This window comes from Salmo trutta, chromosome 25 (assembly GCF_901001165.1).
Source record: "Salmo trutta chromosome 25, fSalTru1.1, whole genome shotgun sequence".
In the NCBI taxonomy this organism is placed as follows: Eukaryota; Metazoa; Chordata; class Actinopteri; order Salmoniformes; family Salmonidae; genus Salmo; species Salmo trutta.
This window is the reverse complement of record NC_042981.1, coordinates 46,321,390-46,429,060: the sequence shown is the minus strand read 5'-3', so window position 1 is coordinate 46,429,060 and position 107,671 is coordinate 46,321,390. Positions and strand designations below refer to the sequence as shown.

At 41.9% G+C, this 107,671-nt stretch overlaps 4 protein-coding genes and 1 long non-coding RNA gene across 8 annotated transcripts; 2 read left to right on the top strand and 3 right to left on the bottom strand.

Annotated features, from left to right (window-relative positions):
- Positions 1–3,532: 3,532 nt before the first annotated feature.
- LOC115162742 (suppressor of cytokine signaling 4-like) lies at positions 3,533–4,714 on the bottom strand. The gene has a single exon (XM_029714197.1). The coding sequence runs from the start codon at positions 4,712–4,714 to the stop codon at positions 3,533–3,535; it is 1,182 nt and encodes a 393-aa protein (XP_029570057.1).
- Positions 4,715–35,985: 31,271 nt separating this feature from the next.
- LOC115162623 (glucosamine 6-phosphate N-acetyltransferase) lies at positions 35,986–41,104 on the top strand. The gene is made up of 6 exons (XM_029714098.1): positions 35,986–36,178; positions 38,075–38,238; positions 38,612–38,674; positions 39,071–39,198; positions 39,425–39,486; positions 40,077–41,104. Exons 1-6 carry the CDS (start codon positions 36,171–36,173, stop codon positions 40,222–40,224), a joined length of 573 nt encoding a protein of 190 aa, XP_029569958.1. The 5' UTR covers positions 35,986–36,170; the 3' UTR covers positions 40,225–41,104.
- A 116-nt stretch (positions 41,105–41,220) lies between these two features.
- Positions 41,221–65,893, bottom strand: LOC115162622 (serine/threonine/tyrosine-interacting protein). 2 transcript variants are annotated; one of them, XM_029714096.1, is made up of 11 exons: positions 65,672–65,893; positions 64,951–64,983; positions 64,774–64,842; positions 50,608–50,705; positions 50,445–50,505; positions 50,299–50,335; positions 45,015–45,054; positions 44,807–44,857; positions 42,440–42,512; positions 42,185–42,275; positions 41,221–41,714 (listed from the first exon to the last, which is right to left on the bottom strand). In XM_029714096.1, the coding sequence occupies exons 1-11, from the start codon at positions 65,729–65,731 to the stop codon at positions 41,641–41,643; spliced, it is 687 nt and encodes a 228-aa protein (XP_029569956.1). In that variant the 5' UTR covers positions 65,732–65,893; the 3' UTR covers positions 41,221–41,640. The 2 variants fall into 2 exon arrangements, with proteins under 2 accessions (XP_029569956.1, XP_029569957.1); XM_029714097.1 differs by having other exon boundaries at positions 64,789–64,842; positions 65,672–65,892.
- Positions 65,894–79,709: 13,816 nt separating this feature from the next.
- Positions 79,710–82,722, top strand: LOC115162621 (uncharacterized). Its single transcript, XR_003869589.1, has 3 exons — positions 79,710–80,856; positions 82,030–82,199; positions 82,313–82,722. It is a non-coding gene; the product is annotated as an uncharacterized LOC115162621 (long non-coding RNA).
- A 3,053-nt stretch (positions 82,723–85,775) lies between these two features.
- fosl2 (FOS like 2, AP-1 transcription factor subunit) lies at positions 85,776–94,825 on the bottom strand. Of its 3 annotated transcripts, none has more exons than XM_029714093.1 (5): positions 94,597–94,825; positions 94,081–94,294; positions 89,437–89,691; positions 89,073–89,180; positions 85,776–88,008 (listed from the first exon to the last, which is right to left on the bottom strand). In XM_029714093.1, exons 2-5 carry the CDS (start codon positions 94,207–94,209, stop codon positions 87,469–87,471), a joined length of 1,032 nt encoding a protein of 343 aa, XP_029569953.1. In that variant the 5' UTR covers positions 94,210–94,294; positions 94,597–94,825; the 3' UTR covers positions 85,776–87,468. The 3 variants fall into 3 exon arrangements, with proteins under 3 accessions (XP_029569953.1, XP_029569954.1, XP_029569952.1); XM_029714094.1 differs by having other exon boundaries at positions 94,081–94,200; positions 94,597–94,824; XM_029714092.1 differs by having other exon boundaries at positions 94,081–94,824.
- Between the last annotated feature and the right edge of the window lie 12,846 nt (positions 94,826–107,671).

The following is a 107,671-nucleotide window of genomic DNA, read 5'->3' as shown; positions in this document are numbered from 1 at the left end:
CATGTGCCTTACGGAACTGTTGATTGTCGGTTTGTTATTTTTGTTTAAGTGTTCACTTTATTAAATAATAAAAGAAGATGAGCACTATAGCCGCTGCGCTTTGGTCCCCTTTCATCGACGCTTATGACAGATAATGGAAACACTTCAACCACCTCACTTTTATTCAACACTCATTTCTTTTTTTGGGGTATGACATCATTACGTCCAGCTGTTTTTATCGACACAAGACAGACAGTTCAATGGAAACGCACCGTAGCAGGCAATTGTCCCCACTGGGCATACAATGGTTGAATCAACGTTATTTCCAACGTGGCTGACTTTCCCTTTATACAAATAGATGTTGAATTCACGTCTGTGCCCAGTTTTATTCTATTTTCTATGCAAACTTTCTAAATGTCGTCAAATAGTATATAGCTAATGTTAAGCTAATGTTAAGCTTTGGATGGGTTCTTACTGCAATGATAACTGGATCATCTTAGACACATTAGTATGTCATTTCTGTGGTGTGGACAGATCAATAAGTATGCCTCCTGCATCTCTGTCATTGAGAAGCCACTTATTTTCATCATCTAGAAACATTGCCTGCGTCCTAATTCTCTATCCTTCACCCAAAGTGTGCAAACTTCCCGCACAGATTTTAAAGCATTAGTTTGGTATAAGCATTGGCTGGAGGGAGTTTCCACCATTGTTAAATCCCTGGCGGGAAGTGTGCTTAGGGATAAGGGTGGAAAATAGGGATGCTACCCCTAACTATTTCATGCATCACATGTTGACCAGCCTTGAACAATAGTCTACTATACTACTACTGTTTAATCTCCCATCAACCTTCAGTTGCAGAATGACAACACTTAAGAGTGTGTAAGATAAATTACCCTTAAATAAACAAATGACATGAATTAGGATAGAGAGGGAGAATATACAGTACCGTTTATTTCTTATCTTTCCAAATCTCTGGATAGAGATGACATTTAAAGGTGCCATTTGTAGAGAGCACTAGGAATTGTTTCCCCACACTTGAAAGGCAAATATTTCCAAACCATTAAATTGTCTTAGAGATCAGTGAAAGAGGTAAGTGTGAAGACAGAAGTGCTTTTCTACAAGACCGAGGATATTCGTTTTGTTGATGTGACAACAGGTTCTCGACTTGGGAAAACAAAAGTAGTTAGTTCTGCAAAATAGAATGTCACAGAAAAGAGGTATGATGATGGAGTATTGATTGTTTGCATTGAGAAGTAGCCTGCAGTATCCATGTAGTGAATGATATTAAATAAAGGCTGCTTCGGTGGTTGACAATTTTAGCATTTTGAGGAAGTGATATTATGAAGACCATGACTCAATATATCACTGGGGTATTCGTGCTCTCTATATGCCAGGTCGCAATTGTAAATGAGAACTTGTTCTCAACTTGCCTACCTGGTTAAATAAAGGTGAAAAAATAAAATAAAAAATAAATAAATACAGGGCTAATATGAAACAGTATCCATTGTATGTACTATGAAGACCATGACTCAATATATCACTGGGGTATTCGTGCTCTCTATACAGGGCTAATATGAAACAGTATCCATTGTATGTACTGCGCTGGGGCTGAAAAACAACATGAAATGTTGTGTCAACCAAGACAGACAGACTTTAGAAACTAAACTGTGTCAGCCACTAAGACACGAATAACAGGAGGTGAATACCGGTCATCAATATGCTGTACTATGTATTACTAAGAGAGACTGTAAAGTACGGTATTGTATGATTAGATGCCTTAACCCACTTGCAATGCATGAGTAAACCATACCTTGAGTATGAACAGTGCATTTATATCGCCATCTTGTGGCGTCAGATAAGACTGCATCCCTCTGCATCCTCCAGCAATGAGACTGAAAAAGGTCTGTATAAAAACGAGGACCACATTTAGGCCATGAAACCACTTTTAAACAGTCCTCACATATTGCATTATATGTGTAAATGTACATAATAAAATACACTAAAGTGTTTCTGTATGTTATCATACTCCACATCTACAGCAGTCACTGTGAGGAGGCAAGGATTATTGTATCGGGATGTTAGGCTACATTATCCAGAAGAGATCGCTTTCAAACCAGATGTGCAGTTCCTCATAGCATTTACAATACTTATGACTACAATCATTCACTGTAACATGCAATCAAATTCTAAAATATTGAATTTACAGAGGTATTCACACCCCTGAGTCAATACATGTTTGAATCACCATTGATAGCTATTAAAGCTGTAAGTCTTTCTGGGTAAGTCTCTAAGAGCTTTGTACACCTAGATTGTACAATACTTTTATTTTATCTTTAACATTCGTCAAGCTCTGTCAAAGTGGTTGTTGATCAATGCTAGACAGCCATTTTCAAGTCTTGCTATAGATTTTCAAGACGATTTAAGCCAAAACTGTAACTAGGAACATTCGATGTCATCTGGGTAAGAAAATCCCTACTCCTTGCCGATAACAAGCATACCCATAACATGATGTAACCATGACCATGCTTGAAAATATGAAGAGTGGTACTCAGTGATGTGTTGTGCTGGGTTTGCCCCAAACATAACACTTTGTATTCAGGACATAAAGTTCATTTCTTTGCCACATTTTTTGCAGTTTTACTTCAGTGCCTTGTTGCAAACAGGATGCATGTTTTGGAACATTTTTATTCTTTACAGGCTTCCTACTTTTCACTCTGTCATTTAGGTTAGTATTGTGAAGTAACTACAATATTGTTGATCTCCATCCTCAGTTTTCTCCTATCACAGCCATTAAACTCTGTAACTGTTTTAAAGTCACTATTGGCCACATGGTGAAATACCTGAGCGGTTTCCTTCCTCTCCGGTAACTAGGTTAGGAAGGACGCCTGTATCTTCGTAGTGACAGACCAGGTATTGATACACCATCCAAAGTTTAATTAAGAACTTCATAATGCTCAAAGGGATATTCAATCTGTTTTTTTACCCATCTACCAATAGGTGCCCTTCTTTGCAAGGCATTGGAAAATCTCCCTGGTCTTTGTGGTTTAATCTATATTTGAAATGTACTGCTCGACTGAGGGACCTTAAAGATAATTGTACTGTATGTGTGGGGTACAGAGACGAGGTAGTCATTCAAAAATCATGTTAAACACTATTACCGCACACAGTGAGTCCATGCAACTTATTATATGACTTGTTAAGCAAATTGTTTCTCCTGAACTTATTTAGGCTTGCCAGGGGTTGAATACTTAATGACTCAAGACATTTCAGCTTTTCATTTTTAATTAATTAATTTGTAAACATTTTTAAGAACATAATTCCACTTTGACATTATTTGATATTGTGTGTAGGCCAGTGACACACCATCTCAATTTTAACACAACAAAATGTGTAAAAAGTCTATGGGTGTGAATACTTTCTAAAGGCAGTAAGGGTCTTCACAAGTCTCTAAAAACCAATGAAACATGGTCAATATGGAAGAGTAGTAACCCATAGGACTATAATTATGAAGTCAGAAATTGTCATTGTTTTATACTGCACAAGCCCCATTGCACTAGTAGTGGTACTGCCTAAGATAGTCCCTGAGCTGATAAGGCAGTGGAAGGATCTTGATGCCCTGGTACGTAGTGCAGCTACAGATCACTGCGCGACACAGGTGCTGCAGGGTGAATGGGAAAGTCCGGGCCAGAGGGCGGGACAGGAGGGGCTCAAAGAAGAGGCATGTGGCTGGGTCGCTGTAGTGCCGGAGCAGGCCTGTCACGCTGGGGTCCCTGTACATGCACGGATCGCGGCCATCGAAGCTGAAACGCTTGCCGTTCTGCTCGATACGCGCATGGAGAGAGCGGCTATAGCGGCGGAAGCTGACGGAGAAGAGGAACTTGTCCTGGGCCGAGTCGCGGAGGAGGAAGGTGCCCTCGGGCTGGCCTCCTAGGAGCTCCTCTGCCTGGAAGCGGTCCAGAACGCCCCAGTAACACGGGCTGTTGTTGATCTGCAGGAGGTCAGGGACCAGGATGTTATCTGTATGGCTGCCACCATAGGCTGCTCTGCCATGCGGATGGGAGAGATCCCAGTCCTCAAGGCTCAGGGGCCTACTCAAGCAGATGCCCTCCCATGAAAGAGGTGTCGAAGGCGGGGATGTGGAAGCGGACGGGACTGGTTCTTTGCCAGCAGCCTGTGCAGCCTTGGCGGCTTGGGCAACCTCTAGGCCCACAATGGCGCTGGGGTGGGTGGCATGCTTCTTGATGAGGTGCCAGCAGTGGGCCAGCTCTGACTTGGACGAGAAGGGGCACTTGTCCTGCATGAGCTCCGTGACATGGATCGGACGCTTGGTCCAGAGGAGCACAGAAAAGGCCCCCCGGTAGGCCCCCGTTGGGCAGCCGTGATGGTGGTGGTGATGTTGGTGGTGGTCAGTGCGGAGAGGGAAGCACTGGCCCACTGCATCCTGGAACTTCTGCCGGAGAGAGCGCCTAGAAAGGGCTTTCCGACAGGGGACGTCTATGTCGACTTTCCCCATTACGGTACAGCTACACTTCCTCTCTCTCCGTCGCGGCGGACATGAGGTGGAACGTGCTCCTTGCTCCTCCATCGGCCCTACCCCCTCCGGACCCCGAAGGCCCGGATCATTTCGGGAACTCCGGGAGCGTTTCTTGCAGCTCCACAAGTAGCTGTCGGCACTCCAGCTGCAGATGCCGCATTTGGGACAGATATCCGAACTTCGGGATTTCTTCTCAGACATGGCCTTCCCTCTTCTTCATACAGCTCTGTGCTACATTAATAGACAGAGATAACCAAGTCAATATGTGGATAAAGTAACATTCACTGATAAAACAATGGGATGGTTATCAGCAAAAGCTTTGAAATCCAATTTCAAACAGTACAAGTAGAAAGTTTATTATGTTAGATTAGATATTCCTCTAAAGTTTAGAGAGGAATGTCAAATGTTGTTGAAGTGTTGTGGTTGCAGGTTCACCTGCCTCATCTAAAGCCTCTTCTTTTGGAGTGCTGCTATAGGCCAGCAAGTGCTAACAGTCAGTGTTTAGATAATATGTGTGCAATACTTGATAATGTGTCTGATGGTAACAGAGAGGTCTATTTTCTGGGTGACCTGAACATTGACTGGTTATTAACAACTAGCTTTCCTCTCAAGAGGTAGCTTCTAACTGTGACTAATGCCTATAATATCACCCATGTTATCACTCAACCAACTAGAGTGCATACCAATAGTGTTCTATCTGTGACATCCACTTGTATTGATCAAATATTCACTAATGCTGCAGAGCTTTGCTCCAATTGTTGACAAACATGCACCTGTTAAGAAACTAACTGTGAGTGGACGGGGACTTTAACGCAGGCAAACTTAAATTCATTTTACCTCATTTCTACCAGCATGTCACATGTGCAACCAGAGGAAAACAATCTCTAGACCATCTTTACTCTACACACAGAGACGCGTACAAAGCTCTCCCTCGCCCTCCATTTGGATAATCTGACCATAATTCCATCCTCCTGATTCCTGCTTAAAAGCAAAAACTAAAGCAGGAAGTACCAGTGACTCGCTCAATGCGGAAGTGGTCAGATGATGGGGATGCTACGCTACAGGACTGTTTTGCTAGCACAGACTGGAATATGTTCTGGGATTCATCCAATGGCATTGAGGAGTATACCACCTCAGTCACCGGCTTCAACAATAAGTGCATTGACGACGTCGTCCCCACATTGACCGTACATACATATACCAACCAAAAGCCATGGGTTACAGGCAACATCCGCACCGAGCTAAAGGTTAGAGCTGCCTCTTTCAAGGAGCGGGAAACTAATCCGGACGCTTATAAGAAATCCCGCTATGCCCTCAGACTAACCAACAAACAGTCAAAGCGTCAATACAGGACTAAGATTGAATCCTACGGCACCGGCTCCGACGCTCATCGGATGTGGCAGGGCTTGCAAACTATTAGGGGCTACAAAGGGAAGCACAGCCGAGAGCTGCCCAGTGACACAAACCTACCAGACGAGTTACAGTTGAAGTCGGAAGTTTACATACACTTATGTTGGATTCAATAAAACTCGTTTTTCAACCACTCCACAGATTTCTTGTTAACAAACTATAGTTTTGGCAAGTCAGTTAGGACATCTACTTCGTGCATGACAAAAGTAATTTTTCCAACAATTGTTTACATACAGATATTTCACATAATTCACTGTATCACAATTCCAGTATGTATTTGGCAAAGGTGTATGTAAACTTCAGACTTCAACTGTAAATTACAATTACAATTTTCAACCTCCCTGTCTGAGTCTGTAATACCAACATTTTTCAAGCAGATCACCATAGTCCCTATGCCCAAGAAAGTGAAGGTAACCGGCCTAAATGACTACCGCCCCGTAGCTACTGTCAGTAGCCATGAAGAGCTTTGAAAGGCTGGTCATGGCTCACATCAACACCATCATCCCGGAAACCCTCTCCAATTTGCATAAAGACCCAACAGATCCAGAGATGACGCAATCTCAATTACACTGCTCTTTCCCACCTGGACAAAAGGAACACTTGCAGTTGAAGTCGGAAGTTTACGCACACTTTAGCCAAATACATTTAAACACAGTTTTCACAATTCCTGACATTTAATCCTAGTAAAAAATCCCTGTCTTAGGTCAGTTAGGATCACCACTTTATTTTAAGAATGTGAAATGTCAGAATAATAGTAGAGAGAATTACTTATTTCAGATTTTATTTCTTTCATCACATTCCCAGTTGTTCAGAAGTTCCCAGTGGGTCAGAATACACTCAATTAGTATTTGGTAGCATTGCCTTATAATTGTTTAACTTGCGTCAAACGTTTAGGGTAGCCTTCCACAAGCTTCCCTCAATAAGCTGGGTGAATTTTGGCCCATTCCTCCTGACAGAGCTGGTGTAACTTAGTCAGGTTTGTAGGCCTCCTTGCTCGCACACAATTTTTCAGTTCTGCCGACAAATTTTCTATAGGATTGAGTTCAGGGCTTTGTGATGGCCACTCCAATACCTTGACTTTGTTGTCCTTAAGCCATTTTGCCACAACTTTGGAAGTATGCTTGGGGTCATTGTCCATTTGGAAGACCCATTTGCGACCAAGCTTTAACTTCCTGACTGATGTCTTGAGATGTTGCTTCAATATATCCACATAATTTTCCTGCCTCATGACGCCATCTATTTTGTGAAGTGCACCAGTCCCGCGTACAGCAAAGCACCCCCACAACATGATGCTGCCACCCCCGTGCTTCACGGTTGGGATGGTGTTCTTCGGCTTGCAAGCCTCCCCTTTTTTCCTCCAAACATAACGAAGGTCATTATGGCCAAACAGTTCTATTTTTCTTTGAGCAGACCAGAGGACATTTCTCCAAAAAGTACAATCTTTGTCCCCATGTGCAGTTGCAAACCTTAGTCTGGCTTTTTTATGGCGGTTTTGGAGCAGTAGCTTCTTCCTTGCTGAGCGGCCTTTCAGGTTATGTCGATATAGAGCTTGTTTTACTGTGGATATAGATACATTTGTACCGGTTTCCTCCAGCAACTTCACAAGGTCCTTTGCTGTTGTTCTGGGAATGATTTGCACTTTTCGCACCAAAGTACGTTCATCTCTAGGAGACAGAACGTGTCTCCTTCCTGAGCGGTATGACGGCTGCGTGGTCCCATGGTGTTTATACTTGCGTACTATTGTTTGTACAGATGAACGTGGTACCTTCAAGCATTTGGAAATTGCTCCCAAGGATGAACCAGACTTGTGGAGGTTTTCCAATTTTTTTTCTGAGGTCTTGGCTGATTGCTTTTGATTTTCCAATGATGTCAAGCAAAGAGTGCTGAGTTTGAAGTTAGGCCTTGAAATACATCCACAGGTACACCTCCAATTGACTCAAATGATGTCTAATAGCCTATCAGAAGCTTCTAAAGCCATGACATAATTTTCTGGAATTTTCCAAGCTGTTTAAAGGCACAGTCACCTTAGTGTATGGAAACTTCTGACCCACTGGAATTGTGATACAGTGGGTCATAAGTGAAATAATCTGCCTGTAAACAATTGTTGGAAAAATTACTTGTGTTATGCACAAAGTAGATGTCCTAACCAACTTGCCAAAACTATAGTTTGTTAGCAAGAAATTTGTGGAGAGGTTGAAAATGGAGTTTTAATGATTCCAACCTAAGTGAATGTAAAAATCCGACTTCAACTGTATATGAGAATGCTGTTCATTGACTACAGCTCAACTCTCAACATCACAGTGCCCTCAAAGCTCATCACTAAGCTAAGGACCCTGGAACTAAACACTTCCTTCTGCAACTGGATCCTGGACTTCCTGACAGGTAGGCCCCAGGTGGTAAGAGTAGCCAACAACAAATCTGCATTGCTGATCCTCAACACAGGGCCCCTAAAGGGTGTGTGCTTAGTCCCCTCCTGTTCTCCTTGTTCATCCACGACTGCGTGGCCAAGCATGACTCCAAAACCATCATTAAGTTTCCTGACGACACAACGGTGGTAGGCCTGATCACCGACAACGATGAGACAGCCTATAGGGAGGAGGTCATAGACCTGGCAGTGTGGTGCCAGGACAATAACCTCTCCCTCAATGTGAGCAAGACAAAGGAGATGATCATGGACTACAGGAAAAGGAGGGCCGAACACGCCCCCATTCACATCGACAGGGCTGTAGTTGTGCGGGTCGAGAGTTTCAAGTTCCTTGGTGTCCACATCACCAACAGACTATCATGGTCCAAGCACACCAAGAAAGTTGTGAAGAGAGCACGACAACACCTTTTCCCATTCAGGAGACAGCTGCACCATTGAGAGCAGCCTGACCGGTTGCATCACTGCCTGGAATGGCAACTGCTCGGCGTCCGGCTGTAAGGGGGGTAGTGCGTACAGCCCAGTACATCACTGGGGCAAAGCTTCCTGCCATCCAGGACCTACATTTATATACTAGGTGGTGTCAGAGGTAGGCCCAAAAAATTGTCAAAGACTCCAGTCACCCAAGTCATAGACTGTTCTCTCTGCTTCCGCACAGCAAGCGGTACCGGAGCTCAAAGTCTAGGTCCAAAAGGCTCCTTAACAGCTTCTACCCCCAGGCCATAAGACTGCTGAACAATTAATCAAATGGCCACAGGATTATTTACAATGACCACCATCCCCCCCTTTTTTTTTACACTGTTGCTACTCGCTGTTTATTATCTATGCATAGTCACTTTACTCCTACCTACCTGTAGAAATTTCCTCAACTAACCTGTACCCCTGCATATTGACTCGTTACCGGTACCCCCTGTATATAGCCTAATTTTTATTATTTTATTGTGTTACTTTTTTCTTTTTTTCCCCTTTTGTTTGTTTAGTAGATATTTTCTTAACTGTATTTTATAAAAACTGCATTGTTGGTTTAGGACTTGTAAGTAAACACTTCACGGTAAGGTCTACACCTGTTGAATTTGGTGCATGTGACAAACAACATTCAATTTGATTTGATTTGAACTGTTAGAGCCCCCTGGGTTGACGATGAATTGGAAAATGGTATTGTTCAAAGAAAATTATGCAAAAGAGGTGGCAAACAAGTCAGGCTGCTCAGCTGATTTGTTAACATACTGTAAATTGAAAAATGTTGGGACTAAATTTAAATAAATGACATACAATAAAAAAGAAAAGGTACTTTGGAGTACCTTAAATTATATCATGGGCAGAAAACCCAATTAATCTCCATCGTTCATTGAAGTTGATGGGTCATATATAAGAAAACCTTTCAATATTGCCAATAATTTCAATGACTATTTGACTAGTAAGGTAGAAATAATTACAACATTGAACAGTGAAACATCATATTTTTGTATAAAATATTTAATAATGAAAGAGAAGGATTGCTTTTTGAATTTGGTCAAGTTGGTATGGGAGAGGTGGAAAAACAATTGTTTTCCATCAATAATGATAAGCCACCAGGTATAGACAACCTAGATGGGAAACTATGTAAGGGATAATCAACGAGGGACTATGAATTCTATGGAAAATAATAAACGACGTGGAAGGTGTGTTCACAGTGAACTGACCTTCCACAGAGCTGGATTATTTTCCAGAGAACGCATAGAGCCCCGAGTTGATTATCCCTTTTATACCATGACAATAATTGTAACACATTTGCCACTAGAAATGTGTTCATTTGGCGGTAGAAATGTGTTCAACATACACTGAAGTAGCTAGCAAGTTTACTTGATAGCTACAGTAGTTGCCGTGGTAACCAAACAAACAGACTTGGTAGTTTAGCTAACCAAACCATCAGTCCTAGTTTCCCATTATGAAAGTTCAACAACGCCAATAATGTTTTCAATTCGACTTTTGCTTTCAAAAGCAGCTGAGACATAGAACATATAAGAATGAACTATAGCCATTTAGTTCTACCGTGCAAATATAATGCACGCTCTAGAATGCCCTTCAAGCCAATCAGAAACAAGTATTCAACAATGGTATTCAACATGGTATAATGAGAATGGTAGGAGACTGAATTGCTACCCCTATTTGCTATATATTTAACCAAAGTCTAAAGGAGTGTGTGTCCACAGGCGTGGAAGGAAGCTAAAGTAATTCCACTGCCTAAAAATAGTAAAGCATCCTTTTGCTGGCTCTAACAGCCACCCAATCAGTTTGCTGCCTGTTCTTAGTAAACTGATGGAGAGGATTGTGTTTGACCAAATACATAGAACAGAGAACAAGTTAACTCCTGACTTTCAGCATGCATACATAAAATGTCACTCAACTTGTACGTCACTGACTCAGATGACTGATGGTTGGCTAAAAGAAATGGAGAATAAGATTATCGTTGGAACTGGACAAATATTTTTGCCCGCGCTGCAGATGGCTATATTGGTCCCTGATACAGGACTATTAAAGGTCCATACTTTTGTGATTTTTTATATATTTTTTAAAATTATTATTCAGATTTTAAGGGGGTGCTGCAGCACCCCCAGCATTCCTACTCCCCGTGGCTATGGACACAAGCTAGCAGGCACATTGAGCAGCCAGGCCACAATGAGCTTATCAAGTCTCTGGCAAGTGGCGATATGTATGCTTTGGTGCTGTTTTGTTTTTTACAACTTTCTCACTATCTATTACCAGAGTGTGCGTCTGTCAGGAAGTGTTTTATAGTAAATCATATTACAAAACAGGTCGCTCGGATTGCAGTTCGGATACAAGTATGCTCTGATCATCTCAATTCTAATGTTGCCCGAAAAAGTGGTGGATTGAGTAATACACTATCAAACACATCAGCAAGTGGCCACTCCACTTGTAATGTGTTGTACTGTGTAAACAAGTCTGAGGCGCTGTGTAATGGGCAGGTCTGTCTCACTGTCTGGAGGTTCTGGCTGCTATTGGATAGAGTGGGTGCAGCTGATAGAGGGCAATCAGCACAGCTGCTTCTCTCGTGTTACTGGGCACTTGGCAAGTTGGCATGGTCTTAATCTATACACAACCCAGTAAGTCATGACTAACTCAAATAGAAAACTCTGTTTTAGCTGAGACTGACATTATGACCAAAATTATCCTATTTGCGCATTGTAGTAAATGTTGATACTAAAATGAAAGTTTCTGGCAAATATGGCATGGGCTCCTGAGTTGAGCAGCGGTCTAAGGCACTGCATCTCAGTGCTAGAGGTGTCACTACAGACACCCTGGTTTGAATCCAGACTGTATCACAACTGGCTGTGATTGGGAGTCCCATAGGGCTGCGCACAATTGGCCCAGTGTCATCCGGGTTTGGGCGGTGTAGGCTGTCATTGTAAATAAGAATTTGTTCTTAACTGACTTGCCTAGTTAAATAAAGGTTAAAATATCAATGCCACCTAGGCTGTTTAAAACCAGATAAGTTGGTTCTAAGGGGCAGTTGACCTTTAAACACATTACACTTAAAAGTCTACTTAATTGTAATTTTGTATTTTAATTACAAATACATTTAGCGTTGTTTTTAAGTTGAAACATAGATTTTTTTTATTAAACTGCTTGTGAGTGATCAAGTACACTATAAGTATAGTTTCAGTGCCAATAATGCGTTTCAAAGTACTTTCTGAATTCCTATTAGCTATGATCCCATTAACTTGTCCAGTGATTTTTTTGTTGACATTTAGAAAGTTTGCATAGAAAATAAATGCGACAATTGACTACTACGGTTAGTTTCCGCTGTCTTGTACCGATAAAAACAGCTGAAAGTAATGAAGTCACACCTAAAAAAAAATGTTTTTGTTGCAAAAACCTAGAGTGTCGAATAAAAATGAAGTAGTTGAAGTGTTTCCATTATCCATTTGGGCAAATTGCACATTAATAAATTGGCGACGCCTGTATCCCCTCCCACCTATCTGTTTCATGTCTCAGGTAGCCCACAAAAGCCAGCATGGATAGAATGCAATAATTTACTATTTGCCATTATCTAATAATTCTCATGTGCCAACGTATCGCCACGGTCCGTGCCATGGTGAGACTTGCACTCATGTAGATCTGAAATTCTTAAAAGTATGCGCAAATATTTTTGCATATTACCCAGCATCCTTTTCTGCAGATAAAGTTTGGATTTATAATATGATCAAAGACAGTACAGTATGAAGAAAGGCTACAACTGTTTCTCCAATAGAAATCCCCGATCAGACTTGTAGGCGATGTCATCAAATATTTTATTAATATCTTTATAACTAAACCAAGATAGACCACAGCCTGTCGTTTCCAATGGGAACAAATGAGTCATAGTGGGCAGAACAAGCTAGGAAGTGGGCATTTCCACGCATGAGCAAGCGAGATCCTATTAAAGCATGCATATTTCCGTTAGGGAATGCATACTCTGTGAAGTGTGCGTGTGCAATAAATTAATTAGCCTTTGCACTCTGTCTAAACAACGTGATGTAATTTTTTTTTTGCAAAGGGTAAAGTCTATAAAACTTAGTCAATTTTGTTCGTAACGTATTATAGTTTTGGGAACAGAAAACTGTATTGAGATCAAATGGTAGTGAGACTACCATATTTGGGAGTGAGTGGAAACGCCAAGCGGATGCTTCACATTTATACATCCGGTGAAATATCTGTCTCATTATTCTATCTGTGAGGTCATGGTAACGGCTAGCTAAAGTCATGCATAGAAATACGTCGTCGGGTCTAACATGCTGACCAGACCGGACACGTCGCAAAATAAATTTAGAAATCCATGTTATTCAATTATTGCACCCACACTGCTCGCGCGCCAACGGGCGTCCTCGATGCCAAGGGCTAAAATAGAACTCCTATCTATTTCTGACGCGCTGAAAGTTCTGCCTCTCCCATCTCCCCATTGGTTTATAGAAGCAGGTACCCACATGCCATCTCCTCATTGGTAATACCCATGTGGGTGATTGAAAGACAAACTGTTTTGCCAGTTGTCTTGGTAATACTATGAACGTGTAGATGCTAATACTATATAAGTTCAAAGATGAAAAAGCCTGGAAGGAGGAGAGATGACTAGAAACGATTCGGTTGGCCGTTTTATGTGTGGATTAATAGTGGAGTAGAGGACCTTGTGCATTTCAGGTAAAATAACAACTCAATGTTTATATCCCAGGAGAAATTAGTTAGCAACAGCAAGCAAGCTAAATAGGACAAATTAGCTAGTAAGTGCAAGCTAACTAGCTAAATTGCCATACATGTTTAATGCTTTTCGACCTGTCCCCAAACTAATGTCATTGGTTCAGAGTTTGTTTTGATATTTTAACCTGCGTGTCGTGATCGCGTTTGGTGTAGGGGGACACACGCACGATGGCGCTCGCGCGCAGCCGGTGTGGGTTCCGTGTAACGGTCTCGCGCCGAACTGTGCCTGTGCAGGCCGTCAAATCAAAGGGACTCCTTCGATATAAAGTCGTTTTTGATTAAAATAAAACGTGTCAGTTTGTCACTTTCACGAGGTTGGAGTAATAACATGTTGAAATACTTAAGACATTGGCTCGAATCTAGGTTGTGCCTTTAGATTGAGAAAATTAACAAGTAAGGAAGAATTTTCCACTTCTCTCATTGACTTCTCAAATCCCCAAACCCCGGCCTGCATTCCCGGAAGTCTCACGATGTTGCGTCTCTGGGTTTATAAACTCTGTGATATGATGTTGTTCCTCGTATTTAGCTCATTCAAAAGGGTTGATGTTCATTTTCCAAATGAATAATGTTGTACTTTTAAATACACATTACAATTTGTGTGGCTAATGAGTAGAAGTCTATTTGTAAAAGTATACGTAAAACACATTATAAATACACTTTATTTGTAAAGAAAATACAGGAATTCGAATTCAAATAGCATATAACTGATCATGCTAGTATACTAATAATATAATAACATCAAACTTTAGTGATGGGAAAACATTCTGAAACATTTATGGCTTTCACCAAATTGTGTAGAAAAACAGTTCATTTCACTGTGCTTTTAACACAATGCACATTAGGGACATCTGCTGGTCAGAAATAAATAGCAGCTTCTGGTGTTCATAGCAGTCTCCCACATTGTTTATCAAAAATGTGATGCTGCGGTTAGTCAAAGACTTTGAAATCTTATACTCAGAATATGTGGTATGCATCTTACATTCTGCATCTGGGCAGTGGGAGAAGATGGAACGAGATGGATTTTGGCCAACATTCTGCAAATTTTCTCGTCAATTAAATATTTGATCTAAATAGAGTTTTCTGTTCCCAAATCTAGAATCTGTTATGAACAGAGTGGACGAAGTTTTATAGATTTCACCTTTTGCAAAAGTTTTTCAAAGTCGCGCTGTTTAGGAGTGCAAAGGCCAATTGAGTTATTGCACATGCGCACTTCACAGAGTAGGCAATCCCTAACGGAAATATGCCATTCTGTATACTTCTGCTCCTTCTTTGGACATTGTGTTAACAAACCTCCAGACGAGCTTCAATGCTATACAACACTCCTTCCGTGGCCTCCAACTGCTCTTAAATGCTAGTAAAACTAAAAGAAAAATCTTCAACCGATCGCTGCCCGCACCCGCCCGCCCATCTAGCATCACTACTCTGGACGGTTCTGACTTAGAATATGTGGACAACTACAAATACCTAGGTGTCTGGTTAGACTGTAAACTCTCCTTCCAGACTCACATTAAGCATCTCCAATCCAATCCCTCATAAAACTGACCATCCTACCGATCCTTGACTTCGGCGATGTCATTTACAAAATAGCCTCCAACACTCTACTCAGCAAATTGGATGTAGTCTATCACAGTGCCATCCATTTTGTCACCAAAGCCCCATATACTACCCACCACTGCGACCTGTATGCTCTCATTGGCTGGCCCTCACTTCATATTCGTCGCCAAACCCACTGGCTCCAGGTCATCTATAAGTCTTTGCTAGGTAAAGCCCCTCCTTATCTCAGCTCATTGGTCACCATAGCAGCACCCACCCATAGCACGTGCTCCAGCAGGTATATTTTACTGCTCATCCCCAAAGCCAACTCTTCCTTTGGCTGCCTTTCCTTCCAGTTATCTGCTGCCAATGACTGGAACGAATTGCAAAAATCACTAAAGCTGTAGTCTTTTAACTCCTTCACTAACTTTAACCATCAGCTGTCAGCGCAGCTTACCAATCATTGCACCTGTACACAGCCCATCTGTAAATAGCCCAACCAACTACCCCGTCCCTATATTGTTATTTCTTTTTTGCTCTATTGCACCCCAGTATCTCTACTTGCACATTCATCTTCTGCACATCTATCACTCCAGTGTTTAATTGCTAAATTGTAATTATTTCGCCACTATGGCCTATTTATTGCCTTACCTCCCTAATCTTACTACATTTGCACACACTGTATAGACTTTTCTATTGTGTTATTGACTGTACGTTTTTTTTATCCCATGTGTAACTCTGTTTGTGTCGCACTGCTTTGCTTTATCTTGGCCACGTCACAGTTGTAAATGAGAACTTGTTCTCAACTGGCCTACCTGGTTAAATAAAGGTGAAATAAAAACTAAATATAAATAAAAACAGTTGAACCGACAAGCTGTGGTCTATCTTGGTTTAGTTATAAAAATCTTTGTCTGAATGCTCGGCTATGAAAAGCCAACTGACATTTACTCCTGAGATGTGGACCTGTTGGACCCTTCACAACCACTGTGATTATTGTTTGACCCTGCTGGTCATCTATAAACATTTGAACATCTTGAAGAACAATCTGGCCTTAATGGCCAGGTACTCTTATAATCTCCACCCCGGACAACAGAAGAAGACTGGCCATCCCTTAGAGCCTGGTTCCTTCCTAGGTTCCTTCCTAGGTTCCTTCCTAGGTGAAGGTTCCTTCCTAGGTTCCTTCCTAGGTTCCTTCCTAGGTTCCTTCCTGCCTGCCTTTCTAGGCAGTTTTTCCTAGCCACAATGCTTCTACATCTGCATTGCTTGCTGTTTGAGGTTTTAGGCTGGCTTTCTGTATAAGCACTTTGTGACATCTGCTGATGTAAAAAGGGCTTTATAAATATATTTGATTGATTGAAGAAAAAGTGGCCCAATTTATATCATTGTAAATGTATTTAATATACTTAAATGCTAATAAAACACTATTAAAGTTGACATTAAATGCATTAAATGTATTTCAAATTGTTCCAATTTTGATCATTTAAATATACTGAAGTATATTTATCAGACATACTTCTATATACTGAAATAAGATATATATATATCATTATTTTTTAATAATCAGTTTGGGAAGACATACTATTGCTACAGATTTCTTGCCTTTTACCTAAGTATGCCCTAGCACAGTGGTCGCAAACCGGTCGATCTTCAAGGCATTCCAAGTCGATCACCAAATATTTCTGTAGGAAAGCCAACGAATGATAAAGGCTTGCTCTCCTTTATTAAAATCGTGTTGAGCTTATACCAGTAGGTGCACTTGATTCAAAAGTCCTGGGTAAGCGAAGTGTTCCCTCGAGACAAACTCTGCCTTCCCGGCAATTCTGTGACTAAATCGAGTGCATCTACCTTGCTGCCCAATCGGATAGCTCAAATCACCGTGGCTAGTGGCTACAGAGCTTCCATGACCCTGGCCATAGCCAAGTAGGCTACTACCCTACGTAAGATTGAATAACTTTTAAAACCATGAGCACAGAGAGACTGTCAACGAATACAGCAAAGACCTGCTGTTTTATCAGTGAGTTCATATGTTTAAGTTTATATTCAGCACTGTCACTGTTTTTATTCAATACTTTTATAAAACTCGCTTCTCCGTACTTTCGCTCGGCCTGCAGCCGCAGTGAATGAGTAGCCAAGTATCGATAGCCCTGCGTTTTATTATTTTTATCAGCTCGTCGTGTCGATTTTAATATCAAGGAATATTTAACTTTCTCTGGTCATAGGAACAACATGAATTTGTGCATGACGCAGATGCGGTGTGACTCGAGTTTCGCCATCAGGTGGAAGACGGTGCCCCCTCTTTCTGGTCAATCTCACCGGAGGAAAGGAAGGAGAGAGCAGGGTCGGTGAGAGGCGGTTGGGAAAAATCGTTTTGAACAGTCGTCCAACGGTCATCAATTCCAAGTCGGAAACTCGGGCATCTTTCTAGAGCTCCGACTTTTCGACCTGAAGATCACTGACGTCGTGATTTGACCTCGTTGAACATCAGATGCAGGTACCATCAGTCCAGTAAAATAAAAAAGCTAATTATTTCAAGTCATGCTCTACAGTGCCTCACAAGTGCTAAACCAACTGATCAATTTTGTTATCAAAGCTCGAGTTTTTAAATATAATATGGTCTGATTAACAATATCGGCAGGCCAATCATATAGCCAATATGTTGTGATGATGTGTTAGGCCAACTGCCCAAACCTCATTCCTACAAAACTGTTTATGTCAGGTTAATGTGTAAAAATAAAATAAATCTGAGCAGTAGAACTCAGCTTGCTTTTTGACTGCGAAAGTGATCTTGACTCAGAAAAGGTTGGTGACCACTGCCCTAGAATATATAAGGAGATGACCAGACACAGGCAGTGTAATTTCAGAGTCAAGACAAGTCATGATGTTTGAGAGTGCCACACAGATTTATATCAAATCAATGATAAAAAATTACACTTACTATACAGTTGTGCAATGTATAAAGTAATTTGCTCTGAAAAGAGTTAGCCTATAGCCACAAAAAAAGAAATGAAAACCTCGTTTTATTTTGTTTAAAATAACATTGAGTAGCCTACACCTTGTTTTATTTCTAAATCTTACAAATCATTTAACTTTTGATTACTTTTGTCTAGAGATGGTCTTACCTTTTAAAAATCGTTTTAGAGAGACAACGTATTCTCCATGTCCATGTTGCCAAATTCTATTATAATCTTGCCATTTGCATTCAGTCTTCTGTCCAGACCCAATCTCCTGCGTAGACTAGTTCTGCTCTCTTTATAGACAAATCCTCTTGGGATTTGATCGTTTCCTCATTTGTCGGGGATGGTTGTGAGAGTGAGAAAGTTGCATCTTCTACTCAGTAGCATATAGTAGGCATGTAATAGACTACAGCGCATACGTGTAAAGACGCACAACCAATATGCTATTATTTTACTTGATAGTCCTATATTTCCTACCCGACACCTCTGATGATATTTTTAAGGGATTGAATTTTGCCTTGAATTTGATTAATCTAGCCCATTTATTTCAGAAAGCAGAGCCTGTGTGCATTAGGCCTATGTAGACCATTATATTTAAAGGTCCAATCTGGGATCTTAGAATCGCTTTAATGATCATTTAAATAAACTGACACTCATTCATTATAGGGCGGCGCACAATTGGCCCAGCGTCGTCCGGGTTCGGCCAGTGTAGGCCGTCATTGTAAATACGAATTTGTTCTTAACTGACTTGCCTAGTTAAATATAAAAAATATCAATAATTACCTTTTTAAAGAAATTACTGTAGGCCTATATTGTTCTCAATGCCACCTGATGGTAAGCCCACCCACACATTAACGACATCCTCGAGATAATTAGGCAACAATGATAGCCTCTGTCTGTTTATCCTTTCAACCTAGTTAGACAGGAAACGGCCCGGCTTTTAGATTGTTCAATCAATAAATCAAGTGCTCGATGCAATCAATAAGAGTCTTCCGACAGGTTTGTCTGCTTCCAGGCGATCTTCGACTGGCTCCAAGTTAGGAAACAACTCATTTTGACATAGAAACCTCTGATACTACACAGACTTGGGTTCATATACTATCTGAAAACATTTCAAATACCTTATCTGTGCTTGATTAAGCTTGCCTGTTGCAATGGAACCAATACAAAAGTCTCAAAACGGCAAACACTGCCCATCTGGCACTCCAGGAAGGCTAAAGCAAACAGTCAGATTTGAGTATTTTAGCGTTTGCAAGTATTTGAAAGATTTCAATAGTATTTGAATGTAGGTCTGTGCATGTGATCCATATGACATTCCCAGTTTTCCCACTGTTATTCTACGAAACTTGTGGTATAAGATATCAAAGAAGCATTTGAAGTCTGGACATCCTGCTGGACTTAAAGGGTTAAACGGGACTAATACAATAAGTGCCCCTCCTTTGTCATTAATGAGGTGATGTCATGTCCATGTTTAACAAGAGGTCCTGCCTATTAAGCAGAGGATGACATATTGTACTGTATGTATTATTCATTAAAGTGGAACCATTGCGTATCCAAAATACTGAAGTGTGTGTGTGTGTGTGTGTGTGTGTGACACTCCTGCTATGAAACAGCAGCTTAATATTTGATGAGCGTCGTTATGAAGTCCACAGAGTAATACATCTCTTCAAGTAGTAAAAAATGTTCAATTAATTACGCACTGGGGGCGTAGATTTCAGTCGACTACCAACCGAGCAAAGGAGTAATCAAACCAGTTAGTAGTTGGTTACTGAGTCAAATGATCAGTGACGATTGATGAACTACTAGGATGACTCCTCTCCTTCCTCATGTGTCCTCCTTATATGGCCATGACACGTATCCTTTTTGTCCCATTTCAGGAAGTCTGTTGAATATGATGCTATTCCCTGGTAGTCTTTTCACAGCAGTTCATTCAATCATGAGGATGCCTGGCATTTGTCAAGTTAAAGGTTTTATTTTAGCATTATATTTTGATACCATTCATAGCGACATCAGACTCGCACACCCTTAACCGCACCCATACAACCTTTACCACCCGTTTCCTCTGAAATATTTGTTCTCCTCCACCCCTCCCACTGAAGGAAAGGCTTGACTTTTAGTCCTCTGTACTGACTCCCATCAATTGAAACAGCTCAATAGTGTGGGGGTAGCAGCACTACCGGTGTTGCATGAACCACACACTACATCCCCAGTTATACACACACAAGCACACAGGTACACTCAAATCAAATCACATTTTATTTGTCACATACACGTGTTCAGCAGATGTTATTGTGGGTGTAGCGAAATGGTTGTGTTTCTACAGTATCTCCAACAGTGCAGTAATATCTAACAAGTAATATAACAATTTCAGAACAATACACACAAATCTAAGTAAAGGAATGGAATTAAGAATATATAAATTTATGGATGAGCCATGTCAGAGCGGCATAGACTAAGATACAGTAGAATAGAATACAGTATATACATATGAGATGAGTAATGACAAATGTGTAAACGTTATTAAAGTGACTAGTGTTCCATTTATTAAAGTAGCCAATGATGATTTCATGTCTATATATATAGGCAGCAGCCTCTAATGTGCTAGTGATGGCTATTTGACAGAAGCTGTTTTCAGTCTCTCGGTCCCAGCTTTAATGCACCTGTACTGACCTCGCCTTCTTGATGATAGCAGAATTTAAAAAGCAGTTAAAAATACACCTCATGGAACAACGGGAACTGTGAAAAGGCACACACAAAGGTACAGACACATGCATACGCACACATTGTGATATTGTTGTATGGTGGTATTGAACATTTTGTGTTGATGATATGTGGTGCTGTAGGGATGTTATGTGATGTACTGTTTTATCTTTAGCTCATTCAGTACAAACACAGTTCACTGTTTTATATTTTGTTATATACGTAATGTGGGTGCTTTGGTGTGTTTGGACCCCAGGAAGAGTAGCTGCTGCCTTGGCAAATACAAATAGTGGGGTGAACAGACAGTGGCTCGGGTGGTTGTTGTCCTTGATGAGCTTTTTGGCCTTCCTGTGACATCGGGTGCTGTAGGTGTCCTGGAGGGCAGGTAGTTTGCCCCCTGTGATGCGTTGGGCAGACTGCACCACCCTCTGGAGAGCCCTGCGGTTGCGGGCGGTGCAGTTGCCGTACCAGGTGGTGATGCAGCCTGACCGGATGCTCTCAATTGTGCATCTGTAAAGTTTGAGGGTTTTAGGTGCCAAGACAAATTTCTTCAGTCTCCTGAGGTTGAAGAGGCGCTGTTGCACCGTCTTCACCACACGGTCTGTGGGTGGACCATTTCAGTTTGTCAGTGATGTGTACGCCGAGGAACTTGAAGCTTTCCACCTTCTCCACTGTGGTCCCGTTGATGTGGATTAGGGGGTGCTCCCTCTGCTAATTCCTGAAGTCCACGATCAACTCCTTTGTTTTGTTGACGTTGGGTGAGAGGTTGTTTTCCTGACACCACACTCCGAGTGCCCTCACCTTCTACCTGTTGGCTGTCTCATTGTTGTTGGTAATCAAGCCTACTACTGTTGTGTCGTCTGCAAACTTGATGATTAAGTTGGAGGCGTGCATGGCCACGCAGTCATGGGTGAACAGGGAGTACAGAAGGGCGCTGAGCACGCACCCTTGTGGGGTGGAGATGTTGTTTCCTACCTTCACCACCTGGGGGCAGCCCGTCAGGAAGTCCGGGACCCAGTTGCACAGGGCGGGGTTCAGACCCAGGGCCTCGAGCTTAATGATGAGCTTGGAGAGTACTACGGTGTTGAATGCTGAGCTGTAGTCAATTAACAGCATTCTTACATAGGTATTCCTCTTGTCCAGATGGGATAGGGAAGTGTGCAGTACGATGGCGATTGCATCGTCTGTGGATCTATTGGGGCGGTAAGCAAATTGAAGTGTGTCTAGGGTGTCAGGTAAGGTAGAGGTGATATGATCCTTGACTAGTATCTCAAAGCACATCATGATGACAGAAGTGAGTGCTACGGGGCGATAGTCATTTAGTTCAGTTACCTTTGCTTTCTTAGGAACAGGAACAATGGTGGACATCTTGAAGCATGTGGGGACAGCAGACTGGGATAGGGAAAGATTGAATATGTCCGTAAACACTCCAGCCATCTGGTCTGCACATGCTGTGAGGACGCGGCTAGGGATGCCGTCTGGGCCGGTAGTCTTGCGAGGGTTAACAGTCTTAAATGTTTTACTCACGTCGGCCACAGAGAAGGAGAGCCCATAGTCCTTGGTAGAGGGCCACATCGGTGGCACTGTGTTATCCTCAAAGCGGCGAAGAATGTGTTTAGCTTGTCCAGAAGCAAGATGTTGGTGACCGCAACGTGGCTGGTTTCCTTTTGTTGTCCATGATTGTCTGTGGACCTTGCCACATACGTCTCGTGTCTGAGCCATTGAATTGAATCTCTATACTGACGTTTTGCCTGTTTGATTGCCTTAAGGAAGGAATAAATACACTGTTTGTATTCGGCCATATTCCCAGTCACCTTGCCATGGTTAAAAGCTCTTTCAGTTTTGCGTGAATGCTGCCATCCATCCACGGTTTCTGGTTAGGGTAGGTTTTAATAGTCAGTGGTTACAACATCTCCTATACACTTCCTGATAAACTCAGTCGCCGTATCAGTGTATTCGTCAATGTTATTCTCGGAGGCTACCCGGAACATATCCCAGTCCGCATGATCAAAACAATCTTGAAGCGTGGATTCCGATTGGTCAGACCAGCATTGAATAGTCCTTAGCACAGGTACTTCCTGTTTGAGTTTCTGCCTGTAAGAAGGGAGGAGCAAAATAGAGTCGTGATCAGATTTGCCGACGGGAGGGCCTTGTAGTAGCAGTGGTCGAGTGTTTTAGCTGCGCGAGTACTACAGTCAATGTGTTGATAGAACTTAGGTAGCGTTTTTCTCAAATTTGCTTTGTTAAAATCCCCAACTACAGTAAATGCGGCCTCAGGATATGTGGTTGCAGTTTGCATAAATCCAGTGAAGTTCTTTGAGTGCCGTCGTGGTATTGGCTTGAGGGGGAATATACACGGTTGTGATTATAACCTAAAAGAATTATCTTGGGAGGTAATACGGTCGGCATTTGATTGTGAGGTATTGTAGGTCGGGTGAACAAAAGGACTTGACTTCCTGTATGTTATCACAATTACACCATGAGTAGTTAATCATGAAACATAGACAGGCACACACACACATACACAAGCTCCATCAAGGTGACACGGGAGATCAACACAACGGGGGATGTGGCAGAGCGGGAAGACCCTGTGAATGAAACAGGAAGCGATGAACATAATAGAACATGACAAAATGCCGATATAGGTCGTGTCATTGTCAAGGAATTTGAGAATGTCTATCGCTCTGTTCTTAATACGCTGCCTGTGTCACGATTCTTCGACAGTCTCAAAAGGTCTGCCATGTCTCAAAAAAATGAATAATAATTTGATCAAAATGTTTGGATTGATTCTAGTAACACGAACCATGAGGACATTAACTATATTTTAATTGACAGCATGCATTAAAATGTGTTTGATAGATGAAAGAAAGAGAGGAATAAACATATTGTACTGCAGAATGTTACTGCATCATGTTTCTATCATATGGCTTGGGGGTCCCAGACTGAAAAGGCACTATAGTATGTCTAAACATTTTTGCAGTGCACCATTTCCTGGATACATAAAACAATGGGTAAACAGAATAATGAAATTACATATCCACTTTCCACTAGTGTGAATCAGCGTAAGTGTTATTGCAATTTGCCAGGCGTGTAAAACACAGCCGTTTCTCCTCATCTCACCAGGATACAATAGCTTTGCTCAGGAAGTGTTTGGAAAGTGGAAACCCAGTATGCCCATTAATCAAATCAAATCAAATCAAATTTATTTATATAGCCCTTCGTACATCAGCTGAAATCTCAAAGTGCTGTACAGAAACCCAGCCTAAAACCCCAAACAGCAAGCAATGCATGTGAAAGAAGCACGGTGGCTGGGAAAAACTCCCTAGGAAAAACTCCTGAGAAAGGCCAAAAACCTAGGAAGAAACCTAGAGAGGAACCAGGTTATGAGGGGTGGCCAGTCCTCTTCTGGCTGTGCCGGGTGGATATTATAACAGAACATGGTCAAGATGTTAAAATGTTCGTAAATGACCAGCATGGTCAAATAATAATAATCATAGTAATTGTCGAGGGTGCAACAAGCACGTCCGGTGAACAGGTCAGGGTTCCGTAGCCGCAGGCAGAACAGTTGAAACTGGAGCAGCAGCATGGCCAGGTGGACTGGGGACAGCAAGGAGTCATCATGCCAGGTAGTCCTGAGGCATGGTCCTAGGGCTCAGGTCCTCCGAGAGAAAGAAAGAAAGAGAGAAGAGAGAATTAGAGGGAGCATATTTACATTCACACAGGACACCGGATAAGACAAGAGAATACTCCAGATGTAACAGACTGACCCTAGCCCCCCGACACATAAACTACTGCAGCATAAATACTGGAGGCTGAGACAGGAGGGATCAGAAGACACTGTGGCCCCATCCGATGATACCCCCGGACAGGGCCAAACAGGCAGGATATAACCCCACCCACTTTGCCAAAGCACAGCCCCCACACCACTAGAGGGATATCTACAACCACCAACTTACCGTCCGAAGACAAGGCCGAGTATAGCCCACAAAGATCTCCGCCACGGCACAACCCAAGGGGGGGGGGCGCCAACCCAGACAGGAAGACCACGTCAGTGGCTCAACCTACTCAAGTGACGGACCCCTCCCATGGACGGCATGGAAGAACACCAGTAAGTCAGTGACTCAGCCCCTGTAAAAGGGTTAGAGGCAGAGAATCCCAGTGGGAAGAGGGGAACCGACAAGGCAGAGACAGCAAGGGCGGTTCGTTGCTCCAGCCTTTCCGTTCACCTTCACACTCCTGGGCCAGACTATACTTAATCATAGGACCTACTGAAGAGATAAGTCTTCAGTAAAGACTTAAAGGTTGACTGAGTCTGCGTCTCTCACATGGGTAGGCAGACCATTCCATAAAAATGGAGCTCTATAGGAGAAAGCCCTACCTCCAGCCGTTTGCTTAGAAATTCTAGGGACAATTAGGAGGCCTGCGTCTTGTGACCGTAGCGTACGTGTAGGTATGTACGGCAGGACCAAATCGGAAAGATAGGTAGGAGCAAGCCCATGTAATGCTTTGTAGGTTAGCAGTAAAACCTTGAAATCAGCCCTTGCCTTAACAGGAAGCCAGTGTAGGGAGGCTAGCACTGGAGTAATATGATCAAATTTTTTGGTTCTAGTCAGGATTCTAGCAGCCGTATTTAGCACTAACTGAAGTTTGTTTAGTGCTTTATCCGGGTAGCCGGAAAGTAGAGCATTGCAGTAGTCGAGCCTAGAAGTAACAAAAGCATGGATTAATTTTTCTGTGTCATTTTTGGACAGAAAGTTTCTGATTTTTGCAATGTTACGTAGATGGAAAAAAGCTGTCCTTGAAGCAGTCTTGATATGTTTTTCAAAAGAGAGATCAGGGTCCAGAGTAACGCCGAGGTCCTTCACAGTTTTATTTGAGACGACTGTACAACCATCCAGATTAATTGTCAGATTCAACAGAAGATCTCTTAGTTTCTTGGGACCTAGGACAAGCATCTCTGTTTTGTCCGAGTTTAAAAGTAGAAAATTTGCAGCCATCCACTTCCTTATGTCTGAAACACAGGCTTCTAGCGAGGGCAATTTTGGGGCTTCACCATGTTTCATTGAAATGTACAGCTGTGTGTCGTCCGCATAGCAGTGAAATTTAACATTATGTTTTCGAATGACATCCCCAAGAGGTAAAATATATAGTGAAAACAATAGTGGTCCTAGAACGGAACCTTGAGGAACACCGAAATTTACAATTGATTTGTCAGAGGACGAACCATTCACAGAGACAAACTGATATCTTTCCGACAGATAAGATCTAAACCAGGCCAGAACTTGTCCATGTAGACCAATTTGGGTTTCCAATCTCTCCAAAAGAATGTGGTGATCGATGGTATCAAAAGCGGCACTAAGATCTAGGAGCATGAGGACAGATGCAGGGACTCGGTCTGACGTCATTAAAAGGTCATTTACCACCTTCACAAGTGCAGTCTCAGTGCTATGATGGGGTCTAAAACCAGACTGAAGCGTTTCGTATACATTGTTTGTCTTCAGGAAGGCAGTGAGTTGCTGCGCAACAACTTTTTCTAAAATTTTTGAGAGGAATGGAAGATTCGATATAGGCCGATTAGTTTTTTATAATTTCTGGGTCAAGAGAGGCTTTTTCAAGAGAGGCTTTATTACTGCCACTTTTAGTGAGCTTGGTGCACATCCGGTGGATAGAGAGCCGTTTATTATGTTCAACATAGGAGGGCCAAGCACAGGAAGCAGCTCTTTCAGTAGTTTAGTTGGAATAGGGTCCAGTATGCAGCTTGAGGGTTTGGAGGCCATGATTATTTTCATCATTATGTCAAGAGATATAGTACTAAAACACTTTAGTATCTCCCTTGATCCTAGGTCCTGGCAGAGTTGTGCAGACTCAGGACAATGGAGCCCTGGAGGAATACCCAGATTTAAAGAGGAGTCCGTAATTTGCTTTCTAATGATCATGATCTTTTCCTCAAAGAAGTTCATAAATTTATTACTGCTGAAGTGAAAGCCATCCTCCATTTGCGAATGCTGCTTTTTAGTTAGCTTTGCAACAGTGTCAAAAAGAAATTTCGGATTGTTCTTATTTTCGTCAATTAAGTTGGAAAAATAGGATGATCGTGCAGCAGTGAGGGCTCTTCGATACTGCACGGTACTGTCTTTCCAAGCTAGTCGGAAGACTTCCAGTTTAGTGTGGCGCCATTTCCGTTCCAATTTTCTGGAAGCTTGCTTCAGAGCTCGTGTATTTTCTGTATACCAGGGAGCTAGTTTCTTATGACAGATGTTTTTAATTTTTAGGGGTGCAACTGCATCTAGGGTATTGCGCAAGGTTAAATTGAGTTCCTCGGTTAGGTGGTTAATTGATTCTTGTCCTCTGACGTCCTTGGGTAGGCAGAGGGAGTCTGGAAGGGCATCAAGGAATCTTTGGGTTGTCTGAGAATTTATAGCACGACTTTTAATCTTCCTTGGTTGGGGTCTGAGCAGATTATTTGTTGCAATTGTAAACGCAATAAAATGGTGGTCCGATAATCCAGGATTATGAGGAAAAACATTAAGATCCACAACATTTATTCCATGGGACAAAACTAGGTCCAGAGTATGACTGTGGCAGTGAGTAGGTCCAGAGACATGTTGGACAAAACCCACTGAGTCGATGATGGCTCCGAAAGCCTTTTGGAGTGGGTCTGTGGACTTTTCCATGTGAATGTTAAAGTCACCAAAAATTAGAATATTATCTGCTATGACTACAAGATCCGATAGGAATTCAGGGAACTCAGTAAGGAACACTGCATATGGCCCAGGAGGCCTGTAAACAGTAGCTATAAAAAGTGATTGAGTAGGCTGCATAGATTTCATGACTAGAAGCTCAAAAGACGAAAACGTCATTGTTTTTTTTTTTGTAAATTGAAATTTGCTATCGTAAATGTTAGCAACACCTCCGCCTTTGCCGGATGCACGGGGGGTATGGTCACTAGTGTAACCAGGGGGTGAGGCCTCATTTAACACAGTAAATTCATCAGGCTTAAGCCATGTTTCAGTCAGGCCAATCACATCAAGATTATGATCAGTGATTAGTTCATTGACTATAACTGCCTTGGAAGTGAGGGATCTAACATTAAGTAACCCAATTTTGAGATGTGAAGTATCACAATCTCTTTCAATAATGGCAGGAATGGAGGAGGTCTTTATACTAGTAAGATTACTGAAGCGAACACCGCCATTTTTAATTTTGCCCAATCTAGATCGAGGCACAGACACGGTCTCAATGGGGAAAGCTGAGCTGACTACGCTAACTGTGCTAGTGGCAGACTCCACTAAGCTGGCAGGCTGGCTAACAGCCTGTTGCCTGGCCTGCACCCTATTTCATTGTGGAGCTAGAGGAGTTAGAGCCCTGTCTATGTTCGTAGATAAGATGAGAGCACCCCTCCAGCTAGGATGGAGTCCGTCACTCCTCAGCAGGCCAGGTTTGGTCCATTAGTGGGCACAGTTCATCATAGCAGTGCAGCACAGGGACCAGACCAGGGACAGAGGGGCTCCCATATTACAGTGGAATCGATCTGATTCTGATGAACAGCACAACTAACAACAACCTCTATAAATAATTGATGTGCCTGAGTAGATGAATGGGGAGGGAGGGATTTATAAGCGGCTTTATTTCATGAGCCTTTAGCTTTTGCCTCTTCTGAAGTTGTCTAACACCTCCCTCCTGTCTAATAATTAGTTGTAGCAAATTTTAAAGACTTTAGTTGGCTATTATTTAGTCATGATCATTATGAGATGATAAAATCACATTATAATGCATACTTGTGAAAATTCTTACAATGCATTATAACCACATAATAATGCATTATGTGGGTAAAGTAAACCTGTAAAATGTTGCAGAATCAGGCATGTCTGTTTTAACCACAGTCCCTAACGTACCTTTCCATTCACAATTCACATACACTACTACTCTGTGTGGCGACGTTATCACTGGGCTGCCATTCATGAGGCAATGGGGAGAAGGAGTGAGAGGGAGGCAGTAGGGGATAGGCAGTGTTTGGCCTTGCCTTGTGAATTGCACTGAGAGCTAAATTGAATCAGAGAGGAAGTCTCTGGCTCCATTGATCTTGGCTCAGCTCTCTCTCTCTGCATCCCTCTCTCTCTCTTTGCTCTATCACAGCAGGGGCCAAACTGCAGCCACTGCTGTGGCAACCAAGATGCTCTTGATAGTGTTACGGCATAAATGGTCAGACTGACATGATGCCCTGTTAGTTGTTAGGAGTCATTATAATGCTATGGTGATAAGGGATTTATATGTTTAAATTACATTTTACATTTTAGTCATTTAGCAGACGCTTTTATCCAGAGCGACTTACAGTAGTGAATGCATACATTTCATACAATTTTATTTAAAAAAATTCTGTGCTGCCCCCCGTGGGAATCAAACCCACAACCCTGGCATTGCAAACACCATGCTCTACCAACTGAGCTACAGGGAAAGCTGTTAAATGTAATGATTAAATAATTCTACCCTGAAACCTAACTATTAGTGATTATTAGTTTATGTAGCATGTATAATGAATAATTAAAGTACTAAACGTAAGTCCCATAAGGTTCAGTAGAGACCTGTGAGGAAGAGAAGTGTGTGTGTGTGTGTGTGTGTGTGTGTGTGTGTGTGTGTGTGTGTGTGTGTGTGTCTAAGAAAATACCGAGAACAATTAAAACTGTTTGACTCGAACTCTGAGAGACTTATGATAGGACAGGAAGTACTTCTCAAGGTTTCTCTAATCTCTGGGGAATGGAACGGACTGTGCTGGGTAGTGATAAACAGTGGTGAGAACTCTGGGGAGGGATACAACTCACCTACTGTTCATGTGTATGTATGTGCGTAGGATATCTACTGTTTGTGTGGATGTATGTGCGTAAGGAAGGAGTGAACTATAAAATGGATGTCTCTGTATTATGGACTTCAGAACGTTCTCTGAATAAACTGTACGAACCTTTTGCAGAAGCTGAGTCTTTGCCTAATTATTATTATTAACCCAGTGTCTTACAAACCTTGGGGATTAGTCAAAGCTTATTGCTTGTTAGTTATTATCATTGGGATTGAAAATTCTCTTGACATATGGTTAGGATGACTGTGCATGATGAGTCATTGTTAGAGCAGTGTCTTGTCTAATAATACACCATTTTTTTTAGGGATGGTGTTCTGTTCAAGAGATTGATTGTGGAGTGGTTGGTGTCATTCAGTGAATTCCTCACTCTTGCGTTGCACTTCACTTCACTTGCTTTACAGTTCACCAGTTTATTGTGCAGCTAAGAATGTGACAACGTTCCAATGGCAGACACTATCACACAAACAAGATGTTATTTCCTTTGCTTCCTAGAATGTATTTCCTGGAATTCAATAGGCCTGTGTTTGAACCCAGGAATGTCATACCTGTGATTGGCTTCAATGTCTCAGCAGGGCTTCTCTATTAGCTGGGGTGGCCGAATGTACCGGACAACACCTGTCGTGTCCTGCTTGCTCTCACAAAGGAGAACCACAATGGGCTTTGACACCATCTGACGTTTTCGTGCTATCCTCAATGACTTTAAATTAGTGTAAGACCATACTGTATATTGAGAGAAAGACCTGGGATCACAAACTGTATTTGTTTTCTTTCAAAATTGTAATATTGCCTGTGTGTAGCTGGTGTAGAGGAGTCAGGCGCAGGACAGCAGATATGAGTAATAAACGTAATTTACTCAAATATTCACAAATACAACGCAATAATTCGAGCCCACAATAACGGACCGTATTACAAACAAACAATCACTCACAAACAAACATGGGGGAACAGTGGAGGATGATCAGCTGTCCGTCCTGTCTCCCTGTAGCGCTGCCTTAGGCGTCTCACAGTACAGACATTGCAATTTATTGCCCTGGCCACATTTGCAGTCCTCATGCCTCCAGAATGCCTAAGGCACGTTCCGCAGATGAGCAGGGACCCTGGGCATCTTTCTTTTGGTGTTTTTCAGAGTCAGTAGAAAGGCCTCTTTAGTGTCCTATGTTTTCATAACTGTGACCTTAACCTCCCTGGGCAAGCGTCCCACCTAGTCAACAGCCAGTGAAATACAAATACCTCATAAATGCTAAACTTCAATTTTTCAAACATATGACTATTTTACACCATTTTAAAGACAACACTCTCGTTAATCTAACCACATTGTCCGATTTCAAAAAGGCTTTACAGCAAAAGCAAAACATTAGATTGTCAGGAGAGTACCCTGCCAAAAATAATCACACAGCCATTTTCAAAGCAAGCATATATGTCACCAAAACCAGCTAGCCGTGATGGCTGGGCTATCTACTCAGAATATTGCAAAATGTGCTTTCACCGAAAAGCTATTTTAAAATCGGACATAGCGATTGCATAAAGGAGTTCTGTATCTATAATTCTTAAAATAATTGTTCTGTTTTTTTGTGAACGTTTATCGTGAGTAATTTAGTAAATTCACCGGAAGTTTGCGGTGGGTATGCTAGTTCTGAGCGTCACATGCTAATGTAAAAAGCTGTTTTTTTTATATAAATATGAACTTGATTGAACAAAACATGCATGTATTGTATAACATAATGTCCTAGGATTGTCATCTGATGAAGATCATCAAAGGTTAGTGCTGCATTTAGCTGTGGTTTGGGTTTATGTGACATTATATGCTAGCTTGAAAAATGGGTGTCTGATTATTTCTGGCTGGGTACTCTGCTGAAATAATCTAATGTTTTGCTTTCGTTGTAAAGCCTTTTTGAAATCGGACAGTGTGGTTAGATTAACGAGAGTCTTGTCTTTAAAATGGTGTAAATATATGTAAAATAAAATATATATATTATTTAAGGGCCCATCCAAGAATGCTCAAGGTCATTGACCACAGATAAAATGATGTCAAATCATGTTATATGTACTGTGGCTTTGATTGGACTGACCATGTCAACATCATACGTTCAGAATCTAAGCTAGCAGTCATCACTATGAATCAAATCGACAATCTACTGGCAAATCCTTTTCAATCCTTGTCATATGAAGAGAAATTATAGGTAAAACGTATCGGTGCTCATCGGCCATTGGACATAAACATTACACAAGAATGAGTGGTTTGGAAAGAATCAGTGGCTAACTAACTGCAAGCATAGCAAAACAATCACTAGCCTGCCATACAGTGGAGTGGATGTATGGTCCAAGTCAGGGTTTCAGGGTCTCTTTTCCAACCTTTAAAAGGATAAACATTCAACATTGGACATGCTGTCAATCCAGCATGACTTCTGCCGCGTTCGAAACAACTGGAAACTCGGAACTGGGAAATCTGACTTCAGTGAGTTCAAGACAACTGGGAACTTTGAAGAAAACTAGCTCCGCCTGAGAAAATACGTTTTGAACGGTCATCCAACTCGGAATTCCAAGTCGGGAACTCGGGCCTCTTCCTAGAGCTCCAAACTGAAGTTCACTGAGGTCATGATTCAACCTTGTTTTTTTCTGAGTTCCTAGTTGTCTTGAAAGCACCATAAATCCAGAGAATGCTAGACTTTGATGACAAGGTTTGATGATCAATTTTACCACGAAGTACCACCGCGCCACCTCTCTGTTCAAGTGAGCACAGCACAACAAGATGTCTTGTATACTGCTGCATAAATTGTAATATGCCAGGGAGAGAGATACACTGTAGCTAAGAAAGTAATACTTAGTGTATGTTGTGTAGTAAGCTGTTAGTAGCCCATGTGCCTCACCCTAATAATTTGCTCCATTTTCCCCTCATAATTTAGGCCTACTGTTGGTGGTGCTGGTTGAGAGAATGCCAAGTGTGCGCAAAGCTGTCATCAAGGCAAAGGGTGGCTAGTTGAAGAATCTCAAATATAAAATATATTTTGATTTGTTTAACACGTATTTGGTTAATACATGATTCCATATGTGTTATTTCATAGTTTTGGATGTCTTCACTATTATTCTACAATGTAGAAAATAGTACAAATAAAGAAATACACTTGAATGAGTAGGTGTTCTAAAACTTTTGACCGGTAGTGTAAGTATACAGACCCTTTACTCAGTACTTTGTTGAAGCACCTTTGGCAGCGATTACAGCATTGAGTCTTCTTGGGTATGACGCTACAAGCTTGGCAGACCTGTATTTGGGGAGTTTCTCCCATTTTTCTCTGCAGACTCTCTCAAGCTCTGTCAGGTTGGATGGGGAGCGTTGCTGCCAAGCTATTTTCAGGTCTCTCCAGAGATGTTCGATCAGGTTCAAGTCTGGGCTCTGGCTGGGCCACTCAAGGACATTCAGAGACTTGTCCCGAAGCCACTCCTGCGTTGTCTTGCTGTGTGCTTAGGGTCATTGTCCTGTTGTAATGTGAACCTTTGCCCCAGTCTGAGGTCCTGAGCGATCTGGAGCAGGTTTTCATCAAGTATCTGTCTGTACTTTGCTCTGTTCATGTTTCCCTCAATTCTGGCTAGTTTCCCAGTCCCTACCGCTGAAAAACATCCCCACAGCATGATGCTGCCACCACCATGCTTCACCGTAGGGATGGTGCCATGTTTCCTCCAGATGTGACGCTTGGCATTCAGGCCAAAGAGTTCCATCTTGGTTTCATTAGACCAGAGAATCTTGTTTCTCATGGTCTGAGAGTCTTTAGGTGCCTTTTGGCAAACTCCAAGCGGGCTGAAATGTGCCTTTTTACTGAGGAGTGGCTTCCGTCTGGCCACTCTACCATAAAGGCCTGATTGGTGGAGTGCTGCAGAGATGCTTGTCCTTCTGGAAGGTTCTCCCATCTCCACAGAGGAACTCTAGAACTCTATCAGAGTGACCTTCGGGTTCTTGGTCACCTCCCTGACCAAGGCACTTCTCCCCCGATTGCCTAGTTTGGTCGGGTGGTCAGCTCTAGGCAGAGTCTTGGTGGTTCCAAACTTATTCCGTTTAAGAATGATGGAGGCCACTTTGTTCTTGGGGACCGTCAGTACTGCTGAATTTCTTTGGCACCCTTGCCCAGATCTGTGCCTCGACACAATCCTGTCTCGGAGCTCTTCGGACAATTGACTTGGTCTTTGCTCTGACATGCACTGTCAACTTTGGGACCTTATATAAACAGGTGTGTGTGCCTTTCCAAATCATGTCCAATCATTTCAATTTACTACAGGTGGACTCCAATCAAGTTGTAGAAACATCTCAAGGATGATCAACGGAAACAGGATGCACCTGAGCTCAATTTCAAGTCTCATAGCAAAGGGTGTGAACACTTACTACGTAAATAAGGTATTTTGTTTTTTTAAATTTTTGGGCAAATATTTCTAAGAACCTGTTTTCGCTTTGTCATAATGGGGTATTGTGAGTAGATTTCAGAGGAAATGTTTTTATTTAATCCATTTTAGAATAAGGCTGTATGTGGAAAAAGTCAAGGTGTCTGAATACTTTCTGAAGGCACTGTATATAGAGAGTTGGGCCATTGCGGTTTCTGTCAGAACATTTAGAGTGCCACTTTCTCCTCCATAGCCGTTACTATGTGATAATTGACCCTTTGTTGTGCTGATTATTTCAGGTAGTTTTCAAAACCTATGAAGATGTCCAGTGAAAGCAGATATGCAATTTGTTGACAACACAACATAGTACAGACTTGGATACACATTATCCCAAATGCTAATCAATAAAAACATCTGTTAAATTTGCAACTCTTTTCTGCTCGTTTACAGCGGTAATTTCATAGGGGAATTGTCGGAGGTGCTCTCGTATTGTTACATCACCAAAATGTTAAGAATAACGGTGCAAACATGGCAGCTAGTCTAAAACCTGGCCCTACTACTTCAGAAAGTATTCACACCCCTTGACCTTTTCCACATTTTGTTGTGGAAAAGATTTGCTTAACAAGTCACATAAATTGCAAGGAATAATGGTGTTTAACATGATTTTTAAATTAATATGTCATCTCTGTACCCCACACATACAATTATCTGTAAGGTCCCTCAGTCGAGCTGTGCATTTCAAACACAGATTCACCCACAAAGACCAGGGAGGTTTTAAAATGCCTCGCAAAGAAGGGTGGGCACATTTTGGTAAACAAAAGCAGACATTGAATATCCCTTTGAGCATTGTGAAGTTCTTAATTTCAGTTTGGATGGTGTATCAATACACCCAGTCAATACAAAGATACAGGTGTCCTTCCTAACTCAGTTGCTGGAGAGGAAGGAACCGCTCAGGGTTTTCACCATGAGGCCAATGTTGACTTTAAAACAGTTACATAATTTAATGGCTGTGATAGGAGAAAACTGAGGATGGATCAATAACATTATAGTAGTTACTCCACAATGCTAAACTAATTGACAGAGTGAAAAGAAGGAAGCCTGTACATAATACAAAATATTCAAAAAAATGCATCCTGTTTGCAACAAGGCACTAAAGTAATACTGCAAAAATGTTGCAAAACAATTCACTTTTTGTCCTGAATACAAAGTGTTATGTTTGGGACAAATCCAATACAACACATTACTGAGTACCACTCCATATTTTCAAGCATAGTGGGGCTGCATAATGTTATGGGTATACTTGTAAACGTTAAGGACTGGGGAGTTTTTCAGGATAAACTGAATGGAGCTAAGCACAGGCAAAATCTTAGAGGAAAACCTGGTTCAGTCTACTTTCCTCTAGACATTGGGAGATTAATTCACCTTCCAGCAGGACAATAAACTAAAACACAAGTCAAATCTGCACTGGAGTTGCTTACGAAGAAGACGTTGAATGTTCTTGAGTGGCCAAGTTAGTGTTGACTTAAATCTACTTGAAAATGTATGGCAAGACCTGAATATGGTGTCAAGCTATGATCAACAACGAATTTGACAGCGCTTGAAGAATTTTGAAAATAATAATGGGCAAATGTTGCACAATCCAGGTGTGGAAAACTCTTAGAGACATACCCAAAAAGACTCACGCCTGTAGTCGCTGCCAAAGTTGCTTCTAGAAATTACTGACTCATGGGTATCAATACTTATGTAAATTAGCTCTTTCCTTTTCAATACATTTGCAAAGTTTTCTAAAAACATGTTTTTACTTGGTTATTGTGTGTAGAAGGGTGAGAAAAATAAGCTATTTAATCAATTTTGAATTCAGGCTGTAACACAACCAAAAGGTGGAATAAGTCAAGAGGCGTGAATATTTTCTGAAGGCGCTGCATACGGCTCTTGGTCTGGTCTACTGAGTTCATTGCCTTCCAATGAAACAGAAAAAAATCGGAGTGGGATGTCTCACTTCCTCTTCCGTCTCTGGCTCTAGCATCTCTGCCACGTCATATAGGAGTGATATCAGAAGAAGGAGGAAGAAAAAATATTATGTTTCGATCAATGACGTAAACTAGTGATACACTCGAAAAAGGAGATCGATCAAGTATTCATTCATCTCATTCCGATATTTATTAATCTGTACGTGTCCTTACATTGATGTCACCGTAAGTACATTGACATATGTTCTTGATTTAGCTAGCTACATTAGCATAGCTGAAGAGCAATGTTGTGAAGTGTAGCTAACGTTAGCTAGCCAGTAGATCTCTGATTAATTAATTTAGGGTTAGCTAACTACCTAGCTATAATAAACATGTTAGCAAGAGATGGCATGTTAGCAAGTGTCAGAAAACGGAAAGATAGTTACTCTCGCTAGCTAGTTGTAACGTTAGCTTGTCAGGGAAAACATTTGTCAGGAAAAAGATTGTGGTACTATGGAAACTTATGGCAAAGATATATATCTTTGACATAAGTTTTTTATACATATATATATATATATATATATATAATAGTGAACATTTTATGACAGCTAGCAGTGGTGTAAAAAGTACCCAATGGTCATACTTGAGTAAAAGTATAGATACCTTAATAGAAAATGACTCAAGTAAAAGTGAAAGTCACCCAGTAAAGTACTACTTGAGCAAAAGTAAAATATTTGGTTTTAAATATACGTAAGTATCAAAAGTAAAAGTATAAATCATTTCAAATCCCATATGTTAAGCAAACCAGAGGACACCATTTTCTAGTTTTATTTACAGATGGCCAGGGGCACACATCAACACTCAGACATCATTTACAAATGAAGTATTTGTGCTTTGTGAGTCCACCAGGTCAGAGGCAGTAGGGATGGCCAGGGATGTTCTCTTGATAAGTGCTTGCATTGGACCATTTTCCAGTCCTGCTAAGCATTCAAAATGTAACGAGTACTTTTGGGTGTCAGGAAAAATAGATGGAGTACGAAGTCAATTATTTTCTTTATGAATGTAGTGAAGTAAAAAATATAAATAGTGAAGTACAGATACGACTTAAGTAGTACTTTAAAGTATTTCTACTTAAGTACGTTTTACCACAGACTGCTAGCAATGAACTAACCTTACTCTTCTAGATTCATCAAGGGAAAGATAACACTTCCATAACTAGACCAGTCCTTTGCTGTTTATGAAACAATTCTAGGCAAGACAATTGACTTTGACCACCATCAGTCAGTTCCCTTACTTGGCAAAAGGTGGACGGTAGGCCTAAATTCTGGTTCTATGGCTGCACCCAAGTGTGTCCACATAGTGGGGAAGGTCCAACTCCTGTTACACGTCCTGGATAGGAGGAGAGTATAGGAGGACATATCCTGAACACAATACAGTTGTAATTCAATCCCAGTAAATGGAACATGGGAGATAAGGAGTTATTTCACCTGACAAAACCAAGAGGAGAGAATGGTGTCATTAAATGATTCATACAATTTCCTCAAGTTGAATGTTAGTCACTCACTGACATTGTCTACCATTTTGGAAACTGCCCTGAGTGTCTTTCAACCCAAATTTAGACTCATATATATATATATATATATTTTTTTTTTAACCTTTATTTAACCAGGAAGGGCTCATTGAGATTTAAAATCTCTTTTTCAAGAGCGTCCTGGCCAAGATAGGCAGCGCCAAGTCATTACAAAAATTACAGACAAACAACATGAAAAACTACAAGTAATCTAGTAAAAACCATAGAATTAACAAAGAATATAACAAAATCAAAAACAGCAAGTTAAAAACATTGACAGGTCAGGGAATCAGTCTCCAGATCATTCATCCGTGATTTAAAAATACCAATCGGGACAAGTTCATCCAGTTTAAAAGTATTTTGATCCTCATTACTATTTTATACCGTATTTGCTCGGTCAAAGTCCACTGTCTGTACATCAGAACTGAATTCGTCACTTCAAAAGTAAACATATTAAGCTAATCTCGGAGATTTACACACTATATACAGTTAGTATTTGATTAGTACATACATTTTATTCCCACACCTTTAGGTCACAGTTTTGCTAACATTAAACGTGTGTGTGTGTGCAGAGCCTGTGGGATGCTGCTGGATGAGACGCCACTATTCGAGCCAGCTCTCCTCCAGGAGCTGGACTGGAGTAGCAAGACCGTGTCCTTCTCTCCCCCAATCTCCCCCTCCCAGCCTGGGGAAGGTCTGGTCCTCAGGCCCCTCTGCACAGCCGACTTCAACAGGGGTAAGGAAGGAAGGAAGGGCCACTACAACACACTGCTTTATCTGGGTTGTGTGCATTCGGCACCAACCGGAAGAAAACGGACTGAAGCAGGAACGGTCATTTGAGTTTTCCGTTGCAAAACCTTTTGCTACAGTGTTCCCTTATGAGCACGACCCTGACCGACATATTCCAAATAATAAGACTGACTTAGCTGAACAACAATAAGAGACTGACTAACTTGTCCCTTTACAATAGTGGCATTCCTGAAAGTCAGTGTTTTCACAATAAGAGACTGACCTGTCTGGTTCAACAGTCGTGCATTCTATTCTTTGTCTAAAATAAAATGTTGAATGTAAGTTTCCTAATAGTTCCAATGTTGTTTTTTTCTACACAGGATTCTACAAGGTGTTATCCCAGCTCACAACTGCAGGAGATGTTACGCCAGAGCAGTTTATTAGTAAGTTCCAATCGAAGCCTAGGTATGGCAATACACATTGACTGGTTGATTTTGACATGTTGTAAAGTGAATGTACATTCAGATTTATCAACGGCATGGTATGTAAATCCTAAAACAAACATAAAAAAATATATATTTATATGCTGAAGAGCCATACTAGCATTTACTGCTAAGAACTATTATTTTATTTAACATTTATTTTGACAGGGAGTCAGGCTGAGACCAAGGTCTCTTTTACAGATGAGCCTTCAATACACAATCATATCAATACACAATCATAGAAAACGCACATTCTTCAGTAAAAAGGTCCTCAATAAGCCTTTTGCCATATGATATCCTGTCCATCAGATATAGATGCACACACTACCCAAAATGATCCTGTATATTCTCTCATAGAGAAATTTGAACACATGAAAAAGACTGGGGACTACTATGTCATCGTGGTGGAGGACACAAACCTGGGACAGATTGTTGCCACGGCCACATTGATCACAGAGCACAAATTCATTCATTCCTGTGCAAAGGTAGGGTTTACCAACAAGCAATCCACATTAAACCCTCCCTGGATCTACGTCAACTCCTTTTTGATTGATGTACTTGGTCTAATCTTATCGGGCTGAATCGTGACAGACACACATGTAACATTGCATTGATGACAATGGGATATTTTGCTCAACACCACACGTTTGTCACATAGTTATTCAGCCCATTGAAGACTTCTAAATGTCTGACATTTTGTCTCATTCACAGAGAGGAAGGGTGGAGGAGGTGGTTGTCAGTGACGTGTGCCGGGGAAAACAGCTGGGGAAACTGTGAGTAGTCTCCACTGAGCTTAAAGGAAAAATCCACAAACAACAATTCCACTGTTGAGAGTCTGAAAATGTTTTGCATGTCAGCAGTCAGTTTGCTTCTTGAAAATCCTATTGACAAGAAGCAGTGTTACTTGCCACATTTTCAAAAATTTAACTAGTTAAGAACAAATTCTTATTTACAATGACGGCCTAGGAACAGTGGGTTAACTGCCTTGTTCAGGGGCAGAACGAAGATTTTTATCTTGTCAGCTCGGGGATTCGATCTAGCAACCTTTCGGTTACTGGCCCAACTCTCTAACCACGAGGCTACCTGCCGCCCCATCATGATGACTTGACTGCTGACGTGCATAATATTTAGGGACTATATGAACAGTAAACTAATGAAAAAAATTACCAAAATATAGTTTGATTTAATTGGTAGTTCTTGCCTCTCTTCCAACCCCTGTTCTGTAATACTATCTGGTTAACATGGGCGTTACATTTCACAGTGAGGTTGTAGCTTTAGCCAACTTGTCCTTCAAAACAAGGTGGGCTATTGTCCTTTGTTAAACTCTTCGTTAACGGTTCTTGTTTTCTCGCACCAATTTCAGGTTAGTGTCGACCCTCACTCTCCTCAGCAAAAAACTAGATTGCTATAAAATAACATTGGAATGTGCACCCAAGAACGTGGCCTTCTACACAAAGTTTAGCTACTCCGCATCAGACGAGACTTACATGCAGTGTCGATTCTTTGATTGAGCGTTGTTCTCCCTCCCTGGGATTTGACTTGAAGAAATTGGTTCCAGGACATTGTCATATTGGTTCAACATCCTAGGATCCCCCAACGTTCAAGTCGTCTCCCCACCGTCAGAGTCACCGTCCCTCTGGTCACAAAGCTACCTCACGTGGGGGAGATTTGGCATTGTGTCTCTGGCTTCCCCAGCTTCTTAACAAAGGAATGTCAATCCAGTCGGGAATTTGGGACTTCTGCACATGCAATAAAGTGCTCTCTGTGCTTTATAGATATTTTTCTGTTTTTTGATTCATAAATGTATGTGTTAAGAGGGTTTAGTTAATATTTACATATGTTAATTGCAATTTAAGATTTGCAGACTGGTCCACATGTGAGATATGCGAAGGCAAGTGACACACGTACAACAAAGACCATTTGGTAACGGTTTGATATCATTTTTGTTGGATTGATATCTTAATGTAGGGCAGAAAATTTGGGACATTGATTATGCTAAGGTACTGCATATTTATTTTGGGAAATTTGACAATCACCCACTGAAATTGTATTTTCTGTTCATTGGAAAAGACTGATCTTTGTGCCCTTTACACTAACTGTGCTTGCAACCTGTTGGGCAGCACAGAATTACGATATGCTTTCACTAGTGATCAATGGTACATGGGCTATTGCAGACCTCAGGAAGTTCAAGTTGTACACAAGTAAAATCATGTATAGGTTTGAGGGAATTCTGTTCTAGAAAATACATAGCTACATTTGGTATGAAGATATGGGTAATTGTAGTGAACGCTTATTTATTCAACCTTAGGTTTTTTTCAGTTTCATAATTATGCTGTACAACTGGGGACATTTATTCTATGTAAAATGCTAATAAATTATTTTTACACTGGTTGTTACTTTGTTGGTCAAAATACAAAAACCTAATGTATAATATTTGAGGGCATTGTGTTGAAATGTGTTAAATTGACAAAGAATGCTAGAAACTGGCAAAATAACAGTACAAAAGACAAGTTAGATGTTTGTTTATTGAGCAGTGGGTCGTTATTTCTCTGGCAAGCTGTTTCTCAATTGTAAACCTGATCTGTCCAACATTCCCAATTCCCTAACGTGGGGCTCAGCATTGGGCATTTACTTCCTATTACTGTACCTTACCAACTGCCCCCTTCTGGCAAAAAATAATTCAAGTATCAAAAGTGCAATACTGTCCCGCTGCAAATGCAAAATGCTATAAAACCTTCAGTGCATACAGCTCAAGAAAAACACAAGTCACTTATGAAATTGTATCCCTCTCCCTTTGTCTCAGACGTCAGGAAGTGGACCCAATGCTCTGACCCCCTTTAGAAATTTAATATTTACATTTATTATAATAAAAATGTTTTTTTTTTAAAAGTGCACTGTATGTGATGACGGCTATCTGCATAATAAGCCTATCCGTTCTGCTCAGCGGCGACCTGCATTCCCCCAAAATCCTCATCTTCTTCCAGGCTTCGTTTCAGGCTGCCTGTGAGGTACAGATTCAGAGTCAAAAATCCATAGACTGGTGACGAGGTTAATAAACTGTAAAAATCAACTTCATGGGATGAAAACCATTTGTAATTGGGCATATTTGAGTGGATACATTCTGCCCAGTCACTGATCAATAATATTCAGCTACTTTCAATGTGTTGCATTATAGGAATTATCTGACTTGCACCCATTGATTGTACACGAATGTGCTAGGATGATATTGGGTAGAGAATAACTTCTTTTGACATTAATGAAAAACATGAACAATGGTAGCTATGATGACACAGCCATGTTGAAATGAGCCTTGCTGTTGGAAAACCACAGGAAGTGTTGGTACATAAGCACCCTCAACTGCAATAGACTTCTTTCTAGGCAGTTTAAGTCATCTCAAATGCACCGACGGTGACACAATAAAGCCCAGGTTCTTGGAACTGTCACCTGAATGCAAGTTGCACACACACTGACCTGGCATTCCAGCATGCAGGGAGAATGATCTGCCCAGCTGTATTGGTGACATCTTGATGGTCAATTTAGCTGAGTAGATCGCTTCATATTCCTAGAAAACCCACATATGGAGGGCGCAATGTTAAACATTCAGACATTTATTTATCTGCCAAATTTATGTTGAAACCCATTGAATATCCCTCATGCCATTTTGGTATATCAGTGGTCAGAGCGGTTTGGAAGGTTGAGTCCACAACTTGATACAGAGGACCCTACCTGTAATTGATGCACAAAGCCGACGTTAGGGTTGATGCAGAATCTCCTCTCCTGAACGTGGCTGAAAGCATCCCTGCAGAAGAACCAGCAAAATGTGACTAGATCTTTGGTCACCATGCATCTGGACAGCAGCAATACATGGAGTGAACTCATTATAATGTCTATGAACTAGAGCGATATGGACATTTTGTTTGCAATAATCAGCGATAAATTACAGTAAATACTTTTTGGGAGAGATACTAGCTGGGCGATATGGAAAAAAGTAATATTGCAATAACTACAGTGAACAAAAATATAAACGCAACAATTTCACTGAGTTGCATTTCATATAAGGAAATCAGTCAATTGACATCAATTCCTTAGGACCTATTCTATGAATTTCACATGACTAGGCAAGGGTGCAGCCATGGGTGGGCCTTGGAGGGCATAGGCCCACCCACTGGGGAGCCAGTCCTAGCCAATCAGAATGAGTTTATCACAAAGGGCTTTATTACAGACAGAAATACTCCTCAGTGTACACACAACACCCCATAATGACAAAGCGAAAACAAGGGATACATTTTCACAAATAAATAAATATATATATAACATATTTGCATAATTATTCAGACCCTTTGCTATGAGACTCGAAATTGAGCTCTGGGGCATCCTGTTTCTACAACTTGGAGTCCACCTGTGGTAAATTCAATTTATTGGACATGATTTGGAAAGGCACACACACTTGTCTATATAAGCTCCCACAGTTGACAGTACATGTCAGAACAAAAACCAAGCCATGAGGTCGAAGGAATTGTCCGTAGAGCTCCAAGACAGGATTGTGTCGAGGCACAGATCTGGGGAAGGGTACCAAAACATTTCTGCAGCATTGAAGGTCCCCAAGAACACAGTGGCCTCCATCATTCTTAAATGGAAGAAATTTAGAGCCACCAATACTATTACTAGAGCTGTCCACCCAGGCCAAACTGAGGAATCAGGGGAGAAGGGCCTTGGTCAGGGAGGTGACCAAGAACCCGATGGTCACTGACAGAGCGCCAGAGTTCCTCTGAAGATGGGAGAACCTTCCAGAAGGACAACCCTCTCTGCAGCACTCCACCAATCAGGCATTTATGGTAGAGTGGCCAGACGGAAGCCACTCAGTAAAAGGCACATGACAGCCTGCTTGGAGTTTGCCAAAAGGCACCTAAAGGACTCTCAGACCATGAGAAACAAGATTCTCTGGTCTGATGAAATCAATATTTAACTCTTTGGTCTAAAAGCCAAGCATCACATCTGGAAGAAACCTGGCACCATCCCTACGGTGAAGCATGGTGGTGGCAGCATCGTGCTGTAGGGATGTTTTTCAGTGGCAGGGACTGGGAGACTAGTCAAGATCAAGGGAAAGATGAACGGAGGCAAGTAGAGAGATCCTTGATGAAAACCTGCTCCGGACCTCAGACTGGGGCCAAGGATTCACCTTCCAACAGGATAATGACCCTTCGCACACAGCCAAGGCAATACGGGAGTGGCTTCGGGACAAGTCTCTGAATGTCCTTGAGTGGCCCAGCCAGAGCCCAGACTTGAACCTTATCAAACATCTCAGGAGAGACCTGATAATAGCTTGGCAGCAAAACTCCCATGACAGAGCTTGAGAGGATCTGCTGAGAAGCACAGGAGAAACTCCCCAAATACAGGTGTGTCAAGCTTGTAGTGTCATACCCAAGAAGACTCGACTGTAATCGCTGCCAAAGGTGCTTCAACAAAATACTGAGTAAAGGGTCTGAATAATTATGTAAATGTGACAGTGTTTTTATTTTTAATACATTTGAAAAACTTTTTTTTGCTGTTTTTGCTTTGTCTTTATGGGGTATTGTGTGTAGACTGATGAGGGGAAAATCAATTTAAGAAGAAGGCTGTAACGTAACAATGTAGAAAAAGTCAAGGGGGCCTAATACTTTCCGAATTAACTGTATATACACTCACAGAAAGCTGTTAATCTCCTCTCTGTAACTAGAACAATAGCTGCATTGAAAACTGTATTTTTCCCGCAATAGCATTTTGAACAACATTCACATGCTTGTGCTACTCAGAAAGCATCGCTCTCTCCTCCGCACGGACCGTGGGGAGAGGGAGTGAGTCAGCAGCCAACAGCGAAACAGGGACAGGCAGATACTTTCATAGCAGGACTCAACACAATGCATAGGATTTTACTGTTGAACAAATTATGGTTTTATAACCATCTACACGAACGTTGTGTAGCAAAATCACCGACATTTGCTTTGGTAAGAGGAATGCAATGTCAGTGTTGGCCATTTTCGGTTTATCATTCCAGCTCTACTCTGAACTAGCTAGCAATAAATCAAGCCTGCTTGGTTTGTTGAACGGTCTTACCTGTATTTTACACCAAATGTCTCCATAAGGTATGCAATAACCAAGGCAGCACTGAAAGAAGAGAGAATTATTTAGATTAAGATTGATACCAATCTTCATCTTTAGGAAGAGTCAGATTCAGGAAGATCAATCAAGATCAATAGACAAGCAGGCAATTTTCAAACACTGGATCTGTTCAAAATCAAATATTTTACACGAGGTAACCAACCTTCTTGATATCCCTGCGTTTCCATGAACTAGCACCTTTCCTATGTGAACAAGACAAGGAAAGAGTCAAGATAGAAATCTACGGGGAAATGGTAATAATTAAAAAGCACTGTTTCGCACAATCCAACAATTATCCAGGTGCAGAGTACAAGAAATGTCATATACAGTGCCTTCAGAAAGCCTTTTTGCAAATTCTCGTGTTACAAAGTGGGATTGAAATGGATTTAATTGTAATTTTTGGTCAATGATCTACACAAAATACTCAAATGTCAAAGTGTCAGAATAAAGCACTATCTACACTTAACAAATATATAAACGCAACATGTAAAGTGCTGGTCCCGTGTTTCATGAGATGAAATAAAATTTTCCATATGCACAAAAAGCTTATTTCTGTCAAATGTTGTGCACAAATTTGTTTACATCCCTGTTAGTGACCATTTAATCCGTTGGCAAGATAATCCATCCACCTGCCAGATGTGGCATATCAAGAGGCTGATTATCATTACACAGGTGCACCTTATTCTGGGCACAATAAAAGGCCATTCTAAAATGTGCAGTTGTCCCAACACAATGCCACAGACGTCAAATTGAGGAAGCGTGCAATTGTCATACTGACGGCAGGAATGTCCACCAGAGCTGTTGCCAGAGAATTTCATGTTGATTTCTCTAGCAGAAACCACCCTCCAACATCATTTTAGAGAATTTGGCATTACGTCCAAACGGCCTCACAACCGCAGACCACCTGTAACCACGCCAGCCCAGGACATCCATATGCAGCTTCTTCACCTGCGTGATTGACAAAGGGGGTAGTTGTCTGTAATAAAGTCCTTTTGTGGGGAAAAACTAGTTCTGATTGGCTAGGCTCCCAAGTGGGTGAGCCCATGGCCACAGCCCTGCCCAGTCATGCGAAATCCATAGATTAGGGCCTAATGAAAGCATTTCAATTGACTGACTTCCTTCTATGAACTGTAACTCAGCAAAATATTTAGAATTGTTGCATGTTGCGTTAATATTTCTGTTCAGTATAGATTAGTATTCAACTCCGAGTCCATACGTATTACAATCACCTTCGGCAGCGATTAAGATCTTACTGGCTAAGTCTGTAAGAGCGTTCCACACCTGGATTGTGTAACATTTGCCCATTATTCCTTTCAAAATACTTCAAGCTCTGTCAACTTGGTTGTTGATCATCGCTAGACAACCATTTTCAGGTCTTGAGATATTTTCAAGCAGATTTAGGTCAAAACTGTAACTCAGCCACTCAGGAATAGTCACTGTCTTCTTGGTAAGCAACTCCAGTGTAGATTTGGCCTTGTGTTTTAGGTGATTTAATCTCCCAGTGTCTGGTGGAAAGCAGACTGGACCAGGTTTTCCTCTAGGATTTTGCCTGGGCTTTGCTCTGTTTCTTTTTAATCCTGAAAAACTTGAGTCCTTAACGATTACAAGCATACCCATAACGTGATGCAGCCACCACTATGCTTGAAAATATGGAGAGTGGTAAACAGTAATGTGTTGTATTGGATTTGTCCCAAACAACTGTATTCAGGACAAAAAGCTAATTGCTTTGACACATTTTCACAGTATTACTTTAGTGCCAAAAAGGATGCATGTTTTGGAATATATACAGTACCAGTCAAAAGTTCACACCTACTCATTCCAGGGTTTTTATTTTGACTATTTTCTACATTGTAGAAATAACACATATGGAGTCATATACACTGCTCAAAAAAATAAAGGCAACACTAAAATAACACATCCTAGATCTGAATGAATGAAATAATCTTATTAAATACTTTTTTCTTTACATAGTTGAATGTGCTGACAACAAAATCAAAAATAATCAATGGAAATACAATTTATCAACCCATGGAGGTCTGGATTTGGAGTCACACTCAAAATGAAAGTGGAAAACCACACTACAAGCTGATCCAACTTTGATGTAATGTCCTTAAAGCAAGTCAAAATGAGGCTCAGTAGTGTGTTTGGCCTCCACGTACCTGTATGACCTCCCTACAACGCCTGGGCATGCTCCTGATGAGGTGGCGGATGGTCTCCTGAGGGATCTTCTCCCAGACCTGGACTAAAGCATCCGCCAACACCTGGACAGTGTGGTGCAACGTGGCGTTGGTGGATGGAGCGAGACATGATGTCCCAGATGTGCTCAATTGGATTCAGGTCTGGGGAATGGGCGGGCCAGTCCATAGCATCAATGCCTTCCTCTTGCAGGAACTGCTGACACACTCCAGCCACATGAGGTCTAGCATTGTCTTGCATTAGGAGGAACCCAGGGCCAACCGCACCAGCATATGGTCTCACAAGGGGTCTGAGGAGCTCATCTCGGTACCTAATGGCAGTCAGGCTACCTCTGGCGAGCACATGGAGGGCTGTGCGGCCCCCCAAAGAAAAATGCCACCCCACACCATGACTGACCCACCGCCAAACCGGTCATGCTGGAGGATGTTGCAGGCAGCAGAACGTTCTCCACGGCGTCTCCAGACTCTGTCACGTCTGTCATATGTGCTCAGTGTGAACCTGCTTTCATCTGTGAAGGGCACAGGGCGCCAGTGGCGAATTTGCCAATCTTGGTGTTCTCTGGCAAATGCCAAACGTCCTGCATGGTGTTGGGCTGTAAGCACAACCCCCACCTGTGGACATCGGGCCCTCATACCACCCTCATGGAGTCTGTTTCTGACCGTTTGAGCAGACATGCACATTTGTGGCCTGCTGGAGGTCATTTTGCAGGGCTCTGGCAGTGCTCCTCCTGCTCCTCCTTGCACAAAGGTGGAGGTAGCGGTCCTGCTGCTGGGTTGTTGCCCTCCTACGGCCTCCTCCACGTCTCCTGATGTACTGGCCTGTCTCCTGGTAGCGCCTCCATGCTCTGGACACTACGCTGACAGACACAGCAAACCTTCTTGCCACAGCTCGCATTGATGTGCCATCCTGGATGAGCTGCACTACCTGAGCCAATTGTGTGGGTTGTAGACTCCGTCTCATGCTACCACTAGAGTGAAAGCACCGCCAGCATTCAAAAGTGACCAAAACATCAGCCAGGAAGCATAGGAACTGAGAAGTGGTCTGTGGTCACCACCTGCAGAACCACTCCTTTATTGCGGTTGTCTTGCTAATTGCCAATAATTTCCACCTGTTGTCTATTCCATTTGCACAACAGCATGTGAAATTTATTGTCAATCAGTGTTGCTTCCTAAGTGGACAGTTTGATTTCACAGAAGTGTGATTGACTTGGAGTTACATTGTGTTGTTTAAGTGTTCCCTTTATTTTTTTGAGCAGTGTATTAACCAAACATGTGTTAAAATATATTTTGATTTACATTTGAGATTCTTCAAACTAGCCCCCCATTGCCTTGATGGCAGCTTTGCACACGCTTGGCATTCTCTCAACCAGCTTCATGAGGTAGTCACCTGGAATGCATTTCCATTAACAGGTGTGCCTTGTTAAAAGTTAATTTGTGGAATATCTTAATGCATTTGTGCCAATCAATTGTGTTGTGACAAGGCAGGGTTGGTATACAAAAGATAACCCTATTTGGTAAAAGTCGAAGTCCATACTATGGCGAGAAATGACATTCCATCATTACTTTAAGACATGAAGGTCAGTCAATCCGGGAAATGTCAAGAAATTTTAACATTTTCAAAATGCAGTCGCAAAGACCAAGCGCTATAATGAAACTGGCTCTCATGAGGACCGCACAGGAAAGGAAGACACCAAGTTACTTCTGCTGCAGAGGATAAGTTCATTCGTTACCAGCCTCAGAAATTCCAGACCAAATAAATGCTTCAGAGTGCAAGTAACAGAGATCAACATCAACGTTCCGAGGAGACTGCATGAATCAGGCCTTCTTGGTCGAATTGCTGCAAAGAAACCACTACTAAAAAGACACAAACAAAAAGAAGAGACTTGATTGGGCCAAGAAACACAAGCAATGAACATTAGACCCCTGGAAATCTGCCCTTTGGTCTGATGAGTCCAAATATGAGATTTTTGGTTCCAACCACTGTGTCTTTGTGAGATGCAGAGTAGGTGAATGGATGATCTCCGCATGTGTGGTTCCCACCGTGAAGCATAGAGGTGGTGTTATGGTGTTTTGCTGCCCACACTATCAGTGATTTATTTAGAATTCAAGGCACCACAGCCGGCTACCACAGCTGGCTACCACAGCATTACGTCATCCCATCTGGTTTGCACTTAGTGGGACTATCTTTTGTTTTTCAACATGACAATGACCCAACACACCTCCAGGCTGTGTAAGGGTTATTTAACCAAGGAGGAGAGTGATGGAGTACTGCATGAGATGACCTGGTCTCCACAAATCACCCAACCTCAACACAATTGAGATGAGTTGGACTGCAGAGTGAAGGAAAAGCAGCTAACAAGTGCTCAGCATATGTGTGAACTCCTTCAAGACTTTTGGAAATGCATTCCAGGTGATTACCTCATGAAACTGGTTGAGAGAATGCCAAGAGTGTGCAAAGCTGTCATCAAGGCAAAGGGTGGCTATTTGAAGAATCTGAAATATATGAATTATTACATCTATATTATTTAACACTTTTTTGGTTGCTACATGATTCCATATGTGCTATTTCATAGTTTTGATGTCTTCACTATTAATTCTAGAATGTCAGTATTTATTTTTTTAACCCTTGAATGAGTATGTGTCCAAACTTTTTTACCAGTACCGTAAATATTATATACAGGCTTCCTTCTTTTCAATCTGTCAATTAAGTTAGTATTGTATTGTTGATCCATCCTCAGGTTTTCCTATCGCAGCCATTAAACTCTGTAACTGTTTTAAAGTCAACATTGGCCTCATGGTGAAATCCCTGAGCGGTTTCCTTACTGTCCGGCAACAGAGTTATGAAGGACGCCTGTATCTTTGTAATGACTGGGTGTATTGATACACCATCCAAAGTGTAATTAATAAATTCAAAGGGATATTCAATGTCTGCTTTATTTTTTATTCAAGCCAATTTTTACTCCTTAACTTTAGGCTTGCCATAACAAAGGGGTTGAATACTTATTGACAAGACATTTTTGAAAAACATAATTCCAATTTGACATTATGGGATAGTGTGTAGGCCAGTGACAAAACATGAATGTAATCAATAAAAATTTCACACTAACAAAAGATGAAAAAATTGGAGGGGTGTGAATACTTTCTGAAGGCACTGTAGAAGGAAAATAAGTACCTGCACATTGTTGTATGCTCAGTTTTTTGGAATGAAATTCTAAAGACAATATTCAATCCAATTAAATACATTTTTATTACCTCCGCTTGCTAAACAGCCATCAATAAATTCTTTAGTCTGTGGATAGAGGAGAAAATACATTTAGGCCTACTAACAATAACATGGCAGGTTAGGCTGCAGTACATTGTAACATTATCCACCACATTTAGCTCATGCTGAAACTCACCATAGGGAAATATCTAATTATGTTTTCCACAGGATTGTCAGCAATATCTAAAACAAGGTATCTGAAAACAGAAGAAAGCAGGCAACATGAATTAGCTGATTGAGTGAGAGATGTCATGTAGCTGAATTTTAAAACACGTACCCATTCTCAGTTTGTTTCTTACCTAAATTTATGTGGGAAGTTGGGCTTTATAAAATTTGCCTCAATATCTTGGCGAACACACACTAAATGCGTTATCTCCTGTCTTTCAAGGATGGAAAGCTAAGAGGACAAAAAGGTTCAGTTAACAGCACATTGTACAAACTCAAAATGTATTTTTATGGTCCAGGACCTTCAACATTTGGATAACTAATTTTAAGGGCCATTCACCCCAAAGACGCTAACTATAACTATGAGAATAAACTACACAACTAGAAAATGTTGGCGAACATCCACACTAGAGGAAAGGTCATCGTTCTACAGTACATCTGTCAATCAACTGATCAACACATCCTACTGCACGCTGTAGGCCTATTAATACAGCCTGGTCTCAGACTAGACGTAGTAAATGTAAATCTGGCAAACTCAAATTACTATGTTATGGTTACATAAAACAGAAGGTTACTTAAAGAGTAACTTCTGAAAAAAAAAATGGAAAAAAAACATTTAAATCCAGATGTTTTAGGTTTAGTTAGCAGGTGACCGTGCACCTTATTTGGCAATGGTGTTGCTGGTGTGTGCAAATGTATTTTTCATTATGCTACCTTGACTAAGCTATTGATGTTACACAATTCTAAAGGCAGTAAGGCACATTTCCACATATGACCAAATTCAAAGTTTTTGCTTACCGTTTCATACACATCTATGTGCTTTTACAAAGAAAACATGTAGGCTATGAGGATTTATATTTGTAGCTACATCCATCGGCACAAGAAATAGATGACAATGGTAGTCATGTCAACTCGTATTATTTTTCCAAACTGCTATAACCGATTGTTGGCACAGTCCACTAAATACAGTTGGCTTATAGTTCAATGGTTGTGAGTTCTAAACCCACATGGGGAAGATATCTTTATTTTATAATCCTCTCTTTAAAATATTCATCCTGCGCCCACACACTTCTAATGATGAAAAGTGAAAGCATACCTGTGAGAGGGGTCGCCCTGGTAGTAGTTGTAGGTTTTTATACAGTACTTAAGACCAGTCTGAATACATTTGACCATTGGAAAAAGAGTTACTGCGTAAATAGTGCAATGTGGGTTGGATTTAATTGAACCCCTAATCTTCATCTTCAAGGTGATTGCACTTTTCTAAAGTGTGATCATAACCTTTTTGAAATATATATATTTTTAAATGGCAATTCAAACAAAGCCAATATGCGGTGATAATTAGGGATGCACGATATATCGGTGAACATATCAGTATCGGCCCAATGTCTAGTTTAACGCGGATTTGAAAAACCGATGTCAAAGCTGACGTGCATACCTATATAACGTAGGTACATGACGCAATGACGCCACGTAAAATGTTGTGCTACATGTGCAACACAGCATTCCTAACCGAGCCCACAGTGTCTGCTGCATGGATCGAGCAGTCATTTGAAAGAGCAAGAATATTTTAGCGAGACAACTCCAAGGCCAAATCCATTAACGTCAAGATAATGGAATTCGTTGCCCTTGACAATCAGTCGTTCTGCCGTGGGATGTTGGCTTTCGCGACTGGTCGAGCACCGGTACACACTAACGTTACCAAGTGCGCCATTGTTCAAATGTTTCCCTACCGGAGTTACACAGTAATAGCGTCACTGCTACTTGCTTCACGACATACTATGGAACGCCGTTTGGCTCTTTGCGTGTCAAGAAAGAATAATACTATTTGACAATAACACTATTTGATGTGTTAAATAAGCTTTTCATTTGACACGTCAAATAACAGTTCTATTATAGAATGTGTTCAGAATTCACATGTAAGCCAAGCACCATCACTACCATCAGTAGCACTGTCAAAGCTGTGTAAAAAAGTCTGCAAACACCGGCCACGAACGATGCGTTTACAATACCACGTTGGTAATAAAGCATTACTTGTTCGACCGCAACTTCTGGGGTACCTTGCAAGCTTTAGCTTGGTACCTAGCTAGCACCAATACAACCAGCCTGAAAATAATGACCAGTAGAAACTGCAGTCATTTTCACTATTCCTAGCAATGATTCAGGAATCCTTGTGAGTAAGTATTAGCTAGGTAGACACTTGTTCGCAAATTGAAATTGAACTTCAGTTCATGAACATAAATAGCTAGCCAGCTACTTAACCCTGTTGCCCAAAGCTAACATTACAAGCAGCCAGCTAGCTTCATCTGGCTAGTGAGGCTCGGAATGACCAGGTTATGTGTTGTGAAGCTAGCCACAATAAGAATTAGGCACAAGTGGAATTTGCGGTTTGCCTTCAAAATAAAAGTACCTCTTTGAAAGTGATTCAGAAGGTTACAATTGGTGGAATCATGCCATATTTACACTCCATAATGTTAAACAAAGTTGGAATGTGAAGAAATTAAATGGGGAATCAGTCTACTCGGTGACACACACAGAACACAACTGAAGGGTTTAGACAAATATTAGGGTTGTAGCTCTAATCGCGGGACTGTGACTATGTCAAATAGAGGTCGACCGATTATGATTTTTCAATGCCGATACCGATTATTGGAGGACCAAAAAAGCCGCTACCGATTAATCGGCCGATTATTATTATGATAGATATATATACACACACACACACACAGCGCTGAAGTGACAACGATACTGAAGAGTCTGCTTAGGAGACAAATACTCTCAACTGTTTGAATAATAAAAATAGAGTTTAAGTTACTTGTGATGAATGCTGAAAACAAAAACTAATTTCTATATGCAGGAAATCCTATTTTAATAATGGGCATGGTAAGAATTGACTACCAAAGTGCGAGTCACAATTCCCATGACACCTTCTAGCAAAATCTGAAAAGCGGTTCCTTTATTTATTCCATAGGATATTTTTAGATTAACTTAAAATAAGGTCTGTGTTTGGTTTAGGCTTACACCACCTTGCCAATTTTATAACTGTGTAGATATCCACAGGATATAACTCTGATCAATATAAGCGAAGATCATTTTTTTTGTAGAGTGGATTTATGAAAATATGTTGACAAACGGTTACCTAGTGAGATTTACACAGGTATCAAAACGCCGAGGCGGTTTAAGCACAAAACAGACCTTATTTGAAGTAGATCAAGACATTCTCTATGGAAGACATGAGCGGTAAAATAACGAAGGAACCCCTTTCAAGTTCAGCCGCAAGTTATTACAGGAATTATGACGCGTCGACTATCTCTCTAAACCATATATCTTTGACTATTACGAGCCTGCTGCTGCCTACCACCGCTCAGTCAGACTGCTCTATCAAATCATAGACTTAACTATAATATAATAAACCTTAGGTCATTAATATGGTCAAATCCGGAAACTATCATCTCGAAAACATTCTTTGGTGGCATCCATAAGTGGCATCCATAAGTCTAAATATTCCTGTTACATCGCACAACCAACAATGTTATTTCACAGTTCCGTAAAATTCTGCCAAATTAGTTCGCAACGAGCCAGATTCTGTATACCCTGATTCTGCGTGCAACGAACGCAAGAGAACTGACACAATTTCACCTGGTTAATATTGCCTGCTAACCTGGATTTCTTTTAGCTAAATATGCAGGTTTAAAAATATATACTTCTGTGTATTGATTTTAAGAAAGGCATTGATGTTTATGGTTAGGTACAGTTGTGCAACGATTGTGCTTTTTTCGCAAATGCGCTTTTGTTAAATCATCCCCGTTTGGCGAAGTCTGCCGTCTTTGTTAGGAAGAAATAGTCTTCACAGGTCGCAACAAGCCAGGCGGCCCAAACTGCTGCATATACCCTGACTCTGTTTGCAAGAGAAGTGACACATTTTCCCTAGTTAAAAGAAATTCATGTTAGCAGGCAATATTAACTAAATATGCAGGTTTAAAAATATATACTTGTGTATTGATTTTAAGAAAGACATTGATGTTTATGGTTAGGTTCACGTCGGAGCAAAGACAGTCCTTTTTCGCGAATGCGCACCACATCGATTATATGCAAAGCAGGACAGGCTAGATAAACTAGTAATATCATCAACCATGTGTAGTTAACCTGTTATGGCTAGGAGGCAGTATTTACACGGCCGGATAAAAAACGTTCCCGATTTAATCTGGTTACTACTCCTGCCCAGTAACTAGAATAAGCATATAATTATTGGCTTTGGATAGAAAACACCCTAAAGTTTCTAAAACTGTTTGAATGGTGTCTGTGAGTATAACAGAACTCATATGGCAGGCCAAAACCTGAGAAGATTCCATACAGGAAGTGCCCTGTCTGACAATTTGTTGTCCTTCTGTTGCATCTCTATCGAAAATACAGCATCTGTGCTGTAACGTGACACTTTCTAAGGCTCCCATTGGCTCGCTAAAGCCGCCAGAAAGTGTAATGGGGTGTCTGCTGTCTCTGGGCGAAGAACAGCAGGAGAATTTGTGAGTGATCAGCCTGGCGACAGTGACACTGGAGATGCACGTTCATGAGAATTCTCCATTGTTTTCTTTCAGCCTTTGAATGAATACAACGTCGCCCGGTTGGAATATTATCGCTATTTTACGAGAAAAATTGCATAAAAATTGATTTTAAACAGCGGTTGACATGCTTCGAAGTACGGTAATGAAATATTTAGAAATCTTTTGTCACGAAATGCGCCGTGCGCGTGACCCTTATTTACCATTCGGATAGTGTCTTGAACGCACGAACAAAACGCCGCTGTTGGAACATAACTATGGATTATTTGGGACGAAACCAACATTTGTTATTGAAGTAGAAGTCCTGGGAGTGCATTCTGACGAAGAACAGGAAAGGTAATCAAACTTTTCTAATAGTAAATCGGAGTTTGGTGAAGGCTAAACTTGTTGGGTGTCTAAATAGCTAGCCCTGTGATGCCGGGCTATCTACTTAGAATATTGCAAAATGTGCTTTCACCAAAAAGCTATTTTAAAATCAGACATATCGAGTGCATAGAGGAGTTCTGTATCTATAATTCTTAAAATAATTGTTATGCTTTTTGTGAACGTTTATCGTGAGTAATTTAGTAAATTGTTAGTAAATTCGCCGGAAGTTTGCGGGGGGTATGCTTGTTCTGAACGTCACATGCTAATGTAAAAAGCTGGTTTTTGATATAAATATGAACTTGATTGAACAAAATATGCATGTATTGTATAACATAATGTCCTAGGTGTGTCATCTGATGAAGATCATCAAAGGTTAGTGCTGCATTTAGCTGTCTTCTGGGTTTTTGTGACATATGCTAGCTTGAAAAATGGGTGTCTGATTATTTCTGGCTGGGTACTCTGCTGACATAATCTAATGTTTTGCTTTCGTTGTAAAGCCTTTTGGAAATCGGACAGTGTGGTTAGATTAACGAGAGTCTTGTCTTTAAAATGCTGTAAAATAGTCATATGTTTGAGAAATTGAAGTAATAGCATTTCTAAGGTATTTGAATATCGCGCCACAGGATTCAACTGGCTGTTACGTAGGTGGGACGATTTGGTGCCACCTGCCCTAGAGAGGTTAACTAGTGTTTATGATTGACTGATTGTTTTTTTTAATAAGTTTAATGCTAGCTAGCAACTTACCTTGGCAACGTAAAGCAGGTGGTTAGAGCGTTGGGCTAGTTAACGTAAGGTTGCATCCCCAAGCTGACAAGATAAAAATCTGTCATTCTGCCCCTGAACAAGGCAGTTAACCCAACGTTCCTAGGCCGTCATTGAAAATAAGAATGTGTTCTTAACTGACTTGCCTAGTTAAATAAAGGTTTAAAAATATATATATATATATATATATATATATATATATATAAAATAATAATAATAATAATAATAATAATTCGGCAAATCGGTGGCCAAAAATACAGAGTTATGAAAACTTGAAATCGGCCCTAATTAAATCGGCCATTCCGATTAATCGGTCGACCTCTGGTAATGTCAAATCATCTCCCCAGTCAGCCTATTGTGTATTGACATTCATATTGCACTGTACAGCCTTACCCCATTTCATTGATCCCCAATCCTTAGGTATCAGTCTACTCAATACATTTTTCCCCCAACGTCCTCCTGTGAGTTATCAGACTCCAAAACATCCACACAGTATTGTTTTTCCTTGGGAATAGTGTTCAATACACATAGGTTGACAATAAATGTGGCTCAATCCACAGTTGTTTGAATCCCGCAATAAGAGCTACAATGCTAATGTTCTCTGGGTGTCACTGTGTAGACTGATACCCCATGTCATTGATCCACAATCCATAGGTAAGGCTGTACAGTGAAATAAGTATGCCCCCAATTTAATTCTAAAGTATAATACATCTAGTGTGATTTAAACAGATTGTCAAATAAATTGTCTTTTGTTGTTTGTATATAACATTCCAACCTCGTTTAGCATGATCTATTCAATTCTGGCATAATTCTACGATTTGTATTCATTTGCATCACTGTCAATGACACTTATTTTGAAGGCTAACCGCAAAGTCCACTATTGTGGCTAGCGTCACATAGATGGGTCCGACCACCATTAATCAAATAAGAACTGTCTTATAAATTAAGGTTATTTTAGATGACACTTGGGTTCTGAGAATATGAAATACTTATGCCAGTGAGGGAGAAAGGGTAATGTATAACATTTACATTATATCAGGTATCCTATTGAAATATTGAGTGCAGGGAAGCGATCACGTGGCAGGCATTGATAAGGGGAGAGAGCCATGGATTCGTGATGGGGGGGGGGGGGGGGGGTTCGAGGTCAGGTCACGTTATGGGAGAAATAAAAGTTTACGGCCCGCATCACATAGTGTCCTGCCTAGCAGTAAAGACAATGTTTGTACAGATGTGAAGGAGGAGACTCAGCCTAGGAGGAAGGGTTAAATATCAGTGCTTGTGTGAAAATGTTTGTGTCTAATACAGCTGTATTGATCCTCTGGGGAAAGCTTTCATAGTGTCCTTTGAGTTTTTTACTCTGAGAGTTAGAACCTAACACCTAGCTATATTGTTAGCTAACTATAGCTACTGAAACAGATTGTCGTTTTGCGCTGTTTTTGGGAAGAACATTGTTTGCATCCATGAGCTAGCTAGCTTTTTTCTTTTCTTTTTTATAACCAGCACTGTAGGTGCGCGAGACAACTTCACCAGCATCATAGTATATGTATCGATGAATCGTTGTGACATGAAATACGAGTGATAGTGTAATCATTGTGTAATAACTACGTAAAAAATGAACCAACGCGTTAACTTATGTGATGTGCAGTCATATTCAGGTCCTGATTGGTCAACAAGCTTATTTGACGTGTATCTTTTTTGACATGCAAAGACCCAAACGGCGTTCCATAGAAATCCTTGTTGAGAATGAAACGACTTAACAAATGAACAATGAAAAAGCAAATAAGTGAAAGAAATAGGTTTTGATTATGTTTTACTGGTAATGGGGACATACGTAAATGCCAACAAAACTTTTTGGTCAGTGGTGTGTGTGACCTTTATTTAACTAGGCAAGTCAGTTAACTTCACTAGGATAGGGGGCAGCATTTGGAATTTTGGATGAAAAGCATGCCCAAACTAAACTGCCTGCTACTCAGGCCCATTAGCTAGGATATGCATATAATTGGTAGATTTGGATAGAAAACACAAAAGTTTCCAAAACTGTTAAAATAATGTCTGAGTATAACAGAACTCATATGGCAGGCAAAAACCTGAGAGAAATCCAAACAGGAAGTGGGAAATCTGAGGTTTGTAGTATTTTTTTTAAGTGATTGCTTATCCAATATCCTGTCTGTGGGGTCAGATTGCACTTCCTAAGGCTTCCAGTAGATGTCAACAGTCGTTAGAAGTTGTTTCAGGCTTGTATTGTGAAAGGGGATCGAATAAGAGCTGTTTCAACAAGTGGTCAAGCTGAAAGACATTAGTTTAGTCTCGCTCATGGCCGTGAGCGCGACACTCGTTCTCTTTCCTTTCTAATGACAACAGAACTGTCCGGTTGGAATATTATTGAAGATTTCTGATAAAAACATCCTAAAGATTGTTTATATACATCATTTGACATGTTTCTACTAACTTTAATATTTATCTCCCTCACTAGCTTTAAGCACCAGCTGTCAGAGCAGCTCACAGATCTCTGCACCTGTACATAGCCCATCTTTAATTGAGCCCAAACTACTACCTTTTCCCCTACTGTATTTATTTATTTTATTTATTTTTGCTCCTTTGCACCATATTATTTATATTTTAACTTTCTTCAAACTACAAATCTACCTTTCCAGTGTTTTTCTTGCCATACTTTATTTACTCTGCCACCATGGCATTTTTTTGCCTTTACCTCACATCATTTGCTCACATTGTATATAGTCTTATTTTTTTCTACTGCATCATTGATTGTATGTTGTTTTACTCCATGTGTAACTCTATGTTTTTGTATGTTGTCGAACTGCTTTTCTTTATCTTGGCCAGGTCGCAATTGTAAATGAGAACTTGTTCTCAACTTGCCTACCTGGTTAAATAAAGGTGAAATAAAAAAAATAAAAAAAAGATATAACTTTTTTGACTTTGTGCCCGCGCTTTGTGCATTTGGATTACTGGACTAAACGCGTGAACAAAAAGGGAGGTATTTGGACATAAAGATTAACTTTATCGAACAAAACAAACATTTGTCATCTAACATGGAGACCTGGGAGTGCCATCAGATGAAGATCAAAGGTAAGTGATTAATTTTAACGCTATTTCTGACTTTTGTGACACCTCTCCTTGGTTGGAAAATGGCTGTATGGTTTTCTGTGGCTAGGCGCTGACCTAACATAATCGCATGGTGTGCTTTCGCCGTAAAGCCTTTTTGAAATCGGACACTGTGGCTGGATTAACAAGAAGTTTATCTTTAAAATGGTGTATAATACTTGTATGTTTGAGGAATTTTAATTATGAGATTACTGTTGTTTGAATTTGGCGCCCTGCAATTTCTCTGGCTGTTGGCGAGGTGGGAGGCTCACGTCCCGAACGATCCCAGAGAAGTTAAGAACAAATTCTTATTTACAATGACGGCCTACCTCGGCCAAACCTGAACGACGCTGGGCCACACATTGGATGCTACTGTAGGCTGAATGATAGAACAGCTAGTTCCATGTTAAAATGTTATGGGATGCACTTTCGCCAGTTTTTTTTATGGTAGGCCACTCTAGTAGGCTGGAAGTTGCACAGAATATTCACAGGGTTCAAGTCTGAGCTCAGCAGACATGAAATTTGCTCAGTGCCTAATTTATTTGGAGGGAACATTGGTCTTGGGTACTGTATAAAAACCGACAACTACTACCAGGGTGATCCCTGTCAAAGGTATGCTTTAATTTTTCAGAAATAGATGGATATATATTGTACGGGATGAATATTGTAAATTAAGGATTTAGAGGGGGGGGGGGAGAACATCTGACTCAGGTGGGATTAGAACTCACAGCCATTGAACTATGAGACAACTTTCTTTGTAGATGCGCCACCAATTGCTTGAAAGCTACTTTTTTCGAAATCTTGGATACAAAAGGATGTTTAGAGATGGGTCTATAATTACTCCGTAGGGAGGGGGGGTCTAGATTAGGCTTTAAGTAAATTGTAATTTATGACGGACATTCACAAATTATGTCCCAGATTTACATTTACCATGTTACTTCTACCCCGAGTCCAGCTTGATTAATAAGGTAACAGTCCATTCAGTTCGTGTTTATTATCAGTGATAACTGCAAATAGTTCTTAAAATGTATAAGTAAGGAAAAATGATATAGAAACTCATATTTAAATGTAGCAGTTCAACAAACGCCATTTAGCATGTGCATCTTTTACAGCATGTTACTGCTTGCCTTGTTGCTCAAGTGATTTGGTTTGTAAGTGATTTGCATTTTTATAATGGTTGTTTATTAAGTTTGGATATTTTTCACTGTGCTGATCTCCCTGTCTGTTCTGTGCAACCATTTGGTCTTGAACCCAATCAAACAATTTGCTCAGTGCTCAAATTTGGTCTGTAATGTATTTTTTGTTATGTGTTGGACACCAGTAAGCCTAGCCGTCGGCTAATGGGACCCGAATAAATCACATTTTAAATAAAAATGTTTAAAAAAAAAAATCAGTGCTGCATTTGATACTATTGATCATAACATCCTTGTTGACAATCTGGAAAGGTGGGTGGGAATCTCCTGCTTTGCCCTCGACTGGTTTAGGTCATATCTATGTGGCAGAGATTTATCTGTGAGCATGGGTGGTTCAGTCTTGTCACCAGCATCTATTCAATTTGCTCAGTTTATACACTGCCCCCCCCATCCCCAAATACACAGGTAAATATTGGACTATAAATTATGCCTTCCTCGATTATACTTATGCTTGATTAATGTTAATGCATTGTCGAGAAGGAACCTACACGTAAGCATTTCTTTGGACGACGAATACCATGCGTATCCCGTACATACGACTCAAAACCTACTATGGTGTCCCTCAGGGGTCAATTCTGGAGCACAGTTTGTCAGTGGACTGCCTGGTGGCTAAGAGATTAGAAATGCGCATTCACGAGACCTCGCCATTTTTTCTCTTCCTTTCTGAATGAATACAGAATTGTCCGGTTGGAATATTATCGCCATTTTACAAGAAAAATACCATAAAAATGTATTTTAACCTGTTGGGGCTAGGGGGCAGTATTTGCACGGCCGGATAAAAAACGTACCCGATTTAATCTGGTTACTACTCCTGCCCAGAAACTAGAATATGCATATAATTAGTAGATTTGGATAGAAAACACTCGAAAGTTTCTAAAACTGTTTGAATGGTGTCTGTGAGTATAACAGAACTCATATGGCAGGCCAAAACCTGAGAAGATTCCATACAGGAAGTGCCCTGTCTGACAATTTGTTGTCCTTCTGTTGCATCTCTATCGAAAATACAGCATCTGTGCTGTAACGTGACACTTTCTAAGGCTCCCATTGGCTCGCTAAAGCCGCCAGAAAGTGTAATGGGGTGTCTGCTGTCTCTGGGCGAAGAACAGCAGGAGAATTTGTGAGTGATCAGCCTGGCGACAGTGACACTGGAGATGCACGTTCATGAGAATTCTCCATTGTTTTCTTTCAGCCTTTGAATGAATACAACGTCGCCCGGTTGGAATATTATCGCTATTTTACGAGAAAAATAGCATAAAAAAATATTTTAAACAGCGTTTGACATGCTTCTAAGTATGGTAATGGAATATTTAGATTTTTTTTGTCACGAAATGCGCTCGCGCGTGACCCTTTTGATAGTGACCTGAACGCACAAACAAAACGGAGCTATTTCAATACAACTATGGATTATTTGGAACCAAAACAGCATGTTGTTGTTGAAGTAGAAGTCCTGGGAGTGCATTCTGATGAAGAACAGCAAAAGGTAATCACATTTTTCTAATAGTAATTCTGAGTTTAGGTTGTCCCAAACTTGGTGGGTGTCAAAATAGCTAGCCGTGATGGCCGGGCTATGTACTCAGAATATTGCAAAATGTGCTTTCGCCGAAAAGCTATTTTAAAATCTGACACCGCGATTGCATAAAGGAGTTCTGTATCTCTAATTCTTAAAATAATTATGTATTTTGTGAACGTTTATCGTGAGTAATTTAGTAAATTCACCGGAAGTTTGCGGTGGGTATGCTAGTTCTGAACATCACATGCTAATGTAAAAAGCTGTTTTTTGATATAAATATGAACTTGATTGAACAAAACATGCATGTATTGTATAACAATGTCCTAGGAGTAACATCTGATGAAGATCAAAGGTTAGTGCTGCATTTAGCTGTGGTTTGGGTTTTTGTGACATATATGCTTCCTTGAAAAATGGCTGTGTGATTATTTGTGTCTATGTACTCTCCGAACATAATCTAATGTTTTGCTATCGCTGTAAAGCCTTTTTGAAATCGGACAATGTGGTTAGATTAACGAGAGTCTTATCTTTCAAATGGTGTAAAATAGTCGTATGTTTGAAATATTGAAATTATAGCATTTTTTAGGTTTTTGTATTTCGCGCCACGCTCTTCCACTGGCTGTTGAATAGAGTGGGACGTTGTTTTTTCCAAGTATTTTAAAAAAAATTGACAAATAACTAAAGGAAAAATTGTAACAATAAAGTAACAATAACAAGGGGTACGAGTTAGTCAAGGTAATATGTACATGTAGGTAGGGGTAAAGTGACAATAGATAAATAGTGACATAGATAAACAGAGTAGCAGCAGCATATGTGAAGGGTGTGAATGTATACGTGTGGCGTTAATATGCATGTCTGTGTGTGGTTAGGGTCCAGTGAGTGTACATCGAGCCTGAGCTCGGGGTAGAAGCTGTTAAGGAGCCTTTTGGTCTAAGACTTGGCTCTCCGGTACCACTTGTCATGCTGTAGCTGAGAGTTTAGCTTCTCTACACTGGCTACCAGTCCCTTTCAGAATACATTTTATAATTGCATTAATCAAGTTTAAGGCTTGTTTTAGCCCCATCCTATATCTCTGATATTTTAATCTCATTACGAGCCAGGATGTAACCGGAGATTCTTTGGCAGGGCACTGTTGACCATTCCAAAGTCTAGGTTGAAAACAAAAGTAAACCGGGAATTTGCCATTAGGCCCCCTAAAACGTTGGAATCATCTGCCAGAGGAAATCAGGCATGCAAATTCAGTGCCTCTTTAAATCCCTGCTGAAGACACTTTTATAAAGATGATTTCAAAGTATGATTTTAATAAGCCATCTTTTTTCATTCTCCATCCTCCAGTCTTTGTTTCTTTAGTACTTTTATTTTATTAAGCACTGTTACTTGTATTGAAAAGCGTTATATAACTGAAGTTAATATTATTTTGGCCTATGCTGTAGGCCTATTTTACATTCAGCAATAAGCAAGAGCAAGCCTGCTTCTCTCCTTGAACAGGCCTAGTCTTACAAAAAATCTCAAAATAAATGTCCTATAGCTTTTGTAGCCTATAGCTTTTCCTGGGACTCCACGAAACGAGGAATAGTGGAGAGCGTTGCGTAGCCTGTAGCCTACTGAGCCGGGGAACAGTTGGAAGAGGGAAGATTGAAGATGTGTAGCCAGTAAGAAGCTAAATATAAGCAAGATATTAGGCCATTCATTAAATATTAGGGCTATAAATATTTACCTGTCAAAGTGAGAGAAAAAAAATGAGTTAACATTATGAAATGGCTGCGCTCTGCAGACCAAAGTTGCACTATTGATTAGGCCTACGTTTTAAATAAAATTACTCTACCTAGGCTAACAGTAAAATTTGAAATTGTATTATTGTTATCAAGTAAGTAGGCTACACAATTATTGTCTAGGCTGTAAACTGCAGTGACGTAGACTAATTTGAATAACAGCTCAAAAGTCCTATTTTGAATGCATGCTTCATGCCGAAATAACTGCATTGTCAAGGCCTCATTATGCAACCATTTGGATCAGTTATGGGTCTATTCGACAGTTTACAACAGGGCTATCAAACGCTTTCCATAGAGGACCTAGTGTCTGCAGGTTTTAGTTTTTTCCTTTCAATTAAGTCCTTGACTACCAGGTGTGGAGAGTTCCTTACTAATATTAATTCATCAATCAAGTAAGGAAGAGCAAAAACCCACATACACTCAGCCCTCCATACAATGAGTTGGACACAAGTGGTTTACAAGGTTCAGAATGGTATATTAGCAGGCCCCTCATATGGTGTATTTTGGAAGAAATTGGCTTCTGACACAGATGTGCTGTCTGTCGTGGAGAATCAGTCTCCCAAGTCATCCTATAATTAATGTGGCCAACAACATGCTCACACAACCAGTTATTCAGGAAAGCTCACCGTGCGCTCTGCCTCCTGTCCCCCCCATTAACAGGTATTCCTAGTTAGAACGCATCAGAAGACATTTTGATTGATTGTTGACTGCACTCTGAAAGTGACCCCAATGATAGCCATAGTTTTCCACCGTTTTTGTAGTTATTGTTGCCGTGTGGACGCTGCTGTTCACTTGAATTAGAACTACTTCAATGTTTATCGTCCTTGGTGTGGATGGCCCTTTACACGTAAAGGGTCAGTTTGAGTGTAGGCTTTTGTTCCAGCCAAGCAGAAACACACCTGATTCTACTAATGAATTATCCCCCCATCATCAGTCGAGACTGACTTATTGAATGAGGTGTTACTGCTCGACTGGTCTGGAACAAAGGTCTGCACCCACACCTGCCCTCGCAGATCAGAATAGCCACCCCTGTTTTACTTACAGTATACCAACATACCTTGCTTTTCATAGCAGCTGAGTAGGGACCTAAAAATAGGCCTGGTAGAATTTCCTAACACAATGGAGAAACATGTTTTGGCATCATTATGAGATATAATGACTCAGCAATTCTGTTGCCCGTTTCAAGAATTCCACTTTGGGGAGAAAAGGGCATAGCTACCTGCATTTCTCGTCTCATTGGATACGCCCAATCCTGTGGAAGATTTCAGAAAAATCAAGGGATGATAGCTGGCAGGCTAACTAGCTACTTAACGGTATATTTAAGCAATAATGCACGAGGGGGGTGTGGTATATGGCCAATATACCACGGCTAATGGCTGTGCCCAGGCACGCTGCGATGCGTCGTGTGTAAGAACAGCCCTTAACAGTGGTATATTGGCCATATACCACAAAACCTATTGCTATTAAACTGGTTACCAAAGTAATTAGAGCTGTAAAAAAAAAATATATATATATATATATATGTTTTGTCATACCCGTGGTATGTTGATTGGCTGAAAGCCGTAGTATGAGACCATATAAAATACTCATGACAACTTTTGTTTATTTTTAATTACGTTTGTAACCAGTTTATAATAGGAATTAGGCGTTGTGTCGTGCCCAACAGACTTTCGCTGTGGTATATTGGCCATAGAAACTAACTTGACAGTTAGCTGACGTTGAGTAGCTAGTTCGCGGAACACATCTAATTTGAGCAGAAATAGCATTAACGGTCATTTAAAAATGCTTCAGACAAGATTACATTTTACTAACGTTAGTCACATTTGTCGAGTGAGAGATGACATGTTAGATTAACGTCACGTTCATTTTACAAGGGCTGTTTTTGAGTACGCTAACTTTACATTTAGCTAGCTGCATTAGCTTTGCATGCTAGAACTTACCAATAGGTCCTCCTTACACGGAGGAAGGGACGGGAACTGAAGCTTATTCTCCTCGTCCATCTTGCAGTGTACTCGGGCGCCGGTGTCCCGGCCTGTCGCTCGGTTTCGGTGGTTTGCTAGCTAAAACTGTACAATTGCAGGAGTTTGTTTTGAGGTTCCACATGCGTTTCCGCCATGCTGCTGCCTTTCGGATGAGTCACGTGACCAGAGACAAACTGTCACCACGTAGACGTTCTTCTTCGATGACGTTTAACGGCAGTTGGAATCCAATAAATGTTGCATTACCGCCACCTACCAGACTGGAGTACAACTCCCTTATTCTTTGCTTGAAAAAAATAACTTCTTCGATCACCACGTAGACGTGCTCTTAACTGCTCTCTGTAAATAAATGGGAATTTCAATGCGGGATCCTTGGGATGTCACTATCCAATTGAAGTTAACATTGAAAATATAGACCCTTTTCTGTGTTTGCAAATGTTGCCACACGAGGGCGATGTGCCCAAGTTGGTAGAAGAACAAGGGGGAGTTCTTCTACAACGCCAGCATGGCTCCTTGGTGAGAGAGTTGGAGTGAGGTCGGTCTAGAGGAAATGACGAGTATGCTTGAATCCGAAAGTGCGGCAAGTGAAGTGGTGTGGGGGCTGTGCTTTGGCAAAGTGGGTGGGGTTATATCCTGCCTGGTTGGCCCTGTCCGGGGGTATCGTCGGACGGGGCCACAGTGTCTCCCGACCCCTCCTGTCTCATCCTCCAGTATTTATGCTGCAATAGTTTGTGTCGGGGGGCTAAGGTCAGTCTGTTATATCTGGAGTATTTCTCCTGTCTTATCCGGTGTCCTGTGTGATTTTAAGTATGCCCCCTCTAATTCTCTCTTTCGGAGGACCAGAGCCCTAGGACCATGCCTTAGGACTACCTGGGCTGATGACTCCTTGCTGTCCCCAGTCTACCTGGTCGTGCTGCTGCTCCAGTTTAAACTGTTCTGCCTGCGGCTATGGAACCCTGACCTGTTCACCGGACATGCTGTTTTCGACTCTCTCTCTACCGCACCAGCTGTTCCGGACGACAGTGTGATCACACTCTCCGTAGCCGAAGTGAGCAAGACCTTTAAACAGGTCAATATTCACAAGGCCGCAGGGCCAGACGGATTACCAGGACGTGTACTCAGAGCATGCGCGGACTGGCAAGTGTCTTCACTGACATTTTCAACCACTCCCTGACCGAGTCTGTAATCCCTACATGTTTCAAACAGACCACCATAATCCCTGTACCCAAGAAAGTGAAGGGAACCTACCTAAATGACTACTGCCCCGTAGCACTCACGTCGGTAGCCATAAAGTGCTTTGAAAGGCTGGTCATGGCTCACATCAACATCATCATCCCGGAAAACCTAGACCCACTTCAAATCGCATACCGCCCCAACAGATCCGCAGATGACACAATCTCAATCCACACGGCCATTTTCCACCTGGACAAAAGGAACACCTATGTGAGAACGCTGTTCATTGACTACAGCTCAGTGTTCAACACCATAGTGCCCACAAAGCTCATCACTAAGCTAAGGACCCTGGGACAAAACACCTCCCTTTGCAACTGGATCCTGGACTTCCTGACGGGCTGTCCCAGGTGGTAAGGGTAGGCAACAACACATCTGCCATGTTGATCCTCAACACGGGGTCCCCTCAGGGGTGCGTGCTTAGTCCCCTCATGTACTCCCTGTTCACCCACTACTGCGTAGCCAAGCAAAATTGTCCACGTCAGAAGTTACGTTTAGTCTTCGGAAGAGGGTGCCTGCCAAAGGCGTTATAAAGGGAAAGGAGACCTAGTCAGTTGTACAACTAAATGCCTTCAACTGAAACGTCTTCCGCATTCAACCCAACCACTCTGAATCAGAGAGGTGCGGGGGGCTGCCTTAATTGACATCCACAGTGCCTGGGGAACAGTGGGTTAACTGCCTTGCTCAGGGGCAGAACGACAGATTTTTACCTTGTCAGCTCGGAAATTCAATCCAGCAACCTTTCGGTTACTGACCCAACACTCTAACTACTATGCTGTCATATAGCCTGGAGTCTCATTGGATATAGATGAGGAGTACATTAGTCAGAAAATCCCAGGAGTGGTCAGTGCATGTTGCCTGACCCGTATGGTAAATGGAATGAAGGAGAAAACCCTGTCGATATTCTTGTTGTTTGAGGAGACTCGACCTGAATATGTGAAGCTTGGAAATGTGAGGGTATGCTGTGAGAGCATTTGTGTCCAAACCATTACAGTGTGGCAATGGTAAAGTATATGGGCACATATTAAATGTTTGCAGATTGGAGAAGTATGATATTGAAGAATCTGTGAATGGAAAATGTTGCAACTGTGGTGAGGATCACACTCTGGACTTCCTTGAGTGCCCTGTTAGGGTGAAAGAGGTTGAGGTGTCAAGGATAAGGGCTGTGCAGCAGATTTCCTATGTGGAGGTGAAGTGAGTCTAAGGAGCAAGAGGCAACCGTGTTGAAGATATGGCGGTGGATGCATTGCAACCAGTTGCAAGTGTTTTAAGTCAATCAAGTAATCTGGATACGCTCATTGTGAAGAAGGTGGATTTTGTGGCATTTATAGCCACAGTAATTAATTGTACAGCACAAGTGTCTAACAAGTCCAAGAAGCTGGATATCATTATATCTGCAGCCGAGAAGTTTTTGGGGCTCCAAGACTTCATGGCAGAAGCACTACAAGGACTATTGTCGCTAGGAAATGTCCCACCCTCACAGGAGGCTTCTGAGCCTGTGTTGGGACCTGATTAGAATGAGGTAGTTTGAGGTAATTGGTAGTTTGAATTATCTTTTATTTTTATCCAAATGTTTTCCTTTTTGGGATCCTTATTATCTGGGTCTGTAGTGACGCCTCTAGCACCGCCTCTAGACTGCTGTGCCACTCGGGAGCCCCCTTAGCAGACGCTTTAATCCAAGTAAGAGGATCGGTGAGTGGATGGAAAGGATTGCTGAAGCGCACGCTGATGTGGAATGTGAATATAATGGTGGGGGAATCAAGGAGAATTGGAGTATTGTCCAAAAGAATAGAAAATGGCATACAGTGATGAGAATGTCCCTTCTTATTTTGTAGGAGTACGTTTTGTTAATGAGGAGCAGCTGATTGGATTACCAATTTTGAAGAATCCATTTGATATATCCAAACTGGTGGAGAGAGTGCTCGGTGAAGTGAAGGCTGTAAGGATCACAAGATCCTTGTCCTTCTTCTGAGGAGCAGAAGGATCATGTGTTGCGTCTCACCCGATTTGAGAAGTTTGATGTGTCCTGTGTGTCTCTTTGGAACAGGGCACCCCTCTAAGGGGTAATATCTGGCATTTCAATTCTCTCGCAACAGCTCTGGTGGACATTCCTACAGTCAGCATGCCAATTCCACACTCCCTCAAAACTTCAGACATCTGTGGCCTTATTTTGTGTGACGAAACTGCACATTTTAGAGTGGCCTTTTATTGTCCGCAGCACATAGTGCATCTGTGTAATGATCATGCTGTTTGATCAGCTTCTTGAGTCGTGAGTGATCAGGGAGTACAGGAGGGGACTAAGCACGCAACCATTGTTGAGGGGCAGCGTGACGGATGTGTTGTTGCCTACCCTCACCACCTGGGGTTTCCTGTCAGGAAATCCAGGATCCAGTTGCAGTCCTGAGCTTAGTGATGAACTTGGAAGGCGCTCTGGTGTTGAACGCTGAGCTATAGTCAATGAACAGCATTCTCACGTAGGTGTTCCTCTTGTCCAGGTGGGAGAGGGCAGTGTGGAGTGCAATAGAGATTCGGTCACCTGTGGATCTGTTGGGGTGGTATGCAAATTGGAGTGGGTCCAGGGTGTCTGGGATGATGGTGTTGATGTGAGCCATTTCATGGTTACGAAATGTGAGTGCTACGGGGCGATAGTGATTTAGACAGTCCCTGTGCCCAAGAATGCCATGCTAACCTATGGTGGTCTGCTTGAAACATGTAGGTATTACAAACTCAGGGAGAGGTTGAAAATGTCAGTGAAGATGCCAGCTGGTCAGCGCATGCTCTGAGTACGTGTCCTGGTAATCCATCTGTCCCTGCGGCCTTGTGAATGTTAATCTGTTTAAATGTCTTACTCACATCGGCTACGTAGAGCGAGATCACATAATCGTCTGGAACAGCTTGTGCTCTCATGCACGGTTCAGTGGTGTTTGCCTTGACGCGAGCATAGAAGGAATTTAGGTCTTCTGGTAAACTCGTGTGACTGGGCAGCTTACGGCCAGGTTTCCCTTTGTAATCCGGGATAGTTTGCAAGCCCTGTCACATCCGACAAGCATCAGATCGTAGTAGGATTCGATCTTAGTCCTATATTTTACGTTTTGACTGTTTTGATGGCTCGGTCGAGGTCATAGTTGGATTTCTTATAAGCGTCTGGATTAGTGTCCCGCTCCTTAAAAGTGACAGCTCTAGCCTTTAGGTCATTGTGGATGTTGCCTGTAATCCATGGGTTCTGGATGGGATATGTACGTATGGTCAATGTGGGGACGATGTCGTCGATGCACTTATTAACGATGCTGGGGACTGATGGCCTTTACCTCCCTTATCTCACTTGCTCACATTGTATATCATTTGCTCACATTGTATATAGACTTATTTTTATACTGTATTATTGACTTTATGTTTGTTTTACTCCATGTGTAACTCTGTGTTGTTGTATGTGCCGAACTGCTTGGCTTTATCTTGGCCAGGTCGCAATTGTAAATGAGAACTTGTTCTCAACTTGCCTACCTGGTTAAATAAAGGTAAAATAAAAATAAAAATAAATACAAAAATGTAGTGAACTCCTCAATGTTATTGGATGAATCCCGGAACATATCCCAGTCTGTTCTAGCGAAACAGTCCTGTAGCTTGGCATCCACTTCATCTTCATCTGAGGACGTCACTGGTACTTCCTGTTGGAGTTTTTCCTTGTAAGCAGCAATCAGGAGGATAGAGTTATGGTCAGATTTGCTAAATGGAGGGCGAGGGAGAGCTTTGTCTGCATTTCTGTGTGTGGAGTAAAGGTGATTTAGAGTTTTTTTGCCTCTTGTTGCACAGTTCACAAGCTGGTAAAAATTATGTAAGACAGATTTCAGTTTCCCTGCATTAAAATCATCGGCCAATAGGAGCAGCACTTTTGGATGTGCATTTTCTTGTTTGCTTATGACCCTATACACTGCGTTGAATGTGGTCTTAGTGCCAGGATCGGTTTATGGTGGTAAATAGACAGCTATGAAAAATATAGATGAAAGCTCTCTCTATAAATAGTATGGTTTGCAGTTTATCATGAGGTATTCTAACTCAGGTGAGCAAAACCGTGAGCAAAACTTCCTTAACATTAGAGATCGTGCACCAGCTGTTGTTGACAAAGAGACACACCTCCTCCCTTAACCTTTTCTGAAGCTACCGTTCGGTCTTGAAGATGCATAGAAAAACCAGCTAGATATATGCTACCGGTCAAAAGTTTTAGAACACCTACTCACTCAAGGGTTTTTCTTTATTTTTACTATTTTCTACATTGTAGAATAGCAGTGAAGACATAACTATGAAATAACACATATGGAATCATGTAGTAACCAAAAAGGTGTTAAACAAATCAAAATATATTTTATATTCTTCAAATAGCCACCCTTTTCCTTGATGACAGCTTTGCACACTCTCTGGCCTCTAGGTCACCAGACTGCTGATTATTACACACACCTGTCACCGTCACCAGTGCTTATTGACACTCACCTGGACTTCATCACCTCCTTGATTACCTTCCCTATTTATGTCACTCCCTTTGGTTCCTTCCCCAGGCATTATTGTTTCTGTAACTGTTTCACGGTGATGCACTGTTCGTGGTTTTTGTTTTGTTCATGCTCGTTTATTTATTAAACATATTCACAACTCATCCAGAACGCCGCAGCCTATCTGGTGTTCAACCTTCCCAAGTTCTCTCACGTCCCCCCGCTCCTCCGCACACTCCACTGGCTTCCAGTTGAAGCTCGCATCTGCTACAAGACCATGGTGCTTGCCTACGGAGCTGTGAGGGGAATGGCACCTCCGTACCTTCATGCTCTGATCAGTCCCTACACCCTAAGAAGGGCACTGCGTTTATCCACCTCTGGCCTGCTGGGCCCCCTACCTCTGCGGAAGCACAGTTCATGCTCAGCCCAGTCAAAACTGTTCGCTGCTCTGGCACCCCAATGGTGGAACAAGCTCCCTCACGACGCCAGGACAGCAGAGTCAATCACCACCTTCCGGAGACACCTGAAACCCCACCTCTTTAAGGAATACCTGGGATAGGATAAAGTAATCCTTCTAACCCCCCCCCCCCAAAAAAAAAGATATAAATGTACTATTGTAAAGTGGTTGTTCCACTGGATATCGTAAGGTGAATGCACCAATTTGTAAGTCGCTCTGGATAAGAGCGTCTGCTAAATGACGTAAATGTAATATTCACTCCCTGAACTTGCTTCCCAACTCTCAGCGTATATTGTTATGACGACACTGGGCCAATTGTGCGCTGCCTTATGGGACTCCCAATCACAGCTGGATGTGATACAGCCTGGATTTGAACCAGATACTATAGTGACGCCTCTTGCACTGAGATGCAGTGCCTTAGACCGCTGTGCCACTCAGGAGCCCTACATACAACCAACCACCCATAAAATATTTTTTGTAACCACATCACATGATGGTGATGATGGTGGACACACAAAGTCAAGAAGAATGCAAAGTACATAAATGTACAGTAAGATACAAGTATACACCCCTTGCAGGTGCGGTGGCAGTAAGCAATAACTCCATATTGAAGATAATTTTACAGCCTCAATCTTTTTAGATGAGGCATGCATACAGTATAAAGATTGGTGATCTAGCTAATATTAATTTAGGTTATTGTGTAGTCCAAAAACGTATTGAACAGTCTCTGTGCCCTTATGACCTCTGGTTGTGGTTATAGAGGAATGTGTGTGCCAGCAGCTCACAGTCTCAGGTTACGCCAGCAGGTCACAGTCTCAGGTCATCATTACCAATCAACTGCATTACAGTTAAAAACGGCTTTGACTACCACCACCGATTTCTGGATGCTAGCAATGCTAACGAGCTTATGCGAATGGGAGTTAGCATTTAGCAGTCACTACTTCTCGACCTGAAAAGGGACAACTTCTACATGCTATTCAGAGAAAACAACCAAATATATCCAAATCCGATTGTGGGCCTGTTACAATACATAAATCATGATGGATTTCATGAATGTGCGCCAATGTCTGCATTCCATTGACTCCTTTACCGCGTCTATGCTGTGACCAAGGTGACTCCCTTCACTTATCAAAGCAGGATGCTAAAGCAGAGCAGCAAGCAGAGATCACAAGCATAAGTTGCTGTTTTCTCTCTCTCTCTGCGTGTGTGTGTTGCAGATTCCTTAAGATAGTAGTTTTAATTGCAACCACAGTAGATGCTATATGTGACTGAATACAACAAACAATGGCGCAGATTTATAGGCATGAGAAAATGCATCCAAAGGGGCAAATTCCACCTGTAATGTACTGCATATGCATTCACTGTGCAAGGAGATATCAGGAGTCTCTCTAGGTGGAGACAGAGGAGAAGACCCCTGCATTTAAAAGGAGTCTCTCAAGAAAAGGAGTCTCTCAAGGAGAGGGATTCAGCCTCTGAAATTAGTCCTTCTGTGGACAATGACCCCCACCATGGAGCTAAGATGTGCTGTATGTTTGAGTGTCTGTGTGTGCAGATATGACTTGAGATCTGAAATCTTTCAAGGAGCTCAACGCAATAACATTGTCTAAGGACTTAGAATTTTCTGTGTTGTCCTGAAGCCCAATCGACAAGGAGAGACCAGATTCACCTATACCCAGCTGTGTGTCCGTGAAGAGTGACCAGTCAATGAAGCTGCCAACTGAATTCAGACAGCCAGCCTATAAAACAAGGGCCAATTCCTATACATATATTTTTTTATGGACTCTACAGGACAAAAGTCTGAAATGTAACATTGTTATGACATTTGAAACGGCACATAGAAGTCAAAACACTGTGAAATGGGAAATACATTATTATTAATCTGGAAGAGAGTAACCTGACATCACATTTACTAAAAAGGCATAATATTCTTTCTGTGAGATGGTTGATCTGATATTAAACATTTTGTTTTTGAAAGGGCCCAGCAGGGAAGATCAGACTCACCTGAATCCAGCTGTGTCCATGAAGAGTGACCAGTCTATGATACTGTCTATAGAATTCAGACAGAAAGCCTTCCCTACAAAACAAGGGTAAATACCCGTGCATATCTTTTTTGTGCGGTGGGTGACATTTTACTCTACTTTACTAATTTTACTCTCTACAGGACTCTATGGGATAAAGGTATGAAATGTAACAATGTTATTAGCTACATTTGAAATGACACATACAAATCAAAACACTGTCAGATGGAAAGTACACTATTAATAAATCTGAGAGTGACTTGACATAACCAAAAGGGCATAATATTCTTTCTGTTTAGTGATTGTAATATTCAATGTTTTGTTTTTGACAGGGTCCAGCAGGAGAGATCAGACTCACCTGTACCCAGCTGTGTGTCCATGAAGAGTGACCAGTCAATGAAGCTGCCTATAGAATTCAGACAGGCAGTCTTCCAGACAAAACAAGGGTAAATACTTATTCATATATTTTTTGTGGGAAGGGTGACATTTTACTCTACTAATTTTACTTTGTACTGAAGTCAATGCGTGTAAGGCATTTTTGAAAAATTACACCCTTGTTTTCTTAAGTACAATGTCTGGATAAAATGGCTGGTTTTCATGTCTTTACACATACAGTATCTCACATAAACCAAGAGGAGAGATCAGACTCACAGATTCTCAGTGGTCAGTCTACCCAGAGTCATCATACAGAAATAGCCTCCATATTCAGTGAGCTCGTATGAAATAGAAAATGGGTGGGATTTAAAAGCTACGTAGAAACCTGACCATTAATGGTCAAACACTTTAGTATTACAGCTAAAGAAAAGAAAATAGCAGCAGCAAACATTTCAATTATTCATTTTATTTTCATTGCTATATTTTTATTTTATTTAACCTTTATTTAACCACGAAAAGCCCATTGAGACCCAGAGTCTCTTTTTCAAGGGAGACCTGGCAAAGGTGTCAGCAACAAACAATACATTACATAATTAAAACATACAACACAACATGAAAACAAAAAAAAGCATTTACACTCCCCCGTAACAGTCTCCCATCAATATTTTACATTCATTCAGTGGGACTAACATATCTAGATGAAGCATGGATTGTAGACTATTCCATGCCTCTGGTGCACAAGAAGAGAAGGCAGTCTTGACTAATACTGTGAATGTCCCGGGGACTTTAAGTAGCAACCACCTAGCAGACCGGGTATGGTAACTGCTGATGGTGAAGGAGACCAGACTACAGAGGGAGGAGTTTACCCAAAAGGACTTTATAGATGAACACATCAAATGTATCTTTCTGCGCATATAAAGTGAGGTCCAACCTACCATTTGGTGCAATGGTGGGTGAGTGACTTGGCATTTGTAATAAAGCGCAAGGATGCATGATAAACAGAGTCCAGTCTCTGTAAGACGGAGGAGGCTGCATGCATATATAACAAGTCACCGTAATCAATTACAGAGAGAAAAGTGGCCTGAACAAGCTTCTTTCTAGCCATAAGCGGAAAGCAAGCCTTATTACAAAAATAAAAACCCAATTTCAATTTAAGTTTTGTCACAAGATTATGCAGATGAACTTTAAAGGACAACTTGTCATCCAACCAAATACCTAGGTATTTGTAAGATGACACTTTTTCAGTGGATAAGCCACCAGATGTGACAATGCTAACCTTCTCTGGCAGAGTTCTAGCTCTGCTAAAGGTCATGAATTTAGTTTTTTGTACATTCAATACCAGTTTGAGACCATAAAGGGAGGCCTGCAGTGACTGAAAAGCAGTCTGGAGCTCAACAGCCTGAACCAGAGAAGGAGCACATGAATATATGACTGTATCATCTACATATAGATGTAACTTTGCTGGTTGCATCCCATTTCCCAAATCATTAATAAAAATGGAGAACAACACAGGAGCTAAAATGGAACCCTGGGGCACACCTCTATTAATCTCAAGAAAGCTAGACTTGTGATTGTCAGTACGTACTGTACAGATTGTGTTCTGACAGAAAGATAGTTCCTAAACCAATTTACTGCCCCTTCACTGAGACCAATGTTTCTGAGTCTAGCTAGCAACAATTCATGGTCAGCTGAATCAAAGGCCTTTGATAAATCCACAAACAGAGCAGCACAATGTTGCTTTTTATCCAGTGCATTAATGATGTAATTTGCCACTGCTATAGCTGCAGTTGTGGTGCTGTGCCCCGATCTAAAGTTCACTAGGGATTCATCGACTTTGGCCAGGATAGGGAGTTTGGAGATAGGATGATAATTATTAGCATCTGAGAGATCTCCACCTTTTAGCATTGGGAGGACATAAGCTGATTTCAAAATGCTGGGTAGGGAATTGGTCAAGGGACTCAAGTGAAAATGTGAGCCACAGGTTCAGTAATAATACCAGATGCTATCTTTAAGAGGTAGGGGTCCAAGTTGTCTGGACCTGAAGACTTTTTACAGTCTATTGCCTTTAGTGCTTTATAGACCTCCGTATAAGAAACAGACTCAAAGTTAAAATGGTTCACATGAGGGTCTATGTCATAGTTGTCACGTCCTGGCCAGTATAAGGTTAATTGTTTTGTAGTTTGGTCAGGACGTGGCAGAGGGTATTTGTTTTATGTGGTTCAGGGTGGTGTGTTTTGTTAAAAGGGTGTTTGATTTAGTAATTCTGGGTTTTGGTTTATGTTTAGGTATTTCAATGTGGAGTCTAGTGAGTGTATGTCTATGTTTGGTTAATTGGGGTTGGGACTCTCAGTTGAAGGCAGGTGTTGTCTATCTGCCTTTGATTGAGAGTCCCATATAGTAGGGTGTGTTTGTGTTTGGTATTGGTGGGTGATTGTTCTGTGTTGAGCCTTATGCTTTGCCAGACTGTTTGTTGTTGTTAGTTCGTTCATTTTCTTGGTTTGTTATTTTGGTGTTCATTTTGTACTTATTAAAACGTTGAGATGAGCATAAACATACCTGCTGCGTTTTGGTCCTCCTTCACCGACGACAACCGTGACAGAATCACCCACCACTCAAGGACCAAGCAGCAGAGGAAGGAGCAGAAGGAATTCGAGTTGGACTGGCGGGAGAAGTGGACTTGGGAGGAAGTTCTGGACGGGGCCGGACCTTGGTACCAGGCTGGGGAGTATCGCCGCCCGCAGTGGGAAATTGAGCCAGCCAAGGCAGAGAGGCGGTGGTACGAGGCCATGGACGCGCTGAGGGAGAAGCACGAGAGGCACCCCCAAGAATTTTTTTTTGGGGGGCACACGGGTAGTTTGACTAGGCGAAGGAAGAGCCGGAAGCCAGCTACCCGTGGTTATATGGAGGAGCGTATGGGGTGGAGAGCGCTATGTTTCGCTGAGAAGCGCACTATCTCACCCATACGCACGCACAGTCCGGTGCGAGTTATTCCAGCCCCTCGCAGGTGCCGTGCTAGAGCGGGCATCCAGCCTGGTAGGAGGATGCCTGCGCAGCGTATCTGGTCGCCGGTACGCCTCCGAGGACCAGGCTACCCAACTCCCGCTCTACGCACGGCTACCATCAGGCCCCTGCACAGCCCAGTCTGCCCTGTACGAGCACCCCGCTCGTACAGGGCTACTAGTTCCATCCAGCCAAGGCGGGTTGTGCAGGAGGTAAGATCTAGACCGGCTGTGCGCCTCCATAGCCCTGGGTTTCCAGCTCCTGTCTCTCGTGCGGACCCGGAAGTGCGTCAACCCAGTCCGACTCGTCCTGTTCCCGCTCCCCGCACTAGCCTTCAAGTGCGTAAACCCAGCACCGCCAGTCAACAGTCGTCAGAGCTGCCCGCCAGTCAACAGTCGTCGGAGCTGCCCGCCAGTCAACAGTCGTCGGAGCTGCCCGCCAGTCAACAGTCGTCGGAGCTGCCCGCCAGTCAACAGTCGTCGGAGCTGCCCGCCAGTCAACAGTCGTCGGAGCTGCCCGCCAGTCAACAGTCGCCGGAGCTGCCCGCCAGTCAACAGTCGCCGGAGTGGCCAGACTGCGCTGAACTGCCGGAGTGGCCAGACTGCGCTGAACTGCCGGAGTGGCCAGACTGCGCTGAACTGCCGGAGTGGCCAGACTGCCCTGAACTGCCGGAGTGGCCAGACTGCCCTGAACTGCCGGAGTGGCCAGACTGCCCAGACTGTCCCGAGTTGCCAGACTGCCCAGACTGTCCCGAGTTGCCAGACTGCCCAGACTGTCCCGAGTTGCCAGACTGCCCAGACTGTCCCGAGCTGCCAGACTGTCCCGAGCTGCCCGACTGCCCAGACTGTCCCGAGTTGCCAGACTGCCCAGACTGTCCCGAGCTGCCAGACTGTCCCGAGCTGCCAGACTGCCCAGACTGTCCCGAGCTGCCAGACTGCCCAGACTGTCCCGAGCTGCCAGACTGCCCAGACAGCCTGGAACGGCCTGAGCCGGAGCCACCTCCAGAAATAGGTGGGTTGGGGAGGGGGGGTGTAGCACAGTGCCGTCGTTGACGGCAGCCACCCTCCCTTCCCTCCCTTTAGTAAAGGGGAATTTTTCTTTTGGTGTTGCTTGGGGTTATTTTTTGTTAAGGTGCTTCCGGGGTAGCACCTTTAAGGGGGGGGTACTGTCACGTCCTGGCCAGTATAAGGTTAATTGTTTTGTAGTTTGGTCAGGACGTGGCAGAGGGTATTTGTTTTATGTGGTTCAGGGTGGTGTGTTTTGTTAAAAGGGTGTTTGATTTAGTAATTCCGGGTTTTGGTTTATGTTTAGGTATTTCTATGTGGAGTCTAGTGAGTGTATGTCTATGTTTGGTTAATTGGGGTTGGGACTCTCAGTTGAAGGCAGGTGTTGTCTATCTGCCTTTGATTGAGAGTCCCATATAGTAGGGTGTGTTTGTGTTTGTTATTTGTGGGTGATTGTTCTGTGTTAAGCCTTGTGCCTTACCAGACTGTTTTTTGTTGATCGTTCGTGTTTTTTGTTATTTTTGTACGTTCATTTTGTAGTTAATAAAAGTCAAGATGAGCCTGCACATACCTGCTGCGTTTTGGTCCTCCTTAACCGATGACAACCGTGACAATAGTTGACTGTAACAGAGCTTACATTAGAGGCCTGGGCCCCACCATTATCAAAAACTGAACCAGCAGATATGAAGTGCTTGTTAAAAACCCCTATAATATCAGCTTTATCCTTCACTTCATTTCTGTCTTTTCCTATTGAATTGTTGATTTCAGATGCTCGAAGACCACTATCTATTTTGTGATGAAAGAGCTGAAGAGGTTCAAAATGTTTCTGAGTCCTGATCTTCCAGAATGCTTTGAGAGTCAGAGGGAGGATGCAGAAATGGTGGACGCTGAAGATGAGAAGCAGGAGAGCATTTGCCAGAGAGGGGGCTCGCCAGATCACACTGCATTTCCTGAGGAACATGAACCAGAAGGAGCCAGCTGACATAATGGAGAAAGGTAAGCAATCTAGTTCACTGTGCCGTATTGTATTCACTGTGATTACTAGTTCGTTATTTTCTCTTAGAAATGTACATTATCACCTAAACATGTGATTGAAAATAAAAGGCCTCATTGCCTCCTAAAGGGGGAAATATGTGTGAACTTGGTTTCCAAAGAGAATAAATATTACTGGGTAAAAAATCTGAAACGCCAAGCAAAGCATCTAAGAGTACTAAAGTTTTGTGTTTTGTTTGACCATTCAGATGAGCTTCATATATAATGAACCAGAATCAGATGGGAGTTTTACCTAAGGTCCTTGGCCCAATCCAGGTGAAACATATTGAAACAGCATCCAGGAGACTAACAACACACAACATGCCAATCAAATGTAATGACTTCTTTAAACCCCGACCTGCTCAAGAACACTGGCATTGATGTTACAGAAGTGTCAGTGTACTCAGGAGTGTGCACACAGATATTCAGAGAGGAGGGGTGTACTCCTTTGTTCCCCTGAGCATCCAGGAGTTTCTGGCTGCTTTATAAGTTTTCCTCACATTCACCAACAGCGGCACAAATCTACTGGCGATACAGAGATCATTATCCTGGTAATCTACATTACCTTTCAGGCACAAATCAATTAACAACTTACACAATAGCGCAGTGAAGAAGACCTTACAGAGCAAGAATGGACGCCTGGACCTCTTCCTCCGCTTCCTTATTGGCCTCTGACTGGAGTTCAATCAAACTCTCCTATGAGGCCTACTGACACAAACAAGGAGCCCACAGACCCCCAAGGACACAGTCAAATACATCAAAAATAAGATCAGAGAGAATCCCTTTCCAGAGAGGTGTATCAATCTGTTCCACTGTCTGAATGAGCTGAATGACCATTATCTGGTGGAGGAAATACAAAGCTACCTGAGCTCAGGGAGTTTCTCAGAAACCAAACTCTCACCTGGACAGTGGTCAGTTCTGGTCTTTGTTACTGACTTCAGAAAATAATCTGGATGTGTTTGACCCTCAGATGAGGGTCTTCTGAGGCTGGTGCCAGTGGTCAAAGCCTCTAGAACAGTTATACGAGTGCTTGAATAACTTTTTACCTTGATTTAACTAGGCAGGTCAGTTAAGAACAAATTCTTATTTTCAATGACAGCCTAGGAACAGTGAACTGCCTTGTTCAGGGGCAGAATGACAGATTTGTACCTTGTCAGCTCAGGGATTTGATCTTGCAACCTTTCGGTTACTAGTCCAACGCTCTAACCACTAGGCTACGCTGCCATCCCAATAGCTACTTCCCTGTTGTATACCCCATAATAAATCTTGTTTCATTTTCTTTTATAACTTCCACAAGTTTTCCTCATTCTTTCTTGAGCTCTAGTTCAAGTTATTGTGATATAGTTTCACTGTGTGTAATTATTCTTATTTCATGCTCAGTCAATGTAACCTCACAGAAAGAAGCTGTGAAGTGTTGGCCTCAGTTCTCAGCGCAAACTCCTCACACCTGAAGGAGCTGGACATGAGTGACAACGACATGCAGGATTCAGGAGTGAAACTGCTTTCTATTGGACTAGGGATTTCACTTCTGTAAACTAGAGACAATGAAGTGAGAAAGTTTCATGGCTATTGTTGTAATAAACCAATAAAGTGCACATACTTTTGTTTGAATCACATAATATTCTTGCAAATTCAATTAAAGGGGAAGTTCAAGATTTTACAACTTGATGTTAGATGGTTCCTCACCCAGAAAGTAGTCCATGGGCTAGGAGAAAGTGTAATCCATGGTTTGGTTTCCTCTAAACAGCCACTAAACACTTCAACTTTAGCCTCTGCTAGTGAAAACATAACGTAAGTGATAGATGCAATTGTCAAAATATAATGGCCAAATCAATTCAAATAAACTCCATATTTGGTTTGATGTTACGTCTGGGGGCGTTGGCCATAGACGTTTGATTTTGTAAGGAAAATAAATCGGCCATTTTGAAAGCAACATGCTGTATAATAAGAGAAGGACGGGCTCCACGTTGATCCTGCTGCTCTGATTGGATAGTTGACCGGTCTCATATTTCACCCAAAGCTGTCTTCGTTCACTCGCTTGTAGCTTCATATTTCACCCGATCACTTCTCATCACGTTTGGGTCTGATCATTTAGATTGCTGCTGCCTCCTGTTAGCCTGCCACTATGATAAATCAGTAGAAACGCTGATGCACATTCTGACTGAGTGATGACACCCTTGTATGTGACAGTTTTGAGAACAGGACACACAGTCACACACACACACCTCTGCGTGCTGGTCCTAACCTGCAGCTATATAAACCTGCATGGAGATGGGTACTTAGACATAATAAACCTTATGTTTTTTCCCATCATGAGTATCAACTGTCAATTTACAGATATGATTATGAATATAGCCACCCTCTAATACCAACACAATAGATTCATCTGATACGTAGGCTAAAGGGGACGCCTGACAGCACGTTTTCTAGCGGGTACTTGAAGGCTGAGAAGCCAAGCAGTTCTAGTGTAACTAGTTAAACTAAACAATTACCCCTATCACTTCTATTGATGTTTAGCTAGCGGTGGCTAAAGTTAGCTGAAGTTTGTAATGGCTGTATAAAGAAAACCAAATCATGGATTACATTTTCTCCTTGCTCATAGACTACTTTCAAGGTGAGGAATCATCAAGTTGTAAACTCCTGAACTTCCCCTTTAAAGCATCATATTGCACATCCTAATTGAATTCTGGTTTAAAATATGTCATTATTTTCTCCCACTCAGGCTGTTGAGCTGTAACTTCACAGAAAGATGCTGTGAAGAGCTGGCCTCATTTCTCAGCTCAAACTCCTTACACCCGAGGCAGCTGGACCTAAGGGACAACGACCTGCAGGATTCAGGAGTGAAGCTGCTCTCTGCTGAACTTGAGTCCACTCTGTAAACACTGAGCGAAGGTATTATGTGGTTAATGAGACATTAGAATGGGTATTATAGTACATTGACGTTATTGTTCTAATCGATGCCTAGTATGAGCCAGCTTTACTCTGATTGTTATATCATTTTGTAGATTGTCATTCTGTGGAGTTGCAGAGGGAGATTGTGCTTCGCTGGCCTCAGCTCTAAAGTCAAACCCCTCACATATGAGAGAGCTGGATGTGAGCTACAATAACCCGGGAGACTCTGGAAGGAAGTTGGTCTCTACTAAACTGGAGAAACTATTACCTGTGCACACTTTTAAGGGCAGGCTACCTGGTAGTAGTAAAGGGTTTAAGTAACCTTTAAGAAGCTACTGCCTAAAAACTGCAGTTGTCAGGTGCGTCGTAAAAAGTGGACAAAGGCGCAGCGGGTATCGTGCTCATCTTCCTTTTTATTTGGATAAATGTGAACACTTAGAACAAAAATAACAAACAACGACAAAAACAGTCCTGTAAGGCTACACAGCTATACACGGAAACAACTACCCACAAAACCGATGGGAAAACACCCCAACTAAATAGGACCTTCAATTAGAGGCAACGAGGAACAGCTGCCTCCAATTGAAGGTCAACCCAATAAACTAAACATAGAAATATAAGAACAAACATAGAAATATATAAACATAGAACATAACCCAAAAACACCCGAAACACACAAAACAAACACACCACTGTCACGTCCTGACCAACTACAATAACAAAATGACCCCTTTTCTGGTCAGGACGTGACAGTACCCCCCCCCCCCCCCCCCCCAAAGGTGCAGACACCGAATGCACCTTAACCATAAGACAAACAAAACCCCACAACAAAAACCCAAAAGTACAGGGAGGGAAGGGAAGTTGGGCACCGTCACCATTGTTCCTGTGCAAACACCCCTTCCCCAATACTCCCCCCTACAGAGGTGGCTCTGGTTCTGGCCCTAGTCCCCAACCTAACCTGTCCACCCCCGCTGAAGGCTCAGGGCTAAGGCGCGTTGCTGAAGACCTCAGGCTGAGGTGCGTCGCTGGACACGCCCGACTGTAGGGCGACTCTGGCTGCGCCAGTTCCGGACTGTGGGCCGTCTCTGGCTGCATTGGCTCCGGACTGTGGGCCGTCGCCGGAAGCTCTGGACGGGGCACTGTCGCCGGAAGCTCTGGACGGGGCACTGTCGCCGGAAGCTCTGGACGGGGCACTGTCGCCGGAAGCTCTGGACGGGGCACTGTCGCCGGAAGCTCTAGACGGGGACTGCGCACTATAGGCCTGGTGTGTGGGGCTAGCTTTGAAGGCACCAGACTAGGGACGCGCACCACAGGGCTAGTGCGAGGAGCAGGAACAGGACGTACTGGACTGGGCAGGCGCACTAAAGGCCTGGTGCGTGGGGCTGGCTTTGGAGGTGCCAGACTGGTGACACACACCTCAAGGCGACGCCGGACTGTAGGGCGGCGAGGAACAGGAACTGGATACATGGGGCCTTGACAACACACTGGAGGTCTAGAGCGCACAACCTGCACAACCCGTTCTGGCTGGATTGTTACCGTAGCCCGGCACGGGCGGGGTGCTGGCACAGGGCGAACTGGGCCAGCAGTTCCGAACTATAGCCTCTTTGCTGCTCCTTTCTCCGCTGCTTGGTCCTCGTTTGGTGGGTAGTTCTGTCAGGTGCGTCGTAAAAAGTGGACCAAGGCGCAGCGGGTATCGTGCTCATCTTCCTTTTTATTTGGATAAACGTGAACACTTAGAACAAAAATAACAATAATAACAAACAACGACAAAAACAGTCCTGTAAGGCTACAGGACTGTTTTTGGAACAACTACCCACAAAACCCATGGAAAAACACCCCAATGAAATAGGACCTTCAATTAGAGGCAACGAGGAACAGCTGCCTCCAATTGAAGGTCAGCCCAATAAACTAAACATAGAAATATAAGAACTAGAACAAACATAGAAATATATAAACATAGAACATAACCCCCAAAAAAACGAAACACACAAAACAAACACACCCCTGTCACGTCCTGACCAACTACAATAGCAAAATGACCCCTTTTCTGGTCAGGACGTGACAGCAGTGTTGTTCCAATTGTATTGAGCACCTATATTTGCCATAAGTCTTTGATATTTGTATATGGTGATTAAGTTAATAATTTATTAATAATATATTTTTTGGTCATTACAGTAACGAAAGTGACTAACAACATCATGATGTGAAGGGAACTTTACATAAAGCCTACAGGTATAATTCATTATGATGTGGTTTTGTCATAAGCATGTATGACCCCATATAATGCTTATAACCATCTCATAATGATTCTGACTAAATACCAGACATTTTGAGCCAATGACTCAACAATTTTCGACATAGACATAAACTTATTATAAGCATTTCAATAACACATTATAAAGGCTTTTACATGCTTATAACAAGTAATACAGTACTATACCTGGAGACTTGAAGTGTTACTGATGCCTTTGAGGTCACACAGGACCAAAACACAGCCATATTGTGATCACTCTAAGATATTTAAGCACAGGCGCCTGCTGAGGGGAGGACGGCTCATAATGGCTGGAACGGCGCAAATGGAATACATGGAAACCACGTGTTTGATGTCGTCCATACCATTCCACTGATTCCGCTCCAGCCTTTACCACAAGCCCATCTTTCCCAATTAAGGTGCCACCAACCTCCTGTGATTTTGAGGTGTGGCCACAGTTGCTGTGTAGACAAGGGCTGACCGGGTACTGTTACTGGGAGGCAAACTGGAGTGGGCTCTTGTAGGGGTGACATATAAAAGACTTAGCGGGAGAGGATTTTGACACAATGATAAGTCATGGAGTCTGCTGTGCTCTAACTACATATTCTTTATGGCACAACTATACGCAGACTACCATACATACACTACGACTCTGTTGCAGGTGGGGGTATCTGGACTGGTTGGTCCTTCTACAGCGTCTCCACTGGCACACTTGTACACATTCTGGCTCCACATTCACTGAGCCTCTTTACCAAGGGTTTAGGGTTGATAAAGTCATTGACTCTTTTTCATGATTGAATTATATTCAAAGAATCTCAAACATACCCTGTGACGTTGGATTTACAGATGTTCTCTATCCTCTATGTCTCATTTTAACTACTAGAAATAAGTATAAACTGTGAAATGGATAAAAAACTTTTGAAACGAGAAGGACAATGACACCTATCACTTACTTGTAAATGTTTAATTGGCCATTCAGGCATATGGTCAAAAAGTGCAGTTTTTTTTATGGTTGTCACTGTAGATAGGTTCTGACAAACTGACCACTGAATGACCAACCAAAAAGTCTGCATGTATAATAAAGATATTTCCCACGCTGTCAATTATTGCATTTTTTAAGGCAGTGTTATATCCTGCTGTTGCATGAGATATAACATAACAGGTGGTTTAGTCTATCTACCCCACTAAGTAGTTTAGGGGTACGTCGCCTTTGAAATAAAATGTGCCTAATATTCAGTGCGACAAATGTAAGGACACTGTGTTGCTCATGGGACACAGTTTGTGAACACAAAGATGAACAGGCCAACACAACAACTCATCAAGAATTCTTTGTTGAAAATGCTTTTTTATTATAATTATTGATTTAAATTACGAAATGAACAAACACTGCTATACATATTGCTGTTTTTGTTTGTTTTCAATCATTTTAAACAGTTAAAGCATTTGAGAAAAGAAGAAATAGATGTCAGAAACAGAAGACGTACAGTAGATGACACGTACAGTAGAAGATCTAAAGTCAATGGCTTTCCTACGTGTTTCTAAGGGGTTCAAAAGACTCAAAACAGACTAAGAACACACTCTCTCCCACAATGGTTTTTGGTATCTTTGTTCGGTCCGCAATTTGACACAATGCATGATGGGTGTTGTTGTTCAAATGCTATCACGTGATACCATAACTATCCAGTGAAGTTTACCTCAAGACCATCCACACAAAGATAAATAAGTGATGTGTTCTCCTTCAAGACTAGTCAGTCCACAACAACAGCAGCAGCAATGATTTTTGCACAGTCTTATTTGCTGCACCCAGCACAACAAAAATTGTTCAGTAAGTCTTCTGTCCCGTGATCACAGCAAGGCCATGACACTCACTGACCCTGTAAGGAATGTTTGAAGTAAACAACAGGTCTTAAATATTGCAATTCTATCAACCCCCCCCCCATAAATGACTTTCAATGAAGCTCTAGAATGTCTGCTTGAACCTTCACTTCCATTAGTACTGGGGGTATAAGGAGTTGGTCATAATACCCTCATTGGTCGAACTGTCTTGGTGAATGACATAATTTCAGAAGTAGAAGGGTCCACGGTTTGAATTTCTCCTCATATAGCACTCAAGCATTTGAGCCCCGATGCTTCCCATGCTGCTCCTTAAAATAGTTATCAACAACCACACAGAAGAGAAATCCCTGACATCAATGTAAATCACACAAACATGTATTAAACACATAATAAAGTTCAGGTACATTACTGAGAAAAGCACACAATACGATGGCCATCGATACTTTGACCAATATTCGGAGTAGAGTGTTGAGGATCTAGGCAAATGAATAAAAATGGGCTATTTTCGTTTGAGACACTGAGGCTTTGAGGCTCACCCAGTGAACCATCAGGAGACAACAACACCAGAACGCAAGGTCACACAGCACAGGTCATAAATACAAGTAGAGATGAAAATAAAGTCATATGTTTATTAGCGTATCAGCGCATCCACACACTCTCTGTAGTCTCCCAAACAGGTCCTGGTTTCTGGGAGAGGAGGATAAAAAAAGAAAAAGATGAGTCTGTTTTTAAAATCTCTCCATTGTTTCTATATCCCTCCCATTGTCTCTCATTTAGTCATTAATTGGTAGATTGATCATAGCAGAGTGCAACTTTTGCCCGATGGCTTTACTTAATGTTGATCAAAAAATATGTCTTGCTTTCACCAGTTTTCTCCTCTTATGACTGCCTCTGCTGTCATTTCTAACCTCCATGTCATATGTTCATTGTTCAAAAAACAAATTTTGCTGGAGTTAAAATGGAGAAGGGATGACACTGGCTGGTACAGGTGCACACACTTTGGGTATAAAAAAAATCACACTGAAGCGTACAAGAAAAACAAGCGGCTTAGCCCTTGAGGGTTCCTGGTGTCAAGGAAACAGTTACCGGTTGGCTTGGTCCAGGCTTGAGTGTGCTCTTTGTCTTCCAAGTCGGTAGGGGGCGCTGCTCACCCTCCGCACAACATCACCTTACTGCCCCTGCTCAGAGGGCCAGGAGGGTAGGTGAGTTGAGGGAGTCTGAAGACTGATCCCCGCTGCTGCTGCTGCGCCGGTGGGCTTTGGAGCAGGACTCTGAGGACGGCGAGGGGCTCTCGGACTCCAGCATGCTGGGGTAGGTGAAGATGAGGCTAGGGGCGCTGGGTGTGGAGGCCGGGGTGGAGGCGGCCACCACCGGGGTGTTGAGGCTGTCGCTATCGCAGTAAATCCCACCACCTCCACCAAGACAGATGGGCTTGATGACGGAGCGCTGGGACTTGCCGTCCTCATCGTCCTCTTGTGGTTCTTGCTTCACCACAACAGGGTTGATGAGGCCTCGGGGACCCAGATTGTTGCGCATGGTCAGCGGAAGAGGAGCACACTGCTGCTGGTGGTGGTGGTGGCCCCCCTGGTGGCGATCGTCGGGGGGCAGTTTGCACACGGGGTTGTGGGCCACCAGCATAAACTCCAACTTGTCCTTCTCCTTCTGCAGTGTCTCGATCTCTTTCTGTAGATCAGCCTTCTCGTCCTCCAGCTCCTCAGTCTCCTGGAAAACACAAACAAACAAAACAGCCGATCAGGACAAGTTTAAATCTTCAGTATCTGGAGGGTTAATATTCAGCTCAATTACAATTCTGGTGTTTGGAGTAGACAGAAAAAGTGTTAATATTCATGTTAAACCCCCAATCACTGTTTAGGTACACATTGGTGAGTTTCTGCACCACCTAATGCTACCGCAAGAGTGTACTGTTTTCCAAAAAGAGCACACTGCACATTATATTTCAGTGTAAGTTTGTTCAGGAAAAGAGTAGGGATACAGCGAAAGGGCAGTCAATAAACATCTTGGCTATGTTGCACCTGAATGACCTGAACTTAAACCTACACTTTACCTGACATTCTGGTTTGACCCTTATCCTAATTCCAAAAAATATTGCTAGTACAACTTTGTCCAAACAAAAAAGGTATGAGGAAGTAGGAAACAAACGAGCAAAGCACGGACACACCCCAAAAATAGGAGAAACAGTGCAACCGTCTCTTTCTTTCCTTGTTGCATTGTTTCTCCTATTTTTGGGGTGTGTCCGTGCTTTGCTCGTTTGTTTCCTACTTCCTCATACCTTTTTTGTTTGGACAAAGTTGTACTAGCAATATTTTTTGGAATTAGGATAAGGGTCAAACCTGAATGTCAGGTAATGTCAGGTAAAGTGTAGGTTTTAAGTTCAGGTTGCCCTTCATGATTGAAATATGACACTTCCTTATTTGGTCATTCAACAAAGAGTGGCGTGTGGTGGAGAGAGGGAAGGGCGTTTTTGCTGGAAGCAGTTTGGGGGAGTGGAAGGTGTAGTCATCAAGTTGAGATCAGATGGGACTATTCTAGCCAATGAGAAGGCAGATACGCGCGTGAAAAACAGGCACAACTCCTTTTTATCAAAGTTGCCGAAATGCCACGTGCGTCCACTAATATCAGTGCATTCATAACAACCTAACCATTACAAAACTTTGCCTCTTCTTCTCGGTTAGGGTGTGTGTGAGTGTGTGTATATATATGTGGTTGTGTGTGTGTGTTTGTGAGTGTGCGTGCGTGCGTGCGTGTGTCTGTGCAATGTAACTCACTCCTTGGAGCGTCTCAGTGAGTTCTCGTCTGCGGTTGCGGCACTTGGCGGCAGCCAACTTGTTCCTCTCACGTCTCACCCTCCTCTTCTCCTCTTCTTCAGGGGTAAGCTAAGGAAATAAATAACACATCTTGTGAGTTGTCGTTCACACATAAGCTGAACAAGGTAAACAAGAAGAGAAGCCTTGGGTTTAGACATATAAGCCATCATCTCCAAATTCCTCACAACTTGGGACTTTGATATTAAAACTCACTCTACTGTCTCACAATGTTAGAAGACATTCACCAATAGTGCTTGGCGGCACATGGTGGATTCCAGACAAAATGAACTTTTAAACATACACTCTGTACACTTGTGGTCCTCACCTGCTCATCTCTCCTGCGGCGTCCACGGGTGTCCCCGATGGAGCGGATGACACCCGGACGGGCCAGGGTGGTGTGTCCCAGGAGCCCGGGGCCGTTGGAGAGGTGGTGGCCATAGGGGTGGGAGCGTGAATACGGGTTGGACATAGAGGTGATCACTGTGGGCTGCACCATCCACTGCAGATCCTGGCTGGTCGTTATGGCGTTTATCGTAGGGATGAAGGCACTGCTAGAGCCAGGCATGTCGACCCGGTATTTCTAGATACAGGAAAGGTAGCCAAGAGAGAGGGAGGTGGGCAGAGCGGGGGAAAAAGAGGGCAGAGGGGGAGAAAAATGGTGAGTGGATATTTTCAAGATGATAATAGATGTTTTCAAGATGACAAAGAACAAAAGTTGTGTGTCTTCAACTCAGGGGACAAACACATTGTGAATGGAGTAACATCAAAATATACATTTCCATGCATTTCTTTTTTTGCTTAAATTGAATGTTGTTTATTTATTTCACTGGTTACAACTGGGGGGAAAACTTCACTTGACATGACTTTGACCCTGCTACCTCAATTTCCATTTCTGCCACAGAGTACTGTAGCGTAACCCCCCGTTTACACACCGGCCACCCACCCTTCATCATACTCACACATCCTCTTCATTACAGCCTAGTAGTGAATCACTGACTCCACACACAAACACTGTCTAGATTCACCCGTTTAACCCCTGGAGTGGCACAGTCAGTGACACATTCAGTGAATCATGGCGGGAAAGCCCGTAGTGTTGCTGCCTCCATCATCATACTACAGCTAGGAGAGGAGCTTGCATCAAGCTGCAAGTCATCTGGAGAGCAACGTGGTATGGAATGGTATACCTCTCTGAAGAAGAAAAAAACATCCACCAGAAAAGGTGTGATGACTTGTTTATTCCTGTCAGAATAAGGTGATTATGATGGTTTGCAGCGGCACTGATATAGTCCTCTCTCTTTCCATAGACAAGTGTAGCATATCTATTTTTGTTTATAAAATACATTACATAAGACCTCAAGTTTAATTTATCTGAGGATTCTATCCTGCTCATCAGTGATCAACACCAAACTGTTGTGAGTGCCAACACAGAAGTGACCGTCGTTAAAGCAAAATACAGTATCCTTAATTCAGTTTATATGGCTTGAGCCCTCATGAGGCATCTTTGGGGTGATAAGACCATATCTGATGCCACAATGATAGGACGCAAGTGAGTATGTCTCAACAAGTCCACGCCAGACACTTGAGTGACTAGAGGGAAAAGGTGAGTGATGCATGTCATCAGCCGACCCGATATGGGCTGGATGTACTTGTTCATTAAACATAGAACATGAAGAGACTAGTAATGCTTCTGGGCTGGCATCCAGGGGTCAATTCATCCATTATTTTATTTTTTCTTGTGATGAGTCATGTTGGGGATATGTAAAGCACGTGCGTCAAACGGTCAGTTCCAGTAAGGCAGAAAGAGGCATTATATTTAGGCTAGAGAGAAAAGCTAGGTCCCCAGCCAGTTACATTCCAGAAGTGAGGCAACAGTGAAAATTCCATTGCAGTCATAAATCCCAGGGACTAATAACTAACGAGAAGGTAAAGTCCTAAATGGGGTAATGGTTGGATACGGTAATTGGGGTGACTGGTTGCCACACAGAAGTAACAGACATTTCTGGTATGAACCGGGGATATGAAATTAGGTAAAGGAAGGCTGTTGTGCAAATTTGATTTGTGAGACAATAGGTGAATCGACTGCGAGTAGACTCCAAATGTGAAACACTGTCCACAATTCCAGGTGCAGGGTACAAATACAACATGTTACGCGTTTCTCGGCCCAGTAATTTGTGAGTTGTCTCGCATAGGCTATCAAGTCATTATGCTAATGTCTGTGTGCCGGTGTTGTGCCAAAAATCTCCCCCTGCCAGAATTCTCCCCCGTCAGAATTCTCCCTCCCCTTTGCGTTCTTCATTGCTGCGACTTGCTTGCTCGTTGAGAATTCTGCTCTTCACTCCGTTGTCATTTTAGCCTACATTTCACTGATCTAGTAGCAGAAAGCATTTTTTGTCTGCAGTTTTCGGTTTGGCTATTTGTTTCAAATTCTGGAAGGGGGGAGATTTTCGACACAACACCGGTAAACAGCTTATCCCACGTTACCCCCTTTCCCGGAGTCTTACTCTTACGCGCTGGGATTTCGCCATTGCTGCAGAAGAAGAAAATAACACCCCTCTTAAACAAATAGAATAGTTGTCCTCCGCCCCCGAGAAACTAAAGGATGACGTAAACATCCAGGAACTTTCGCCTCAATAAATCTGTAAACATGTCCAGGGAAGAGAGAGCACCTATGGCACTGCGTCAAACCCGGAACAAATAAGGAAGTGCTTATGATGATCTCGAAATTGATGTAACCAAGTCAACTCAAAAGACGGATTCAGACAGACAAAGAACAAAGTCAAATGCGTGGGAGTTCTGGTCTGGAGTGGACGATAAATATTATTTAACGCTACGACCAGTCCAGCTGTTATATGTGCGCCCACGAGAGCAAAACAACAGTTGCCATTTGGCAGACAGGTCCTTTCACCTACAAAAACGAGACACTTCTTTTAGCCCTCAGTTTCCCGACACGTACCCGAGAGGAGATCTAAACAGTTGCAATGTTCATTATACGAAATTAAATTAGAGCACTGGTCTAGGTCTATGAAAGAACAAGCTGTTAAATGTAGCGCAGAGATCCCCCTTCATTTGCCTTAGTAGGCCTACTGCGGGTTGTGAATTGGACACTGACAACCTAACCCCAGACGACTGAAAACATGTCTCTCTGTCACTTTCATACAACATATCGACACTTTTCAACCTTAAAAGCTCATCTTTGTCGGGAATAGCATTTAAAGTGGACATGTGGTGTAAAATGCTGATTATGGTTGTTCCTCAATGATAGCCACTGGGCATTATATCTCAGAATGTCACTAGAACGAGAGGGCGAGAGAGCAGGTAGAACAAACCCTGTAGGCCTAATCACTATATGGGATCTGGGGGAAATTCCTGCCTCGAAGTCTCCAAATGTTCCATCGTCCACGAAGGCGCATTGGGAGACGCATCGTGAGCGTCTTAACCTGCCGTTTCCAAGTCACGACAAAATCTGCCAGTGCGTGATACACGGGGCCCATCTGCAACACACACAACCTCGAAGCTATGGGTGGATGTCCTATATTGTGCAATGTGCAGCGTACCACCACTGAATGACGCTATAGTCCTTGTTGCAGAACTTCTATCCAATGTGGAGTCCTAGTCAATATTCGCTATTGCTCTGTTCGCTTTACAGTGATGAACACCAAGAAGGCACTGAGAGGGATTGGTAGAATCAGTGCATGTTTTTTGTTCCCCTTGACCAAGTTATGCGCATGAATAAAGTCGTTATCCCATGTGCAAGGGAAAAGGTAGCCCTTTGGTTTACACATTCCAACTTATATTTAAATCCATATCTTGGAGGAGAAATGTTGAAAGCAATCAGAATGACAACATATGCTGTAGCAACCTATACGCAGTTTGGTGTGTGTTATAACTCATGATAACTTGCCTCCTGTGTCCCGTGTGGCTCAGTTTGTAGAGCATGGTGTTTGCAACGTCAGGGTTGTGGGTTCGATTCCCACGGGGGACCAGTACAGATTTTTTTTAAATTCAATTTCTTTTACAAAATAATAATAAATAAAAAAATGTATGAAATGTATGTATTCACTACTGTAAGTCGCTCTGGATAAGTGCGTCTGCTAAATGACTAAAATGTAAAATGTAAAACATGTGTTAATAGAAGTTTATACTCATTCAACAGGTCTTATAATGTGCGTATGCCTAAATAATTTGTGGACTACACAGTATGAACACTTTCTAAAGTATATTCTTCCGTCTACAAAATATGTATTTTCTAATAAAAACGACCCCTCAACTTCAAATGACCAGTTCTATAGTGCAACACGTGGGTGTTAAATTATAGGCTACAGCGACTGAGCAATACCTGATTGCATATTGCAATTCATATGACGCATACACATAAGTGTCAATAAGTACATTTTCTGCAGTCGTTCACAACACAGGTTTCATAACACAGGTTTCGTGACATTCAACATAAATCCGGCATTGAGTCGGTTTGTTCCTTTTTTACGCACTTCGCTCGCGCATCGGTGTCTTGGCCAGAACCACATATATAATTTATTAAGTTTCAGATTATTGCAGAGCAGATCTGGAAAATATTGGGAGAATATCACAATATAACGCGCGCAGATTCTGATAATATCACAGGCGATACCGCGGGCGCGCTTTCTCCAAATGTGAAGAAAGAGTCTCTACAGCACTAGGCTATAGTTTGGAGTAATATATTTCATATCAATATAATATTCTTAATGGCCCTTGAATAAAACATGTGCATAGCAATGTATTAGAAAGATAATATGCACCTCTATTGCATGGCACAGCACATCACCTTTAATTACGAACAGCGCTATAGCCTCTCCGGGTTACCCATCTAAAAGTGTGTCATAGACAACTGCACAGTGACGAAATGTCGATACAACGAAACTCAATTTACAGTTGTGAATGGCAATATTTTCATCTGAGAAAAGAGAAAATATATTATGTTGTATTGCGTTACCTGGTAGCTTGAGGTAGAGATCGGACTGCCGATCGTGCTGCTGCCGCTTGTGAATGACTCTGGCTGGACGGGCGAAGTGCTGCTGCCGCAGGACGAGGTGTCGTAGTTCACGGAGTAGTCCTGGTACATGATCCAGGAAAGAGGAAGATTTCAGTAGTTGATATGAGCTCCTAACTCTCAAAAAATCCTCTGACAGTGGAATCCCTTTTGGGAGCTGAAAGTGGACCAGATTGGAAAGTGACCAACTTGAAAGCAATAGTCGTTAAAACACGTGGAAATCCAGAAAAAAAAGTGTTTTCAAATAGGTTATTGGTATAATAAATCCAGGCTCTTCGAAATTAAATATTTTAAAGGTAATTAACTAGAAGTAAAACTGAAAATATGTATATTTTTTGTCCACTCCAAATAATTATATCCTGCTTAAGGATAACTTCGGCTACTGTTCTTTCCCTTGTCACTGCTGTAGCCTATTCAGGTGTGCTACAAGAGCCAACTTCAAGAACAAAAGTCACCTACTTTCGCAGTCAATCCAGAGTTGACGGTGAACAGACTTGCGTTGCGAGTGAGTCACATACAGAGGCTTTCAAATTGCTTTCAACCCCAGCCTACTCTACAGAATCTCTTCCCCGCGACACACTTTAGGCCTACTTCAGCTATCCGCTGTTCCCCTGGAACAGTTCTATCTTTCTTTTTCTATTCCTTCACCACACTAGGATGACTCACTTCAATGGCACTACGGAGAACTGCAGCCGCTTATCAACGCAAGTAGGCTCAATCACGTCACTGTCTGGGCGTAGACACTTCACTTGAGGGGTTATCATAGCTACGATTGTAAAAATCAGCACAAGGTATCGTAAATCAGCTATATTGTTATAAATAACATCGTTAGAGTCGATTTACTATGCTTGTGATAAGCCTACATGTTTTCGCACGTGTGTTTTATCATCGGGTTGGAAGTTATACAGTGTCTCTATATTCACCGTTTGTCTGATTTGGTACAGTCCATTGACGCATGTTTCCTAAAATGGGCAGTTGCGAGAGGACAAGGTTTCCTTGGTAAAGGCACGTCAGAGACTGGAGGGATTCCCTACCCTCCCTCACCGCATTTTCTCCTCAAGCTCAGAAGGACAGGGTCTCTGTGCCACATAGACTAGGTTAGGTATATGGAGTTATTAATAAAGACAATTGCAGTTATATCTTGCCACCCTTGTGGATCTTCATCTCATGACTATTCAACGTTTTTGTAACTTTTGGCTTTCACACGAAGAGACAGAACGAGAGAGAATTATATCCCTTTGAAGTTTTTCGCAGCTCTAGAATTGAAATGCCGGCCCTTATGTGTAGCCCGAGGAACAGATAGATGTGGCTAGTCCAGCAGGAAGGGAAGATTATGGAAGGAAATGCTACCATATTCTTGACCGCTAGTCAAATAAAATAAAATTGTATTGGTCGCCTACACATATTTTGTGGGTGTAGCGAAATGCTTCTGTTCTTAGCTCCAACAGCGCAGTAATACCTAACAATACACACAAATACCAAAAATAATTAAGATATATAGAAATGTTAGAACGATTAATGTCAGAGTCCGTAATATAAATATGTATATAACGTGTGTATAGACATTATGGACAGTATATGAATATAAAAGGTGTGTACAGCAGTAGTTATATAGGATGAGCCTTGACTAGAGTACAGTACACTGAATGAACAAAACATTAAGAACACCTGCTTTTTCCATGACAGGCTGACCAGGTGAATCCAGGTGAAAGTTATGATCCCTTAATGATGTCACCTGTTAAATCCACTTCAGTCATGAAGGGGAGAAGATTGCTTAAATAAGTATTTTTAAGTCTTGAGACTATTGAGACATGGATTGTGTATGTGTGCCATTCAGAGGGTGAATCGGCAAGTCAAAAGATTTAAATGCCTGTGAATAGGGTATGGTAGTAGGTGCCAGGCACACTGGTTTGAGTGTGTCAATAACTGCAACACTCAGTGGCGACCAGTCATTAATTTCCCCATTTTTCCATGTTATTTGGGCATTAATACATGTCACATATCAATTTGCAAACAATGTAAAAAAAATGAATTATTGAATTAATAAAGCTGCATACAAACATGGTCTCTTTTTTGCTATCTTGAGTAAGGCAGCTCCAAAAGGCATTTGTTTCAGCCTAGCTCAGTGCTTTCTGTGGTGGTGGGGCAGCCAGCGGAAAATACAGAGCATAGGGGTTGGTAATGTTCTCTAGTTGAACTGTGATTGGCTCAGTGTTCCATCACTCATGGGGACACTACGTCACAGGGAGAGCTTCAAAATTCAAGCCCCTTGGGTGCTGCCATAGAGTTACATTAGAAGTGCCCATCCAAGAAGGCTCAAGGTCATTGGCCACAGATAAAATGAAGTCAAATCCCGTTATATCTACAGTAGCTTTGAATGGGCTGATCATGTCAACATCATACTTTCAAAATCTTAGCTAGCAAGCTCGCAGTCATCATCATAAATCAAGTCAACAATCTACTGGCAAATTCTTTTCAATCCATGTCATATGAAGAGAAATTATAGATAAAAAGTATCGGTGCTCATTGCCCAGCAGAGGTGTGGACTCGAGTCGCATGACTTGGACTCAAGTCACAAATATGATGACTTGCAACTCGTCTTTGACTTTAACACCAACGACTCGTGACTTGACTTGGACTTGAGCCTTTTGACTCGACGTGACTTGATGCCCTCCCCAAGCCCAAATATAAAAAATTATGCTATAAAAAAAAGTGTGCAGCGCATCAACTCTTCATTTAACGGATTACAGTTTGAATCGGACAGCAGCCAATCAAATTGTGCCAGCTGAGAAAAAGTTGTGCGTGGCAGTTCAGATGAACGTCAGCGGGTGAATTCAGATGGAGCCTTTGGAAAGATGATACCCAAAATTATTATTTTGGATATAAAGACGACGCTGTATCAACAAAAAACGGATTGCAACTTGCAAAACATGCGGGAAGAAAATTACAGACGGAGGCGCAATAATTTCCAATTTTGTTCGACATTTGAAGCTGCACAAAGAATGATAAATCGTAGCTAATATAGCCGACAGCTATATATTTTATAACTTTAACTTACTAGTGTAGGATGTAGGCTAACGCAATGTTAAATCAATGAGCCTCCACACAGTCAGTCAGCGTGAGAACGTGATCATTGCACCCAAGGTTGAGCTACAACTGGCTAGGCAGCTGGTAGCCTAAATCCTGCCTGATGTTACTGCTGTTCCTAAAACCATTGACCTACGTTAGCCTACTGTAACCACAGAGAGTGAGTGTGTGTGTGTGTTAAGGTTGGATGATTGTGTACAAGCCTACATCGCCCGATTGCGCCCCATAGCGATCCTCGATAGTCGATCACTATTGGGGGGGCCATGCTGGAACTCCTCTTTCTAGAGCTCTGACCTGAAGATCACTAACGTCATAATTCAACCTTGTTTTCCCCCCCCAGAGTTCCCAGTTGTCTTGAATGCACCTTAAATCCAGAGAATGCCACATAAATTATGTAATATGCCAGGGAGACAGGGAGAATGTGTACAGGGAGAATACTGTATTAACGGCCCATGTTCTAAATTCTGTCGCTGTACATTTCAAAAGTACTGAACAAATAGTTATATTGACTACGTCCGTCCTAGCTCGCTCATTAATGTCTTAATCGAAATTACGGATTACCTCTTATCCGCTCGTCGCCTCCTTTTGCCATAGTTTGTACATCTCAATTGTCAGTAGAAAGCACATTTGTTTAAGTAAGTCATCCATATAAGCTATGCTTTTTTTAAAGGCAGTAAATGAGGCTGAATGAACTGTTTCGCTGGCAGACAAGGCTCCACTGACAGCCATGTGTAGCGGTGGTAAGGTGTTGGGACTGCTGTTGGGACTCTGCTGTTGTGTGTTAAGGCTGTGTAAGGGAGGCGAAGTCAGGTGCAGGAGAGCAGAGTAGAGTTAACAGGCGCACTTTTATTCCGTTCAACAATAGGCACAAAAAAATGACATAAGTGCCCAAAAACACAGAACATAAACTACAAAAGTATCGCGCGTGACAACAATGAACAATTACACACAAAGACATGATGGGGAACAGAGGACTAAATACATGTAGATTGATTGGGAAATGAAAACCAGGTGTGTATGGAACAAGACAAAACAAATGGACATTTGAAAAATAGAGCGGCGATGGCTAGAAAGCCGGTGACGTCGATCGCCGAACGTCGCCCGAACAAGGAGAGGAGCCGACTTTGGCGGAAGTCGTGACATTGGGACAGCTTTATGTAGGCCCTAACAGTTTTTGGGCACCGTTTGAGTGCAATTCATGTATTGTTTAGTGTTGTGTTGTGGCTTTGCTAGCATGCATCTTTAAAAAATTGGGGGAGTTTGCCCTACCAAGATTTACATGCTAAAATCGCCACTGTCAACACTGCTGTTTTTTCACACTCAACAGTTTTCCCTGTGTATCAAGAATGGTCCACCCAAAGGACATCCAGCCAACTTGACACAACTGTGGGAAGCATTGAAGTCAACATGGGCCAGCATCCCTATGGAAAGCTTTCGACACCTTGTAGAGTCATGCCCCCCAAAATTAAGACTGTTCTGAGGGCAAAAGGGGATACAACTCAATGTTAGGAAGATGTTCCTAATATTTTGTACACCCAGTGTATATGGGTATTTCTATAAATAATGTGGCCAATGTGTGACATTGGGATAAACATTTCAAAATGGTTTAAAAAAAAAAAAAACATTTCAAAAAGGATTTTCATGCAGTTTCATGCATACATCCTTTAAGCAGTGTTCATACAGACATTGGCAAGTCAAATTCAAGGACTTTCTTTAACTTTTTCAAGGACCTCAATGTTATACAGTTGTACAATGTATATAATTGTACATATAGAGCCTAATTTAACCCCCTCTCCCCATTGTAAGTTTCAGTAATAAATTATGTGGAACTCGGAACACGCTGCGCCTTGGTCCGTCTCTCCACACAACCGTGACACCCATTACTACTTTATGAAGGCTTTTTTTGGGGCCTTGCCAATGCATTGATATTCTAATTATTATATTCTAAAATATGTGAGAATAATGTGGACATTGCCAGACTAAATAGATTGGATGCATGCATGGTGATTGTTCTTTAGCCTATGTGGCTGACGCAGGCACACATAGGCCTAATAAAGCCATGAATAGTGGTAGCATTAATCTCCCGATTTGAATCTCACCATCTGGGGTTTTTTTTATGAGAAAGTGACCAAAAACCAGGTAGCTTTTTTTTTATGAAGGATTTTATGGAAAGCCAAGATGGAGCCAGCATTAGATGTTGTCATCCTCATAATAACTGCATGCTGTTTTACTGCAACAGAGTAGCGCAACACCCTTCAATTGAAGCGGCGGGAAACAAATGAAAGTGGCCACATCTCTGGCAAAAACTGATAACAAATGAAATCACGGATAATTGTAAGGGAGCAGGAGAACTTAGAAATGGGCAACACTTTTTCAAACACCAGGAAGCCTAACTGTTAAGAGCGTTGGGATAGTAACCGAAAGGTCGGAGGTTCGAATCACAGAGCTGGCAAGGTGGAAAAATCTTCTGCTCTGCCCTTGAGCAATGCATTTAACTCCCAACAACAACTTCTCATCGGGCGCCGATGACGTGGATATCGATTAAGGCAACCCCCTGCACCTCTCGGATTCAGAGGGGTTGTGTAAAATGTGGAAGACACATTTTGATTGAATCTATTCAGTTATGCAACTGACTTGGTATCCCCTTTCCCAAATTGAGGAAATGTCAGATTTTCAAGGTAGGTCTATTACAGTACTTTAATTTAGGAGTTCCAAATTCAAGTAGGATACTTCAAGCTCCTTGTATTGATAGCCATGGGAAGTAGGGGTGCTGATGGTCCTACAGCACCCCTACTTCAGCACCCCCTGAAAAACTATATTCAAAACACATTATTACTACATAAAAAAAAAATGATACTTATTTTTTCTCACAAAAGTAGTGCACTGGAACTTTACTAGTCCTGTGTTAGTGGACCGATATAGCTGTCTGTATTGCGGGCAAAACCATTTGTATATATTTTATCCAACGTGGATCCAGACACAACTATCTTCCCCAGTTGAACGAATGAGACACCAAAATATTCTGGACATTCCTCGTGAACACCTTTTTTTCCAGCACTTGGGATGTTCTTGCATCACATGCACTATCATAACAACTGTTCATCACTTGACCGTCATTCGGAAAATTCCTTCCAGGATCAGATGAGGATGTGTGAAAATATCATGGCATAACTGATCAGCTGGACAGTGGACACCAAATGCACTTCCAACAAGTGTTATGCGTAATTATTGAAGAACCACATTAATTTATAGCATCTATTTAGGTTTTAAGTATCAAGGAAAGGTGCTCCTTTCGGTAAGAAGCATTCGATTTTGCAATTCATACATTATTTTGGATTTGTGTGCCCATGAAAACTTTTCACCCCATAACATAAGGAGACACAAAATGTTATATAGTTACACTGCATTTCTGAGATCTCTATAAAAAAAAACTGTCCAACAGCTAGATCCAATGTAATAATGACATTAAAAAAAAAATTGCTAGATTATTATCAGTGATTTATCAACAGCTGTAATAAATTGTCCAGTGCAGTTAATCCTCACTGGTACCCTAGTTTATAGAAAGACCTATATATGATGCACCACCGGTCCCCTGCATAAAATATGCTACTGCCTGGCAGCAGTGGATTTATAGACTATCATCGGGTTGTGCGTGAGAGAGGGGCTACCTGGCTTGGTGGTCGATCGGGGTAGGATGACTCTCGAACGTCTTTGAAGCGTCTGTCCGAGTCATGATCTCTCCTCAAGTGAGGAAGCATAGGCTAATCATCAGGCGAATTATCCGCCATGACAACAATCGATCGGAGCCAGACATAGCAGAGTGGAAAAGTATATCTCTTGATCGTCAGAATATTATGCATAGGCTATTCCTCGGTTCACACGTGAAGCTTTTTTCATTCATAAGTAGGCTTATACAATCCCACACATAGCCCATGGCTGCAGGTGCATTTGTGACGTCCGCCAGACTGGAGAGAGGATTATGAAAGCATTGAGATAAAACAGAGATGCCAATTAACCCACCTGTCCATTTCCATTAAAATGAATCAATTTACACAGGAGGAATGTAAAGAATGTTACTTTTCATATTAAACAAGTTCACATATAGGCATAGTTATGACCAGCTTGTTTGGGAAACAGGCAAACACCATGTATGTAAATATCATTCTTTGCCTATAGATACAACATAATGAAAGTTTCAGTATCATGTTTGTTTATACTTTATAAAAACGAAATAGGCTACTTAAAAATGTTTGAACAAGTGTGTTATTTTCTTATGAATTGCATTAATTACAATGCTTATAGGCCTAAATTGTTATGAAAGTTATGACATGATTGATTAACAATATGTACATTACACTATTTATATAGTTTATGACTGTTTATTAATTAAAGTAATTCTAAATTGTTACCTAATTGTTTTGCACAGGCTCAACCCAAGTATCAGCATTGTAGGACAAGGGCATTTAACACAAATGTAATTTCCTGCACCATGAGAACAAGAGGGTCAAGCTCTTTTGATAGACTCACTGCCTCCAATGGCTAAACCCAGTTCCTATTATTTCTCCACCAACAGCCGGGAAGCAAACAAAACACAACTCAGATACCTGTGTAAATCAAGATCAGTGTTGGACCATCCACCTTGGTTTTGCTGCAGAGCTTATGTTCATTTCAGCATGACATCAGTGCAAATATAACCTTAACAATACATCCGGTACAGATACAAGTATATGGGGCTAATATCGGCGAGTGCGAGGAAGTTAGGTATTTTAACTGTCAAAGTGATTATGTGATTAACCAGGGTGTAAACTGAAGTGGGCTCAGTTCCCTTTATTTAACACTAAGCCAAGGAAATGAACTGATATTCAAAGTATAAGTCAATGTGTAAATTAACACACAAATATTTGGTACTGATCATTTTTTTCCCCCGGTATCACTTTCCTCCTTCCATAGCAGTATTGTTTTCACAGGTTTAATTTACACCCTAACCTGGATAATAGCTCATGTGATCAGACTAGCTAATCTGATAACTCCAAATGCTGTCTATGCACGCACGCGCTAAAGTGCTGACTCGGAGGGCAATGGGGTAAAGGATCAGACATGGAAATAGGCAGTGAGCTGTTATTGCAAACATATGCACGTGGCGTATAGGTCAACCGTTTATGATGTCAGCATGACATTCTGATATACATCCTCTTACTTATCACCGGCCTAGTTGTACTATTATTGTACCATTATTATTATTATACTGGAGATTGGTTGACATGTTATCCAGATGACTGAAAGTACAGTGGGCTATCTATTTAATAAGCACCACCTGAATTTGAGCAAGTAAATAAAATTTTATACAACTTATTTGAAATTACTCAATTAAGACAATTATCAAAAATCAATGTCACATGCGCCGAATACAACAAGCCCTTAACCAACAATGCAGTTTTAAGAAAATACCTAAAAAAAAAGTAAGAGATAAGAAAAACAAATAATTAAGGAGCAGCAGTAAATAACAATACCAATATCGCGTGGTAGCAGAGAGAACAGTCTATGACTAGGGTGTCTTTGACAATTATGCACCACTTTGTTCATGTCTACCACTGAAAACTATTCAGATGTCTTCATAAAATGTTATTCCATTTCATAGAACATTTCATAGAACAAGTGATGCACAGATTTCTATTGGATTCCAAATCAGATTGGTAGACACAGCTGATCCAAATTAGCAACCTAAATTCCTGCAATTTTATTTTCAGGTTACCTTGGTGACTAATGTAAAGCAGTAAGAAATAGAGGAGCACGGCAACGCAATAGTGTTCCTGACCTTAAGAGAATGTGCAATACAGAGGAGGAGAAAATGTATTCATTCCGATGTGCATTTCTTCCCATAAGACCAATTGCATTAAAGTAAGCAGAAAACAGAAGGAATGTGGCTGTCAAATAATACCCTTCCAGTTTTTGCAATGACTTAGTAACAACTGCAGGTTTGACAAGCTCAAGATAGACATCCAATTGCAGTTTTTGCCCTTTGGTCTCTATCCAACAGAAAATCAGAAAGCCTATATGGGGTCTTGACATATCCAAGCCAAGAGTTTCCATTCTTTTACCCACGTCAGAGCTTGACAGTGATTGATAACCCCCCCATTATCCATTTCCTCCATCCTATAATTCTTCCCATCATCCTTATCAGATCCGTGATCTATTCAAGAAGGGATGGGCAGACTTTGATTCATTTTTGAACGCATGGTGATCTCAGGGATCCACCCTCAAAGGAAAGTTTAAAAGTTGCTTATGGATGAGGCACTAGCCTCTTTGCATATCTCAAGTAGTATTCGAGCAGTAGTCAACAAACCCTGCATTCATAATGCCTCACTCTCCCTATAACTTCAGTATGTAATAAAGTCTCCAATTGGACACCAGTGCTGTAGAGAAAAGAAGAGCCTTATGTGAAAACCTCTGGAGAATAGCACTGGCTAAAATGCCAAAATTGCCATCGCGCAGCAACCACCAAATGTTTCTTTGTTTGTTTGTTGATGCTGGAAAATCGATCTAAAAGGTGACTCAATGTTGTTAAGGAAGCACTACGGTTCAACACTACGGTTCAACACTTGTCCTTTGTATGTTGGCAACCCGCAGTCCATTGCCTAGTAGACAAAAGGTAATTCTCTGTATTCGTTGTTAATTGCTATACAATTCTGTAATGGAAGCATAACCTTTACCCTAGCCAACCTAGTGGCAAAAACAAGCTGCAACAGGACACGACTATGTGGGTGAAGGTAAGACATAGTCATTATCCCCAATCGCATTACACATGAACACACTTAACAGTAATAAGTGTGGTCTTTTGACCGTAAAACCCCCCTCCCCAAAAAACAGAGGGTATCAGTTCTTCCTGCTACAATGGAAGGAAGTGCGTCACAAACGCAGCGTACCTCGAAACAAAGAAGAATGGAACGCTGCTCAGGCGAAGCGAAAAACAGAAGAGGGGAAATGTTGGAGTGTGTGGTGGAAGAAGTGAACAAATAGCCGGGGCTTGGAGAATAAAATAACTCAAGTGGCCAGGGGACTTCTGAGCAGGCAACGGAGAAGTCAACCGCACCATCTGCAGCTATGGATAAACAGGACCTCCGCAAGTCTCTCACCTCACTGGACGTTTCGTCGACATTGTTTTGTTGGCTGGAAAAAGGCCCAATCAAAACAACAGCACTCTTTACTAGAAACCGACAAAGGAACGTGTTAGTTGGCCACCTGACAAGAAGCGCTTTAGGTCAGGTTTTTATTTAGGTGGTTCACTGCCTCAGCTTGTTTTCCCCCTCACTGCTCCAAAACAGGTCATACCGAATCGTGTTTTCAGTGGCGCTTTTCAACGGAGCCACAACACACAATGGGGAAATGTATCTCTGTCCGTCAACAAGGTCGTCCAGTGCAATTTACGAGAATTCCGTCTGGAGCAGGGAGGCCAGGCAGCTTGGAATGTTAATGGCTTCCGGTTGGAGCACAAGTCGAACTCACGTTGTTTGACTAACTGATAGCCTTTCTTATGATGTTGTCTGCATTCCTGTCCCCTGGTGACTCCTACACACAAAGTGAATAAGTGTAATGACTTAACTCAAGGATGATCTAGATAGTGTTGGCACGATACCATAATGTTGAATTCGATACCAAGTTTAGTATCGCAATACTCAATATCATCAAGATCTTCGATACCACGGCAAAAAAATAAGGTATATTAGCCAAAGCCACAGAATGGCACTTGATCTAGACAGATAAACTCAGCTACTGCTCTGTTCAATCATTGGCCATCATCAGTTCAATATCATTACTTTTTTTTATGTTTTACATTTTCTTTTAAATCCAGAGACAGCCATGTATGCATTAATGAATCAATTATAAAATCATACAATCAATTTGACTTTATTTTTACCAATATAACTACGCAATGGCAATCATTTATTTGAATAGTAGCATGGTTCATCTCTATTGACAAACTGGGTAAATCAAGATGTAGTCTAGGCCTATCCACAATACAGCTGAATGCATATTCAATAGGAGTGTGTGTATGCGCATTGGCAAACACAGGATTAGGAGATCTTATACGTTTTGTTCTATGAGATAATCTTCATCAGCTAACATCACCCTTTGTGAATTTTGAAGAATGTATGTAATATAAACAGCACATAAATGCTTAATAATTCATAAAGGTTGTGTTAACTGGCTGCTATTATCTTATAGAACGAAACGTTTTCCTAAACCTGTGTTAAGCTCAGACCTTATTTTCTGCGTTTATTCCAAAACCCTATTCTTTCACCATTAAATTTGCCCACAGGGACAGCTGAGCGAAACAGAGGTAAGGCATTTCCGGGTCTTAGGACTACAAGCCTGCGAGCTCTATATATAATCTTTGGAAGAGACAGAGAGAGACCGAATAAGTGAATGAATAACGTTTTTGGTGGCAATCAGCTTTGAAATCAGCATATTTTGCATTTTATTTTGAATAAATCACAAACAAAGTACTAGGGTAGTGAATTGGTGTTATCTTTAGCTGTCAGCTAGTAAGGAAGGTTTGCCAGCAAAGCTGGAAGTTACCGGTACCTTCTTTCCATTGTAAAGTCATCTAGCCTGTATGGACATTGTTTTGTGAACAGTAGTTAACAGTTTCAACATTTTTACATGCCGTGTCACATTTTTCAAGTGTGTTAACTTCTGTGCATCATGAGTGGTGAGATAATATGATGCAGCCCCGACTCCCAGTGCAGGCAAGTAATGAGTAAGTGGTGAATGCACGATGTGCGCTATAATAAGGGGTCGGTTGAGCTGAGAGACAGGCTTGATCCGTGAGACACATTTGACAGAAGTACCGAACGTAACACAAATCCTAAACCGAACCGTTTTTCATGTTCTAGTATCGAAAAAGTACAGAAGTTTCGGTATACCGTACAACACTAGATCTAGAGCAGGAGCGGCCACATCGGCATTTCAGAACGTAGGGGAGGGGCCACGCAGATTTCGTTGGGGACTGATTTGTTTGTCAAAAGCAATTTGCGGGACAGAAACATCGAGTTTTACACATTCAAGAGTGGTCTGAAGTGTTTTTTTTTACCCCAAATAATAAAACATTATCAAACCGCCCGCAGGCCGTATGTTGCCCACCCTTAAGTTGGAGGATCTGAGAAGAAATGTAGCTTGTCAGGCTCGATCCGAGAAGAATGTGAGATTGTCAACAATGGCCATCTAGAAATCTGGTGCACCACAGCACAGCAAAACTTGAGAAGTGGATAAAGAGGTAGCGAGACAGAGAGAACGAGAGCCTCACGGGGAAGGAATAGAAAGCGACACAGAAAGAACATCTCTTATGCCACTGAATATGATCACACTCAAATGACCACCGTCCTGTCGGCATACTCTCTTTACAGTCACATTAAAGGAGGAATATCAGGAATCCAGAAAATGTGCTTATATCGCTGGATTCCCATGGAATGCTTTATTGAGATAACCACACATTCAATTAGAGCTTGTATTTGTTTATCTGGAAGAAAATAATTCATGGTGCTGTTGTATGTGTGCCAAGTTCAGCGTGTTGCTTCTAATCTGCAATAATATTCCCCATTGTTTTCTTGTGTTGCAGCTATGCTTTTAATCGTGTTCCCTGATGTAAACTTGAAATGGAAGCAAATTAAAGGGCATTTCTATAATGACTGATGAGTATTCCCACTAGGGCTTCTTTTAGGCGCTAAGGGACAGTCAGCTAGTGAAGATGAAGACACTGACTTCTCCTGACTGCTCCTGTCTCCTGCATAACAGACTCTCTTTCCCCTTTGCCATACGCACACTACTACAGCATAAATGTAAAGGAAGGGAAGAGAGGAGAAAAAGAGAAGGAAGGAGGGGTGGGGGGCAGAGTCCTTTCCTGAGGTCTACTGCTCCGGTGCATCCATTCCTTCCGGCTGGATGGAGGCTTAATGCGAATGTGGAAAAGTGGAACATTTAATTAGGCTGCCAAGGGGGGTTTGTGTCACTTGGCACGAGCGACACAACCCCCCCCCCCCCCACCGCTCTTTCACCCTCTCCGTAATGCGTTCACTGCAGTCCAACCCCCACCTCCCTTTTTACCCACAGTCCTCGGAGGCTTGACCTACAGGGCCGATGGGGGCGGACAGAGGTCAACAGTTTACAGCTGTGTGGTGGCCACATACTGTATAGCTCGCTGAGCGTTTCAATGAGCTGCCACCGAGGGTCAGGGTGGTTTAAGGTGCCGCTGACTCTGGAATGGGTTTACGTTGCTTTATGGTTTCAACAAAATTTGTAGCTAACTATAACATCACAGCAATATTTCATATTCATGAGCTTAAATGTCAGGCATTTGTATGTATGTGAGTGTGTATGTAAGTGTGTATGTATGTATGTATGTACGTATGTGAGTGTGTATGTATGTATGTATGTGAGTGTGTATGTATGT

What these genes read in the sequence shown, in the direction of transcription:
- LOC115162622 (XM_029714096.1), bottom strand. Translation starts at nt 65,731, where the DNA reads ATGGACGAGGAGAATAAGCTTCAGTTCCCGTCCCTTCCTCCGTGTAAG. An exon ending in TAATTAGATATTTCCCTATG is followed by an intron (nt 50,336 to 50,444) that starts GTGAGTTTCAGC and finishes CTCTATCCACAG; the next exon opens with ACTAAAGAATTTATTGATGG. An exon ending in GCTTTGTGCATCAATTACAG is followed by an intron (nt 42,276 to 42,439) that starts GTAGGGTCCTCT and finishes TGGGTTTTCTAG; the next exon opens with GAATATGAAGCGATCTACTC.
- fosl2 (XM_029714093.1), bottom strand. Translation starts at nt 94,209, where the DNA reads ATGTACCAGGACTACTCCGTGAACTACGACACCTCGTCCTGCGGCAGC. An exon ending in TCTCTACCTCAAGCTACCAG is followed by an intron (nt 89,692 to 94,080) that starts GTAACGCAATAC and finishes TCCTGTATCTAG; the next exon opens with AAATACCGGGTCGACATGCC. An exon ending in TCACTGAGACGCTCCAAGGA is followed by an intron (nt 88,009 to 89,072) that starts GTGAGTTACATT and finishes TGTGTTTTCCAG; the next exon opens with GAGACTGAGGAGCTGGAGGA.
- LOC115162742 (XM_029714197.1), bottom strand. Translation starts at nt 4,714, where the DNA reads ATGTCTGAGAAGAAATCCCGAAGTTCGGATATCTGTCCCAAATGCGGC.
- LOC115162623 (XM_029714098.1), top strand. An exon ending in TACGCCAGAGCAGTTTATTA is followed by an intron (nt 38,675 to 39,070) that starts GTAAGTTCCAAT and finishes ATTCTCTCATAG; the next exon opens with AGAAATTTGAACACATGAAA. An exon ending in GGAAAACAGCTGGGGAAACT is followed by an intron (nt 39,487 to 40,076) that starts GTGAGTAGTCTC and finishes CACCAATTTCAG; the next exon opens with GTTAGTGTCGACCCTCACTC.